This window comes from Lissotriton helveticus, chromosome 3_2, assembly GCF_964261635.1.
Source record: "Lissotriton helveticus chromosome 3_2, aLisHel1.1, whole genome shotgun sequence".
NCBI lineage: Eukaryota > Metazoa > Chordata > Amphibia > Caudata > Salamandridae > Lissotriton > Lissotriton helveticus.
This window is the reverse complement of record NC_136062.1, coordinates 364,639,963-364,784,141: the sequence shown is the minus strand read 5'-3', so window position 1 is coordinate 364,784,141 and position 144,179 is coordinate 364,639,963.

Genomic DNA, 144,179 nt, shown 5'->3' with positions numbered 1-144,179 from the left:
CTTGTTGTCCGATCTGATGTGTTCTGCTCCGTTGGAATAAAACTTGTTTCCTGTCTTCCTGTCTCCAGCGCCTGCCTCTTTATTTGATAAACTTCGTATGGTATTAGAGGCGTTTAACGCCGGGCAAAATTACTTAAGAAACATCGACTAAATCGCCTGACCATTTTTCTGACTTTCCTCAATTGGCGTCCCAAGCGTGGGGCCCATCAGCGACACGTGGATCCAGTGGGAGAGGTCCCGACGACAGAGTGAACGACTGCAACGATCGGGAGAGCTCCTGTCCGATAGACCCTCGTCTGACAGCCGATCATCCGAACTACACTGGTTCCAAGCAGACCTCTCCCGAGTGATCTACGGTCCTGACTGGGAACCATCAGGAGTGCCGCGGTAGCAACAGAGAGTAGAGGACGATCGGGCGCTGGAAGCGGAAGACGAGAAACTGTCCATGCGGTCCGGGTAAGGTCGTGACACACGACGAATTGCGAATTGATTGATTGTTTGATTGATTGAAATACTAGTATTTGCTTTGTCGCTCTTTGAGATATTCGCTGCCTGCAAACGGGGAGGAATAGGAATATTCTATCTCCCTTTGCGGATAGTGAAGGGTAGGTAACGCGGACTTTTGTCCCCCATTGTAATCTGCCGTACCTATTTTTCTCCCCACTGATTGATTGTCCGAACATAGATTGTTTGGAGTATAGTTCTTTTGAGGTTCTCTGCTTGCAAATAACGTAGAATAGCAATATTCTGTCTAGTCTTTGCAAATAGTGAAAGATAGGTAGTGCGGACCTTTGTCCCCCGTTGTAATCTGTCATGCCTGTCTTCTCCCCACTGATTGGTAGTTGGTACAACCCGGACCGCTTATTAGAGATGAACCATCCAGCTCCATTGGAAGGCACCCCTAATAAGGACATGTTCTCTAAACAAGGACTAGTCGCTATAGCTTATAGTAAGTTATGGCATAAATATACAAAAAAGGACCCCGAAAGTCAGTGGCCACTGATAGGTTCCTTTGATGATCATAAAATAAAAACGTTAGAAGCAGCTGTTAGAACAAATAAGGCAACGCCCACCATGCTCGATAGTATCGGCATGTGGCGCAAAGAGGCAGAGCAACGAAGGAAAAGAGAAGAAGCAAAAATAGGGAAAGAGTTACGAAAGGCAGCCCACCTGGCCGCTAAGGAACTAGATGAAGAAATAAGAAGGAGAGAGGAAGTTAGACAAACACAAGAATCAGGGTCGGCAGGCCAATGCCCTGTTAGGGCCCCCTCTACGCTCTACCCGGAGATGCCCTCCAAACAACGGGCAAACGACGAGTTACTGCTAGGTCCTCCGATTATCTACATGCCCCCTCCTTATGCCCCCTGCCAGCCTCTGTCACAGCACCTACCAGTTCTGAGTGCGGGCGAGGGTGACCCTAGCGCTAGTGCCCCGGCTCTTACGGCCTTCGCACCGGCCACATTGGTAACAACATCAGATGAACTCGAGACTTACAAGCAGTCAACAGCCAGACCAAATAGGTTGAGCAAAGACGAGCGGGATGGGATTGACAAGATAGCAAAGACACTGGTAGAACGGAAAGAGAGCGAAGAATATACGATGGATATGCACAATTCACATGCCGGTAGCCACAGACGGCATTTCATTTTACGGTTCAGCTACCACACCCTGAACGCATATGAGGATAGATATCAAACTAAGGGTCCTGCTAAGCTGACGGCTCTATATAGAAAGGTCGATGTTGGAGATGGGACTGAGCGCGATGTGACGGACCTCTTCATGCAAACGCTTGAAGTCTTCCGCCACCTCACGGAACAGAAACCAGAGGTCAAGATCACAGTCCCTGAAACGGCTGAGTCCCCATTAGAAGTAGCCAACACTATGATGCCTATCAGAGAAGCCGCCCCCTACTGGGTTCCCCCAAGAGGTCAGGGAACAAACGACGATATCAACCACGCAGATGCAAAAGGGAGGGTTGTGTACAATTGGGTTTACCAACCATGGGATCGACAAGATATTTTAACCTTTAGGCAAACACTGCCTGATTTAAGGAAGAACCCAACAGCATTTTACACCGAATTAGGCACAGCCTTGGGCTCAACGATAATGACTCTAGCAGACATTGATTTGTTTTTCGGGTTATGTCTGCCGGCTGACGCGTGGAAGCAAATCCGGAAAGCCGAACACACAGATCTGTTCGGACATACCTGGAATCAACTCAGTGAGCTAGATAGACGACGAGAGCCCGGAAGGAAACCGATAAAAGACATACTGGAACTTCCGGACAAAATAGTTCAGAAGTAAAAAACCTTGATCCCAGAGAAAAAGGTAGATTGGTCAATAGTCACGGCTTGCCGTCAGAAACCCCAGGAAGACGTATCAGAATACTTCTCCCGATTTGAAACGGTGTTCTCCGACTACAGTGGCCAAGACATGACCACCGCAACCGGACAACACCTATTTGTGCAAAACTACGTAAAGGGTCTGTCACGAGAGGTTTCCCAAAAGTTACAAACGAGCGAGAGTAGTTGGGGGGCCTCCAAACCCGCCGTTATTCTCCAAATGGCTCAGTACTACGAACACCAAAAGGATGAGAATGATAGGGCAATCGAGAGAAAGAAGAAAGATTTGAAAGAAAGGGTGATGATAGCCCAGATACAAGGGGTGGCAGTCGGGAAAGAACTACACAGGGGGAGCTACCAATCAATCGCCCCTAGAAATCCACCCCCAGAGGACCGCACACCCACTCCCTACTCTGGACGTAGGGATATAGAAGATAATCAGTGTGCATTTTGCAGAGGATTCGGGCATTGGAAGTCTCAATGTCCGGTTCTTCTGGAACTAAGTAAAAATAAAGAAACGAGAGACATGACGAATGGCCCCAGGACTAGAGGGCAGGGGCGGGGGTACGCAAACGACACCAACAGCGACAGACGAAGGAAGATCGAACACATTTGACCGTCCCCGACAGAACCAGTACCAACTATCTGACAGTGAGAACACTCCCGACTTCGCATAGGACTGCCAGGGGCAAGGGAGGGATCCAGTCGAGCTCTGTGTTGACCAGCAAGGTCCTTATGTCACCGCTAAGGTCCTGGGTACAAAGTCTCCATTCTTGGTAGACACTGGAGCGACACGTAGTGTATTATCAAAGCGACTGATTCCAAGGGCACCCTTGTTTGGCTCACACATTACATCGATAGGTTTCGATGGAACGCCCTCCACTAATCCCCTGTCTGTACCTATCTCCTTTGACCTAGGAAACAACCCCACTGACACAACATTTCTGCTCTCCTCCAACTCCCCTGACGCCATTATAGGTATTGATTTACTAAAACATTTCCGAGCTACTATTAGGTGTTCCCCAGATGGAGTCCGAGTCATCCTGTACGACAACCCGAGCATGTCCAGATCCCGCCCCGCACGACATATGTACTCTATAACTGATGCTGACCTATCCTTGCTCGACACCCTACCCCCGTACCTATGGGCCAGAAACGACTCGGATGTAGGAGGAATGATGATCAACCCTGTGCACATAACTGTTCGACCAGACGCAATACTCCCGAAACTCCCACAGTACCGGATATCGCCCGAAGGCGAGAAGGCATTGGTAGCGATTATTCAGTCCCTGGTAGATGCAGGAGTGGTAGAGGAAGTGGTTAGTAATGTCTGCAACAGCCCTATCCTACCCATTGTTAAGAAGCAAGGTGAGGGAGATGAGAAAGCGTACCGCTTCATCATCGACCTGCGAGAAGTCAACAAAGTGGTGGTGCCACAGTACCCCGTAGTCTCAGACATCACCACCATTCTGACCCTCATCCCGTCCACTGCCACCACCTTCACCGTTATTGATCTCAAGAATGCATTTTTCTCTATCCCCATCCATCCAGACAGCCGTTATCTCTTCGGCTTCACCTTAAAAAACCGTTCGTACCGATTTTGTAGAGCTCCCCAGGGCTACACTGAAAGTCCCAGCATTTACAGCCAGGCCCTCAAAAGACAGCTGGACGCCGTCCGGCTACCAGATGGAGTGGTGTTGATCCAATATGTCGATGATATCCTTTTGGCGGCCGACACCACTCCACTTGCAATCACGGCCACTATCCAACTCTTGCACTTTCTTGCGGAGAATGGCCACAAAGTCTCCAAAAAGAAACTGCAGTTCTGCCAGCCTCAAGTGACATACCAAGGCCATCTCCTGTCCAAAGAAGGGAGGAAACTTACGCCCGACCGAATCCAAACCATCCTAGACACCCCCATCCCAAAAACACAGAAGCAAGTCCGTTCATTGGTGGGCCTTACCTCTTTTTGCCGACAATGGTTACCAAATTTCAGTCTCATTATAAAGCCCCTACTTTCCCTGTTGGCCAAAGATGTTCCCTGCCCACTCCCTTGGACCCCCGAATGCCAAGCGTACTTTAAGGAGTTGCGGGATGCCCTTTGCTCGGCACCCGTCCTAGGAACACCAGATTACTCCAAGCCCTTCTCCCTCTTCACTCACGAAAGGGAGGGATGCGCATTATCTGTTCTAACTCAGCCCATCGGCTACAAACAACGCCCTTGTGCCTACTTCTCTGCCACTCTTGACCCAGTCGCCAGAGCTTTACCTGTCTGCCTTCGAGCAGTAGCCGCCGCTGCTGTCTCTATCCATCAGAGTGAGGGTATTGTACTTTCGAACTCTCTCACGGTGTTAGTACCCCACGCAGTTGACACCCTTTTGAACCAGACCAAGACCCAACACCTGACTAGTGCACGACTGACGGGGTACGAATTGACCCTACTTGCACCCCACATCACTCTGAAGAGATGCACAACTTTGAATCCTGCTACACTGTTGCCCTTGCCTGAAAATGACCCCGATGTGCCCCCTATACACGACTGTGTGATCCTCACGGACGAACAGACCAAGAGTAGAATTGACCACCGAGACATTGCTTTTACAGACCCTGATGGAGAACTATGGGTAGACGGCTCTTGTATCAAACTCCCAGACGGCACCACTTCAGCTGTCTATGCGGTGACGACAGCCCGAACAGTAGTTGAAACAGCCCGCATCACGCAACGATCCGCACAGGCGGCAGAGCTAATTGCCCTCACACGAGCATGTATCATAGCAGCAGGAACCACGGCAAACATTTACACGGACAGCCAGTACGCCTTCGGAGTGGTTCACCATTTTGGGCTCTTGTGGAGGGAAAGGGGATTCCTGACGTCCCACGGCACGCCCATCCTTCATGGAGATCTAGTCTCCGCCCTGATTGAAGCAGTTCTCCTCCCCAAACGATTAGCAGTGATCAAATGCCAGGCACACAAGAAGGTGACGGACTTAGTTGGACAGGGAAACGCACTGGCCGACATCACTGCCCGAACCACAGCTGAGAATAGGACGACGACACACATATATGTGACCAGGTCACAAGCAGAAAAATGGACTGACGCTAGGGAAACGATTAGGGACATCCAGTCGGCCAGCACACCTCACGAACTGACTGAGTGGGCACGGGTGGGTCTAAAGGACGATGAAGGCTGCTGGCGGACAAAAGACACAAACAAATGGTTGCTGCCTGACTCATACTTGATTCCCATACTGACTATGGCGCACTCCCCTGCACACATAGGTTCTGCCCCCATGATTGAACTCATTTCCAAAGTCTGGCACAACAACAAAATCCCCGACTCAGCCAAACGCCTGGTCCAGCAGTGCCTTATCTGCCTACAACACAACCCCGGGAAAGGAACTGTGGTACCCCGGGGAGGGTTTGGGATCCCCGACCACCCCTTTGAGGTCCTCCAGATGGATTACATCCAGCTGGAGAGATGCCAAGGCTTGAAGTACGTATTAGTCATTGTATGCGCCTTCAGCAAATGGGTGGAAGCCTATCCAACCCGTGATAACACTGCCATGACTACTGCCAAAGTACTACTGAAAGAGTTTTTCCCTTGCTACGGCCTTTGTCGAATTTTATGGAGCGACAATGGCCCCCACTTCATTGCTGAAGTTATCCAACTAATCTTGAAGGGGCTGGGGGTAAAGCAAAGGTTCCATGCGGTCTTCCACCCCCAATCCGCTGGCCTAGTTGAGCGACACAATGCTACACTAAAACTGAAACTGTCAAAAATAGTGGCCACCACAGGACTTAAGTGGCCAGATGCCCTCCCACTGGCATTGCTATCGATGCGCTCCACTCCCACTAAGCACCACTTGACCCCCTACGAGGTTGTGTTTGGGCGACCAATGAACCTCTGGACTGCCCCCAAACCGACCTCCATTCACGACGTCCCCGACGTCCTGCTGTCAGATTATTTGTGCAAATTAACTAAAACGTTGTCTGTCATTCATCAACAGGTGCAGCAGGCCATCCCCGATGCTTCCAGGGGTCCCGGTCACGATATCCAACCTGGAGATTATGTTTTAGTCCGGAATTTTCAACGGGCAAAGAGTCTGGAACCCCGGTGGACGGGCCCCTGGCAAGTACTGATCACCACTCGGACGGCTCTTCGAGTAGAGGGAAAAAGGCACTGGCTGCACGCACACCACTGCAAGAAGGTCTCCTCGACCCTGGCCACTACAGAAAACATCGACACCCAAGAAGAGCTCCTGAACAAAGACCGGCCATCACTGAACTGCTATCCTGATACCGAGGCCCTTGAACTTGCAAAATTCTCTGATCCCACTGTGCCATCCCGGGAAGGGTATTTCCTGCGTCGAAAGGAGGGAGCTTCGGCTAAGTAGACCACGGACTAAGTTGAATCTCAGAACGGTAGCCTAAAACAACCAAGGGTTACCCGGAGAGAAGCTAAACAAAGTCTGTGGTTCTGCCCACTACCGAGCACCTTGAAGATGATGGAAGCGCCAGATAAGAAGATGATGGAAGCGCCAGACAAGAAGATGATGGACGCAACCAGAAATGCCCACTACAGGAACCCAAAGACTGACAATTTGCACAAATCAAAGACAATCGCCTTCTTCATTCTCTTCCTCCTTTGCCTCCTCCTCATGACTTCCTTCTGGATCTTGGAGGAAAGCACACCCGCTCATCAGATATTGCTGACCACTGCACAGCCAACCACCATGAAAGAGCATCACCTGATCTCCCTTTCGCCTCAGCTCCGAGAAAGGCGTAAGGAGTTCTGGAACAATTCCTTCGTGCAACTATTGCACCAGCACAACCTTGCTGCAAATGCCACGAACTGCTGGGTCTGCGGGTTGCTCCCGCATGCCACTGGACACTCCATCCCCTTCATCCCTTCTCCTTTCTCAGTTCACGGCTCCTGCCTCGCCTGGTTGATCCTCTTGCAGGAAAGCCACAAGGACAACGCCGCTTCTGGTCAAACAGTGTCACACTTCTACTATGGGTTCTGGCTGAACAAAACAGGAAAGACGTCTGCCCCCTTTTGTCCTGTGACCTCAGGTTCCGCCTTCCATATGAACATCCCTGCCAAAGAACGAGTTGAAATGCAAGTGCTCCACAATCCAGCTAGACCCACCTTCTCCTACCTGCGGAAGCAAACGGCTGCCACTCTGACTGTGGCCCTGTCTGTCATCAATGTCACAGGTCACGTGTGCCTCAAAGGCCAGGGAACACAGCTGGTGGGTCACAGTTCCTGCCACATCACCAGAACATTGGTCTCAGTTGATCCCCCCTCCTTTGTTGCTTCTCCGAATATGTACTTTGTTTGTGGCATCAAAGCTTACACTTGGCTCCCGAAAGGTTGGAGGGGTACGTGCTACATCGCCTTCATTCTCCCCCCCACGTATGTGGCCCCAGCCAACCATCACCGGCAAAAGCGCGCCGGAGACATTGGACAAGCCGACTCCACCGGAGCACAGTTCCTGGATGCGGTGAAGGGACTTGTTCCTCTGTGGGGCCCAATGGCAAATAGCCGCGCCATCCGACACCTGACTCAGGCAGTAGAAACAACCATCAACATCACGGCTGGCATCCTCGCTAACAACACGGCTGAGCTTCAGGCAGTCCGCCTGGTGGCTCTTCAAAACCGCCTTGTTCTAGATGTGGTTCTGGCCGACCGTGGAGGAGCATGCCGCATCATCGGCTCCAGCTGTTGCACCTACGTGCCGGATAACTCGCCTTCAGTCTACAAAGCAATCGAACACCTCCACAGACTATCCTCAGAGGTTCACCAGGAGCAAGAAGGATGGTCTCTTGGAAGCTGGTTTTGGGACACTTTGAAGGACTGGGGATGGAGGTTGTTTACATTTATACTGATACCAGTCGTGGTACTGTGTGGGTGTTGCTTAGGTATTCAATGTTTGCCACCTTTGTGTTCACTCATTTCTAACTGTATGTGCCCTAAGACTTTGGACTTTAGAACTGAGCACATGAGTCCCCTCTATGAGGTAGAAATACGTGGTCTTATGGGGATAGATCCGAATTGACAAGCTGGCGAGACATGTTAAAAGGGAGGACTGTGGAATTTTAGTTTGTGAGCTGAACATCATCTGCGCCATCTTGCCCATTCCTCAGACTCACGTATGAACATACACGACAGCCATTTTAGGTACCATGGTCTCCCTGTTCACGATCGATCATCACCGCACTTCCCTGACCCTGCAAGCATCCCCCATGCACCCTGGCTGCCCCCGCTCTCACATGCACAAGTCATGAACCCTCCCCTTCCGCATGACTCTGTCTCTGGGTATCACACCCCGCGCCTGACCAACACCTCCTTTCCTTCCATGAATACCCCTCTTTTGATAAACCCTTCCTCTACGCTCGATTGTCCACACCGATCCTTCCTTTCATGAATATCTCTCCTTTGATGACCCCTTCCTCTGAGCCCGATTGTCTGCACGGACCGCTGGTCATCCCTTAGCCTGAGGATACAGTTTATTGCCCACTACTGTATGCACTCGCCCCTCTTCAAAGGAGCTACTATTGATCATGACCTCCCCACCCCCTGAGATTCGATCAGGCGCACACATTCCAAAGGAATCGGCGGAACACTCAGCTGCGTGATAGCCCCCTCCTATTGTATGGGGGGTGAGGACCTCTACTGTAGCCACGTGTTGGAATGAGCCGGAACTGGGGGGGTACCGGGGATGTCGTTTTTCATTACTTCACAATGTCTTTATTGTAATAAAGAGCGGTCACATGTCGTAAACCAGTGTATAAAAGGCCAGGCCTCAGAGAGGCTAGAGAGAGCACCTCGAGACGATACCTTGTTGTCCGATCTGATGTGTTCTGCTCCGTTGGAATAAAACTTGTTTCCTGTCTTCCTGTCTCCAGCGCCTGCCTCTTTATTTGATAAACTTCGTATGGTATTAAAGGCGTTTAACGCCGGGCAAAATTACTTAAGAAACATCGACTAAATCGCCTGACCATTTTTCTGACTTTCCTCAATGTGTGGAACACTAATATGATAAATTAATTTGATAAAATATGTCTTTTTTGCAGGGGGAGTTAGAATGATGCTGGAGGATGATATATGTGTTGAATCCTAAATTTATAAAGTTTGATCATGTATTTTGTGACAGTCTTTTTTTGTATAGGTTTTTTTAAGAACTATATATGTATACATGTACACTTTTATGATTCTTATCAATCGAATAAAGTTATTTTGACTGACTGACTGATTAGTCTTGATTTGGCTACAGGTAAATGAAGGGATGAAATGTAGGCAACCTCTACTTTCACTAATATACAGCTAGACAGTGGTAAATATGTAAGCATAGCCAGATTTTACAAAGTTAATTTGATACAACATACATATGGGCAAAGTGTTTTCTGTTTTTTCATTTTTGTAGAAATCTATTTATTGAGAAGAGTGGCACACATCCTAGGATCATGTACCCATTAATCCACAGTTATAGATGCTCTTGTAGGATTAGGGTAAAAGGAGATTAGACAGTATTATTGATTTATTTTGATGTTGCCATGCTAGTCATTGTGTTGCTGCTCAATTTCATAATCAGGTTTTAGAAAGGTGGTAGTTTTTCTTATGACTTAATAAAATCACATCTTTTCGTGTCTGTTACTCTTTAACATCATGATTTTCCTAAGTTTGATGACTCAGGTCATGTTTCTGCCATTAGTGAAAGATATTGTTTGTTAATTAGCATAGCGAGGAGTATACATAGTATGTTTTAAAACCCATGTCAACATGGATAAAGGTTAATGCCATGGCTGACCCTCTGACTCCATAAAGGACACTAAATAAAAATAGAAATTAGCACATTAATCATTGATCAGACACATTGTTTGGACAACACTGTGAAACTAGTGGAGGCAGTCAATTTTGTGGATTGTGGAAGCTTATCTGAAGTCAATCCACCATTTTGGGCTTCAGGATCAACAGGAAAATGGGGGCTAAGGGGCTAATAGCAAGCAGAGTATGGAAGCAGGACATAGACTAATTCAAGATGTGTGGTAGCCTGCATTCCCATAAAACCAGCTGCTTTTTAGGTCTTGCCTAAGATTACACATGCTGTCGCTTGCAAAATATTTTGTTGACTTAAAGCTTGCTATTGCTAACCATTGGTTGGCTTCATCTTCACTCTCCTTTTATTTCCTTGCTTCTCTTTAGTCAGCAAGTGCCAGCTTTACTTCCTCTTCATGTGTTTGTTTGTCCCTCTCTCGGGCATGGTCCAAGTACTACTTCCTTGTTTGAATGTGTGTCCAGTGAACAAGAAGGCGATGAGAAGATGCCAACCGATGTCGGGTGATTTCAGGTGAAGAAGGTGTAGCTTGACTATTTAGCCACGAGGACCAGGAGGCGCCGAGGACGACCAGGAGCTGGATTCGTGCAGTCCCACGAAGGATGCTGAGTGCTGCGGTGTCGGATTCTGGATGGGACCCAACAAGCCTTGGCAACCCGTGCAGAAAGCAAAGAATGGCTTTGGTGCAGAGCAGCAAGGTCTGAGGGACCCACCCTTTGGAGGGGAGTCAGGGAATCTGGAGCAACCAGGAAAGCCCAAGGAACAGAAGAGTAACCTTCGTGGGGACCCACCAGTCGACGGACCAGGGATTGCGAAGGAACCACGAGCGGAAATACTAGTGGAGTGTAGGCTCACAATCTTCGGTGCAAATGGTGCTCAGGGCTTGGGCTACAAGTAGCCAAATGCACAATTTCGGGAAAGCTCAGGTAGTCGATGCACTTTCAAATGTGCACGGTGTCCAGTAGTTCCGGTCCCACGTCACTTGTGAGGGCAGCTGTTCTCAGCTTTGCTGGGATCTCGTGTCAGTCTCTGAGAAGTCTGGAAGTCCAGTTACTGAGATGCAAATCTGTCGGGATCCGGCGGAAGCCTTGGAAATGCAGAACCGCAAGATGCTTCTTTGGTGCCTATTTGAACAGCGGAGTCACTCCTTGACCCCAAGGGAGAATCTTCCATCTACTAGTCTAAATACTCTGGGGACCCACCTATGGGAGGATCAAGGGAGAGGATGGCTACATCCCTTTCCCTTTGTCCAGTTTCGCACCAGAGCAGGGTCTGAGTGCCCCTGCAACTGGTTTGACTGGGATATGCACAGGGACACCAAGTGTGCCCCCAGCACTGTCTGAAAAGCATTCTCTGAATGCGCCCACCCAGCCCACTAAAGCCTCTATGGGAGGTGTTGACACCTCCCTGTGACAGGAAACCTATGTATTCCGACTTATATAGCGCACGTATCACCCGAAGGCATCAAGGCGCTTGCTTAGGGAACCCGTCCTGGTATTCCCCTGTGAGATACCCCGGCAGGGTATCCACAAGGTGAAAGCCAGGCATCCCGCCACGAGGGGCCGTAGTGGAGATTAAGCAAGCTATTGCCCAGAGTTGCAGAGTGTGACCCCGTGAGTCGAGTAGGCACCGGAGCGAGAATTGTCGAGTCTGTGGAATTTTTGAGACCGAGACCCACCGAGGTGGGGAATCGAACCCTGGTCCATGGCCGATCTCAGCTTCCAGGTCTGCCGCCTCTAACCACTGAGCCACGCTTCTCCAACCTAGGGGCATATTACCAAGTCGCTATTGCAATTATCGCTATTGCTTGGTTAGAGAGAAAATTTTACCGCTAAGCTGCGGCGATTTTTACCGCAGATAAACCTTGGTATTACCAAGGTTTATCGCAAATGCGATAAAAAACGGCCGCAATGCATGAATATCGCTGAAAAGTCAGCGATATTCATGCATTACCGAGCTAATGCTCTTAGCCATGTTATCCACCTCCCATTGGATAACATGGCTAAGAACTGCTCAGGGGCAGGTGTTAGCTTTTGGAGATATTCGCGCTTAGCGCGAATATCTCCAAAAGTTGGTAATAGGAGATAGCGATGTTAGCGACTGTTTCCAGTCGCTAACATCTTGGCACGCCCACTTTGCATATCATTAGTGATAAATATCACTGACATGCAAAGTGGGGCCCAAGATGATCGCTATCTCCTACTAGCTGTCGCCAACTGGTGTTAGCGACAGCTAGGTAATAGGGAGATCATTTTATCTCTGCTTTCTTGGCTTTTAAAGCCAAAAAAGCGTAGATAAACCCCCTTGATAATATGCCCCCTATTGTCCATGCCTCCCCTGCCAGAGTTTCGTCTAGCAGCAGGAGGTCAGACTCGTATCTGTGGCTGCTGCTTCCTTTTTGTGATGCTGCGGCCCTTTTAAACTATTACCGGTTAGGTAAGTGTGTACATGTCTTCTCCCTCTAGCAGGGTGGAATTCTACCCCCACTACCCCCACCACCAGGACTGGCGGGGGGGGGGGAGTGTAGGATTCCAAAGTGCTTGACACCAAACACGACATGTTTCCATGTAGCTATTCCACAGTTAGCATTTACCACGAGGTTATTATAATGCACTTAAGAGTATATGGTCTGGCTGCATCACAGAACAGCTACAGAGAGTAGATTCCGAAAGCTGCAGAGGGGTCCTGCTCATGCATGGGCACCCTCTCACACAAAACCACACAAAACCACACACTCTGCCTTCAGGATTGATAGGGCCTGCCATAGGAGTGACTTATAGGTCTATATGTGTCAGTGATTAAGGTAGATATAGGTAACCTATATCTTAGTAAAGGGGTGCATGCACCACCTTACCCAGTCTGCAGTAGCAGACCTGTGGTGCCATTTTGGAAGGCTTCCCAGGGGTAGCATAGTACATGCTTCAGCCCCTGGTAGGCCTCTGGGGTACATATGCCCTTAGCACCTAAGGTACCATATACTAGGGACTCACAAGGGTAACCCAGTAACCAATCTGGAGTGTACCTAATGTACATGCAATCAATTTAGAGAGGAAGCAGCTAGGCTGTGGTCCTGGTTAGCAGGGCCCCAGTCAGACTATAGTCGATAAACAGTGAAACACCAGCAAAAAGTGGGGGTAACCATAGTAAGCAGTTCCTACTCTCCTACAAGCATGTTCCTCACAGGTTCCTTCTCTTCCCCTTAAAGGGGCAGGATACTGCTGCTTGGAGGTGGGGGCTACAATACAGTGCCAGAATGCCCTGTGGATGATTATCAAAGGAATCTTCAGTACCTTATGCACTACAGGCTTGTTTAAGTTGTATGTTATGCTTGCATCCTCTCACCATGCACCCCTTCTCAGTGAATACATTAGGAAACGTTATTTACCAATCAGATACCTGCAGTGCCCAAATATTAATACATTCCTTTAACAAAACTTGTTCAGCATTATTAGTATCCAGAATTATCTCCAAATTCATTTGCTCCAACCAACCTAATAATGAAATCCTATACTTGGCTACATATACAGTAGCAGAAGACATGTTTCCTTTAAAAGATAACATGGTGTCAAACTCACCAATTACCGCTATAGTTTTTCAAACATATGCTACTGTTTTTAATCTGGATTTCTTCAAGAGAACAGTTTTTATGCCAAAACTTGACCAATCATTCACACTAAGCATAGTGAATGGCGCGCCGGAACCCGCCATCATATTCACCATCACAATGTCAATGGAAAGAAACAATCATAAACTATTGACATGCACGTCGAGACATTGGGGCTTCTGTGTTACCCCTACAGTAATTAACACACAACTCTCATCACTTGATTCTGATGATTTGTAATTGTCATCATTTTTATTAACCACACCAACAGTCTTCATATTACCTTTTTCTTTTGACCTGCATAGCTTGGCAAAAAGCCCCTTCTTTTTACAGTAGGCACAAATTATAGGGAAAAAAGTGAGTTGCCTATATGAGAAAATGTGCCACACATGAAACATGTTAATGGCACTATTGTTTTCTAATATTTTCAGATTGTTGTTATCTTTTTTTCCCCCTTACTAGATACTTTCGATACGACTACCATTCTATCATAGGAGATTGACACGTGTGCCATATATGATGCCGTATATTCTATACTCAAAGTTACATTTGGTGTAATAAGTGAAACTTCCTGTACGTTTCTATTATTAGTGTGTTCAATCACCTGATCACAAATCCGTTCACTCTCAAGCTCCTTATATTCACATGCAGCAGCCAGTGTTCTTAATGCCCCCACGTAACTTTCCACAGGTTCTCCTAGTAACTGATGCCTTCTTTAGAATTTGTACTTTTCTAAAATAACATTTTAATGGGGTTTGAATCTAGCATCCAGCAACTTAATCGCAGAGGCAAATTTATCTTCTACATCACCTACGCCCAACACTACTTGTCTAGGTAAATGTTTTACAAATGTCCCCCCTTCTGTACCTAAACAGTGTCTTAACAATGCATACTTTTTCTTGAGTGTAAAATCATCGCCATCTATAGCTTTCATATAAGCATCAGAGCTCCCAATCAGTAGCAGCATGTTCAGGACTGGGAACAAATGCAAGTGTCGATACAATACTTTGCTGCATAATGATACACCTGTGTAAACCTGTGTAATGTGTAAATGTGTAATTATGCTCTACATGTACTATAGTATACATGCTGACTGAACCAAATACCTTAACAGAAGACCCATTGTGCCGTGTCACAATGCCTTGTTATGAGGCTGCAATGTGTACGCTGTGACCAGCCTGAGAAGCGGAAACAGCTGATAGCACTTCCGCTGCAAGGTTACCTAGCAATGTTCGGAAGCTGAGGCCTACGCGTGTGAGGAAGGCGTCAGGCATATTGCTGACGTAGGCAACATATTGTAGTAACATTGTCTGCCACGTCCCTTGAAGAGAGTCAGGCAACAGTGTCATCAATGATGCCCCTGAGTTTAGGAAGACGGCACCACACCTTGCAATCATCACAGAACTGTAGCTAAATTCGCCACATAAGAGTGCCAATCAAAGTGCACGGTGATGCTCTTCATCACGACTGCCTTAGTGGTAGGAGCGAGCTGAATGAGTCCAATTAATGCATTCCTAAAATCCTCCCAATAAAGAAGCACCAATCTGCATAGTGGAACCTTGCCAGTCCGCTCATCACCAATAAAAAGATACACATCCGGGGTAGCTCCCAAAAGTATTTAATCTTAAGTACCTTCATACATAGACTGGCTAGGACACAAGTTCACAGGAAGCTGTCTTGTCCTGTTCAAAGTATAAATTCAAAACCAAGATATCACTATCCCCCTAGTCCATCCTACTTCAAATGCCCACTGTTCTAACAAGATCCCAATAACCTTGAATTACAGTCAACAGGATCTCTCTGAGTTCAGTCTCGCGAGCCAGGCTAGCAATCTAGTAGCCTTGTTCCCTTACCATGCATCTTGGTCACATATTTCGTGTAATCTAAGCAGTGCAGCTGCTCCATCAGTTGGGTCAGTGCATCACTCTGGAAAGTAAGACTCTCTTTGAATTATGGAGCATGAATTTGTAGAGCAGAAAATGTAGCTCCGGTTTCTGTACATCTCCCTCAAGGGATAACCGCTCACCGTATTGCATAGAATACAGTGTACGCGTCTCATGATCATAATGTCCCATTCCTCCAGGCTGTGTTCTCAGTTTCCCTAAATAAGTGATCAATTTCGTCTCCAATAGCTTGCTTGAATGGAGGTTATTCCATCAATGCAGGCCGGAGTTTCTAGGAAGTGATCGCTTTGCTTCACCTACCCCATTGTAAAGAGATCACTAGTTGACTGTGATCTAACAAGGTCCTGCATGAATATTCAGCATGGATTATGAAAGTTTACAGATCTTTGTACTAATAGACACTGTTGAGCCTGATATGTAAGTCATGAACGTGACAAAAAATGGTTAGTCCCGAACTCCAGAGTTAAGGTCTTGCCATGTCTCTGCTAGTGTTTAATTTATTTGGAATTTCATGATCGTCTTTGCTACTAATATCGTGGTCGATGAGGGCAGTGGGGAGTGGAACAGATCCCAATCAATATTCCCTGTTCAAGATTCTTCCAAGTATCAATCGTAAGTGGACATCCTCTGCTGGGTTGTCTAACACTGAGTTGAGAAAGCTGGCTTGATCCGCATCTGGTGCATAAATACGTGAAACATCCATTAGAACGCAGTCATTACAATTAAAGTGATATTCTTTTGGCTAGTATTTATGGAATATATGACGTTACAACACAAACAATGACAACGCATACCTTTACAACGCATTCATTACAACGCAACTGCCTGTACATCGCATGCCACTGCAACGCTTGCCATTACAACGCATGTCACTACAACACAAGCTATTACAATGCATTCCATTACAACGCATCCCATTACAATGCATTGTAAGGTAAGTAATGAAAATGTTTTGGTTTTAGGGTGGGTATGGGTTTTGGGGTACATGGGAATAGTATTTTTACCCCTATATTATCCAACACTTTCCCTACTGTTGCTCACTGGAGTGCGAATAGTAATTTTTACCCCTACACTATCCAACACTAACCCTACTGTTGCCCTAAAAGTATTACACGTTGTAATGATATGCATTGTAATGGTATGTGTTGTAATGGTAGTTTTTAAAAAGGCATTGTAATGGCATGCATTGTAAATTATGCAATTTAATGGTAGTTGCTATGTAAAAACTGCATTGTAAAAGCATGCGTTGTAATTGTTTGCGTTGTAACGTCATATATTCCATAAATACTAGCCAAAAGAATATCACTTCCATCCAACCGTCCTTATAAAAAGACATATCTTTCTTCCTTCTCGGTCCGTCTATACTTTTCATAGGATGAAGGGCCCTGCAGCTTTCACCTAAAATAGGGCTCCCTCGCTAAGAAGGATACTTTTGCAGAATACCTATCCTCTCTAGCTTTTTTCAGTCAAGCACCCCCTTCCCCATGTCAGGTGTGTTTCTTGTTGTAGGGCTGTTTGTACTCTCTTTCACTGAAATAGTTAAGGATTTTATGTCGCTGGTTCAGATTATGCAAACCGACAGTGTTCAATGTCAGGGCCATATATCTATCTATTAGCATCTTATACACTACTTGGACAGATGAATATACCAACCTCTCTCCTTTCTTCCATACATTTGCCATCTAACAACCAAAACAAGGCATCAATTGCAGCTAGAGTCTCCCCGCAGAATAGAAAAATTAACTTTCCCCTATTCAACACAAAAGTGCATCTCCTGTCTTAATCATCAACAACTAGGAGAGGGTAACAATATCCAACGGGAGTACCCGCTTGTCTTTCACTTCAGTTGCTTGAGTGCAGGTATTTATAATGACAGTTACATCAGCATTACATTCTGTCGAGTTCCGCGCCCTGGCAGAGTAACTGCACCCACTGCATATATACCATATATAAGACGCCCTGACCTTACCTGGGCCTATCCATGGTGGCCACAAGTGTCTCCTAGCTGCTTCCTCATCCTGGCTCCTGCTCTCACACTCCGCTGATAGAAGAATGCCGCAGAACAACTGACTGAGGACTGTGTTGTGTGTTAGCAGTCTAGTAGCTGGGTGGGAGGAGCTAGGTGGTCAGGGACAGGAAGAGGCGGGGTAGGGACAGGATGAGGGCAGTTAGAGTAGGGACAGGGAAGACACTGGATATAGATAATAAAGCTCCAGTTGAAATACAACAAGTGTCTGTATTTACTTGTAGCAAGATGCTACAGACTGGACCCACGCTGCTCCGCATTCGTAATGCGGGAGACTCAGCCACATTAGTGCAGCAGTTAACCCTAGATTCAGAAAGAACTGCAGTGTGCATTTCGTACGACATGCGCACTGCAGTTCAAGTCCAAGGCTCGCTGAACAGCCAACACAAGTCTCCACTATCTAATGTGCTGATCAGCACCTGACTGCAATTACACCCCAGTTCACACCTCAGTGTGAGCATCCCCACTCCTCAACCCTCAGTCCAGGCCAGGCGGCATATTTACAATGCCCCTGCGGCACTTTTATGCTGCTGGTGCGTTACTTTTGTGACGATCCAGAGGAGCAGTTTGGCAGCTCATATTTTAAAAGGCCACGCAAACCCACACTGTATGAGTTTTCAAGGCCTCTTAAATATGTAGTAAGAATATGCCTTACTATGCTTGGAAGGGCGTTTCATGGGTGTTGCTGTGGGTGTTCCCCTACTTTCAGTGGCGACCGGAAAACATTCAGTAAACCATTGACACCGGACCCATGTTTTATTGGGGCTCTTGCAGAACTGAGAATCCCTCATTGTTCCCCGATGATTTTAAAGGCATGCGCAAACGCAAACGCATACTTTGAATCAGTAAAAAGGGTTGCAGTTTTGTGGTTAGCTAATATACAAGCACTCAGTGCGAGTATAAGGTTAATCATTTCTGCTACTTGGAAATACAGGGGCATATTAGCAAGGGCACTATCGCCGCTTTAGCGAGACTTTTTCCTGCTAAAGCGGCGATAATTTTATCGCCCTATTAGCAAGCTGTCGCTAACAGCAGTTAGCGACAGCTTTTAGGCGATAGCTACAGATTTGGGGCCTGCTTTGCATGTCAGCGATATTTATCGCTAATGACATGCAAAGTGGGCGTATCCAAACTATTAGCAACTGAAAATAGTCGCTAACACAGCTATTGGCTATTAGCAAGGCAGGCGAAGCAATAAAAAAAATCGCGCTAAGTGCGATTATCGCTAGTATCTAATGCCTGCTAAAATGTTGACTTACCTGTATAGTCAATGGGGGGTGGATTATCAGATTAAGCCCCCATTGGCGGTAATGCGAGAATATTGCTGGATTTACAGCGATATTCTCACATTGAGCCGCTATCGCCGGATATTTTCTCACATTGGAGATAAACGTTGCTAATACATGTTTTCTCTGCGATAATATCCGGCGATAGGCAGCGATAAAAAAAAATGCGCTATGCGCATTTTGCGATAACTATTGCTATTTGTTGCTAATATGCCCCACAGAGACTCTTTGAGTGGACCGACTAGCACCAGCATCGATAAGGCATGGAGTGGGATATCTGTTTCTGACACTGTGCTCATACTATCCTTCCTGGTGTGTTCAGATCAGTTGGCTCCCTTTGGGCTGTCCTAGAGTGGTGGGTGCTTCTACAGAGGGAGAGGAGGGAAATCAGATAGTTTGGGCTGAATTTGAGTTCTCTAGGGTAAATTTGTGGAATCATAAATGAACAACATTGAAACAGGAGAAATTACAGAGCGGAGCAAAATGTCCTTTTTCCCACCCTTGTCCCCTCCCTAGTCTTCCAACTCGATGGCCACCTTGCCCACCCCATTCATCCTCCCTCCCCAATCCTCCCAGAGCCCTCTCTAACCGTCTCCTGGAGAACCCGCATTTGCTATAACATTCATTTGAATTCAGTGGAATTCTTCTTAATTTCTTGAACAGCTACACAATGCTTTGCTACAGAAAATTATTGAGACAGATTTTTGTTTTCTATCCAATACATAGAGTTCTCAATTTCTCTTCTACCTTTCGTAGTAGCACATGTACAAAAGCAGCTCTCGCCGCTTCTTGAGCTGTTTTGGCAGCGTGCAACACCAGAGTGACAATCACATAACTTCAAACGATGAAGGAAATGAGCAAGGACTTCACCTTTGTTTTGATAGTAGATTAAACATCCGTAATGTTATTCAACACAGCACCTCTGGAGGCACTCAGTAATTCATTTACATCCACATAAGTAGGATTATAGCATTCAAGGGTAGTTTCCAATTCTCCCTGAATTTTGGGGGATTCCGTCACATTTTTGGCGAATTGACCGGAAACAGTCAACAGATCAGAAGGCGGCCATGGGACGTGCTTCTCTTTAGTGAGGTCAGGCTGTTGTCATAAAGGATGAAAGACTTCAAACTGAACATGCGGAAGGTCACTGGAGACACTACTGTCCTCATCACTAAGAGAAGGTCCGGGTACTTGTTCTGAAACTTCTTTTAGCTGTCGGATCTTAGTCTATTCCGGGTGATAAGCAAACTGCATGCTCGATCGCTCCGTATGTGTATCTGTGATCAGTGGGGCAACAATCGAGACTACACTACTGGTGGCAAATCCAGACATGTGTCAGAATCTTGTCTTGCTCTTGTGTTTATCACAATGTAGTCATTCAAGCGAGAGCCTGTTGCGCTCGCTTGCGCAGATCCTGCCGATGTCGTCTCAGGCAGCCCCGTGGCTCTCGCTGCATCGTTTCTGGATGCCACCTGTGGTGAACCCCCCTGCAACACCTGCCAAATTGGAAAACTAAAGACATCAAATATGGCATCCTCCCTCTCCTTGTTTCTGGAGAAATAGAATTAGTCATTTGGAGAAAAAGTATGAAGGAGGCAGTGCTTGCACCTTATCCCTCAAAATGATAATTTTGTGTTTTTAGGACCTTGCATGTGTCAGTCTGTTGGTTTTTCATGGAATCCACATACCAATTTAGTAAAAGAAAACCATCTCTCTGGAGTTGGTTTGTTCTTAGGCTATTTTAACCTTTTCTTAAGGTTATTCAAATTTCAATATTGAAGACAGTTACTTCCAGACAGTTCTTGCCCATGTCACCATTAGGCACGGCATCAAATTTCAATTCTCTCTATTTGCGTACTTTAAAAAAAATGTACTTATTAACAGCTTATGTATTGTAATACAACAGTCATTCATGAGACTCCCACCACATTCTTATAATGATACAATATAATGGCATGGTCATCATATCAGCATGTCCTGCGTCGGTTACAACTTTGCATAGGAGCAGTAGAACATGAGGGTAAAAAGTAAGAAATTTAAATAAAGTAACAATTCGAGATCTCTTAGGTTCCTGAAAGGTGGTCCGTGGTGTTAGGAAACCCTTCCTGTTCCCTTGTTATGCGGGGTGGGCCTCTATTGCTGAAAAAACAAGTGTGAGCAGGAAAGCATGGTGACAGATGATATGGGAGACCAGTCCACATCCTGAATGCCACAAGTCATAATAAGGAAAATTTACACATTTTGGGAGAACAGGTAGGGTGTCTGGTCGTGGGGGAGGTGTGGAGATGACCCATTTGGCTGTCTATCAGAAGCGATGTATGGGTGTATTACATGTGAGGGACGCGATGTGCGATTAGAAGCGTTGGTGTGGCGGCTGTGTTGTCATGTGGTGAGGCAGTGCAGATACATGTGGGTGGCATACTATTAGTTCATGGAGGACATTGGCTTCCACTGTGAGTAGGAAAGTTTCCCAACATTCACGCCCCCCCTCGCCCTGGAGCCACCCTTAATGCAAAGCAGCCTGGGGGTGTATGCTTCAGCCCTTCTCCACGTCAGCAAGACACAGGGCCATCGTCGTAGGTATGGGAGAGTTCAAGATTTCCATACCATGGCGATACTCCATTTAAAAAGGACAAAGGACAAATCGATGAAACAATGTAGATGTATATAGTCTGCCACCGTACAATCCAGCTCATTCTCGTAGAAGAGATGGGAAAGGAACATCTCTGTTTACATCCCGTGGAGGCTTGCAGAAGGTCTGAGTAGCTAAACCAGGGCACTTTTGTGCAATGGGGTGGGAGGTGGGGAGTTGGGGGGGTAGGTGAGGGTGTTGTATATTTTTTTTCTTTCAGGTTTAATTCAACTGCAATGCCCTTTAATTTCTCCTGTGCATATGAGAAAACTGTGAAAGTCACAATGATGTATATTGATGCTACGGATGTCTCTAGGTCACAGAGCTCCCCCCTTTACGTGTTTTTTGACAAATGAAATGTTTTTTTTTTAACTGTGCACTTTTTCCAAAGCATTCATCCAACCGCACTAGGACCTAAATAACCATTTCTGTCCCTCCTGATATTTCTGCTCAGGTTTTCTGTATATCAGTTATACTACCTCCTACTTACCAGGCACTCCTCTCCTTCTCCTACCCCACTGGTCCATCCCATTGCCCCCTGCTAAGACATACCTAATAAGTAATCAATAATTGGGAGAGGAGTTGCCCTAACGGCTAGGGCGCTTGACCTCAGACCTGGGGATCTTGGTTCGAGTCTAGGTAATGACGCCAAAAAACCTCCTGTGATTCTGGGCAAATCACTTAAATCTCCCGTGCCTAAAATTAATGTGTGTCCTCATGTAACGTAACTGGTAATATGTAAAGCGCTCTGATACCTGATTCGGTTCGGGTCTAGTTCGCGCTATATAAAACTCCGAAAAATTATATAAAAAAAATAATCACAAATAGACTTGCATCTTTAGTATATGACCCAATGAGCGAGCTGAACTACGGGCCAACCTTCACCCATGCTTCTCATGGAGAAAAATCCTTTTTAACTTTGATGACTGAGATTATCGAGTAGAGCCCAATTCAACTCTGATGTGTGCAGCTGGCCACGTCTTGATTCAACGAATTCTGGAAAAGGAAGTTTCAATTCTTGTTGGGTTTACTCTAAAAGCAGTTAATAACAAAAAAAAAGTCATAATCTGTGAATCACGTATTAACAGAGCATGGGCTCCCCAGGAAATGAACAGTGTAGTCATGCTGGTCGAGTACAAGCAAGACTCAAATTTGTACTGCATTAGAGAGGGATTCTGATATCACCTTACAGAATTGTCACTAGTAATACATGCAGGCGCCAGTTGGGCGTATGAGAACTGGGGAAATGTCTGTCAATAGTTCCAAAAATGTAAACAGGTTTTACCTGAGCAAGCTTTACTTTAATTAATAAATTAAAGAAAATTGTCAATATGCAGATCCATCAACATCAGAGAACGTCTGACCTCTTGTGGGAAAGGGTAGCATGAGCAAGAACACATGGCTGGAGGAGGTTATAGCTACATTAAGGCAGGCAAAAGAATTTTGGGGCATATCAGCAAGACAATTATCGCTGCTTTAGCGACCGTTTTCGGCCGTAAAGCTGCGATAATTGTATCGCCCTATGAGCAAGGTCACGCTATCGCGTGAATCCTTGCCTCAGCGCCCTTTCCATTAACACCCAGCTTTGCATCTCTAATGAGATGCAAAGTGGGTGTTCCACCCCAGAATAACGGGACAAATGTCGCTAAGCGACATTTCTCCTATTATCATGCCTCACACTAACCTACAGAGCGATAAGAAAAGTAGCGCTAACCTCAGTTATCGCTACTTTCCTTATGCCTGCTTTCATCTGACTTAGCCATGATATCCAACGGAAGGTGGATATCATGGCTAAGTATGCCCTGTCCTATCACCAATGTAGTGCCAAACGTTGTGCAATTATCGCTAAAATCCCAGTGATAATTCACATTTGGCAGCCAACTCGGTTGTTATTATTGCTCTGTAGATAAGCGATAAAAACAAGTGATAGCCGGCGATAATTCACATAGCACTAAGTGCGCTTAGCGATAATTATCGCCGGTAGTTGGTGATATACCCCTTATTGTTTTCAGCAGTGTCATGGGTAACACGTACTGATCTGCCCATTGGCCACTCACCCATTGTGTGGACGATGTCTCCGGTTGAAACTATGAGGGAAAATAAGGAATTACCAGAATAATGGGTGTGTAGTATGAGGTGCCCAATAATTACTCATTGCTGACGGTAGCTTCAGAGGACGCCTGGTATTTCTCCGCATGGTTAGGAATCCGCTGTTTGGAAAATCATGGCACTTATAAAGAGGTCCTCCATGAAAGAGGCTCTCAAACAGAAGAAAAATACTTTCAACGTGTGTGTATGCTGTAAACATCTATCTGTTTACAAACATTTGTCAACTCTCTCCCAGTGCAAGTTTAATCCATACGAGAAGTAGAATTCCTCGGGGGCACATGGGAGTTGTAGTTTTCTTTACATTGGTTGGTCCTGGCTCCTGCTCTAGGAAGACAAAGTACAATTACAGCTGTTTTCCTAGAAGGTCGATTTTCCGTCCATTAAACAATCCTGCAGCCAACTTCAGTTATGACGTATTCCTTTTCTCTCCAGTTGGCCAAAACCTATCCATTTCCCATGGGCTGTGAGGGGGGTCAAGACAAACATCTTAGCAAACTTCCTCCGCGAGAGGGATTGTTGGCAAAGCGGACTGCATTTCTTCAGCAACACGGGTTTAAAGAAAAGCAAAAATACAGATTATGAAATCCAGTGTTTGCCAGCTCTGCAGACGAGCTCGTGTTGGCTTTCCAGGTCTGTGCCTTGGCTTTCCAAAGCCGGGGAACGGTGGGTGTTCACAAGGCAAGCAGTTATCCAGGGACATCAGTCACCATGCACTCTTTCACCCCAGTGACATCAGAGGATTCATCCTTCCTCCCAACAGCATTTTATCTGTTGCAGAGGGGAAGGACAAGGAAAAGAGATGGAATCCACGGATAATATTGTTTTACTGATCTTTGCAGACAGGAGTACCACAAGCTGTCCTATGGGTACCAAAGTACAATCTAGGGGTAATATACTCCCTCTGGCTGCCTGTAATTAATGTCTGTGCATGCATTAGGCTATTACACTCACATTAATGCTTTGTGGAGCCGGAAGAGAAATAAGCAACACCCGTTCTAGACTGCATTGTAGTTTACTGGCATTAACGGAAGAGCGGAATCATTTGTAGCCACGCATGCACACTGAAAGGGTCATGTGACATGTTTGCATTTACACGTATGATAAACTGGATTGATGAGGTCAGGTTTATTTTATTTTTATTTAAAGAGTTTTATATAGCGCTGGCTAGACCCGTAGGTATCAGAGCGCTTTACATGAGAATCAACAATGTAACAGAAAAAGTTCAACAATTATACAATAAATCCAAAAAAATAGGCAATACACTTCGGAGAGGAGAGAAAGGAGCGAGAAAAGTAGTGGAGGGGGCAGGGGAGGTGAGAAAGGGAGGATAAGGGAAGAGGTATAGTACGGAGAGATGAAGAGAAGTCTGTCTAAAGACCGACTGGGTAGGTGAAGACCAAGGAGGGAATCCACGGCCAATCTCACCTATAACTAAACCAGGTAGCTCCATCGGGTATTAGACAGAAAAGTTCAGTCTCAATACATTGAGAGAGGAGAGAAGGAGAGACGTAAATAGAGGGAGGATGCGGGAGGAGACGACAGGAGGGACGAAAGGAAGTGCAACAATGTGGTTTAACAGTATACCAGAAAAAGATCAACAATTACTCGTTATATCAAACAATCAGCAATACATTAGGAGAGGAGAGAAACGGAGAGAGAAAAGAAGTGGGGGGTAGGTAAGGTGAGAACGTGAGGATAAGGGAAGAGACAACCGTAGAGACGAGAGGAAGTCTGTCTAAAGTGGAAGGCTTTTGGATCAGGATGTGCTTCAGGGCAAGTGGTGGGCATGAGGCGTTACTGTATAAAATGACTGTCCCACTTTCAACCCAGGTTCTGTGGTTTCCCAGAAACGTAAGCCAGCAGGTCAAATGGATTGGCCTGGCTAACCAGGGTCATCGGTTTGCACCCAGCTAATTGCTTAGTTAAGCAGACCTAGCACAGCCACTTATTAAATACTTGTCAACATCCTGGGTAAGAAAGAGGTAGGTTACTTCATATTATAAACCCAATAACTCCCAAAAAGATGCTGTTGCTGGAAAAGGCACCCTGTGACATGTGGCCTGATGATGATGTCACAGCAGACCAAATTACACGGTACAAGTTCCGGGGTAATAGCGACAGTGATATCCTTCGAAATATTTCCCAACATAAGTGTAGACGCGTTGAGCACTATTGCCGTCTTTAACTTCAATAGTACATCTCTCCCTCATCGGGTATGAACTGCAGCAGCAACTGAGTGGCACGTATGTCACACTGGGCATGGCATGGCTCTCTTAACGGATACAATCCATAGCTAGCTTCACCAGATGCATTGGATAACTCAGAGAGAGCTGGACTGGGAGTCCATAGTAGCCCTGGCAAATTTGTCAGACCAGCCCCCGTACATTGAAGAGCAAGCGAGCCTGACCACTACAACAAGGTGGGAGGAAGGGGTTTGCCACCCCAAGTAAACTTGGCCAAAAATTCACATTCGACAACATCTTTTTTTTCATTATATTTTTAGTTGTATTCGCTTTCTAAGCATAGTAAATGATGACCTTAAAGTGCACCAAGGTACAGCAGTCTTGAATGGGTCTTTTCACGGATTCCTCACTCTCCAACAGCCCCTCATCTCTCCATGGCCCTTCTCATATGTATTTCATTTGTTTTATAGTGCCTCTCATACCAGTGTAGCGTGTTGGAGCGCTTTACATCACACACACACACAGACAATGAATCATACGTGTGTAAATCTGTGTATAGAAGATTTTACATAATACAAGGTGTGCTACTATCTATCCTAGCCTATAGGTCTATACTAGTAGGCATTCTAAAGTTCAGGGGAAGCATAACCCTAGGATTCAGAACGTAACAGAGAGGATAGGGACAAATTTAATAAGAAGAATTTATGTCTACCCAAACAAACCCTTTTTTAGCAACATTAGGATAACGATAGACTCGGAAAAATATATAACTTTCTAATCTGTACATGTAGTTTGCATGTAGCTCATTAATGACACTGCATAGCACACTGTGCTAGATTATGATTCTAATTTATGAACTGCATAGTAACAAAAGAGTCTCTGTGACAAAAGCAGTGACCCACTAAGCTATGCACATAAAATATAGTTTTGTGAACTGTATGGTACACGTCCTTCGCAGCAGGCACATTAACCCTCTGCTCTACCTTAGATGAGTCAAAACTAGCACTAGACTAAACTTCCATTTCTCTCCAGCAGGTACATTAATCACCAGATTTATCTAGACACTTTTATTATTGCTTCAAAACTACTGGATATGTAAGGAGCTCTGCAGTGGGTGCTCTAAAACCTGCTGCACTGCTACAAAACCACCCCCCACCTTGTAGCCTCCGGAGAAAACCACCATGCCCAGTAGGGCCAGTCCGGCTATGAACTCAGGTGAATCCATACTGCAGGTTCAGAGCTGCCTCAAAAGAAGCAGCCTACCTTCCAAATGAGCAGGACATTTGAATTTGTTTTTTGTGTAGGCATCTTTCTATTAATCAACCTCATAGATTCATCAAGCATCCATTTTGCAATTCCTTATTTGCGAAAAAAAAGGATTCGCTAATAAGGAATAGCAAAAGGCTATACATGAAGAACTCGCTTAAAAAATAGCGATTTCTTAAAATTCCTTAATTACGACTCGAAAATTGCGAGTCGCAATTAAGGAATACCTCCCCATTCATCCCTATGGGCCTAGATGCCTATAGGAATGAATGGGAAGACAATCTCAATTTGCGATTCTCAATTAGAGATTCGCAAATTGAGATTGCAATGTCAAGGGTGCCAGGGTGTCAGAAGGACACCCTGTTGCACCCCTGAAATCTGCATATGGGTATATCTTGCACACACACATACCCTAAGAGCATGTTTGTGTATAAAATGGAACTCTGAAAAATGCACTTCAGTGCATTTTTCAAAGTTTTTGCAAATTACCATGAAGTTAAACTTAATGGTAATTTGCTCCCCTCATCTCTCCATGGCCCCTCTCATATGTATTTAATTTGTTTTATAGTGCCTCTCATACCAGTGTAGCGTGTCGGAGCGCTTTACAACACACACACAGACAATGAATCATACATCTGTAAATCTGTGTATAGAAGATTTTACATAATACAAAGTGTGCTACTATCTATCCTAGCCTATAGGTCTATACTAGTAGGCATTCTAAAGAGCGCTTGTTCAGGGGAAATCGCTAATTTTTTAACTTTAATGCATCTTTAATGCAATGCATTTAAGGAATCTCAATTTGAGATTCCTTAAATGCAATAGCCATTTAAGTAATCACAATTTTGCGATTTCTAAAATTGCGATTTTTGCATTTGGGATGATGCCGGTCGCAAAGGGGCAGATTCTGAGAATCTGCCCCTTTGCGAGCGGTGTTTAGCTTGATGCATCTATGCCCAAGTCCCTTCCCCACTAACTCACTCACCTGTGTTGAGTTATCAATTTTAGTAGGAATTAACGGGCCATCAATGGAAATTGCATTCGCAAATGGTGCGTATCGCAAAATTCGGCCATTTGCGAATGCAATTCCAAATTTTGGGATGCATTAACATTTTTGTAATTTTCGCAATTTAAGAAATCGCAAAATTGCGATTTCTTAAATTGTGATTGCATTTAAGGAATCCCAAATTGAGATTCCTTAAATGCAATGCATCAAACTGTAAAAATGTGTAAATTCGCAAATAAGGGGAGCGAATTACCATGAAGTTGACCTTCATGGTAATTTGCGAAAACTTTGAAAAATGCACTAAAGTGCATTTTTCAAAGTTCCATTTTACACACACACATGCCCTTGGGGCATGTGTGTGTGCAAAATGTACTTATAGGCAGATTTCAGGGGTGCAACAGGGTGTCCTTTGGACACCACTGCACACTTGAAATTGCATTCTCAATTTGCGAATTTCTAATGGTGAATTGCAAATTAAGAATGTCTTTCCATTCATTCCTATGGGCCTCTAGGCCCATAGGAATGGATGGGGAGGTATTCCTTAATTGCGATTCTCAATTAGAGAATCGCAATTAAGGAATTTTAAGAAATCGCTATTTTTTTAGCGATTTCTTGATGCATTGCAGTTTGCAATTCCTTAATTGCGATTCCTTATTTTTCGCAATTAAGGAATCGCAAAATGCAATATTGATGCATTTGACCCAACATCACTGGGATAGACCCAAAATAATGAGTTTCTCCTTTAAGTGATAGCGCTTATGTGGGGACCTGAGTACCTTTATAGCTCCCACACAATCCACTGTTTATGTTTATTTCTAAAACCTTACAGATCGTAAAGATTTGAACATAGACTAGTCTTAATTCCAAATTATAACACTGCAGAAGAAATTATAATAGATATGCATTGTGGAATAACTAAATTATAATGACTCTTGGGCGTGACCTCCAACACTTGGGGTCGCCCTGTAGCTCCCCTACGAATGGGCTGGGGTGTCGGCACCTAAACCTATGTTTGTGAACGACTCCCGGACGCTCTGCTGCTCGGGTTTCTGAAGCATTTCCAAAGCGAGATAAAAAGTACTTTAAAATAGCCCTGGCGGCCTTGTAAGATGTAAGTGGGCCCTTGAAAGCTGGTGCATATCTCCCTTCCCACGGACCTCGGCGGCTAAGGTTTGCAGCCTCAGAAGAATGACAGGAGCTGAAACCTCGCCTTTACTGCGCTAGGCACCTTCACACTTCCGCGTCTGATCTCAAAATCAGGACGAAGCTGACGGACGTGAGGTCATGGCCACGCCCGGGGCCGTCCACAATGCCCCCTCTCTCCGTGACACGCAGACGGTGCATTCCCTGCGCATTCCTGCGGCCCACACCACGCTGCGGAACAATGGAGGGCCTTTTTCAATGCCCCTGCCTAGTTTCTGTGAACAGAACTCTGTTGACAACCGAGCCTCTTCTCACTGCCCAGGAATTCCAAAAATGGCGCCTTCTGAGGACAAGGCTGTGGCTTTTGGTGGACTTTTTAAAGGCACTTGTTTTTAGAACTGTGGTTAGATGCTTTTATTTGTTGCAAGGGAAAGGGTGAACACGAATGCGGACCACAGACCGTTTTATATCCGCGTTGTGCGATGCTAAAGCGCACATCAGTAGTGAAGGGTGCAGGCCAGCCTGTAAGTACCTTCTTAACTATGGTGACCAGATGGCTCCAAGTCACCAGGATTGAAGCGCTCCAGGCCTGGATTTTCATTTAACAAAGCGGAGCATGTTGGGCGCTGTAGTCTTGTATCCTTTCTGTTGATGCTAACCTGAAAACCATTTGAACAAGCATTCGCTAAGGTACCACCTTATTGACTGTTCACTTTGCCAATGATTTTTGCCGGTGTGGTGCAGCACCTGCCAAAACTAAAAAAGAAGATATGATTACACAACAAATGCATGAGTGCTACTCATCATGATGCTCCTGGCACGTCATTCCGTAGAAGCACGCATACATGCTGACGCATGAACCCCCCTATTGAAATACTTGGGCGCCACTGTATTCTTGTATTTTGTTTTATTTACCAATCCAAAAACAGCTGATTCCACCCAGAACAGTAAACAAACAACTTAGTAATACTATTTTAGTTTTGTGGACCATATAAAGCTAGCAACGGAGGAGGGCGTGTGGCCGAAATAAATAACTTAAAAAAAAATGTGGCATGTGGAGGAAGCAGCAAAGAGTGCGTGGGTTGGGGCTGACTTTTAAAGGTATAACCATTATATGATGGGGTGAGTAAGTGGGGAGGAGAACGCGACACGGAGCATGAATGGGAGAGTGACTATGTGGTAGAATTATTATTATTTTTTTTTTAAGAGTTTTATATAGCGCTGGCTACTGGCTAGACCCGGAGGTATCAGAGCGCTTTACATAAGGAGTGGTAACAAAATAATATTGTTACATTATTTCCTAGAATAAAAACATAGCATAGAGAAAGACATTATTACAAAAATACATTTGTTACTAGCACATACGAATAAAATAGAAACAGGTCCAAGGAGCAAGGATGGTAGAGGGGTAAAAGTAAAGGGTTACGAGTACATAGCAGGTCAGGATGACCGGCAATGGAGAAGAGAACTTCCGTGGATACCAAAAGTCAGAAGACCAGTTGAACAAAACTGGAGAGGGTATAGGGATCCAGAAACAAACCGGTGATGGACTTCATTACTGGGTGGGGCAGAGGGGTGGAAGTAGACGGGGTGTCCCACTAAGCCGAAACACGAAAAGCGTGGTGAAGCCGAGTAAGAGGGGCAAAGACCAAACCAGAGACAGGGAGCTGGATAGTGGCAAGGAGCTGTCCAGGGCCCACCAAAACAGCAAGATGGAGTCACCAAGAACTCGGACCCCAAGTGTTACAAAGACAAGATGGCGGGGCTGCGTGAATTAAAAAAAAACGCCCCAAAAAACCAACAAAAAAAAACAGAGTTCAAAACCACCCCTAAAGCAGAGCAGAATGGGGAAGGCAGCAGCTTGGAACTGGAGAAAGGCAAGGTCGAAAATCGCTGCTCTCTCCCGGGTAAACCACTGCAGGAGAAGAGAGTGGAGAGGAAGAAAGGAAAGGGGGTGCCGATGGGCCCTCACGCACACATGGCTGGGCCCGGCCCCCCCCTCCACCAGTCCTGGTTGGTCCGCGGGTCCCGCCAGTTAACCCGGAAGCAGTTTTGCGCTTCCGGGTCGAGGGGGGCGGATCGCGGCTTAGGGGGAGTTTAAGAGCCTGGGGAGCACGGTAAGCGGCCTCTTTGTGCCCACGCTTCCCAGGCTCGCTCCTCGCCCCGCTGTGGGGCCTTTAATTTTCTCTTTTATTTCTTCTAAGTTTTGGCGAGTCGGAGCGGCGGTCGGCGTCTCACCGAAACGAAGGAGCAGCCTTGCCGAACAGCAGTGGGAAACGGACGGCATCTGGAGGTTCGAGTCCGGCGGTGCGGCTTTTCTGTGGACGGGCGCAAGGTAGTGGCAGGCACAAGGAGCGAGGGTGTTTTATAATCAGTGTTATATAGAAGAATGTGAGATGTACAAATCACAAAGGACGCGTTCATTTCACATGAAACCAACAGTTTTCTTCACTCGTTTACATTTCACTTTTTCGACTTCTTTCAATGAAGTCAATCAGAGAAATCTTGAGATTATCTTATATTTTTATTGTAGTTCATTTTCAAATATTTTCATTATCCCATGTGTTATGAGAAATCCAATAACAAATATAATCGTTTTAAAGCATTACTTCATGCCCATGGCATTTCGGATTCAGGGGTAACCCTTCGTCAGGGGCCTGTAACAAGGGAAACATACAGGACCTTAGCAATCAGCAAAAACGTACCGTGAGCAGATTGTACACATTGACATATTTTAAACAAATGCTATAATGCTTAAGAATCCAAATATGTTCAAAAGTAAGGTTGGTAGATGGCACTAATAGCAATACACATTAGTGCTATATGCGGGAAAACATAATCAGACTGTGGAATGAATAGTATAAACCACGAGGTAAGTGGCGTATCAGCGGTAGAAATAGTGCAGCGTAAATACGCGAATAGACGATCTGTTATGATCAAGAAAGGAACCCAATCTCCTAGTGAAGGTCGAAGTTAAAGAAATACATGCTCGACTTACTTATAAAGTAACGCGTAAGGCTCGCTGCATGGAAAACGCTGAGCGGGTCTGAGTTTGGGTGGACCTATCACCGGGGATGTTATAGCTTAGTATGGCGATCACGTGGTTACTGTGTTTATAAGAAATATAAGCGTTCGAAAACATATCGGAAACATGATGTGATTTAAGGTGTGCACACCCTTACATATGTAGTTATATGAGGATTAATTTGATGACCTTTTGTGGGATGCATGAATTTGTTCCCAATGATTACATTATTACAATGTATATAGTTCAAACATTTCGACATACCTTTGTGTTGAGTTTTTTCAACTTTTTTGGTGGGTAATACTTCCTTCAGATTCCTTGACCTTTTAAAAGCGAAAGTCAGTTGTTCACTATATAAATTGTGCAAATCTGGTTCATTTTTTATGAGCATCCAATGTTGGTTGATTATTTTCTTGATTTTGTTAGCCGCTGTCGAATACTTTAATACACATACTGTTTTTTGTTGATCTTTAGTTTGTACTGATGGTGTTAGTAAACTCTCTCTAGAATATTTGTCGACTTTTTTCAATGATTTGTCTAAGATCTCCCTTGGGTATCCACGAGCTAGATATTGGTCTTCTTGCTCTTTCCAGGTTTTTTCCAGTAGATGCGCATCAGAAGTTATTTGTTTCAATCGGATGAATTGAGATGTTGGCAGATGTTTTTTTAAAGTTTCGGGATGAAAGCTTTGGAACAATAAGCATGAATTACAGTCTGTGGTTTTCTTATAGACCTGCGTTTGTAATTGTTGATTACAGATAGTGATTTGGACGCCAAGAAATTAAATTGTCTCTTCATTAATGGTGTGAGTGAACTTGATTCTTGGGTTCAATTGATTGAGTGCCATGATGTTGGTCAATAACAGTTCTTTGTCTCCTCTCCAAATGAGAAATAGATCGTCAATGTATCTTTTTAAGATCACTAAGTTATCTGTCCAATTGGTATTTTCAAGGATGTTGTCATATTCAAATTTCGACATAAACAAATTAGCGTATGAGGGGGCCACCCCAAAACCCATTGAGGTTCCATTGCATTGGTTATAGTATTTGTTGTCCCATTCGAAATAACTATGATATAGTGCAAAGTGCATCAATTCAATCAAGAAAACTTTATTGGCCTCACATTCTTCATCACGAAGTAGGTTCCATTCAAATGCCTCTAGGCCCTCATTGTGTGGAATTGATGTGTATAGTGACACAACGTCAATGGTGCATAGCCAATATTTTTTATTTGCATGTAGTTGTATCGTTCTGAGCATGTTGAGGAAGGCTGTTGTGTCCTTTATGTACGTTTGGCTTTTTGGTACGATTGGCTGTAAGAAGCAATCTATGTATTTCCCAATACTGTCAGATATAGATCCACAGGCTGATACAATGGGTCTGAATGGTGGTTTCTCAATACTCTTATGAATTTTTGGTAACATATAGAGTCTGGTTCTGCATGGATATTTAGTTTCCAAAAATTTAAATGTTTTTTCGTCAATCCATTTAATTTCCATCGCGGGTTCCAGAATTTGTGTAAATGTTTTTTGATACTCTTCCGTTGGATCCTTGTCCAAAGGGATATATGTGTTAACATCATTCACGTGTTGATTAACACTATTCTGGTAAAAGGTAGTATCCATGATTATCAGAGCTCCTCCTTTATCAGCTCTTTGAAAAGTGAGGTCTGCGTCTTTGGATAAAATGGATATCGTGCTTAGTTCTGCCTTAGACAAATTGCTTCTGATGTTCTTGTTGAAGTTTATTTTTTTTTTGTATATCAGAGACTACTGATCTCTCAAAAATTTCGATAGTCTTGTGTGTGTATGGTGTACAAAAAGTGCTCTTAGGTTTGAACGTTTTAGTGCTTGATGTCGAAAGCACTGTTGAATCCTTGAAAAAATACTTCAGTTTTAAATTTCTGAAAAATGTGAATAGAGTTATTTTGGTTTCAGCTAGGTTAGTTTTGTAAGTTGGAACAAAGGATGTCCCTTTATTTAATACAGCCAGTTGACCTGGAGTGATGTGTTTTGATGAGATGTTGATCACTAGGTCGTTTTTTATATTTTCTGACTCCTTGTCCTTTTTGCTATTTCTTCTGGAGATTCTTCTCCCTCTCCTATTGTGACGGTAGGGTGGACCTATCACCGGGGATGTTATAGCTTAGTATGGCGATCACGTGGTTACTGTGTTTATAAGAAATATAAGCGTTCGAAAACATATCGGAAACATGATGTGATTTAAGGTGTGCACACCCTTACATATGTAGTTATATGAGGATTAATTTGATGACCTTTTGTGGGATGCATGAATTTGTTCCCAATGATGCACACCCTTACATATGTAGTTATATGAGGGTTGACCATGTATATGTTAAAAAATTAAAAAATTAATGTTACAAAATGATTTTGAAATATCGGGAAGAACTGGCGAATAGACGCGTGGAGGGGAACGGTTACGAACCTGAGGATTCAGATGGCGCGTCGTCATTGGTCAACGTTTACAACTACATGGAGTGGGCCAAAATGAGTAAACCTCGTGGTTTATACTATTCATTCCACAGTCTGATTATGTTTTCCCGCGTACAGCACTAATGTGTATTGCTATCAGTGCCATCTAGCAACCTTACTTTTGAACACATTGGGACTCTTAAGCATTTTAGCATTTGTTTAAAATATGTCAATGTGTACAATCTGCTCACGGTTCATTTTTGCTGATTGCTAAGGTCCTGTATGTTTCCCTTGTTACAGGCCCCTGACGAAGGGTTACCCCTGAACCCGAAATGCATTGGGCATGAAGTAATGCTTTAAAACGATTATATTTGTTATTGGATTTCTCATAACACATGGGATAATGAAAATATTTGAAAATGAACTACAATAAAAATATAAGATAATCTCAAGATTTCTCTGATTGACTTCATTGAAAGAAGACGAAAAAGTGAAATGTAAACGAGTGAAGAAACCTGTTGGTTTCATGTGAAATGAACGCGTCCTTTGTGATTTGTACATCACACATTCTTCTATATTGCACAAGGCACTGCTAGGCACAGTGTAACAAGGATTGCGCCGCCCTTAAACCTACAAACACATTCTTTGAATTGAGCGAGTGCACAGAGATACAACTCATTGTATCAATTATAATCAGTGTTACCCAGTGTTATCAAGCGCAAGGTACATGGCGGGCTCTGCGGTACGGCCGCTCGAGGATCGGCCCATCGGAGCGAGGGACATTATGAACATAAGGTGAACGTTTTTCACGGGCGAAGCAGGGTCTGCCGGTAGTGTCTCGGTGGGAACTTTGCAAGATTAAACGGATCACTGTGTATTTAGGGGGGGGCAGACTTGGCAATTTGTGTGCAAGCTTAAAACGTTTTATTAGGACTCAGGGCATTGCTGGTTAAAGTGGGATCCTGGGATAATCACTTAATCTCACAGTGCCTATCATTTGAAGGTGTCCTCACGCGACGCATCGGTGCTAAATAAAACACGTGTATAGCTGAGTAGGGCAAACTTGCACTATATATAATTTCCTTGAACAGCTCCTTCCTTTGCAGCAGCATACTGTTTGATTTGGTTTAAACTTTGCACGATAGAGATTGGTTTTGAACTCCAGTTCTTTTGCATTAGCTTACTGTTTTCTGAAAACCCGGTGGTAGCCTTTTGATACAGTAACCAGTGGGGAGTTGATTGTGTGTTTAATTTAACAAGTGAAGGAAGCATTTACACAATTTTGGGACGTAAATTGCTCATTTTGTATACCCCGGATCCGGTTTAATTATTCTCTCTTTTAGAGTCAAAGACAAGGGGTGCTGCGGACCGGGTAGCTGAGGAGCTCACGGTGGACGGCAGACTCTGAGGACACGGGCAGGCCTGCATTTCACTGCTTCTGGCGGGCCGCTGGGCTAGAGTACGCTCGCCCAAACACTCCAGGCTAGCTGGGGTGTGCGGTCACAGTTGCGTGATGCCTACGGCCAGCTCGTGAGCCTCCAACTTGGACAGGTACAGGGCACGGTGTGCCTATAAATAACCCATTGTGCAGTGTAGGATAAGAGCAGCATGTCTGCCAGACGGGGTGCAGGGAGTTCGAATGTGGAATTAATGTTTCAAACAAAGATGCGCAGGATGTCAGCAATGGACAAACGATTGGGGAAGGTGGACAAGTTGGGTAAAACTGTGGCTGAGAGGGGGCGTGTCAAAGATGGCGACGAGTAGGACGTGCTTTCTGTCCCTCTGCCGCCGTGATCTGCTTAGCTTTGCCCAGCGCCTTCCCTGGACCCTGCCGACGGCTCTGGCCCTAGCGCGACGCTCCCGGAATCCCTGGGGAGATTTAAGCACTGTCCGCGGCTCCGAGAATTGCAGATTGGCCCTGCATCGGCACCGGGGCCTGTGGCATGGTGGAGCAGTGGGAGCCGGGGACTTGCGTGCGGCGCTGCCGAGGAGGGGCCACCCGGCCGCACAGCTGCGGTGCCGTTCACCGGGGAAGGAGCCGGCTGCACCCTCGGCGTTCGGAGGCCCAGTCACGCGAGGGGTGAGTGGCCTGCAAACCTGGAGAGGATTCGGGCCGAGGGCAGGCTGTGCCGAGTGGCAGGATGGGTCTCCCGGTTCACGCGAGCCCGGGGATCTGCGGCAAAGCGCCGGGCCGCGATTTGAGCGGGCCGGCCACCTGGGGTGCGGCCGATCGAGGCCGGAGAAGCAACGAGAGCGGCGCCCGCCCCTGTCCTGCACCCAGGAGTGAGGAACTTTGTTGGAGGCTCCCGGTGCCTAGAACCGCCGGCGGCCCCTATCTGTGACGACCCCCGGTGGCGGCCTACTTTCGGTGGGCCTCTGGCTACCTGACTGCAGCCACGCACACACGTGGGCCGGGGAATTTGAGTGAGGCCCGAGGAAGTAGAGACACTCTCCTGGAAGAGGAGGCACAAGACACGCGGATCCCCGCGTGGTGTGACCTGGGGTGACCGGGGTCTGAGCCCGGGAGCTGGCTTTGAGGGCTGTATCAGCGACTAGAGCGGAGCAGGGTGACCTGTTGGAGTGGCCTGGCCCTGGTAACGACAAGGAGAGGTGCAACGTGGGCCCGCTGGGGGGCAATTGAGATCTGCACCGGGGCCTCGAACTTGCGGCGGAGCCTCTGGCGCGACTGGAGTGGGATCGCCATGGTTGGAGAGGGCGCACCGGAGGGCACCAGCTCCTGGACGGATCGAGATGACTCAAAGGAACCGCAAGGACAAACCGGGCAAAGAGGGGCCTCTGAAGGGGTCACAGACGACGACGTCCCCAAGCACTAGCTCTAGCTCGTCTCCCGGATGCGAGATGATGAGGCTCCGGCCACCAAAGCCTTCATGCTAGAACTTTTTTCAGCCATCAAGGAGGACATCTCGGAGCTTCGTGCTCAGCTCGCCTCAGACCTCAGGGAGGTGAGAAGGGATGTCGATGGCATCGGCGAGAGGGTCGCGACGCTGGAAGAACACGATTTGGGCCTGGCAGAGGATGTACTTCTGCTCCAACAAGATGTGATCAGGCTGACGGAGCAAAACCTGGATCTCCAGGCACACGCAGAAGATTTAGAGAACCGTTCTCGCCGAAATTACATCCGCATTCCCGCGGTGCCCTGGGGAGGAGAGGCGGGGGATTTGCGTGGATATGTGGAGGCACTCTTTTTGCAGATCCTGGATGAAGAAGACCTGCACGAGGTTAAAATGGACAGAGTACATAGAGTTGGGCTACCGAGAGGCACGGGGGCCCCACCCCCGGACATTTTGGTCGGCATTCATGATTTTCTGCTTAAGGAACGCATCCTTCGGAAGGCGAGAGGGATCGCTGACTTGCAGTTTAGAGAGCATCGCCCCCAACTCTTCCAAGATTTGGCAGCAGTGACGCTACAAAAGAGGCGCACCTTTAAGCCAGTAACGACTTATCTGAAGGAACAGGGTGTGGCATACTCCTGGGGTCATCCCTTTCACCTCATCTTCCGCTGGCAGAACCGACTGGTCCAGGTTCGTTCGCTGCAGGCGGCCAGGGAGATGCTGGGCTTGGACGACACTGCCCCCTCCCCAGGGGCTGGACGATCACCATCGCGGCGGCGGCGGCACTCTCCTTCCTGGCAGAGAGTGGGGCGCCCTGTGACACTCAGCAGGCCGGATCCCTCGGCGAGCCAGCAAGAGAGAGTCGGAGCAGTGGCCTCGGTGGCGAGTGCAACGGAGTCGCAGTCGCTGGGCAGCTCAGGAGCTGCATGATCCTACGGGGAAGACTGATAGGCGTCGGAGGGACCACCCCCCTCCGCTCAGGTACCCTGGGTAAACATGTACTTTTGGAGAAGATACCCCGGTCCCGGACCGGAATGGGACATTGACTGGTGTCTCACCCGCGGCCTTCCGTGGGCTGCTGAAGCCGGCCTTATGGTGACTTTTTGCTTCTTGTTTTTTTCTCCCCTTTACGTTGCCCCCTCGGGGCTTTTGCAGTTACCGGCAGGGGAGGCACTCCTGTTGAGGCTCTCCGGGCCTGAAGGGGGGGAGGGGGGGAGGCGTTTGGAGGGGGGGGAGGGAGGTGGTGGTGGTAGTGTGAATGTGTGTCGAGGTTTGTTCCTGTTCTTGCAGTCCGTACTGGGAGTGATAGCTGTGGCTCGAAGGAAGCTGGCTTGCTGGGCCGGGGCCTGGGTGGAGGGTTGGAGCCGAGGGGCTGGGCGGGTGTTGGCGCACTGAGGACAGCCGGCGAGGGTCCCAAAGTATGCGGGATCTGGAGGGGGGTCTGGGGGGGGGACTGGGTCTGTTGGGGTGCCAGGGGTGCTGGATGCTGTGGTGTGTGACAGGCATGGGCAGGTGGGAAGCTGAGCTGAGTGAGAGTCCTTATCTGTGATGCCGGTCACTGTTGGTACATGGAATGTGAAGGGGCTGAATTCCCCTCAAAAGAGGCAAAAGGTGTGGAAATACATTCTTGATCATGATTTGGATGTGGTGGGCCTCCAGGAAACGCATTTGGCGAGGAAAGACGAGACCCGCCTCAAGCATAGACAATATCCGCTGATATATCGATCCTCCGCCCATACTAAGCACAGAGGGGTGGCTCTTATGTTCCGTAAAGCAGTGCGATTTCAGCCGTTGGGGGTTAGGAACGATAAAGAGGGTAGATGGATCTTAGTCAAGGGGGTGCTCCGTGGCAAGTTGTGCACCTTTCTAGTCCTATACGCTCCCAATGCAGGACAAAATAGGTTCCTTCAAGATTTACTGACTACAGTGGAGGACTTTGTTGAGGGGGCACTTTTTGTACTGGGGGATTTTAACCTGGTGTGGGACCGTGAGCTGGACTGCTCTCGCCCCCAGAGGGCTGACGCAGGGGTCTGTTCGGCTGAGACACATAGGCGGGTTACGGATCAGGGGCTGATCGACGGGTGGCGGGCCCTTTATCCCCTTGCCAGAGACTACACCTACTACTCGCATGTCCACCAGTCTTATTCCCGCCTGGACTATGGGTTTCTGAGCCAGTCCCTTCGGGGAGCCCTGAGCGATGCTAAGATCTTCCCCCTTTCGGTCTCCGATCATAGTCTACTGGCCCTCTGTTTTCACTGGGCTCCGGATGGTGCAGGAACACGCAAGTGGTATTTCCCGGCCTCCTTGTTCACCAAAGACTCCTTCTGTAGGGCCCTGCGGACACGGATCCGCGACTTTTTTTACCTTAACCCTGTCCAGGACACCTCGATTTTTGTCACTTGGGATGCCTTTAAGGCGTCGGTCAGGGGTAGATGCTTAGCCCTCAACGCGGCTATTAATAGGCAGTGACCTGAGGAAAGGGAAGGGTTGGAGGAGGAGTTGGCCAAGTTGGAATTGACCCACAAACAGAATCCCACCAGACAGACGCTCCGCTCGCTGACAGCGGTCCGAGGTAAACTTAGGTCTCATTATAATAATCGAGCGGAGTTCACTCTCTTGAAACTGCGCCGCCTCTCTTATTCGCAGGGTAACAAGATTGGAAAGCACCTAGCGCGCCAGCTGAGGGACAAACGGGAGAGAGAGTATGTCAGCAGTATTCAGGATCCCAGGGGGGACATGCGCCATCACGATGAGGACAAGGCGGAACTCTTTGGAGAGTTCTATGCTGCGCTATACTCGGGAGACTCATTAGACCCTGCGGCCCAGAATGACTATCTTACTGCACTTCCACTCCCTCGTGTCTCTCCCGAGTGGAACGAGTTGCTTGAGGCCCCCTTCACTAGGGAGGAGGTGCTGGCGGCGATTAAAGCCCTGAAACCCAACAAGGCACCCGGGGCGGACGGCTACACGGCACTCTTTTATCGGACCTTCGCGACGGAGGTGTGCGACTATCTGGTGCTCCTCTTTAACGCCATGGCGGAGTCTGGCATGACCACGGGCTCCATGGCAGAGGCCGTTATATCGGTTATCCCCAAGCCAGGGAAGGACCCTACTAAGTGTGCCTCCTATAGGCCTATAGCCCTGCTGAATATAGACGCCAGTTTATACTCGTCCATATTGGCAACTAGATTACAGGACCTCATGCCCGCTCTCATCCACCCCGACCAATCGGGATTCATTAAGGGACGCCAGACCCACGATAACACCCGGCGTGTGGTCCACCTTATTGAAAAAGCTAATCGCTTCCGTATCCCGGCAGTATTAGTGGGGTTGGATGCGGAAAAAGCCTTTGATCGGGTGGACTGGGGATTCCTGTTCCAGACCCTAATGGCTTTTGGCTTTTCGGCCAAGTTTCTGTCCATGGTGAGAGCGAATTATAGCTGCCCTCGCTCCAGAGTCTCGGTCAACGGTCACATGTCGGCCTTCTTCCCCCACTCCCGTGGCACGAGGCAGGGGTGCCCACTTTCGCCCCTGCTCTTTGCCCTCAGTATAGAGCCACTGGCGTTAGCGGTGCGGGAACACCCAGACATCCGGGGACTGCCTTTCACGGGCGAACAACATAAAATCTCTTTATTTGCAGATGACGTCCTGCTGTCCCTATCGGACCCTGCACGCTCCCTCCCCCAGGTTCAGACTGAACTGGCCCGCTTCGAGGCGGTGACGGGCTTTAAAGTCAACTACGCCAAGTCCTTTATTTTAAAACTTACGCTCTCCCTGGCGGAGGTGGACCGCCTACGCCCGCTGTCTCCCCTGCCGTGGACCTTTTCTTCCCTTCTGTACCTGGGGGTCCACCTTACCCCCACTCTGGGGAAATTGTATGCCGCCAACTAACCCCCCCTGATGGCACGTGTCCGCTCCGATATGTGGCGCTGGCTACCACTGTACATCTCGTGGCTGGGACGGATACACGCGATTAAAAAGACACTTCTCCCCAAGCTGCTGTATTTATTCCAGGCGCTCCCCATCGTAGTAGATACCGACTTCTTTCGCAGTGTTAAGACCCTCATGCTCCGCTTTATTTGGCGTGGAGGTCGGGCTCGCTTTTCCTTTGCCGCACTTAGGCGCCTGCGGGGGGAGGGGGGAGGTCGGCCTTCCGGATATGCTTCTCTACTACAAAGCGGCGCAGCTTCGAGTACTGGTAGAGTGGTCTCAACCGATGTCAGAGAAACACTGGCTACATATGGACAGGAGTGTGGCGGGACGGTCGATATGGGATCTGGCGTGGAAACCCAAAAGAGACAGGCCTAAGAATGCGTATATCAGCACTCCCACGGGTACCACCTTGAAGGTGTGGGACTCGCTCGCCGGGGACGAGAGGTGGACGACGTTCCCCTCCCCATTTACGCCCATCCATTTCAATCCTGCCTTCCCGCCTGCCCTATTTGAGGGGCCCTTTGATGTCTGGAGGAAGGGGGGCTGTTTTGCCCTCACCCACCTGTTTCATGGAGTTGCCCCGCTGACATTTGAAAATTGCAGACGGCACTATGAGGTCCTACTAGCGGAACGATACCATCATGCCCAGCTTCTCCATTAGGCACTTTCCCCTGCTATTCGCGACGCCGCTACTAGAGCTCTTACCCCCTTTGAGGCCTTTATTGCCCGGGCCTCTGGCATGCAGGGAGTTATCTCCTTTCTTTACCGTCACCTCTTGTCCACGGCGATTTCCCCCAGGCCGAGATACATGGGTTTGTGGGAAGAATTGTTGGACCGCGATATTTCTGATGTAGAGTGGTCGCAATTATGGAGAGACTTGGCGAAACACAATCACTCCCTTGAACTCCGTGAGGCCCATTTAAAAACGATGATGGACTGGTACCTCACCCCAGCCAAATTACACCGCATATATCCTGGCGCTTCCGACAGATGTTGGCGGGGCTGTGGCCTGTTAGGTGACTTTCGCCACATGTGGTGGGACTGCCCCGCTATCCGCCCCTATTGGGAGGAAATCCTTTCACATATTAAAGAGATCCTGGGATACCCCGTGGCAGACTCAATGGCACACGTGCTACTGGGCCTCCGAGATCCACTGCTGGAACATCAGACCCGGGCGGATAAGAAGATCTTATGGTTGTGCATTGGGGCGGCCAAGACTACCCTAGCAGCGGCCTGGAAGAAGAGGGAGGCCCCAGCGATCTCCTTATGGTATGCTAGACTGTGGAGATTGTTAAGCATGGAGCGCATGGCTGAGGTCTTCCTGGGAGATTTAAAAAACTTTACTTTCCGCTGGGGTCCACTGGTTCGCTACCTCTCTAAGGGGCTTACATCTGCGGTCTACCCACCCACATTGCGGAGCCTACATCTCTTCCAGGTATGAATGCTAGATGTACGATTGAGTATGAACGAGGGATGCTACCACCACCGGGAGGGGGCGTGGGGGTTGGGAGGGTATTTTCTAGGGTTCCGTTGTTGTTTTATCTGGGACGCTGTTCCTCGATTGTGGGGGGAGGCGTACAGCGATGCTCTGAAGGGGCTTCTACCGGTTGCAGTCATCCATGATTGAAGAGAGCTAACGGGTCAGTGTCGTTGACGCCTGGGGGCACACTTGACCTGGAGTGCACTTACTGTGACTGTTTATCTTCCGAGCCCCGGTCATTTGGACGAGTGTCTTCGCCCTTAATCTTAAGACCCTCCCGCCTGCCATGATTACCCCCTGCGTGGGAAGTTGTGCGAGATTGTCGCAAAATTTTTCTTTAAAAAAAATACACCTTTGACAAAAAAAAAGAAACTGTGGCTGAATTGGGGGCGAGGATGGATGCCCAGGCAGGCCCGTCGGGAAGGCCTAGGCAGACCATAGTGCCCCCCAAACCAAGGGGGGAGTTTGAAACACCACCCAAACGTGCCAGAACTAAGAAAGTGGGTAGTCGCCCCCCCAGGTCCGGTGAGGGTGGGGGGTCCCCGAGTCCAACACCGAATGTACCGCCTGTTGCACCTAGCTCACCAACTCCTACCCCTCAGCCCCCTGCGAGTGTTCCGGCCCCGCCCCGCAACCTCCAGTAAGTGTGCCAGTAGCGCAAGTCATGCCACCCATTGACCCGGTCCCCGTTGGTATCCCGCCGCCAGTCGCGCCAGCGACTGGCCCTGTCCTGGCCATTGTCCCGCCGGTCATTCCAGCTCCGGGACCAGATAGCGGCAGTGCTTCCTTGGTTGGGGATTGGGGGAGTGTTACCTTCCGCAGCAGACCCCTCGGCAGAGGCCCAAAAAATGGTTGCTCAAATATTGTTGGCTAGGGGCGGGGGTAGCACACCGGGTGCACCAGTTTCTCCCCAAACAGGTCCAGCAAGCAATGGGGGCGCAGTCAAGACCGTGGACGCAACACAACACCCCGAAAGTGGTAAGGAGGTTGCCCTGCCGGTACTGGGCGAGGGCGCGATTCCCTCCAGGGGGGAGAGTTTAGCGCAGCATGTATCTCAGAGTGTGAAGGAGTTAATTTGGGCAGACAAATATATTAATATTTTTTCGTTGCTGATTGACAACAGGGAGTGGGAAAATGCGAAATCACAGAAGGATATGATGTTGCCTAGTGAATGGCGATCGCAATTGTACAAGTTTAGGGTGGAGGAGACGCTCATCAATTGGATCAGGGCTTTTTCTGTGTATAGTGCAGTGATTGGAGAGCGCTTCCCTAGTATGCAAGCTGTGATGGCCTGCTATCAGAGCAGGATTACAATGTATAATAAGAATCATGGGGGGGACGCATGGAAGGAATACGACATAGCTTTCAGGAAATCGAGGGAGTTTAACAGGTCATTAGCCTGGGACAAGGTTGATTCTATTTCCTGGCATTCCCAGTTTGAGAAGGGGCAGGCTGCAAGTACTAGCGCTACCTGAAACAAAGGTTATTACCCCTACTCCCAGCAGCCCTTTCAGCAGCCCTTTCGACCAGCGCAAGGCGGGGAAATGGCTAATAAGACCAGAGGTAGTACAGGTGGGAAAGGAGTATGCTAGGATTTCAATAGGCGAACTTGCAACAGGGCACCGGGCACTTGCAAATTCAGGCACGCGTGTAACTTATGCGGCCACCCTTCCCACCCGGAGGCGACATGCCGGTCAAAGGGCAATGGGTCTGGTAACAGAGGGAGGAGGAAACCAGAATAGCAGAGTACACCCCCTTATGGCGCGTTCACCTATTTTGTTGGCAGCTATGATCCCTTGGCTCAATAGATACCCTAACCACACTTCCGCAAGGATGCTTCAAGAGGGTTTCACACATGGTTTCCGGATTCCAGCTAGGGATTATACTGGAACACCGCAGTGTAGGAACCAGTTGTCAGTTCAGAACAATCCCAGGGTAGTGGCGAACAAAATAAAGAAAGAGCTGCGCCTAGGTAGGGTAGCGGGACCTTTTCCTGACATCCCGGTACAGAATGTTGTCTGCTCGCCTTTAGGAGTGGTCCCAAAGAAGGAAAAGGGCGAGTATAGGCTCATACACAATTTGTCGGCACCGAAGGGCTTATCTTTGAATGATGCAATTGATGAGTCTATTTGTAGTGTGAAATATGCGTCTTTTGACCAGGCTGTCGATATGTTGAGAGTTTTGGGTCCTGGGGCACTGATGGCCAAATCAGATATTGAGTCAGCTTTTAGACTACTCCCAGTGCATCCGGCGGATCAACACTTGTTGGGTTTTTCCTTCGAAGGCAAATACTACATGGATATGTGCATGCCCATGAGTTGCTCTATTTCATGTGCCTACTTTGAAACATTCAGCTCTTTCCTTGAGTGGGCCCTGAGACGATCTACGGGCCACCAGTATGTCATGCATTACCTAGACGATTTTCTTTTCCTGGGTCCGACGGGCTCACAGGCGTGCGCGTGGGCATTGCAGGAGCTTTGCGTGCTCATGCGTACTTTTGGGGTCCCGCTTGCGCAGGGAAAAACGGTTGAGCCATTGACGTGTCTAGAATTCTTGGGAATTGAATTGGATTCCGTGGAAGGCTGTTTCAGGTTACCCTCAGACAAAATCGAAAAATTCAAGTTAACTCTTGAACTATGCTTGCGGACAAAGAAAGTCACTTTACAGCTGTTGCAGCAGACAGTTGGTCAGCTAAACTTTGCCTTGAGAGTTATTCCCATGGCTCGCCCATTTTCCCGCTCACTTGCGCAAGCCATGAAGGGTTTGCGGGAAAAGCATCATCGCACACGGCTGTCAGTCGAGGTTCGCCAGGACATGCGGATATGGATTGCATTTCTGGAGGATTTCAATGGCAGAGTGCTGTGGGGTGCCCCCACGCTGTCCTCAGCAGAGTTAGGCTTATGGACTGACGCTGCAGGCAGTGTGGGGTTTGGTGCCATTCTTGGCAAGTAGGTGGTGCAAAAATGGCCCGGCTGGTGGGAAGAGAGTGGGCTGACTGCAAACATTGGTTTCCTAGAGCTCTTCTTCATCTGGGTGGCGTTGAAGGTCTGGCCCGAGCAATTGTCCAATCGCTCAGTGATTTTCTGGTCTGATAACATGACCGTGGTGGAATGCATCAATCAGCAGGCAGCGAGGTGTCAGTTCATACTGCGCCTGTTGAAGGAGATTGTGCTAAGTTGCATGAGATTGAATATACATTTCAGGGCCAAGCATGTCCCAGGGGTCCTGAATAACGCAGCTGATGCCCTTTCTCGCTTTAAGATGCAGGTATTCAGGGAACACCTACCGGCTGCAGAGGCATCCCCAGCTCACTTCCCATCGACTCTCTGGCAGATTGGTGCCCCCAACTACACGACCTCGTGGCAGCCAGCCTAGCTCCAAGGACAAGGACAGCTTACGAAGGGGCGTTCAGGTCTTACTGTAACTTTCTGGGACATGATTGGGAGAGCAAGTGGGATCAGGAGGCTAGTTTTAATGGGTACATGAGCACATTACACAAGGAAGGGCGCACGGCGGCGACAGCTAGCAGACACAAGACAGCTGTTTCCTTTTTCGCACGCGCTAAGGGAGCCGGGGATCCGACAAACAGTTTCTTAGTACAAAAAGCGTTGAAAGGATGGCGGCGCTTACAGGCACCCACCGCCGATGGCAGGAATCCGATAGGTTTAGAACGTTTGGCAGCAGTGCTCCTCGCCCTGCCAGACACATGCAGTTCTACGGCTGAAGTGGGATTTTTCAATGCTGCTTTTGCCCTGGCATTCTACGGGGCTTTCCGGGTAGGCGAACTGGTGGCAGTCAACAAACTAGATAGGGAAGGTGGCCTTCAGCTGCGTGATGTCAGTATACGGGACGACACGATGCGGGTTACCTTTCGGAAATCCAAGACTGATCAGAGGCTAAGGGTCAATGTTTAGTGCTACACCGGGCACCGAATAACCCGTGCTGCCCGGTGTCACATGTGGAAGCATTAATTAAGCAACGCACAGGTGAGCCAAGTGGAGCATTGCTAATGCATAATGATGGTACCCCTTTGACCAGGTTTCAGTTCCAGAGAGTCTTAGCCATGAGTATTGCCAAAGCAGGTTTAAACCCAACAAGAATTTGGGACACATTCTTTCCGGATAGGGGCAGCCACTGAGGCCACTGCAAGGGGGTTGAATGCCAATAGTGTGAAGAGGATTGGGAGGTGGTCTTCCAATGCCTATAAGCGGTATGTGCGGTTGCACATGTTGTAAGGGTCAGTCGCCGCCTTTCTGACGCCAACTGTTTTGTATTGTTTTATTTCTAGTTTCTCGGGCCTGTGACGCAGGACGGAAACTACTTGAGGACCATCACAGCCATCCATCAACATCACGGCAACGGCAGGAAGTCACAAGGAAGACGTTTGTAGTATGGGTAGTCGGCCATTCTTATGTGAAACGTGCTAAACCAATTTTCCTTGCAGGTGCGGGTAGACGGAGGGCGGAGGGCGGGGGTTTCAATGTCTCCTTCCATGGCAGAGGGGGGCTTCGCCTCAGTCAGCTTAGGGGTTACATGTCAGATCTACGCGAGAGACATACCTCACCACCCTCAGCGGTCATCTTGCATCTGGGGGGGGATGATTTAGTAGACTTGGGCAGAAGGGTCTTGTTGGAAGAAATCATATCAGCGGCAGGGTGGCTGGCGAAACTGTTACCGGATTGCACTATTGTATGGTCACAGTTGATACCAAGGTTGCAGTGGAGGGGGGGTGAATCAGTCAGGGCGTTGAATCACTCGGTAAAGAGGGTCAACAATAAACTGGACAAGCTGTTTCGAACTCCTTATCTACAGAGCACACCTCATGGTTGCATCTGGGGGGAACAGTTTTATGTGCGGGATGGGGTCCATTTGACAGAGTCAGGGAATGCCCTATTCATAAGGAACATCTTAGCATGGGTAGAAGGTTTTGCGAGGAAGGTATGACCTTTCAGTGTAGGTTTTGGGGGGGGTCAGATAGTCGGTCAACTATGCTGGCCTGTGGCGGTAAGGTCATAATCGGTGAGCAGCAATTTAAGGTCCTTAGGGGGGGGGGCGGTCCCATTCACGAAAGGGGCCGCCCAGGGGGAGGGGCCACTGGTCTCTCCCAGAACTTCAGGGGCAGGATATCTGTCGCTTGGAAGGGTGAGGGGGAGGGAGTCACGCTTTCCTCAGGCTGGTAGCCACCCCTCACATACACTATGACGTCATCAAGGGGCGCGAGTGTAAGGGCCCTCCTGTTATGGTTAAATGGAGTTCACGGAGCGCACAAGGGTAAACGGGCCCTTGTTGCGCATGCGCATCTCGGACGTGAGAGCGTAGCTGGGTAAAAGGATCTGACACCGGTTAGCGACCTTGCCGTAGGACCAGAATTTATTAGAATGCAAAATTGATATCAGGATGTTAGATTCGGTTAGGAACCACGCTGTATTAGACATTTGTTAAGGTTAGCCCACCATACCTCTCTAAACTGGATGTAAATATAATGTCTGAATTTTGCATTTAATAATTATGTAAATAATGTTATTTTATTAAAATTTTAATTTTGTTTCATATTTTAATAAATACGGCCGGGGGGTCTCGAGCTCGAGACCCCCTGCCTTCCAAAGAATTCTGTTGTTGGTCTGATAAATGTGTAACTGTAGTATGCATGATAAGGGGGGGTGGCCGGCAGTCACAGACCATGAGGAAAGGGGGGGCCGATAGGCCCCCATGCTCACATGGCTGGGCCCGGCCCCCCCCCTCCACCAGTCCTGGTTGGTCCGCGGGTCCCGCCAGTTGACCCGGAAGCAGTTTTGCGCTTCCGGGTCGAGGGGCCGGGATCGCGGCCTAGGGGGAGTTTAAGAGCCTGGGGAGCGCGGGAAGCGGCCTCTTTGTGCCCGCGCTTCCCAGGCTCGCTCCTCGCCCCGCTGTGGGCCTTTAATTTTCCCCACCCTCCATCCCCTTGTAGCAGAATTCTGGTGAGGACACTGGTAGGTATACGGTTTAACGCTATGCAATGTCGTAAGAATAAATGTTTTCTTCCTTAGGCCTTTTTCCCCGTTTACAGGCAATGTTAATATGTATATGTTTTCTGGGTGTGTTTTGCTGTTGCATTAACTCTTTTTCCTTAGGCCTTTTTTCCCTCTTAGATTAGTAATGTCGTATTTATTATGGGGGTCTGACGGTAAGGTCATAATCGGTGAGCAGCAATTTAAGGTCCTTAGGGGGGGGCGGTCCCATTCACGAAAGGGGCCGCCCAGGGGGAGGGGCCACTGGTCTCTCCCAGAACTTCAGGGGCAGGATATCCGTCGCTTGGAAGGGTGCGGGGGAGGGAGTCACGCTTTCCTCAGGCTGGTAGCCACCCCTCACATACACTATGACGTCATCAAGGGGCGCAAGTGTAAGGGCCCTCCTGTTATGGTGAAATGGAGTTCACGGAGCGCACGAGGGTAAACGGGCCCTTGTTTTGCGCATGCGCATCTCGGACGTGAGAGCGTAGCTGGGTAAAAGGATCTGACACCAGTTAGCGACCTTGCCGTAGGACCAGAATTTATTAGATTGCAAAATTGATATCAGGATGTTAGATTCGGTTAGGAACCACGCTGTATTAGACATTTGTTAAGGTTAGCCCACCATACCTGTCTAAACTGGATGTAAATCTAATGTCTGAATTTTGTATTTAATAATTATGTAAATAATGTTATTTTATTAAAATTTTAATTTTGTTTCATATTTTAATAAATACGGCCGGGGGGTCTCGAGCTAGAGAACCCCTGCCTTCCAAAAATTCTGTTGTTGGTCTGATAAATGCGTAACTGTAGTATGCATGATAAGGGGGGGGGGTGGCCGGCAGTCACAGACCATGAGGAAGCAAGCTCTGTGGTGCAGGGCATCAGTGCTTTGTGGCTTTCACCTCTGCACACGTGTTGGTTCTTGTTCCCGCGCAGCAGGATGACCGGCAACCTCGTCTTCGATCTGGAAAGGCAGGTGATGGCTAGAGGAGAGCGACCCCGCCAATTTTCCAACAGCCACCACGGAAGAAAGAAACCCCTCATCAGGGCATCATCAGGGAAAGAGCAATAAACCCATGCACTCTCATTGAGTGCTGAAAGAAAAAATAGTTTCCTAAATATATGAGCACTGAAAGGATACAAGTCGTCCATTCAATAAATGGTAAAGAGAAGGAGGGTACGCACAGGAAGAGGAACGAAAGCCACTGAATAAGAGCAAGTAAAGGAGAGTGACAAAGAAAGCCAACCAATAGTAGGCAGTGGGATGGCTCTAAGCCTTTAGTGGCGGCTCCTTTGCTGAGGTGGAGGAGCATCACCTCACTACTTTTAGCAGTTGAAATGAGGGAAAAATAAAATGATAACTGGACGTTATCATTTTATTTGTTCCTGTCTCTGCATGTTAGGGCTGCTCTGCTCTCAGAGCAGGGGAAGGAGTGTTGGCACTTGGGAAAGTGTGCATGACCGTCATGCACACTTTGCATGTTATCCATGCAGACTGCACTACAGCCTGCATGTAGATCATGCCCAGGCCTTTATTCCCTACCTGAGCGCCGAACCTCAGCGCTCAAAACCATCACAACGCTGCATTACAGCGTTGTGATTGGTCAGGGGAGCCTGGCTATTTTCTCTTTCAGCTGGAGCGGAGGAGCGACGATAAGGGATGATACGAAGAGACGCGAGGAAGTAAGTTTTCTTTTTTTATCTCTCCTCACTCCCCACACATGCCGCTATCCCTAAACCGCACATGCCGCCATCCCTAATCCGTGCCAGCGGCTACTGTAAGCCGTGTGAAGTTTTGGTTATGATTCACAAGAGTAGCTAAGTGGTGCCTGTAAGAGAGACCTTAAAATACTTCCGGGGCTTGGCAGTAGTGTCAAATCATCAATCAATCAGGGGAATTGTAGGCGCTCTAATCACCCATGAAGGTCTCAAGGCGCTGAGGGCGTTGGGGCGCCAGTCTGTTTAGTTGAAGAGCCAGGTCTTGAGAGTCTTCCTGTAGATGTTCAGGAAGGGTGCGCGTCTGATGTCTGAGGGTAGCTTGTTCCAGGTCTTGACTGCAATGTTAGAGTAGGGTCTACCGCCTGCTGTGGATGCGCAGGGTTTCTGCGAGTGCGAGGTTGGAAGATCGGTGGTTTCTTTTGGGTACGTGGAAGTTGATTCTGTCATTGAGGTATTTGGGTCTGTTGTTGTGTAGGCATTTGTAGGCGTGGGTGAGGTTTTTGAAGGTGACTCTTTTCTCCACTGGGAGCCAGTGGGTTTGGCTGATGTGTTCTTGCCGGGGGATGCTAAGGATGAGTCTGGCTGCCATGTTCGGTATGGTCTGGAGTTTACGGAGTAGGGACTTGTTGATGCCGGCATAGAGTGCGTTTCCATAGTCCAGTCTGCTGGTGATTAGTGCATGGGTGACTGTCTTCCTTGACTCAGGGGGGATCCATTTGAATGTCTTGCGGAGTATGTGCAGGATGTTGAAGCAGCTGGATGTGACGGCGTTGACCTGACAGTTCATGGTGAGTGAGGAGTCGAGTACGATGCCCAGGTTCTTGTTGTGGTCTGAGGGTGTAGGTGGGCTCCCGAGGACAGTCGGCCACCAGGTGTTGTCACATGCTGAAGGTGTGGTTCCAAGGACCAGGACTTCTGTCTTTTCAGCATTGAGTTTCAGACAGCTGTTGGTCTTCCAGTCTGCGACGTCTTGCATTCCTTCCTGGAAGTTGAATTTGATGGTGGTGGAGTCTCGGGTGAGGGAGAGGATGAGCTGGGTGTTGTCGGCGTAGGATATGATGTTGAGGCCGTTTGTCGGACGATGGCTGCGAGGGGGCCATGTAGTTGTTGAAGAGGGTCGGGCTCATTGATGACCCCTTGTGGGAATCCGCAGGTGATTTTCATAGGATCGTAGAGGAAGGGTAGTAGTCTGATTCTCTGTCTAATTCCAGTGAGAAACAATCGGATCCAGTCCAGGTCTGTTCCTTGTATGCCGTAGTAGTGCAGTGTGGCGACTAGTGTGTAGTGAGAGAGAGGTGTTGAAGGCTGCTGATAGGTCGCGTAGGATGAGGGCTGCGAAGTGGCCTTGGTCCAGGAGGGTGCGGATGTGGTCTGTGGCGGCAAGTAAGGTGGTCTCAGTACTGTGGTTGCTACGGAATCCGGATTGGACGGGTTGAGGATGGAGTACTCTTTGATGAAACGTGTCAGTTTCCTGTTGACCACTTTCTCTGTAACTCTGGCTGAGAAGGGGAGGAGCGAGATGGGTCGGTAGTTCCTGAGGTCGGTGGGGTCCCCTCTGTGATTCTTGAGCAGGAGCCTGACTTCTGCGCACTTTTAGTCGTATGAGTAGGTGCCTGATTTGAAGGTGGTGTTGATGGTGCGTTGGAGTTCGGGTGTGATGGCGGCCGCGGCTCTGTGGTAGATGTGAGGAGGGAAGGGGTCGTGGGGGCCCCTGAGTGGATGCCATTCATGGTTAATGTGGTGTCTTCGGTCGTGATGAAGGTCCAGTTGGAGATGGTGGGTTGGCTGGTGTCCTTGGCGGGCAGCTGTGGTGTCTGGAGGATGGTCGATGAAGTAGTCGTAGAGGGTATTGATCTTGATGTGGAAGTAAGTTCCTAGCTTGTCACAGAGGTCTTGGGACAGGGTGATGTCCATGGCTTCGCTGCATGGGTTGGTGTATTCCTGAATTACGCTGAAGAGTTCTGTGGAGTTGGCGAGGATTTTGTTGTGCCTGAAGTTTCTATTGGCGTTTCTGATTTGGTTGTGGTAGTCTGTCATGGCGTCCTTGTAGGCAGAATAGTTTCTGGTGGTCTTGGTGTTTCTCCAGTACTTCTTCAGGCGTTTGCAGGTGCGCCTGGCTTCTTGGAGGGCGGTGGTGAACCAGATAGCTTTCCTGGGGCGCCGTTTGTCAAGGTTGCGTAGCGGGGTGAGCTCGTCTGCGCAGTGTGATACCTGCTGTGCAGCTAACAACCATTTGATGAGTACAATGCTTGTTTGTAGATATTCTGCTAAACTTATGGCTTTTAATTTTGTTTATTTGAGTCACTTGTAATATTATGTTCAGAGCGACTACATATACTATGCCCACTCCAGTCTGTGCAATAGTAGGGAAAGTATTACACTACAACCCCATTACATGTTTGAATAACCCCGATTAAGTTTGAAGATTCTTGAATCTTCTATGACCCTATGAATTTTGAAAGAACATAAAACTCTTCATGTGAACATTTATAATTAACCCCCCGAAATTATATATATATATATATATATATATATATATATATATATATATATATATATATATATATATATATATATATATATATATATATATATAGATATAGGTATAGATATATATATATATATATATATATATATATATATATATATATATAATAAAAATCAATTAAACAATTTGAATAATTCCTAAACAATTTAATAATTAATTATCTATTAAAAGCAAGTTGTTATTTAATAATTACTTAATTAACTTCTCAAACTATACCCCCACAAACCTAGCAGACCTTATTAAAAATATAACTTTAAGCAAGATAGTGGTTAAATTCAAATCTGGCTCTCCCAAAGATCCTGCACCACCTAAAGTATTGAGAGGTAGTGTTGAGATCTTAAAGCCATATATTAGACACCTGTTAGAACTATCTTTCAGCTCAGGAAAGTTACCGAAAACATGGAATGAGGCAGTGGTGCTCCCTTTGAAAAAAAAGCTGAATGTCAGCATGGAGCAACTAGACAACTTTCGCCCCATTTCGCTCCTACCTTACTTCACTAAGATTGCGGAGAAGGTTATTAACAATCAACTGCCAGCCATATTGGTACCCACAAGTTGCTCCATCCTACTCCAACTGGCTTCCGCGCGTCCCATTCGACTGGATCAGCTTTGCTCTTGACCACTGAGACCTTACGGAGATATGTGGATGAGGGTCAGACGGCCGCACTAATTCTATTGGATTTTAGTGCCGCATTTGACACTGTAGCGCATCACACACTGCTACAGTGTCTAAAAAGGGGAGGAGTGGCCGGCAAGGCATGTGAATGGCTGGAGTATTTTCTGCAAGACCGCAGTTTTCAGGTGGCACAGGAACCTTATCGGTCAAAAGACATCAGCCTGAAACAGGGGGTGCGACAAGGGTCCAGTCTCAGCCCGACTCTTTTTAATCTTTATGTAGCGCCAGTAGCGGAGATTACGGAAACATGTGTGGTGGAAGTTATGTCCTATGCAGACAACACTCAACTGGTTGTGGCCTTGACACAACCAGATGAGAAGGCAGCCAGTAATTTCACCTCCTGTCTGCAAGAACTGGCAGTCTGGATGGCCAATAATTGCCTCAAATTAAACAGAAATAAAACCGATGTGTTGATTGTCAGGAAGGCGCTGTCGTTGTGGACATCGGCTTGGTGGCCTCAGACGTTGGGCCCTCTACCCTCACCTAGTAAACAAGTGACGAACTTGGGGGTATAGCATGACTCTAAGATCTTGTTTGAGTACCACACAAGATGAGTTGCAGGCACATGCTTTGGCATCATGCGGGGCCTCAGGAAGACCCTGGACCTACTACCAACCACAGCCAGGAAAACCATGGTCCATGCCTTAGTAACATTGAGGCTGGACTATGGTAATGCCCTCTATCTGGGAGCGAATGCTAGGTGAATCCAGAGGCTACAGTGCATACAGAATGCCCGGTGTACGCGAAGGAGCAGAGAACACGGGGGTGAGTCCCGCTTTTGCAGCGAGGAAATCATAAACTGTGGCAGTCAGGCAGAGCGAAGATAATCAAAGGGGAATCAAGGCCCGACAGTGCAGCGTCCCAATAGGCGGCCATTTTGAGGTCAGGCGCTGGTCATAGGATAACTCACTACCCAAGCACGGCGGCCATCTTGAAGTCAGGCGCCATTCAGTTCAGCTCACAAGCCATAACATTAAAAGAGCGGGAAACTCCCAACTGCCAGATCCCAAGTCACAAGAGCTCGTGAAGGGCGTGCACAAGCCACAATATCTAACCCCGGCCCTACCAGCATTTCTGGAGGAACAGCGGCCCCAACTGCTACACCAGGCCCTGCAGCCCAAGTCAACCCAGCCATGGTGCCTCACATGCATATGGGGGTACCCTACCTACGGCCCCCAGAACCTCTAATGCTGACACCGGGCAACAGCATGGGGCCCTCATGGAAAAGCTGGACTGGTCTCTAGTACAAGACCCCAAGCAAAAACTCATAGCCTTAAGAAACCTGATAGGCAAAGAAGTAGCACAGATCATCAAAGAACTGCCGAATGCAGCTACTGCCCAATACGATGAAGTAAAGGAAGCCCTCAACAGACGGTTTCTCCACAAGCGCAACGTGGACTACGAACGCTACACGTTCAATCTAGCTGCCCAAGAAAAAGAAGAGTGTATGAGTGATTTTATTGTGCGCATCAAAAGATTAGCACGTCACTGCGAATTTGACAACTTCAACACCGAGGATGCACTGCGACTCCGCATCATTGATGGCTGCCAATCCGAGTCTCTACGCCCGCGACTCCTAAAGAAACAATATACCCTTGAAGAGATCGAGGAACTAACGAGAATCAACGACCAGGCAGAAGACCACGCAAAACGGATGGAGACTCATAAGTCTGACAGGAAAGAACAAGCCCTCCGGATGCAAGCGCATAAGGTTACCAGACACACGCCAAACTCTCACAGGTCACACAAGCCATCTCACTCCATGACTTCCCGGAGAACATCATCCAGACAGGAATCGCGACATAACAGATCCAGTAAGTCAGCGCCCGTGGACAGGATTACCCTCATTCAGGACAATGCCCTGCGATTGGCCAGCAATGCCACAGCTGTGGGAGAGACAATCACTTCGAGATAGTGTGTCAGGCCCAACAGTCAAAACACAGACCCACAAACCCTCGGCACGTCACACGACACCATGCTCGTGCAATAAAAGGGAGGGAAGGACGCTCTTCCAGCTCGTCGAGATCCAGTGCTCAATCAACAAGCCCATACCAATCACGAGGCCGATCAGTAAGCTCTCACCGCTCTCGAGGTCGACCGACAAACTCATATCGGTCACAGAGACCAGCATCCAGCGACTCATCATCATCACACACGCCCGTGTCACAAGACAGTGATGAGTACATCTGCATGGTGGCAGACCCTGACCGCCTGAAGCGATACCCAAAACTGGACATCAAGATTGGAGACCACCCGGCAAAATTCGTTCTTGACTCAGGAGCGTCATTTAAACTACATCTGCGCACTGGAATATCAAAACATGAAACCACGGCCCAAACTAGAGCCGGCAGCTGTCCGTATATTCACGTGGATGTCAAGAAAGCCACTGCCATGCCTGGGTCGCTTCCACACAATGCTATCATTTAAAGACCGAAAGATCCCTGCCTACATCCATGTGGTAGAAGGACCGGATCTGGCTGACTGCTTGCTCAGCCTGCCGACAGCTGAAAGACTAAAATTAGTGGAACTCCTCTACATGACCGAAGACGCCCCTGACATCGTGGCAAAATTCCCAAATCTATTCAAAGGTTTGGGGAAACTCAACCACTTTAAGGTGAAATTGCACATTGACGAACGCGTGACACCGATCGCTCAGCATCACAGAAAGGTACCCTTCCACCTACAGCAAGCTGTAGACGATGAACTCCAAGACCTTTTACAAACGGATATCATTGAGCGCACGTCAGGGCCCACCCCATGGGTGTCACCAGTCGTGGTGGTCCCCAAGAAAGGACAAGATAACAAAGTACGGTTATTCGTGGATATGCGTGCGCCCAACACTGCTATTGAGCGAGAACGCCATCCGGGCCCACACATAAGTGACATGATCACGCGCCTCAATGGAGCTACAGTGTTCTCCAAGCTTGCCCTTAACAAAGATTATCACCAGCTAGAACTTCATGACAAATCGAGGTATATCACGACGTTCACCACGCACCAAGATCTTTTTCGCTACAAGCGATTGAATTTCGGCATTTCGTCAGCTGCCGAAATTTTCCAAGAGGCTATCCGGCGAGTTATACAAGGAATTCCCAACGCTTTCAATTACAGTGACGATCTATTAGTCTTTGGAAAAGATCAGACCGAACATGACACAGCTTTGGACAGAGTATGCCATGCTTTACTGAATGCCAACCTGACACTCAACGCCAGCAAATGCGAATTCCACAAGGACACTCTGAAATTCTATGGTCACATCTTCTCCAGGGAAGGAATGAAGCCTGACCCGGAGAAGGTATCAGCGCTTGCCGACACCCCGACTCCCCAGGATGTGAGTGACCTCCGTTCCTTCCTAGGAATGGCGAGCTACTGCGCGCGCTACATCCGCGACTACGCCACCATCAGTTACCCCCTACGAGAACTCACACGTCAGGGTGAACCCTTCGAATGGTCCAATGCATGTGAATGGGCATTCGTCGAGATCAAACGTGCTATGAGCTCAGCCATTAACCTTGCCTACTTCGACACAAAAAGGAGAACGGAAATCACGGTTGACGCCAGCCCGGTAGGTCTTGGCGCCATCCTGGCCCAATACCGCGAAGACTCTGACCAGCGCCACATCATTGCGTATGCCAGCCGCAGCCTCACAGACACTGAAAAAGCTTACTCCCAACCAGAGAAGGAAAGCCTGGCTGTGGTGTGGGCATGCGAGCATTTCCACCTGTTCGTCTATGGTAAGCATTTTACAATCGTTACAAACCACCAAGCACTCGTCACCATCTTCGGCAATCCCAACGCCAAGATGCCTCCACGTATTGAACGTTGGGGACTACGTCTCCAGGATTACATCTATACCATCGTCCACAAGCCAGGGAAGGCCAAAAATCCAGCCGACTATATGTCCCGACACCCTCAACCCATCACTGGTGTCACTCACTCCCTGGCTGAAGATTACATCCATTTTGTCATTGACGCCGCCTGCCCGCCTACCGTCCCGCTAGAAGCCATCCGGGATGCGTCGGCGCAAGATCCACTCGTACAAAATGTCATGGCCCGCATCCGCAACAACTCCTGGAGTCATGTGAAGGACGCATCTCAAGAATCCAGCCAAACCCTCCGTGAACTTATAGCTTTCAGACATGTACAAGACGAACTGTCCATCAGTGACAATGGACTACTCCTGAGAGGGGGGAGGATTGTAATTCCACACAAGCTACGCCAAGGGGTGATCAATCTTGCCTACGAAAGCCACAGAGGCACAAGCGCTACAAAAAAGACATTGAGGGAACGCGTCTGGTTTCCCACGCTAGACCAGATGGTAGAATCAACCCTCAAAGACTGCATGACATGCCAGTTGGTAAGTCGTGAGGAACCACCTGCTCTGCTCCAAATGTCAGAACTGCCAGACGGAGTATGGCAGCAGGTCGCCGTTGACTTCTTTGGACCGCTGAGATCAGGACAATACATCATCGTCGTCATGGACGAATACTCTCGATTTCCATTTGCACACATAGTGTCATCCACTAGAGCAACGGCAGTGATTCCAGTACTGGACGAAATCTTTGCGGCATGGGGCATCCCGCTGTGAGTCAAGTACGACAACGGGCCCCCATTCAACGGCCATGAGTTTACAGAATTCGCAGAACACCTTAATTTCAAGCACCAGAAAATCACACCACTATGGCCTCAGGCCAACGGCATGGTGGAACGCTTTATGGGAACATTAAAAAAGGCAATTGAGCAAGCAGAATTAACACACCGAGACATTCAGCAAACCCTAAATGAAGTACTGCGGGCATACCGTACCACACCGCACAGCACCACCAATCAGTGCCCAGCTACTGTGATGCTAGGTAGAGCCCCCCGCACTCGACTGCCCATGATAAGTAACACGCCTCAACCACGGATTGTAAATATCGATCATGACACCCTAGCTGAGATCGACCATGAAAAGAAGCTCAAGATGAAAACATACGCTGATCATCGTAGGCGAGCCAGAGACACCGACATTCAGGAAGGAGACTGGGTGATAGTCCGGAGTGACCGGCGAACAAAGGCAGACAGTCGATACCTCGATCACCCTCTCCGAGTAAGCAGACGAAAGGGAACCATGATTACGGCAAAGGCTGACCACAAGCAAATCACCAGAAACATATCACACTTCAAGAAATGTAACCCCAACAATCACCGTGTGGCCCAATCAAGTCGCACCTCCACTGACTCAATGGGCCATAGTGACAACAGTGACCAAGATCATCGAAGCCCCCTGAGACCCAATAATAATATGGGCCATCACGTCAGGACACCAGAACAAGTGAGCCGCCCAAAACGTCAAGTAAGAAGGCCAACACGGCTCATTGAAGGAATATGAGGAACAATAAGACTTTGTACAAAAGGGGGAGATGTCATATCGTTATGCCTGACCTCTGTCCAGGGACAGGGCAGGCGAGTAGGAAGGGGAGGGACAGGAAACGGGGAACCGGAACAAGGGGAACAAGTTTTCAGTTACATGCTGGTAGCCGATGAATAAAGAGGTGTACCTTCAACGCTCCGGCTCCCGAGTCTGATTTGCATAGGGGCAGGCGACACGCGGCATGCTTGGCGCTGATGCTGCCTAAGAGAGCCCCTTCTAAGAAGGCTCTGGAAACATTACATTGGCTGTTGATTAGGAACGGGTGTTGTTCAAAGTCCTATGTGTTAGTTATCGGATTACACAGGGGAAAGGGCCCAGCTATCTTCAAAACCTTCTAACCTTATACAACCCGACCCTGCAACTGAGATCTAGCGTGGCGTGGCAGATTAAGGTCCCTAAGATCAGAAGAGCGAGGATGGGAGGGCGCTCCTTCCGCTTTTTGGCAGCACAACAATGGAATAGACTCCCTTTGAGGCTACGGCTGGAGACTTCAGAGTTGGCGTTCCGCAAAGAGCTGAAAACGTATCTGTTTCCCAGAGGGTAGACCTGGGCAGGGAAGCTGGAAGGGGGTGAAATGTTGGCATTGGGGGTTTTGATAGGCCTGTACCGTAGCGCAGGGACACACTAGCCTAGTGTAATCAGGCGCTTTATAAACTCAGTTTATTATTATATTATTATAACTAAAATAAATAAAATCAATACAATTATCATAACATATTCACAACATAATTGGTCATTTGTTAAATAATTATTACTTAATTAACGTCCCACTCTATACCCCTACATAACTAGCAACCCACAACTAAAATTTGACTAAAATAATTCAATACTAAATAGTGTACATAATTATTTATCAATTAAATAATTAATAATAAATAAATAATTGATAATTTATTTTACACTTAATTAACTTCCCACCCTATATCCCTAGAAACACAACAGCCCACACCTAAGATGTAACTATTATATAAACCTAATAAACAATGTAGATAGTTAATAATCAATGGAATAATAAATAACACAATAATTGATTGTTAATTAATTTTTATCTAATTGACTTCCCACCCTATACTCTAATAAACCCAGCAGCCTGTACCTATATTATAATTAATAAATAAAGTTAGTACTCAATTTGCATAAAAAATAATCAATTAAATACTACATTAATAATTAATTGTTAATTAATTATTACCTCATTAACTGCCCACCCTATACTCCTACAAACCCGAGCAACCTGCTCCAACACTATAATTTACTTGTAGCAATTACAATAAAGATAAAAAAATCACAAAAAATACAACCTATATTTAAACAGTTATATAAACAATAATGATACATAAAATTAGTATATGAACTAAAAGACATTAAGATAATTAAAAAACAATATTTTAACAACTATATGATTAAAAACTTTATTAACAACAACAGTGTTCTTAACAACGATATTACTTACCTGAAAATACATTGATATTCTTTAACACAATATTTCTGTATCACAATATTTATGTCTCACAAAATGGTTTTCCCAACATTTCTGGATCCTGATATTTACAACTTGATATTTTGTCCACATACCCTTCTACTGAGAGCACCTCAGCTCAGTTCAATGGTGAGAGGTACTCCGTGCATGTATCATGTTACTTGCCTCGGTTAACTGAGACATCTAGCCAGCAACGCTGGCCCTCAGTATCTCATTTCAACTATACCGTATCCCTCCACAGGCATTTATTTTTTGCGGGCTCAGCGCTGTTATGTGGGGTGCACCTCACTGCTCTCAGGGCATCCCTAGGGTGTAGGACCCAGTTATCTTGGGTATCGAGTCCTCTACAGCGCTCCGTCTTCTGGTGCTTGGTGGAAGACTCTTCCTCTCAGAGCTGCTCTTTTGTCCCAGAGCACTCTGCCTGCATCAGTCCTGGGGCTCTCAGTGGCCTTATTCCCATCTGCGCTACCCCAGGTCCCCAATGAATGTTTAGCTGGATGTTCTCCATCCCCATGGCGGGCCCATGGGCTGTCCGCCTACATCTAAATCAGGCCCTTACTTCGAATTTGAATTTTCGAACTTTGCAAAAGACTCTAAAAATATAACCTATATATAACCTATTGAAACTCCACCTGAAGATCGTACAGTAATGTTCTCCTGTCATTCTTGTAATGTTATTGCTAGTTCATTGTGTTCTTTTGCAACATGTGAAGTGTCCCTTTGCTTACTTGGCTAGGTCAGTGCTATATGAGTATTGTAAATAGAGAGAGGAATTTTGGAGAGACTGTTAAATAAGGATGCAAATGTTTAATGCAAGGGAGTATATGCACATAACAATGACACTTAGTGGGCTATGTGTCTTAAAATGTTTTTTGTCGCTGTAAAAAGTCTTGCATGTATTGTGCGAACTCTTATACACCGAACTTCATAACTACAGTTACTAAAGTTTGCTAAGTCCTTGCACCAAGAAAGTGTACTATTGTTGAGTCTGGCTGATTGTGACAAAGTGAAGGTGTGCACAGCCGGGTGTAGAAGTGGAGCTGTCGGGAACCATCAAGCCTAACTATCCAATTTCTCAGGGACCTTCCACAGAGGTTTGATTCTGTCCATCATGCATTGCCAGCTACCAAGGCCAGAAGCAGTTGCAATGCAAGATTAACCCTCTGCCAAATGGCACATTTGAATATATGATATTGTGACCTGTGTCGATATACAGCGATAGCTTAATGCTGAGCACTGAGCTCATTTTGGGTGCAAGCTTGGAAATGTATATAGCCAGCAGCCATAGCTTCCCACTGCAGCCTCTGTGATCCCTGTGGAACCTGTGACCACAACAACAAATCATCACTGCCCAGGGTCCGCCATCTTTGAGGGTCATATTTGTGTGTATGGAATGTGATTGCTATAGGTGAGGTGTTAGAGTTCACCACCTGCTTTTAAGACCCTATTCTGGTCACATTATTTGAGGAGAGTGCCAGGTAAAGGAGAAGAGAGGAGAGTGTGGATACAGGAGTGAGCCAGTACCCAGGGATTTGTTGATAAGGCTGGGAGGATGAAGAACGTAGAAAGAACCGATGACGATACAGTCTATCTAGAGAACCAATCCTCTGTAACCCAGCAACACATTTTCCAGGTGGTTGTTGTGTCCCTGGTTTCTGCCGGTACATACAAAATCATAGGCTGATAACGCATTGGGAGCTTCAGTTGATAACACATTGGAAGCTAGCAAGCACCTAAAGTACTTCTGAGGCTGAAAAGATGGCACAGTGTTGTTGCCTGTACCTAGAGTAGAAAAACTATTGACCTATATGATGCCTCAGTTCAGTTCTAACTGGTGACAGTCAGAATTTGGATACAGATGGGAGAGAACAAGAACCAGAGGATTTTGTTTCCATATTGGAAATGTCTACTTCCAAAAAGATTTCAGTATCCTGGCAATAACTTTGGAGGACACCCATGAAGCAGGGCCTTCAATTTTCCAAGTTGTCAGTCTTTTGAGTCACATACTCCAGCTTATGCCTCATTTTGTGAGGGTTCAAGAGTCAACTCGTAGCAGCGGCATCACTTGGGCATTCAGTTGTACTGATCTACCTGCTAGCATCACATGGGCAAATGTATTAACCTCTCCTCCTGACTGCAACCCAACGAACACCCGAGCGCTCAAAGGGTTTCTTTAATTATAGGGTCTCTGTATGTCAATCACAATCTATTGGGTGTACATATATCATTGCTTGTTTTTTGGCACATGACTGATGTTTTCTTGAAGCCTAATAGAGTGCCTATTGTTGCCAATTTGAGATTTTTGGCAAGGAAATAAACAGCTTGTTGGAAATGGTTGCTTTTTTAATATCACATCAGTTGGGGTCTGAACTGTTTCTGGCCTCAGAATGACACATTGCAGAGTAATTTCATAGCATTTTTGTTCTTAACTGATACATTTTGTGTGCCCAATTAGAAGCATTTTATTTCCATCAATTATCTTATAGGACTCATGTGGTGCACTCGACAGTGTAGTCCATATCAATTTAGTAGGGAATAGGTGTTGGGAAAGAGGGAGGACTAGTAGAAATTGGCGATCATGAATATAAGAGTTAGTTAGTGGAGAAGCGTGGCTCAGTGGTTAGAGGTGGCAGACCCGGAAGCTGAGATCGGCCGTGGACCAGGGTTCGATTCCCCGCCTCGGCGGGTCTCGGGCTCAAAAATTCCACGGACTCGACAATTCTCGCTCCGGTGCCTACTCGACTCACGGGGTCACACTCTGCGACTCTGGGCAATAGCTTGCTTAATCTCCACTACGGCCCCTCGCGGCGGGATGCCTGGCTTTCACCTTGTGGATACCCTGCAGGGGTATCTCACAGGGGAATACCAGGACGGGTTCCCTAAGCAAGCGCCTTGATGCCTTCGGGTGATACGTGCGCTATATAAGTCGCAATACATTTACATTTACATTTACATATGAGTGTCCAAATGTAAACATCTGTTGCTAAATGTTTAGTGTTTGTGAAAATTCACCTGTAGAAAAGTTTTGGGATACCTGCCTATGAATAGCCTGAGGCCAGAGGCACAGAATTTCATGAGTGATTTGCATTGGTGTGGGATCATACAATAGACAACAGGAGTAGGCCCTGGTTTTAGTTTGTAATCAGATAACTCCACCACGCTATGCAGAGTTCCGCAGTGGCAAAGTGTGTGTAACGTTGCGCCGTTCACGCTGCTCAGCAAAGACAGCACTACATGCAGCACAAGAGGGCGCAGCCGCTTTCTTCCACTTGACCTGAAGAAAAAACAAGCATTTGCAATGCAATAGGTCTCACAATTGCAAGATTTTGAGCTATTGGCATTGTAAATGGCAATGCTTTTTATATTAGTAAAAGACATTGTCATTTACAATACCAATAAGTCAGACTTTTGCAAAAGCATGACCTATTGTATCGCAGAGCAAGTTGTCAATGTAGCAAAGCCGCACTTACAATTAAAGTTTAAAAAAAAATGAAACAGAGCACGGTGTACCTGAAACACGGATTGTGCTCGACATTATGGTTTAAAAAAAAAAAATGGAACTGTGCGGATGTCCTTATAGCGGGTGCCTCGCTCAGCTCTGAAGCATGAGTGTAAAAAACTAGAGCGCACTTGGCGCCTTAGTGAGGACTGTTCGCTGACCAAGCAAAAGCTTAGGCTCAAGCAAAAAATCTACTGTGCTACGATAGGACAGGCAAAGAAAACATATAACTCAGCCCGCATTGAGCAGCCTCTAAATAATTCTAAGGACATTTTTGCCATAGTGCAGAATTTTACATCTCCCACCGCTCAGGCAAGTTCACTCCCTGTCACAGATACCTGGTGCAACACTCTCTCCAACTTCTTCACTGACAAAATCCGGGCTATACAGGCGAACTTCGCCCCCTGTCCTGAGGCTGCATTTGTCTCGTTGTCCTGCGCTCCTATGCCTGCTAAGCCTAAGTACTCCCTTCAGGCTTTTGTCCCAGTGGATCTGCTCAGCACTTGCAAAATTTTGAAAGGGCCTGATAGCAGGTTCCCCTGCTGATACATATGCAGCTAGACTGCTAGCATCAGTCACTGACCTTATTAATCCGTAAGTGTACCACATTATCAACTCTTCCCTTCTTGAGGCTCGTGGGCCAGAGGGTTGGAAGCAGGCCAAAATGTTACCACTCTTAAAAAAAACCTCTCTTGATCCCATGTGCCCAGGAGATTATCGCCCTATTTCACTTATTCCTTGCTTAGCCAAGGTGTGCGAGAAGGTGGTAACCAGACAGCTCACTAAGTTCACCGAAGCATCTGACCTCCTGCACCCAGCTCAGTCGGGGTTTAGGTTTTCCCATAGCACGGAGTCTGCCTTGGTTGAGATCGCAGAGGCCATCCGTGTCTGGATGCCGGCAGAAGAGCTACTTTAGTCCTACTCAACCTGTCGACGGCATTTGATACAGTGCCACACTCTCTGTTGCTCTCCTGGCTCGCTGAGATTGGGGTCTCAGGCCGTGCATGGGGCTGGCTAAGGTCCTTCTTGAAATGACGTGTGCAGAAAATCTGGCTGCCGCTGGCCACATCTGCCCCTCAGCCAGTTACCACTGGGATTCCACATGGATCTTCCCTTAGCCCCCTTCTTTTTTACATCTATGTCACTCCTTTTGGCCTAGGAGCCGGGGGCTAAGGTGACGCTTATGCAGATGACACCAAGCTTCTTTTTACTTGGGGAAAGGATAAGCTATCAGTCGCTTCGGCCCTTCACTGCCTGTCCTCGGTTTTCAAGTGGCTGGCTGCAGTGCAGCTGAAGCGTAATGAGGGAAAGTCAGAGATCATCCTCTACGGTAAATTCCCCTCCAACTTCAAAGATATGCTCTGGTCGCCTGGGTTCCCGCTACCCGCATTTTCTGGGAACCCTGCAAAGAACTTGGGAGTGTGGTATGAGGATAAACTCTCCTTCCCCACCCAGAATAAGAGGCTGGTGGGACGCTGTTTCAACCTCTTAATCTTCCTGCTTAAAACTCTGCGGAAATTCCTTCTTCCTTTTCCCAGACCCGCTAAGGAAACAGTTGTCGGTGTGCGAATTTTGTCACGCTTGGATTATGTTAATGCTCTCTTTCTGTGAATCCCTGGATACCATAGATACCTGTTGAACAGGTTGCAGGTTGTCCAGAATGCTGCAGCTAGACTGGTCTTTAAAACTCCCATCTGGTTGAGTGTGCGCCATCATCTACGCACTCTACATTGGCTACCAGTGGTGGAGCGGGTCAAGTTTAAATCTTTGGTGATTGCTCACCATGCCCTGTATGATCAGGGCCCCTTGTATCTGAGGAAGCGGTTCTTTTTTACGTCCTGCTGAGACAGTTACGCTCATCAGGACTGCTTTTTACACAAGTTCCTCGCTTCTTTTGCCATAGGTTGGGTGGGAGCTTTCTCTCCGTTAAAGTGGCTCAATCTTGGAATGCCCTTCCCTTTGAGCTTCGGAGTACCAAGGATCCCGTGGTCTTTCAGAAAAAACTGAAGACCTATCTGTTTGTATAGTGCTCTCCTGCTGACTCCTATCGGACCGCACCGGGACACTCCTAGGAGTAGCTGTGTGCGCTATAAAATCAAATAACATTACATAGCATGCATATTATGAATAAATAAAAGCTGAGAGTAAGTATGGTGTTCTTGTAGCGGACGCCGCGTTCATCTCAAATGTAATAAAATACAACTAAAAACTTCGCCATTGTGTAACTTTTCAAGTGAGAGCGGCATAGCGCTCGATGTGAAAAGCGGCCTCCATTGTCCTGAGTGGGCACTTTGCAAATGCAGAAAGCTGTCGCAAATGCCCAAATTAGTTTGTTAATAAACAAAATAGTGATCACCGACTTAAAACGGAGACTGTAAAACAAGTCAAGTGAAAAGGCCAGTCGCCATGGGAGGGTAGAAATGAAGACAAGGCGGTACTAAGGGTGGACTAACAAGCCTATTTACGAATCAGAAGCTAGCATTTATGAATTTCAATGAAAAATATGGACGGAGCTTCCAGTGCATACTCCATAACAGGGTGGCTTGCAGAGCAAGCAGTGCATGTGCACTGCCGCTAGGCTCGACCTAAAAATGAAGATAATATACTTCATTCCTACTAAGGAATAATCTAAGCATACTTTAAACCTACTTAACTTAGAAAGGCACCTTGCCAACTGACAATGCAAACATACGTCAAAATAAACCTAACTGAAAAAAGGCATCTGACCAGCCAATTCAATAACAGGGTTTGTTCAGAAGAAGATTCCTGTCAGCAGCGCTCACAAGCCGCTTTCCTTTTAGCGGACGGAGAGGAAAGATGGAGTGAGGCTTCGAATTAGTGGTCTTATAACCACGTACCTTTTCTCCACCCCCCACTGGTTTCATCTGAACAGCTAACCTGATTTCCTTCCTCTAGCAACCCAATGCTCCATGAAATTGGTCCAGCACAGGCTATTGTATTGTTCTAGTGTTTCAAGGGATAACGTCAGCACCTTTAGGTCAGGCACGAGCTTCTGTGTCAATAAAGGTATGAGCCCTCGTTCGGGGGAGGGTCCATACTATATAACCTGTGTGAGGTGTGTTTGCATTGCCCAGTGCCCAGACAGGCGCAAACTAACAGTACCTCTATTAGAACACTGGCGATGAGAAGCGGCCTTTGACATGCTCGAGCCCACCTAGTCCATCACCACTGAATCCATGGAGGCCCTGCCTACCCAGTTTACGACTCCTTGGTTTCGATGTGGCAGCTTTCTCAAGCTGCCGTACCTACTACAGCTCTTCCCCACCTACTGTGGTAGTCTTCTTTTGGCTTGAAAGTGGAGGTGCTACACAGCCTTAGTCACTGCCGAAACGGTGGCCTGTCCCTTGGCTACAGCAAGCCTGCCTATCCATCAGCTACTGGGCCCAAGGGGCATACTAAGGTGGCACTATTGCGTCACCGTAGACAACCTGTCAACCTGCTTTCAGACTTTGGCGCCCAGGGTAGCTGACCGGAAAGCATAGAGGCCTGTGTCATCACTCGGGCTGCGCCAAGCCCTGACTCCTCAGCGTTTGGACTCTCGGCACGTGGGTGAGGACTGACCAGCAGCAGCATATTCCTGTAGCATGACCTCATTATGAAGACGTGACATTCATCATTCCCAGTGAGCCACTCCACTCTGATCGCTTTGCCACCTGCACCTAACAGGCACACTTACCGGCCATGCCACAAGACCAGCCCAAGTTATATCTAACCAGTGTGGCTCCGGGCAATGGGGGAAGCCCTCTTGCACCTGTCTAATGCACGAGTGGCCAACCTGCGAATCAAGCGAACATTGGGGCATATTATTTAAGGAACGGAGTTAAAATTATTGCCGCTTTAGCAGCAGGAAACTGCTGCTAAAACGGCAATATGGGCGTGATAATATGCCGTGGAGAATTCCAATAGAAGCCCATGTTAACACCAGAACATGGGCTTCTATTGGAATTATCTACAGCATATTATCAAGCCCATTTTCACCGTTTTAGCGGCAGTTTTCTGCCGCTAAACCGGCGAAAATTTTAACGTCGTTCCTTGATAATATGCCCCATTGTTCTTCCCCCATTCAATGCGTTAGCAGACCCAATGATGGTCTCCACAAGATGCAAAACCATCCTAAAAAGACTCACATATCACTTCTGTGCTACCCGCTATGCTGTTCTAGAGTAAGGCGCTCCCTTTTGCTGCACTATGCGGCAAAGATGTTTTCAAACTCTTTAAGAACCTGCCCAACACAGGTGAGGAGGACAGCTACGATGCAGCCACGGCGGTGCTCAATGCACTTTGACGCTCATATCAACTTGGATTTTGAACAGTTCAAATTATGCTAGGCATGCCAGAGGGACGATGAATGCTTTGATGGTTTTACACATGTTTATGCAAAATGGCTAGCACATGCACGGATGAGGATCCCCATAAAGAGGTCATTGCCCAAATCATCCAGGGGTGCACATCGAGTGTTCTCTGGCAGCTCATCCTGAGAGAACCCGGAATGAAGTAAGAGAAGACAAGTTGGCCCTCGGTCGCGTTCACAAACTATCGCATAGCAGAGCGAATGAAAGAGGCCTTAGCGAAAACCAGTATGTCCTCCCCTACCTCGTCAGAGATGAAAATTAAAATTAAGATGGTAGATCTCGTGAGCAAATTATGTACCAGCAGACACCCCACAAAAGTGGCCTCCAGCGCATGTCTGCGACTAATGTGGTCACGAGTCGCATCCCCCCGGGCAGTGTCCTGCGCAAGAAAAGGTATGCAGCAAGTATGGAACGCATGACCATTTTGCGCGGATCTCCCGCATCAGTACTAAAGGATAGTAGGGAACACGGATATGCCAACCCAAGCCCCTATCCGAGGAGTCCGTGCAAGCACTACTGATATGCCTAGAAACATCTCAATCTTCAATGCCTCCTATGAACTAATTAATAGCAGCAAGCATGTTTTTATCCTCTCATACACGAGTCACGTAACATGAGTGTAATACTCAGCACTACCCGCAGTGCAACCTGCTCGTCAATGGACAAGTCATCACAGCCCTCATCTAAAAGTGGATGCGCTTGTCCACAGAGAGCCAATGCAGCTACTTGAGGAACCTGGAAGTGGAGAAGGATTTTGGGACGGAAAACAGCAGTCTGGCTGCAGTGTTGTAGGCTATCTGCAGTCTTTTTTGACAGCTTTGTTTGCTCCTAAATACAAGGCATTACAATAATCGAGACGGGACAAAATCAAAACTTGCACATGCCAGGTCTTAGGATCAAAAAAGCCATAGAAAGGTGTGAGGGTTCCTAGAAGACCAAAGGAGGTGCCCGTCACATATTTATCTTGGGCTTCAAAGGTGAGAGCATCATCCATCCAGAATCCTAGGTATGGATGGCCAATCTAGGCTTGGGAAATGGGCCAAAGAAAGTAGGCCAACAGTGGTCACCCCAAGAGTGGGAGTGTTTGCCTAGAAGATGTATTTGTCTCGTTGGTATTTAATCTCAGCCAATTGATGTTCATCCACGTGGCAACTGCAAGCATTCCTTTTTTAAAGTTGACCATGTCTTGCGTGCATTCTCAGAAAGTGAAAGAATGAGATGGGTATCATATGAGTATTTCACCAGCGCTAGTCTGAATGATTTAACAACCTGTGAGTGTGGATGCATGTACATATTGTGGAGGGACAACTCACAGGGCGCACACAACTTGGAGTGATTGAAAAGGTGACTGGCCCTCCCCCATGGTTTTTCCCGATGGTAATTGCCCCTCAACCAAAGCAGCCAGGAGCATTGAGAGGCCACGTAGATATGAGACTCCCCAACCAGGCAACCAGACGGAAACGCCACATCATACCTACCGTGAATAATATCGTAGTCGACATCACAGGAGTAAAATGGTTTCCAAAAATCGACCTCAACTCAGGTTACCATTAACAGACCCTCGGCACCCAGAGTAGGTATATCACAACTTTCTCTAAACACATGGGCATGCATTGCTACATTAGGCTAAATTTCGGCATATCTTCTGCCGGTGTAGTAGTCCAAAACACAATATGAGGGACTCTGTCTGGCCTACAGGAGTGATTAACATCAGTGATCATATCCTCATCTACTTCTAGTACAAAGATGAGCACTACGCACACATCCGAGCAGCTTTACAGAGAATAGCCGTGAGTGGCCTGAGTGGCCTGAGCAAAACGTTCAATTCTTTGGCCATGTATTCTCGTTAGTCGGAATCAGTGTTGCCCAGAAAAAGTCTGACAAACTCAAGAACGCCCATACTCTGACATCAGTCTCCAAAGTTCAGAGCTTTCTAGGCATGGCAAATTATGGTGTGAGGTTTAGCCCCAATCTTGCCACTCTCACAGAACCATTAATAGTGCTCACAAAACCCACACGAAGTGGGATTGGGGAACAGTTCAGCAACAAGCATTCCAGAAAATCAAGAACTTGCTACTGTATGACGTAACCATGATGTATTTCAACCGGCCTTCGAACTTATTGTCGATGCCAGCCCGGTTGGGTTGTGGATCGTTCTGATACAGCGGCAACAGGTTGGGGGTCATTTTAGTACAGCGACAATGGTCAGAACAATGAGAGCCCATTGCTGTTTCAAGCCAAGCTCTTTTCGAATTCGAGACCCGCTATGCCCAAATCGAGCAAAAGGCTCTCACCATCAAGTGGAGCTGCACTTATTTCCACTACTACCTCATGAGCCGCCACTTTTGAGTTTTCACAGACCCCAAGCCACTGTTCAGCATATTTCAAGGCACCTCAAGCCATCTGCCACCTTGATGGAGAAGCGGGCTGTCCAGCTCCAACAAAATCAATTTGGTATCCAGTACAGGCTTGGCACAGACAATGTCGAAGTGGACTACAGGCAAATACCAACAGACTAAAGATTACATAAGTACTCTATCTAAGGTAGCATGTCCCAGTGCCCTCTTACTAGATGAGCTCACCCGTGTCTCACCGCAACCCCCCTGCCTAGACTTCACCAGAGAAGTAATCAAAACTGAACAGTCGGTGACTTTCCTTGGTTTGGACCATACTTTGAGTAGCACACTGGAATAACTCTGGAATGATTGAACCTAACTCAGTCCAGTAAGTGAGGTACTAGTTCTGAGAGGACACAGGATTGTAGTTCCCAGCACGCTGCAAGACATAGTCATAATGTTAGCCCACCACGGACATCAAGGAGTCGCGAAAACAAAAGTGTGCATTTGAAAAAATATGTGGTACCCTGGGATTGATGTCTTAGTACAGGAGCACGTATGCTACTGTGTGCCATGCCAAATAAACAGGGAGCCTTACAAATCCACTCCAGTGATCACGAAGATCCCAGCTTGTCTCGTTCGAATGCACATGATAATGGACATCGGGAGCTTGCATGGGGACAATTGGCCCTAGTCCTTGGCGACTCCTACTCCAAATTCCCAGTAGAGTAACTTGTCCAAAGCACAGCATTCGAACATGTGAAACCAAAACTGGAATAAATATTTGCAATTTTTGGTTTGCCATAGACAGTCACGACTGACAGTGGGTCACCTAGCAAAGGTGGAAGGCACCAGGTCCGGACGGCGTCCCGACTGATTTATTTTACGGATGTAATGGATTTATTGGCTCCGATTCTCACAAGGATTTTTAATACTGCAGCCCTGGGGAATTTTACAACATCACTATCCCAATCATTAATTGTTCCATTACATAAAAAGGGTTCGCGTTCTGAAGCATGCAATTATCACCCAATAACGCTGCTGGACTCATCTATAAAGGTGATGAGCAGGGTGCTTTTAAAAAGATTGGAAACATGGGCCACAGACCTTAATGTACTAACCCCAGTCCAATACGGATTTAAGAAGGGCCTAGGGACCATTGAACAATGTGTAAATTTGGACCTACTCATTAATAAATATACTGTAGTGAAAGACAGAAATTTGTTTTTATGCTTCACCGCTTTGAGCAGTACGTTTGATTTAGTGGACCACTCCCTTCTTTGGACAGTACTGCTCGAATCTGGGGCCCCAAAAGAGATTGTGTTCTTTTTAGCAAGGGTATACGAGAAACTATCCTGTAGTGTACGATATGTGGCAACTGGCGAGTGAACCCTGTTTTTTGCTGTGCGAAGAGGCATTAGGCAAGGGTGCGTATTGGCCCCTCTTTTATTCTCCCTTTTTATCAATCAAATAGCTACGGTATTAAATAATATACCTGCTAGAGGTAGTTGTTCCTGAGGCGGAAGCCGGGAACTAGAGGGTTGTAATTGACGGTTGGGTGTGATTTTACCGTTGTTTTAAAATAATTTGGAGATACGCTTGTTCTAGCGCAGAATTCGCCTTTTATGCTTCTTGTGCAATTTTTTATCTGAATCATCTGCCCCAGCCCTACTTACCCCACTTGCTCTCCCTGTGGGTCAAGTACTCCCAGGCAGCCGATTTTGGGCTTACCTGGACGCGTGATCCCTCTCTTGGGCGCTCTTACACGGTCGCCGTCTTGGGTGAGTGTGGTCGGCGGGCTAGCGTTGTGCCTGACGATTGCCTCACCCTACAAATGAACCACGCCACACATACGCGCAGCAGACGAGCGTAGCGGGCGCGCCCGAGGCAAGCCCGTCTGCGCCCGTCCGCCCCAGACCGGGCCCTGGGCCCTGCATTATCTCCACTAACACTCTTCAAACTCCATTCTAATCCAGGGATTTTCTTATGGATCTCAGGCGGTACTCTCATTTGATTTGCACTCACACTATTAGTATGACGGACCCCCTTACTCGTTGTCCTAGCTACCCCTTCCAATTTGGGGACATGATCCCTGTCCCCCTCCAGTAGTCCCACTTAATATGGCTTTGCTTAATTGCCGCTCCCTGCCCAAACATGCACCTGAAATTTATATGCTTCTTCAAGATGGTCACCTGGAGGTCCTGTTCCTCACAGAAACATGGCTCTCACCGGATTCTAACTATGACATTGGGGGAGCTTTGCCTCCTGGCTTCCTGATTCAACGATTAGACAGACCCTCAGGGAAGGGAGGAGGAATTGCAATAATATACAAAGACCATCTGTCCTGTCGATTTATCGACAGTACGATCTCAGACTGCGAAAACAACCTGTTCCTCATTCAAATCTCCCCCCTGAAATCTTTATCATGGCTTCTTGTCTATCGTCCTCTGGGCCCCTTAGGGCAATTCTGCAGCTCCCTTTTAGAAGCCTCATTCGCCCTGGCTAGTAGTTCCCCTAATTTTACCATCTTAGGTGACCTAAACCTTCATTTTGACAACACAGGCGTTAAAGGGGCATCTGAGTTGCAACTTGACCTTGCAGCATTTCAACTTCATCTGCTTATCGACCAACCTACCCATTCTAAGGGCCATCTCCTTGACACCCTCTTTTCTAACATCCCGGACCTGAAGGTGCAAAACCCTGTCCCCCTTCCTTGGACAGATCATGCTCTAATTGCTTTCCGCTGGTATATTCTGGTGTCCTACCGGGTAAAACCGTCCCCCAAGACTCTAGAACGCCGTTGGTCGAAATTGGCCACAGAAAACTGGAGGCAAATTTTGGAATGTTCCCTTCCACCCTTGTCCATACAGCGGACATTACGTTTTCTGCTTGGATTGAGGATTCTCTTGATATAATCCACCCTAAAACACCGGTCCATACCTCTGGTGAGAAACCCAAGTCACCTTGGTTCAATAATGACCTCCGCATGCTCAAAAAAGTCTGTTAAAAAAACGAAAGAGCCTTTAGGAAAGAATTTGCCCCCTAAAAAAAGAAAGAATATAGTCAATCTATTTCAACCTATAAAAAGGCCCTTAAAACAACTCAAGCTGCCTTTTTGAGGAAAAAATTAGAACCTCCTCCTGTGCCCCAAAGGAAATTTTTCGTATAGTAAATAAGCTTCTAAAAATCCTAGAGCCTTCCCCTCCTGTAGACCCCACCAGCGACCGTTGCAATGAGTTCCCACAGAAGAAATCCCTCTAGAACCTCTCCTCAGCACACAGCAACAACATAGTCCCTGCCTAAATTCCTTTTCCCCGATCACAGAGGAGATTCTTCTCCCCATCTTTCTTTCGATGAAAAGTGGTTCTCCACTTGACCCAGCACCACCCAAAATTTTGAAATTAGTTGCCCCCACCATCTTTCCCCCGCTGGTTAAACTAATTAACACCTCTCTATTACAAGGTATCGTGCCTCATGGCTGGAAAAGGGCCATAGTAAAGCCCCTTTTAAAAAAAAACAACCTCGACCCGGCTAAACTGGGTAATTATAGACCCATCTATTCATTTAGCTACCCCCCCCTGACTATCTCTTCATGGGTATCAACCGAGAAGGAAAAACGGGTGGTGACCTTGCTATTATCTTGAAATCCCATTTGCGTCTGACTATAAAAAAACTTTCGAATATCAGGCTGATTGAAGCCATGTATTTTACCATTTCGGACTCAGCTGCTGTTTTTTTGACTGGTATACTAGTGTATAATCCCCCTAGGGCCTCAGCCCCTTCATTAATGCAGCTGGTACATCTTATGGCGGATCTGTCCCTTAAGCATCCACACTTTATAGTCTTAGGTGATTTCAACCTACATGCTGAAGATCCCTCTACCCCCAGGCTATGCAACTATTAGATACCATGCAAAGCTTGGGTCTGCCTCAATTGTCCCATGGCCCGACGCATATCGCGGGTCACACCTTAGATCTAATTTTCTCAAACCTCCCTGGTACCATAGTCCATACTTTCCTTCCCCTCACTTGGTTCGACCATTATCTTCTCCCGTTTGATCTCATGTTCCCGGCGGCATCGAATCCAGTGGAACCTGGTAGGGATTATAGGAGAAAATGGTATCGAGTTAATTGTACAGCTTTAAAGCCCGCTTTCTCGTGTCCCCTGGAACCACTTACCGATGACATCGATGCAAGTGTTACTCAGTTTAACTCAGCCCTATTATCGGCCATTGAGGTCACTGCCCCTCTGCAGCCAATCTCCTCTGTTAGATCCCGCCCTTCTGCCCCATGGTTTTCTCCAGCTTTGCGAGAGGAAAAAAGCTGCTGTAAAAAATTAGAGCGCAGCTGGCGACTCTGCTATAATCCCGAAGCAAAAAGCACTTATAAAGCTGCTTTAAAGAATTTCATTAAACTAAAAAAGTCTACAATGAGAGAATTTTTTGCCTTACAAATCAAAAATGCAGAAAACTCTGCTAAAACTCTTTTTAACTTTGTAAAAGACTTTGTCAAACCTCCTGCTATGACTCCTCAGAACCTTTCTAATCAGACTTTATGTAACAGCCTGTCTGACTACTTTCAAGATAAAATTGAGAAAATTACGTCCTCCTTCCCACCTGCTCTCCCATTTGAATCATCCCCTTTCAGTGTTGAGAACAAGGACTCTATCGCACCATCACTGGTGGCTTTTAGAGATCTCACCACTGAGACGGCACTTAAACTACTTATTCAGTGCAAATCTGGTTCTCCTCTGGATACAGTCCCGCCCAAAGTGATGAGTAGCTTAGCCCCCCTTTTGATCAAGCCCCTCATTTCTATCTGGAATTCCTCATTACATCTGGGCCAATTCCCTACGGCCTGGAAGGAGGCCATGCTGGTCCCCATCCTGAAGAAGGCGGATGCGGACCCAGCACAATTTTGTAATTACCGCCCTATTTCCCTCCTTCCTAAACCAGCGAAGGTTTTGGAAAAGGCAGTTCAATTGCAACTTGCAGACTACTTGGAGACTAATTCTTTATTACACGATTCCCAGTCGGGTTTCAGAACTGGTTTCAGCACTGAGACAGCGCTTCTGGAGGTCTCTGAGACCATTCGAGAGTGTGTGGACGGGGGCGAGGAGGCCATGTTGGTCCTCCTCGACCTATCCGCCGCATTCGATACGGTGTCCCATAAAATACTACTGGATCGCCTGCAGCAGATTGGATTGGGGGGTCCCGCTCTGTCATGGATCAGCTCCTTTCTTAAAGGAAGAATGCAGAGGGTACTTCTTAGACCATTCCAATCCTAGAGTAAGCCCCTTGTTTGTGGAGTCCCGCAGGGCTCTGCATTGAGTCCACTGTTTTTAAATGTCTATCTGGCCCCATTGGCTAAGGTGGTTGAGTCGTGGGGGGTCAGAGTGATCTCGTATGCTGACGATACACAGCTAATGTTTTCTTTCAGAGATCACTCTGACTCCAGTTTCGTCAATTTTCGACACTGTCTTGACGAAATCTGCTCTTGGATGACTGCTAACCATTTGAGACTCAATACCGATAAGACGGAGGTCTTGTTTTTTAATCAGAAAATCCCAATACCTCCTAAACTATGGTGTCGTACGGTGCTCAATCCCCTCCTATTCCTGTTCACACTGTTCGCAATTTGGGCTTTCAGTTTGACGATGCCCTCTCGTGTAAAACCCAAATAAACAAGGTCACTGCAGCCTGTTTTTGGAAATTACGTATGATGAAAAAGATCTTTCCATTCCTGCCTATGGATGCCCGCAGAACAGTCACTCATGCCTTAGTAACATCCCATCTGGATTATGGCAACAGTCTTTACGCTGGGGCTCCCCAGTATCAAATTGAGCGACTTCAGATCGTCCAGAATGTGGCAGCAAGGCTGATTGGCAATATCCCTCACCGTCAGTCGGTTGCATCCTACCGCAAAGATCTACATTGGCTCCCCATCTCCAGTCGCATCCAGTTCAAGATGCTGACTTTACCCTTTCGGGCTCTTAGCGGGTCAGGACCGAGCTACTTACGAAAGAGACTTATGCTCTCCCAATCTGTTAGATCTCTACGGTCTAACAACCTACGTCGTCTCATAGTGCCTCGGTTCCGTCGCTCCAGAATGGGAGGAAGAGGTTTCACAGTTATGATGGCTAAACTTTGGAACAATATACAACAATTGTACAAAGTTCCACAGGGGAGAAAAGCAGCCACTCTCAAGAGTGTATAACAGGGAATCAAGTAAACCCTTTACGGAATAAGGATGCCTCACACAATTAGAAGGTTGGACAACAATAGCCGTCCGTCCAAGTAACCGTATCGTGTCATCATTGGCCTCCTGCTCCAACGACATGCTGGCGGTGCAATGCCTGCCGGGTAACACGTAGTGTTACTCTTTTGGTGGAGATCTTTTATTCCTGGCCAATGGGTGCATGCGTGTGAGGGACCTAGAAAGTGCAATTGTGAGCATGAGTGAAAGTTAAAAGTAAGTCAGTAGAGTCCATTTGAACATTTTTAATAGGATGGCTCACTGCTTAATTAAAATTGGTAAAGGGAGGGGTAGCGAAGCACAACAATAAGGGTGATGCGGCTTCGTTCAACCCTCGCCTATGATGTGGTCGACATGTTTCACGCCAGTTATGGCGATTCTTCAGGACCTAGGGTTGCTCATCAATTAGTGTGAAGTATCCCCCAAATTGAAGAAACTTCAGTATACAACCTGTGTTACAAGGCAGCAAGTGCTACTGCGTTGGTTCTTGCCCTAGAAGTTGGGAAGAAATAGACATAGACAAATTCAGACCCGAAATGTATTCACTCAGGTTCTTACATGCAGCAGCAAAATCCCAACATTCTACTGTGGTTAAACAATAATGTGTCCAAACCCGGTAAGGTGAAGGGAAAGAGAGGGCTGTGTGCGAAGGGGGAAGAAACTGGGGGATCAATGTATCACGTAAGGAAGTTACTACGGATACCATGGTTAAGTATATACCATTAATTATACTCCGGGCTGTGACACCCATTCGTGCTAGTACAGCTTAGTGGTAGTATAAGGATATCAATTAAAAAGAAATTCTGTGAGTACAAACGGAAACCGAGCCCCACGTGTGTTCATTAAAGCTTATTTGAATTGTAGCTTTTTTAACTTCTTTAACTTCTTTAACTTTTTTATTGTTGGCGCGGTCGCTGATTGGTAAAGGGCGGCGCAGTCTTACCTAAACCCTTTGATGGTCGGGCCCCACCGACTGTCCCTGGGAAGCCTGAGCGGCGGGGAGTCCCCTGTGTTTTGAGGGTAGAATGCAGATAATTTCTGTCATAATGATAATGTGTGTGATTGCCAGCGTGGATCACACAGTTTTACCAAGGCATTAGACACTATTGTGTTTTTACTGCTAATGGCGGTCATGGGTGATCAATAGCGTGAAACATGCAATGTTTGCCAGGCATCTACATTTATTCTCAGTTTTGGTTGACAGCGGTCATAAGCGCGGGACACGCAGTATTGTAGAAAGTCTAAACACCCCTTAATGTTGTTATATTGATCACTATTATTCGTGGTGACTTAACCTGATCAGAGAGTGATAATGATAATGCCAGCAGCTACAACAACAATTGCTCTTATCGCTGGTTACAGGCTATACTGAAAACGGGTCGTGCAGTCTTGCAAGTCAATCCGGTACCGCGTCCTGATCGTTTGGACGTCCATTGTACCCGGATCCCTGTGCCTTACCTGGATAGCTCTAGGCTGAGGCGGGTCAGAACCTACCCATCCCACGGCGGCGGTAAAGCAGAACAGCCGGTAGGACGCTGTACTTGCCGCGCTGTATTAAAGCCGGAGACCGCGAGCTCCGTGAGTGGGCGTGTCCCCGCGGTTGCTAGGAGACGCTCAGGAGCGTCGTGTGGGCAGAAAGAAAGGACTAGCTGGCAATGACTGTACCAGGCTTGCTGAGGTTGCGCGCCATCTTGTAGTATTTGAGAAAATCAATGTGCACAGATTAACTCGCTGTTAGTACTGGGGGATGGTAACCAATATATGTATATACAAGTCATCATGTAATATTTGAGGAAACCAATGCGCACAGATTGAATGGCTATTGGTATTGGGGGGTGGCAACCAATATTACAGACATATACACATACACACACGAGCCACAGAGGATGAACAAGTCTGGATGGGTGGATGACCAGACAAGTAGGGGGAACGCAATATTATGCGTGTGCAGCTCAATGGTTGGATTAAATTGATATTTAGATTGGGGTTTATCTGGCCAGCACATTCCACGGGACAGAATCATTAAGCCCCTGTGCATCAGTCTGAAGGCGGTGCACCCAACGCTGCTCCACCTTAAAAAGTCCCTGCTGATTGATTGAGGGGTGGCATTCCAGAACAGTCCATTTTACATCAGTGGGCAAATGGTTTGATTGTTGACAATGTTCGTATAACTTAGTATGTGTCTTTTTACAACGAATGTTGCTGTAGTGCTCCATAATGCGCAATTTGACAGTGCGCATCGTCATTCCGATGTAAATTAGGTTGCATGGGCATATAAGCATATAGATGCATTTAGCACTATTACAGTTCGTATGCTTATTAAAATGCCAGGTGAAATCATTGGGTAGTTGCAGGGATTTGCCCTGGATCGTCTGAGGGCAGATCACGCAAGAGCCACATCGATGATGACCCACGACAGGTGGCAAGTCCCATAAAGTATTCAGGGGGCGTATGCTGGACTTCTTCGGACGCGTGTGGATAAGAGTGTCCTTTAGGTTGGCCGTCCTCTTGAAAGCAAACCGGGGCCGCGGTAAATCAAGGCCTGCTGTATTTAAGATGCCCCAATGCGAGATCACAGCTTTCTTTATGAAGGAGGAGTTTCTGGTATAGGATGTCACGCATGTGATCGCGTCGTCCTTCTCCTTGGTATGGGTTTCCAAAAGTGAGTCTCTGTTATTGTTCAGGGCTCTTTTCATTGAATTCTTTAGGAGTTGTGTGGGGTAGCCTCTGTCCAAGAGCTTGTGTTGTAGATTACTGGCTTCCTGTTTGTAGTCTGATAGTGAGGTACAGTTCCTGCGGAGACGTAAGAACTGCCCAAAAGGCAAATTGTCTCTCAGGGATCTGGTGTGATGACTCTTATACAGAAGGAGGCTGTTGCGATCAGTCTCCTTTTTGAAAAGGGTAGTGGTAATTTCTGTGGGGTCCAGCCTGATTGTAAGGTCCAAAAAGGGGACTGATTGTTCAGAGATTGTGCCTGTGAACTTCAGAAAGGGGTCCTGTAGGTTGATCCATGCACAAAAGGCCTCACAGGTCGCTCGGTCTCCTTTCCAAAATATTAGAATGTCGTCAATGTAGCGACGCCACAGGGTTAGATGTGTCCGGAATGGGTTCTGTTCAGGTGGGTAAATGTGATTTTTCTCAAATGATGCCATATAAATACAGGCCAGGCTGGGAGCAAAGGTAGAACCCATCGATGTCCCGCTCACTTGATGGTAGAGCTGTGACTCATACCTGAAAAAATTCTCTGTGAGAGCTATGTGTGCTAGCTCCATTATGAAGGTGATTGGGGTGGGGGAAGACCATTCCTCCAACCGTAAGGTGGTCTCCACCGCTGCCAAAGTGGCCTGTTGGGGGATGTTGGTGAATAGTGCCTCCACATCCAGAGTTAGGAGAAGGTCCACATCCTCCCTTCCATCCACTTCCTCAATGAGGCGTAAGACATCCCTGGTGTCCTGTAGATAAGAAGGGATTTGCTTTACCACGGGCTGTAGAAAGGCATCACAAAATTGGGATAGTGGCTCTAGGAGTGACCCTATCCCAGACACAATAGGTCTCCCTGGAACCGGAGTGATTCCCTTATGAATTTTAGGGAGGGTGTAGAAATATGGCGTGATCGGTTCCGTGGTGGTAAGGAAATCCGCCTCTTTCTTGGAAATCCATTCGTTGGTTTCTCCCTCAATTATTAGGCTCATGATAGTCGTTGTTAATCGTTTTGTAGGGTCCTCCATGAGTGGTCGGTAGTGATTAGTGTTAGACAGTTGTCGTCTGCATTCACGGTCATAATCCTGATAATCTTGGAGGACCGTAGCTCCCCCCTACGTCTCCGCAGGAACTGTACCTCACTATCAGACTACAAACAGGAAGCCAGTAATCTACAACACAAGCTCTTGGACAGAGGCTACCCCACACAACTCCTAAAGAATTCAATGAAAAGAGCCCTGAACAATAACAGAGACTCACTTTTGGAAACCCATACCAAGGAGAAGGACGACGCGATCACATGCGTGACATCCTATACCAGAAACTCCTCCTTCATAAAGAAAGCTGTGATCTCGCATTGGGGCATCTTAAATACAGCAGGCCTTGATTTACCGCGGCCCCGATTTGCTTTCAAGAGGACGGCCAACCTAAAGGACACTCTTATCCACACGCGTCCGAAGAAGTCCAGCATACGCCCCCTGAATACTTTATGGGACTTGCCACCTGTCGTGGGTCATCATCGATGTGGCTCTTGCGTGATCTGCCCTCAGACGATCCAGGGCAAATCCCTGCAACTACCCAATGATTTCACCTGGCATTTTAATAAGCATACGAACTGTAATAGTGCTAAATGCATCTATATGCTTATATGCCCATGCAACCTAATTTACATCGGAATGACGATGCGCACTGTCAAATTGCGCATTATGGAGCACTACAGCAACATTCGTTGTAAAAAGACACATACTAAGTTATACGAACATTGTCAACAATCAAACCATTTGCCCACTGATGTAAAATGGACTGTTCTGGAATGCCACCCCTCAATCAATCAGCAGGGACTTTTTAAGGTGGAGCAGCGTTGGGTGCACCGCCTTCAGACTGATGCACAGGGGCTTAATGATTCTGTCCCGTGGAATGCGCTGGCCAGATAAACCCCAATCTAAATATCAATTTAATCCAACCATTGAGCTGCACACGCATAATATTGCGTTCCCCCTACTTGTCTGGTCATCCACCCATCCAGACTTGTTCATCCTCTGTGGCTCGTGTGTGTATGTGTATATGTCTGTAATATTGGTTGCCACCCCCCAATACCAATAGCCATTCAATCTGTGCGCATTGGTTTCCTCAAATATTACATGATGACTTGTATATACATATATTGGTTACCATCCCCCAGTACTAACAGCGAGTTAATCTGTGCACATTGATTTTCTCAAATACTACAAGATGGCGCGCAACCTCAGCAAGCCTGGTACAGTCATTGCCAGCTAGTCCTTTCTTTCTGCCCACACGACGCTCCTGAGCGTCTCCTAGCAACCGCGGGGACACGCCCACTCACGGAGCTCGCGGTCTCCGGCTTTAATACAGCGCGGCAAGTACAGCGTCCTACCGGCTGTTCTGCTTTACCGCCGCCGTGGGATGGGTAGGTTCTGACCCGCCTCAGCCTAGAGCTATCCAGGTAAGGCACAGGGATCCGGGTACAATGGACGTCCAAACGATCAGGACGCGGTACCGGATTGACTTGCAAGACTGCACGACCCGTTTTCAGTATAGCCTGTAACCAGCGATAAGAGCAATTGTTGTTGTAGCTGCTGGCATTATCATTATCACTCTCTGATCAGGTTAAGTCACCACGAATAATAGTGATCAATATAACAACATTAAGGGGTGTTTAGACTTTCTACAATACTGCGTGTCCCGCGCTTATGACCGCTGTCAACCAAAACTGAGAATAAATGTAGATGCCTGGCAAACATTGCATGTTTCACGCTATTGATCACCCATGACCGCCATTAGCAGTAAAAACACAATAATGTCTAATGCCTTGGTAAAACTGTGTGATCCACGCTGGCAATCACACACATTATCATTATGACAGAAATTATCTGCATTCTACCCTCAAAACACAGGGGACTCCCCGCCGCTCAGGCTTCCCAGGGACAGTCGGTGGGGCCCGACCATCAAAGGGTTTAGGTAAGACTGCGCCGCCCTTTACCAATCAGCGACCGCGCCAACAATAAAAAAGTTAAAGAAGTTAAAGAAGTTAAAAAAGCTACAATTCAAATAAGCTTTAATGAACACACGTGGGGCTCGGTTTCAGTTTGTACTCACAGAATTTCTTTTTAATTGATATCCTTATACTACCACTAAGCTGTACTAGCACGAATGGGTGTCACAGCCCGGAGTATAATTAATGGTATATACTTAACCATGGTATCCGTAGTAACTTCCTTACGTGATACATTGATCCCCCAGTTTCTTCCCCCTTCGCACACAGCCCTCTCTTTCCCTTCACCTTACCGGGTTTGGACACATTATTGTTTAACCACAGTAGAATGTTGGGATTTTGCTGCTGCATGTAAGAACCTGAGTGAATACATTTCGGGTCTGAATTTGTCTATGTCTATTTCTTCCCAACTTCTAGGGCAAGAACCAACGCAGTAGCACTTGCTGCCTTGTAACACAGGTTGTATACTGAAGTTTCTTCAATTTGGGGGATACTTCACACTAATTGATGAGCAACCCTAGGTCCTGAAGAATCGCCATAACTGGCGTGAAACATGTCGACCACATCATAGGCGAGGGTTGAACGAAGCCGCATCACCCTTATTGTTGTGCTTCGCTACCCCTCCCTTTACCAATTTTAATTAAGCAGTGAGCCATCCTATTAAAAATGTTCAAATGGACTCTACTGACTTACTTTTAACTTTCACTCATGCTCACAATTGCACTTTCTAGGTCCCTCACACGCATGCACCCATTGGCCAGGAATAAAAGATCTCCACCAAAAGAGTAACACTACGTGTTACCCGGCAGGCATTGCACCGCCAGCTTGTCGTTGGAGCAGGAGGCCAATGATGACACGATACGGTTACTTGGACGGACGGCTATTGTTGTCCAACCTTCTAATTGTGTGAGGCATCCTTATTCCGTAAAGGGTTTACTTGATTCCCTGTTATACACTCTTGAGAGTGGCTGCTTTTCTCCCCTGGGGAACTTTGTACAATTGTTGTATATTGCTCACTGGACATGTACATTGGACCCCGATAAATATTGTCCACATTGTCCCCCCCTTTGTATACTAAACTTTGGAACAGTCTTCCCCTTGATCTGAGGTACACTCCGTCTGAATCACTCTTTCGCAGCCGAATGAAGACCTGGCTATTCTCCTCTGCATAGGTGTCTCCTTCCTTTTCAGCATGTAGTCTACAGCGCCGGGACACCCCTCTGGGGGTAGCCGTGCGCTTTATAAGATTCAGAATAAATAAATATAAATAAATGTCTTTACTGCTCATAGTCAGCAAAATTGCTGAGTAATTTGTCAACCAGCAGCTCTCAGCCTATTTGGAAACGAATGGACTCTGTATCCGTCCCAGATGGGTTTTCGCCCGGGTCAGGGCACTGAAATGGCTATGATTGCGGTCGTGGAGGAGGCCAGAAATATCCTTGACTCAGGAGGATCAGTGGCAGTTATCCTCCTGGATCTGAGCGCAGCTTTCGACACAGTGAACTATATCACTCTACCCATCGGCTCTGGGAACTGGGAATCTCGGGGTCCGCACTGACTATTTGAAATCTTTCCTCCATAACCGCTCCTTCCAAATTTTGGAGGGAACCTCTAAATCCTGTGCCACCCCTATACACTGTAGGGTGTCTCAGGGCTCGTCCCTGAGCCCCACCCTTTTCAATGTCTATATGTACCCCCTGGAGAAAATAGTCACCCCCACAGTGTTAAACTTGTGACGTACGCCGACGATACTCAGCTTGTGGTCTCTCTCAGCCAGCTTAATCATCCCCCGGATAATCTTTACGCCTGCCTCCAAGACATTCCACACTGGATGGATAGTTCCCACCTTAAACTTAACAATGATAAAACTGAGGTTCTGGTTCCAAAACAATCCATTAAGAGCCTGGGCATGTGGCTCGACCAGGACCTCACGTTTACCACCCAAGCCAGGAAGTCAGCAGGGGTTTGTTACGGCATCCTTAGGCGCGGAACTCACTCCTCCTTTACGAGAGTTACCACCCGAAGTCCCTGCGCCAGAATCTACCATATGGCCAGTTCCTACGGGTTCGCAGGAACTGCTCCAATAGAGAGGACTTTGAGGTGCATGCTAGGAATCTCTGTGGACAATTACGGGACAGACTCTATCCAAATTCACTCATAAAAAGATCAAAAAAGAGAGCGGTTAACAACAATAGGGAGGCCCTCCTGGAAGCTCCAATCCCTAAACCACCTCTGACTAGACTCACTTTCGTGAGCACCTTCAATACTAGAAGCAATGCCATCCAGAAGATTGTCAAAAGACACTGGCGCCTTCTGAACCATGGGAGAGAGAAAATCGCGCAACCTTTGTTTGCGTTCAAAAGGGCAAGCAGCATTCGGGATTGATTTGTTCACACACGCCCAAAAGAGCTCCCTAGGAAACTTGGTGAAACACTGTGGAACCTCCCACCAGCTGTCGGGCATCACCCTTGCGGCACTTGCTCAGTCTGCCCTCAGACCAAACACACGAAGAAGATAGATATAGGCACCACGAGACCTTGGTTGCAGAGTAACTATAGTAATTGCAATAGTACAAATCTGATTTATATGCTGACATGTCCTTGCTCCACACGATATGTGGGTATGACGACCCGCAAAGTCCGCACCAGGATGTTGGAACACAAGAGTTCTTTTCGTTGTAAGAAAAACAACATTAAACTTACGAGACATTTCCTGGAGCGTGCACATCTAGAAACGGACTTCCAATGGACTGTCCTGGAGAAGCCATATATACCCAGTCACATAAGTGATGTGTCGGGTTACCTTTTTAGAAAAGAGCAAAAATGGATTTATAAACTTCGGACTGATACAGGAGGATTAAATGATGTTATTCCTTGGACCTCCCTGTACCCTTGGCACTAGTGAGCAATAACTGGGATATACTGACTGTAATAGGGTGTGTCTATATAAACATGTTGTACATATTGATTCATGCCTGAATTACTTTGCTCACACTCTTCTCATAATATCACAAATAGGTTTGATTATGGGAGTTTTCTGACATACACTGGAGGGTGACATATAGCTATGCACAATCATTAGGATGGTTCCCACATTGTAAGATTTTGGAGCATCTGCATAGTTATGCCCATTGAATATACTCTGAGGCCACTCATGGCATACTGCTTAGAGCACTTGCGTTCCCAAAAACAACATTGGAATATCACGGACCAATAGGTTGCAGTCAACGCACTACAAAGATGTCCGAAATGACATCATTGGGCAGCTGTGTTTGCCCAATGACTGGTACTTTTTTCAAAAACAACATATGGTCAATCGTGATTCTATGATATACAGGTTGGAGCCTTCAGAACTACAAAGATGGCCGATATGATGTCATCGGGTAGTTCTGAGCGCATTTTCCCGCGCGATTTCGAGCGCTAAGTAGTGCGCTCTTGTTCCTAAGAAAACAAGCTCAACTAGGCTTACTTTGTAGATAAATAGGCAGTGACTCACAACACTGGGGGCATTCTAACATCATATGAACGTGAGGAATAATCGTGGTCTAATGATTACCAGATTATAGTGTTAGGAACTACAAAGATGGCCGATATGACATCATATGGTAGTTCTGAGCCCGTCCTCTCGCGAGATCTCGCGAGATTTCGAGCGCAAAGTAGTGCGCTAAGTTTTCTTATGAAAATAAAGACCAATAAGGCTTACTTCACAATAAATGTCTGATAATAGTGTCCTTGCCACTAATATATACCAATTGAAGGGACACATGATAAGATTGCCACTATCTAGTATACATCTTAAAGGTGGAGGGATACTTCACTGACAAACCCTCACTAGACTACTTATACTAGCATCTCCTACAGATCGGTGCCTCCCCCAAGTCTCAGATGGGAGCTTGAGGTACCGACGGAAAGGTGAGAAGCTACCACAGAATACTTTTAGCTATACTATGTTGTAAACTTTAGCAAATCACAGGTTTTGAAGATCAGAATGTTGTAAAATTCCTGAATAAGCATACAAAGGAGTTTTAATCTTCCTAAAAGTTTGGTGTCTTAGTCGAGTTTCTGGGTCATTTTGAGGCTTAGTACACTGAGTTTGGGGTGTTTACCTACCTCATATGTTTTGCCTCTAGATATAGGGCATTTGGTTATAGGAATGATTATAGGCAGGGTGTAAAGCGAAAAATTTTCTTTACAGTACTTTGCCACATTCTTTTGTTTTCCCTATATCTTTGTAGTGCGGGGCCTCTTAGTACCTGAGCAGTGTCCAGGTGAGGTGAGGTCTATTGCCCTACCACAAAGGGTAAGCATAAAAATAAATTTTCTGACACACATTATTGGTTGGCTTGGTGACACACTATGCACATGAGACTGATGCATCGAATACAGTACTAATGATATAACGTTTTCCTTCACAGAATTCACAGTAACCATTGTGAATCGGAGGGTTAATGTCCATGGTTGTTACAGGTTTGTACCGTTTCTAACCAGTTTTACTACAATTTGTTTTGGTGATGGTGGTGAATTCTATATTTCACTATTAGGAGTGGAACTATTATACGAGCAGAGGCCCTGACGAATGCCAAGGGATTAAATACCCGTTAGGCAGAAACATGTTGGCCCTTATGTAGACAGATAATTGTCACTGTCTTCTCTTGCACTGTTCTATTTTTTAATTAGGAGGCGTGTCCAGTCCGCAGAATAAAGTATTTAGAAGGAGGACATTCCATCCTATTTTAAATCACTTTCTTGTTCGTTGCACTATTTCTTCTTACTTTACCATGAAAAGATCAGTCATCATTGACGGTTTGTGTATTTGATGAACCAAATCCTGATACAACAATAAGGTGCGGAGCTGAGTGTCCCACTGATCAGGGGACCAGCCTCATTTGCACATGGGTTTGGCCAAATGATAGGACTGATCATTGAGTCTAATTTGATGGAAACCCTTTACAATCTGTTGTGGATTAATCAGCCATTTTACGAATAATCGATGATGTACCGGTCTCCTCTATGCATGTAGTGTTAGCCTTTTTCTTTCCTTATCCTTATTAATACGTTATGCGTGTGCGATAAAGATATTTTGAGATCTTGTTGACTCAGTATCGACAGTGTAGCCTCTCAATTTGGCTGTTCGACCCCCTGTGTTTTGTGTGTTATACATATCGAGCAACCACCCAATTGAGTGACACAATATCCCCCAGCATCACGGATGTTCTAGACTCTAGAGACTAATTAGAGATGTTATCCACAGCTTCCAAATGGAAGCTGCTCACAGTTCCAGGCTAAAGACAGTCTACAAAGGAGAAGGAACAATGACAACAACAGTGAACATAGCAGAGGCGATCATGCATTCCACAGAGACATAAACCTGGGGTGGAAATACCAGACTCCCTATGAGCGAGGGATGTAGATTGGGGCCAACCAAAGAGACACCATGATCACCACCACTAGAGGAACAGAGACATTCATAAGCAACATCTCATGGTTTGAAAAGGCCCCATGCCCAGTAGGTAGCCGCCCTAGAAATAACCACCAGTGTCAGTCACAATACCACCTGGGAAGCCGCTGAGCTAACTAGTCCTTACTTTTTCTGAAGGAATCTCTGAGTATATTCCCCATCCTAAAGCAAGACCATCCCCATTCCAGCGATCTTCCTCCTCTCACCACAGAAGGCCAGGGCAGCGTCACCAAAGACATCATCTAAGGCTTGACCCAGAGCCATCCATCCATCTCAAAGACTTTTTAAGAGAGGATCCATCTATCATGGAACACCGCATACCTGATGAGTACTTAGTTAGTCACAACAGCTAAGGTTGGAAGGGATGTACTGAACTAGTGTTTCAAGGAACACATGAGCTGCGCCTGCTGTTGCACACGTCAGCACTCCAGTAAAATAAAGGGACGTACCATTGCTCGGGGCGGGGTCCACACTATGTAACCATGTGTGGTGTATTTGCATTGCCCAGCACCAGCATAGGCGGAAACTCACAGGGCCTTTACTAGCTGACACCAGCAGTGGTACAGCTACTTCTCTAATTGTGAACCACTGTGTTTGCACCCCAATTAACTAATAGTGTGGTGAGTATCAATAAAACTTTCTGAATTCTGGTAAAATATATGATTTGCAGAACTGTTTCGACTACTTGTCAATCAGGATTCCCCGAGGCGACTTGCTCCCCTCACTGCATTGTGCTCCCTTTGAACTGCCATTTACAAATCATTCGTATTTGCAAAATAATCTGCAAAAATGCTATAGCTGAAATATATTCTTTCTGTGTCATAAACCTCATTCAAGAGAGGGTCCTGAAGTTAGTTTGGGTGCCCATCACATACTTCTGTAGCCGCGGCAGCAGCTGCCACCCGGCAAATCATCATTGCTCCGCAAATCCATTTTCCAGCCTGCAGATAGTTTGACCATAAAGTCATTCACTCAGGCTGCATAATATGTCAACTTTTACATTGTGGCTGCTTTCTTCTGGAGCTCATATAAGAATGGTGGCCAATAGTACTACGAGCTGAAATGTGGAATAGCCGCCACTCGCTTCCCACTGAGCAGTTCACTAATCTTTTATAGCCACACAGTACAGACAGCCATTTCCCCCTCCACCCACGACATCTACTGCTTCAGAGCTACCGCTTTCACTCCATTCGCATCATTTACGCCATCAAACCTACCACTTTCTGCAGTGCCTCTAACACTCCTGCTATGGGTTACATTTGCTTGACTTTCTTCATTTGCAGTGGGTATGGCCATACTTTTGTGCCAGGCTTTAGACATTCCAAAGACTTTTTTGTCCACTGGCATTAAAACATGGAGCTTTGGACATTCAGAAACGTTAATACTTATCTGTTGTAACATTTGAAATACATTTTGAGGTATATTTAATAAAACGTACGCGTATATAAACCGATGACTATTGCCAAAATAGTCTGCAACATATCCTTTTGCATCAAGGCCTTTTTCACCTATTTTTGTTGGTCTATATTATTGAAAATATGTAAATATTATTTATTGATTTAGTGCAGCGGCTCTTAAACTGGGGTCAACAATACCTACTCAGGAGGTGCGTGACTGTTTAGAAATCAAAATATTATTAGCAGATTAATAAAATGTATATCCATGAAAGAGCAAAACTGAAAATAGAACAATTGTAAACGTTCTGTTAATGTGAAGAAATCCGAGGCTACAAATTAAGTTGATATACTAATCTTTATTTGTGTGACAAGCACTATTATATCAAATTTTATCTATTATGAACAATTCATGATCGCAATACAAACTCCAGTATGCACCCACAAAAAGAGAGCATGCATTAGGAGGAAACCAATAGAGTGAAAGGCTACCGTCCAGCAGGTTGATTCCTCTTTTAGAAATAAACAAAAGATTTGGAAAAACTCCAAACTTCCCAATAAGATGATCATTTTGACCTTTAAATAGTTTATGTATGTAAATTTAATGAAATATTTCATATTTGTATATTTTTTAGTTGCATACTTTGTTCTGCCTTTTTGTTTTAGGTTTTAATTGTAGTACTTGCTTAGTAGGGGTTCTCTGCTTCCACTAGTTATTTTCTTGCGACCACACAAGTCAAAATATTAAGAACCGCTGTTTTAGATGTTTGGCATGTTGCCAGCATACCCCTAGTTCCGCTGTTCCTGACTATGATACAATATAGGTGAACAGAAAATATAGACAGTTGCGGCAAACAAAGCATGCGCTAGGCCTCAGTGGGAAACAGGTAGAGTGGTAAGAGCAGGCACCAGGAAACATAAACACAAAGTTGCCGATTATGAGTTGGGCGGATTAGTGTGATACCATCCCGCTCCATTCTGAGACGACCCTGTGCGTTTTACCACCACTTCTGTTTCCACCTAGACATTGGGGTTTCTCCTTCTGTACCGTGCCAAAGTGAGGCCTTTACCTAGTATTGAAGAGCTGGTGACACAAGGGAGGCACTCTTTTGTGTCAATAGAAGCATGCAGCCTGAGATCATTAATTGCACCAGTTTAGTCAAAAGAACCAGTATTACCCATGGAATTCCATCAGAAAAAAAGAAATGCTTGCTCACACATACGCACTAAGAAGGTGACTGTCACATTCTTGTTGTTGTGGCATTGCTGTTTTTTGAGATATCAGATTTCTTACTTCTCCTATATTCACTAGGCCAACAACGTGTGCATTTTTACTACCCCTTGTCCAAGAACAACACATTTTATAACACATGAGTCCTTTTTTTGGTCGTAGCCTACCATACAGCACAGCTGTCTTGTTTGCTACGGACATCTTGGGAACATTCAGAAAGATTACCTGGAAAGGCATTTTGCCCAATCCTTTCCATTTGCTTTGTGGTTTGTAAATCACATTTTCTGGCTTTCTATTTTCTGGCTTTACTTGTTTTAGCTGTCCAGCTTGAGTTTGTCATTACTCAGGAGGAAAGCCTTCTCACACTACCTCTCCTTATATGCTTCCACGGTTGCTCCTTTCTTTAAACAGTCCTGTAAATATTGTTCTTATCTTGTCTAATTTTCTGTGCATTCAAAGACAGTGGGGAAATGTCAGTTTCTGTCTTGGAAGAAGCTTGGTGGTTACTTTTTTTCTCTGACTTCAAAGTGAGGGGATTTATGTGACAATCTTGCTGGATACTAGGGGTAGAAAGGTTTTTTTTCTAGCACACACCAATATTTATACAAACTGTGCAAGTATTTCTGAATGTATTAGAATTTGGAATGCACAAATGAAGCACATTTTATATAAATTTGAGGTGTGTTGAAAAAAAATACTTTAAGATGATCAAATCAAATCAATACACTGGGTTTGTGCGCTGTATAGTTTTCTTAGTAAAACTGTATGGGCCAGATTCACAAAAGTAAACTGAAACGACTTACGATATTCACAAAGGCCATTTACGAGTCTAACTTTACTTCTCGTGAATGCCCTTTATGAATACCGAAAGTCGTAAAGTTAAACTATTGTCTCAATTTACCTTTGTGAATCGTGCCCTATGTCTGTGCAAATGTAATGGTACATGGCACTCAACTGAGACACGCTGGAAACGCTATCCTTTCTGAGATATACTGAAGCAATGATGACGCACACGATGTCTTTGTATATATCTCTTAGTACACAAGATTTGTGATTTTATTGTCTGGATACCATGCTAGGCACTTTCTTTGATGTAATGTTTGAGACTACTTATATACCCTGATGAAGTCGGTTGTTAAAATTTAAAGTAACAGACGAAACACTTTTTGGCAAGGAATTTAAAAGACAATGTTAATGACTGTTTAGATGCTCAAATAAAGGACAGTTTATACCGCGACCAGTACGTCATCAGTGATTCATTGAGTGATCGAAATTTCCTACCAATGCATTCTATGCTGCTGCACCTCATGACTCTACGCCACTACTCTCTAGGCCACTCTACGCCACTACACTCTCTGGCACTCTACTCTGCAACACTGCACTCTCTGCCACTGAACTCTATGACACTCTACTATGCACTACTGTACTCTATACTAATGCACTCCACTCCACTCTACTCTACATGACTGCACTCTTCAACACTCTACGCCACTGCACTCTGCCACTCTACTCTACTGTGCATCGCAGTGCTCAATGCCACTGCACTCTATTTCACTCTACTCTGCACCACTTCACTCAGCACCACTGCACTCTATGCGGCACCACTCTAGTCTACAGTACTGCATTCTTTGAAGCTCTAATGTTTGCTACAAAACTCTACTCGACTGCACTTTATGTCACTATGCTTTGCAATGCTCTATGCCGCTATACTCTAAAAAGCTCTATGCCAATCCACTCTATGCCACTGCACTTTACTGCATTCTTCACCACTGCATTCTGTGCCACTGCACTCTATGCCTCTACACCACTAACCTCAACAGCACTGCACTCTATGCCACTCTACATCACTCTACTCTGCACTGCTGTATGCCAAGCCAATGCACTCTATGCCTCTGCACTCTACGCACTCAATGGTACAACACGCCACTCTACACCACTGCGTTATATGCCACTGCACTCCACGACACTATACTCTACTCTGCACCACTCTACTCTGCACTACTCTTTGCCACTCTACTGTATGCCACTGCACTTTACGCCACTATACTCTGTCACTCTACTCTGCACTCTATGTCACTGTCCTCTACTATGCAACACTCAAATCTGCACCGCAGCATTCTACGACACTGCATTGTATGCCTCTAAATTCTATGCTGCTGTACTTTATGCCACTGCCCTCTGCGCCATTATACTCTACAATACTCCACACCAATGCACTCTACTCCAGTTCACTCTACTCTACACCACTCCACTATTTGCCACGCCACTCCACTCCACTTCACAGCACTCCACTTTATGCCATTCCAATATACGACACTCTATGCCACTCCCTTCTATGTCACTCTACTCCACTCTTCACCATTCTACTCTACTCCACTAACATGTAGTCATGCTGAACAGCAGCCACGCTGGTGTACAGTGTGCCTAAAACACATTGGCAAAGCCAATCGCTCTTGCGTAAGTGAGACTGATTGGCTTTGCCAATGCCTTTCAGAGTTTGGCAGATGCCGGATTTTGTATCGACAGAAGTCTGTTTACCATATTTAGAGTGTACAGAGGGACAATGCATTCTAAATTGGGTTGATGTACCATACAGAGGTGGGCCAGCCACTCAAAGCTCAAGCCAGGCTCCAGCCAAATTCATGACTCTGGCTCAGCTCGGGGTCCTCTACAAACCACGAGTCGAAAACGAGTGTAGCTTTTATGGGAGACGATGTGGCTTGGCTGCTACAACTACTGACTATGTATCATGGGGAACCAGGGTCGAATACTTGACTTCACTCAGCATCCTGTTAATCTCAGCAAACCTACCTCAGCTGAAATAAAAATTGTAATGTGGTCTGCGTCGGTTATGAAGCACTCGTATGTCCTTGGGCAATCTTCACGCTGTATAAAACTGCCCAAAATAAAATGTTGATTCCGCCTCTTACTCACGCACATTCCCAACCACTAAGAATAAAAGACAAATCTGAAACTGTTGAACACAGAAAAAGATACCCATTTTGTGGTTGAATTGAGCAGCGTGGAGCTGCAAAATATGGGCTCAATCCCAGCTACATTTACTGACCAAATTGTGTGATTAGAGGCAAATAGTTTATATCACTGTGCCTCCTTTTTGTTCTTCATTCAAATGAGAGAACCTTTAAATATGTGCGTTCGGGATGTGCACTGTACAAAAACCTGTTGGGCCTCATTTTGGAAAAGTGACGCATCGCTGCGAGAAAACAGCGATCCATCACTTTTCATTGCGCCCTCCTTGCGACCTCAATGATGCGTCATAATTACAATATGACGCATCATTGCGCAACGTCTTACAGATACGTCAGTATTTCTGACGTATCTGCAAGCGCAAAAGTGACGCATTGCTGGAGTGTGTCACAAAAGTGACGCAACTCCAGCACTGCGTCCTTTCACATGGGGAAAGCCCCATGTGAAAGGGCTTGCGTCAGTCTTACGCCTGCTGTGAGGCAGGCGCAAGATTTTGACGCAACAGCGTCCTAAAAGTGATGCAGTGAAATCTCATAGATTTCACTGCGTCACTATTACGAGGCTTTTTGCAGGGGGACTCTCCCTCTGCATACATTATACCTGGCGCAGGTATAATGTAGCGCAGGGGTTTACAAAGTGACGCATCTGCTTAGATGCGTCACTTTGTAAATAGTGCGCAACAGGAGGCATGTTTTACGCTTCCGATGCGTCACAAAAAGTGACACACCGGCGGCGTAAAAGTGCCGCACGGCCTCATAAATGAGGCCCGTTATGTTTCATTTAACATCTCATTATTTTGCTGTATCTATTAAGGATCTAAGCCATATATAGGATGTACAGGACCTCTGATTTGCCTCTTACTTCAGTAATAGTGTTGTCAACAAGTTGAGTGCAAGATTGTTTATTATTTTATGTTTAAAAACTCTCACTTTTAATAAATACCTCGCAAACAATCTGATGTACTAAGGTAAAACACTTGCACATGTTAAAGAAATACACTTTCTTGAATTTTGAAGACACCACTTATCATACGTGAGTGTAATATTTGTTGTATAATTTACACACCAACTATTTTTAGAGCTCGGTTCATGCATGGGCTCTTAGTGCCAGACTATCCATAGCCCTGGCCTGGCTTGGCTCTCCCTGGTAATTTATTGGCTCATCCACCTCTAGGGACATACACTGCTTTTTGGGAGATGTCCTGCGTCAGCCTAACTCTAAATTAGGCCCTTTGTAATGACACAGGTGAGCTTCACTAAGCATCTCGGTGCATCCTTTTTAGAAGAAGTAGCACTGTGACCAGAGGCAGGCTGTCTCGCTACCCCTTCCTCCTGTGCTTGGTAAGAAAAATACTTCCACAGCCCACTCCCAGTTCTCACAGGAGTAACTCTGTTTCTGAGCAGACATCTTAATTGCACTGAGCACCTGGGTTGTTTTCAAGTGTTGGCAAGAGAGACCGATGCGTACTGTAGTTGCCTATGGGGAGTACGACGTCTTCAGTGAAGGATGGCAGGCTATAGCTGTTTGCCTGCTTGATCATCTGACATCATCATCCTTCAGGTGTGCCCCCCTTATTAATCAGACCGTAGTTGTCATTCCTAGGGCTGGGCGTAGTACGCAAAGTAGCGCTACGCGTAGCTACGTGAAGTGCACTCTGCACTACGCGAGCTACGCACAGCACTACGCGAACCGCGTAGTACCCTGTTTGCACCATGCAAGATGCCGTTTTCAATGATTGCACAGTGCGGACAAGCATCCGGCACTGTGCAATCATTGAAAACGGCATCTTGCACATTGCGAGCTGTATTTTTCTGCCGCTTTTTGCTAGAGCAGCAGCTTTCTCAACGGGGACTGGTAGTTTCTCATCGCAAACGGTCGCGAGCATACGCGATCACTTGCAATGAGAAATCTGTTCACCCCGCGTTGAGAATCTCGCCGGGAGGTTTATTTTCCACGCTCGCGATCGGCAACTTGATGTTGCTGATCGCGTACGAGGAAAAAGTCTCGCCGGAATGTCATTTTGCTTGCTCGCGGTCGTCAACTGGACGTTGACCACGATCCAGCAAAAAATGACCGCTACGCGTGTTTGCACTGTGCTACGTGCAGTTTGGGTAGTGCGTAGTAGCAAAAACTTAGTAAACTACGCGAGCGTAGCGTAGTGCTTTGGCCAGGGTTAGTTCTTATACAGCAAAATGGAAGGCGCTTCCTAGATATAACCAAGGCCACTGGGATTATGTGATTGTGCGGTGATTTTTGCATAGTTATAGATTTGCCGCATTTGATACATAACTATCTGCCGCATAATCTGAAGATTTTAACAAACAAAAAAGTGTTTCTAGCTTAGACAGTTTAAAAGTTACTGAAAATGCTATGAAACGAGTTGCCGCGCAGTGGACGGCTCTTTGCAAATCTGGACTGCACATCTTTCTGTTGCTTATTACTGTATTTGGATGTTAGACTGGTACTCAGGCGCGCAACACCCATTGGGCTCACCGGGCTTCAGCCCCCCCCGTCGCCTCCTCTGCCCGGGCTAAAATGACACGCACTGAAATCATTAACTAACGCTGCGCATCGGAGCCGAGAATGTGATTTTTATTATGCATTCTGAGAGGCCCAGCAGCCCGAGCAGACAGCCAGCCTCTGAACAGTTTCCTCGAGTGAACACCCCTGCCCTGACCTCTTGTTTTCCTTTAGAGTGGCGCAGAGGTGAAATCCTTGCCTGAAGGCAGGGATTCACCTAAGCACTTGATGGGTTATAAGCATGGGGTGTGAAGTGCACAGCAGGGAGGAAGGCATGGCCAGTGCAGGTGACGCTTTTCTTTTGTATGGGAATTTCTGCTGGCGTCATAGCCCAGGGTGTGCTGTCTGTGCACTTGTAATGATGTGTATTCCATACAAGTGCACAGACAGCAAACCCTGGGCTAAGACACCAGCAGAAATAAATTTTCAAAGGAAAAGCATCACCTGCACTGCCATCCCTTTCACCCTGCTGTCTGTGCACTTGGATGGAATTCACATCCACCGCACTGCTCACCAGATAAATGGTGAACAGGGCCATGGATCTTTCTATTTTCGCATCCAAGGGCAGCAGCGAAGAAGCAGAGGGGACCCAGGCAAGGAGAATCCAGGAGACCTATCTACTCTGAGGCCTTCGAGGGGCTGGATGCCAGGACGCAGTGCTGCTGATCAGCCCGACTCCACAGTATAGTATCAGAGGAGCAGTGAGAAGTTTTTTATGTAAGTTCCAGTAACTTTAATGCATTTTTCAGCACATCATTACCTTTTGGGGGTGCTAGTGGGTAACTTTAGAGTTCAGAGTGGGTGTGGGTTTTAGGGAGCCAGTGAGTAATTTTATGGTTCATGGTGGGTTACAAATTGGGGTGCCAGGGGTCATTTTAGGGTTCAGCGTGGGTATGTGTTTTGGTGTGCCAGGGGTAATTTTAGGGTTCAGGGAAGGTGTGGGTTTTGGGGTGTCAGCGGGCAATTTTAGGGTTCAGGGTGGGTATGGGTTATGGGGTGCCGGGGGAATTTATGGTTCAGCATGGGTATGGGTTTTTGGGTGCCAGAGGGTAATTTTAGGGTGTGGGGTGGGTATGGGTTTTGGGGTGCCAGGGGTGGGGGGGATACTTTTAGGGTTCAGGGTGGGTGTGGGTTTTGGGGTGCCATGGGATTAATTTTAGGGTTCAGCGTGGGTATGTGTTTTATAGTGCCAGGGGTAATTTTAGGGTTTAGGGCAGGTGTGGGTTTTGGGATGTTAGGGGGCTATTTTAGGGTTCAGGGTGGTTATGGGGTGCCAGAGGGGAATTCATGGTTCTGCATGGGTATGAGTTTTGGGGTGCCTGGGGTAATTTTAAGGTTCAGGGTGGGTATGGGTTTTGGAGGACAATGAGGGAATTTATGGTTCAGCATGGGTATGGTTTCTGGGGTGCCTGGGGTAATTTAAGGTTCAGGGTGGTAATGGGTTTTGGGGTGCCAGGGGGTAATTTTAGGGTGTAGGGTGGGTATGGGTTTTGGGGTGCCGGGGGGGGGATAATTTTAGGGATCAGGATGGGTATGGGTTTTGGGGTGGCAGGGGGGCGGATACTTTTAGGGTTCAGGGTGGGTGTGGGTTTTATAGTGCCAAGGGTAATTTTAGGGTTTAGGGCAGGTGTGGGTTTTGGGATGTCAGGGGGCTATTTTAGGGTTCAGGGTGGGTATAGGTTATGGGGTGCCAGGGGGGGATACTTTTAGGGTTTAGGGTGGGTGTGGGTTTTGGGGTGCCATGGGATTAATTTTAGGGTTCAGCATGGGTATGGGTTTTGGGGCTCCAGGGGGGCGATTTTAGGGTTCAGGGTGGTAATGGGTTTTGGAGTGTCAGGGGGCAATTTTAGGGTTCAGGTTGGGTATGGGTTATGGGGTGCCGGGGGGAATTTATGGTTCAGCATGGGAATGGGTTTTGGGGTGCCAGGGGTAAATTTAGGGTTCAGGGCGGGTATGGGTTTTGGGGCTTCAGGGGGGTGATTTTAGGATTCAGGGTGGTAATGGGTTTTGGGGTGCCAGGGGGTAATTTTAGGGTGTGGGGTGGGTATGGGTCTTGGGGTGCCGGGGGGGATAATTTTAGGGATCGGTATGGGTTTTGGGGTGCCAGGGGTAATTTTAGGGTTCCGGGCGGGTATGGGTTTTAGGGTGTGAGGGGGTTAATGTTAGGGTTCAGCGTGGGTATGTGTTTTGGTGTGTCAGGGGTAATTTTAAGATTCAGGGTGAGTATGGGTTTTGGGGGGCAAGGGTGTAATTTTAGGGATCACTGCGGGTATGGGTTTTGGGGTGCCAGGGGGGTGATTTTAGGGTTCAGGATGGTAATGGGTTTTGGGGTGCCAGGGGGTAATTTTAGGGTGTGGGGTGGGTATGGGTCTTGGGGTGCCGGGTGGATAATTTTAGGGATCGGTATGGGTTTTGGGGTGCCAGGGGTAATTTTAGGGTTCAGGGCGGGTATGGGTTTTAGGGTGTGAGGGGGTTAATGTTAGGGTTCAGCGTGGGTATGTGTTTTGGTGTGTCAAGGGTAATTGTAAGATTCAGGGTGAGTATGGGTTTTGGGGGGCAAGGGTGTAATTTTAGGGATCACTGCGGGTATGGGTTTTGGGGTGCCAGGGGTCATTTTAGGGTTCAGGGTGGGTATGGGTTTTGGGGTGCCAGGGGTAATTTAAGGGTTCAGGGCGGGTATGGGTTTTAGGGTGTGAGGGGGTTAATGTTAGGGTTCAGCGTGGGTATGTGTTTTGGTGTGTCAGGGGTAATTTTAAGATTCAGGGTGAGTATGGGTTTTGGGGGGCAAGGGTGTAATTTTAGGGATCACTGCGGGTATGGGTTTTGGGGTGCCAGGGGGGTGATTTTAGGGTTCAGGATGGTAATGGGTTTTGGGGTGCCAGGGGGTAATTTTAGAGTGTGGGGTGGGTATGGGTCTTGGGGTGCCGGGTGGATAATTTTAGGGATCGGTATGGGTTTTGGGGTGCCAGGGGTAATTTTAGGGTTCAGGGCGGGTATGGGTTTTAGGGTGTGAGGGGGTTAATGTTAGGGTTCAGCGTGGGTATGTGTTTTGGTGTGTCAAGGGTAATTGTAAGATTCAGGGTGAGTATGGGTTTTGGGGGGCAAGGGTGTAATTTTAGGGATCACTGCGGGTATGGGTTTTGGGGTGCCAGGGGTCATTTTAGGGTTCAGGGTGGGTATGGGTTTTGGGGTGCCAGGGGTAATTTAAGGGTTCAGGGCGGGTATGGGCTTTGGGGCTCCAGGGGGGTGATTTTAGGGTTCAGGGTGGTAATGGGTTTTGGGGTGCCAGGGGGTAATTTTAGGGTGTGGGGTGAGTATGGGTTTTGGGGTGCCAGGGGGGGGGATAATTTTAGGGATCAGGATGGGTATGGGTTTTGGGGTGCCGGGGGTAATTTTAGAGTTCAGGGCGGGTATGGGTTTTAAGGTGTGAGGGGGCATTAACCGATCCTGATTATCTGCCATTTTAGCTCCGCCCCATTGATTAACATTAGCCACGCCCCTTCTTTTGCCATATTAGCCCCCCCCGAAATGAAGACCTAGTTGCGCCCCTGCTGGTACTAATGGGGTCCAACCAATGCCCAGAGAGTGTTACCATGCTATTACAAAATGAACAGCTCTATTCCGCATAATTTGCCTTCTCTTGCCACATAATTTACTCAACCCTGCCACATAATTTGGCCCTCTCCTGCCGCATAATTACAGTGCCCCTACCTGTAATCTCTGCAGAACAGGCGAAAGGCAGATGGCAGCCTGCTCGTTTCACTCGCGCTCTAAGTCAAAGCTAAGCGTTTACTTTGAAGTCACATGTAGAATGAAATTTAAAGTTTAGAAACTTTTCTTTTGTGCCTTAAGAAATCTAACTGTGACAGCTTCCGATACCTTCGTGCTGCAGATCTTCAAATAAAGATGTAACTAGACCTTTGTAAAATGCCACTCAACTTGTAAACTTTTCAGACAAACATGAGGCTTTAAAAAAAAGGGCAGATATTAATTTTCCAGAAATTTATGACCAGATGTCAGCGTTAGTGAATAAACTTGATAAGAAATCAAGGACTCAATTTTAAGGACTGGAAGGAAGGAAGAAAGAATTGACAGTCTGAACCTAGAGCCGAGGTCGAGTTTCTTGAAATAGAGTTGGCCCGGACCTCAGTCGTTTGTCCCAGGATTTCCGAGACACCAACTTTCTGCCGTGGATTGACAGGCCTGGCAGGCACGTAGATGAAATGCGATTTCACGCCAAGAAATAACATCGAGTTAGGAGTCTGAGCTGGGCGAGCACCTTTGTGTTTGCAGCGGGACACGGCCCGCCGCTGCTCCGCATTCTCAGGCTCGGCTGCGTGCTGACACTACATAGATGGATGGCGGCCAGAGGTGGCGTGCACGGGCACTATTGTGCTATTTGTTTTTGGCAGAGTTTTATGTTGAATGCAAATGCAACTGTTTTATTGACTTACATTCCACGCTTGCAAGCACATTTTTAATTGAAATAATGAAATAATGCATCCTATATCCGTTTAGGCTTCCAGCCCGCCCACCCACATGCAGCTATAATGAGATTTGGGGCATTTCACATTAAGCATGAGTTTCTGGCAGACAGACAGAGGACTCTTGGCGGTCCTGATGCGGAGCCCTCCAGTCAATTTCCACTTTATTTTTGGTATAGTCCGCAAGAGGTGACAGCCCCTGCCTGTTGCTCCCTTTCACATGCCTTCAACCTTTTGTAAGCCTCCATTGCTTGGTGTATATAACTGTGCAAACTACTTGAACTGCCTAAAGAAGCAGAATTCTCTTGCTAATCACCCAGACAGTTTTACTCATCACACACTGGGGCATATTATCAAGGGGGTTTATCTCCGCTTTTTTGGCTTTAAAAGCCAAGAAAGCGGAGATAAAATGATCTCCCTATTACCTAGCTGTGGCTAACACCAGTTAGCGACAGCTAGTAAGAGATAGCGACCATCTTGGGCCCCGCTTTGCATGTCAGAGAAATGTATCACTAATGATGGTAATCCAATGGTAGGTGGATAACATGGCTAAGAGCATTAGCTCGGTAATGCATGAATATCGCTGACTTTTAAGCGATATTCATGCATTTCGGCCAATTTTTATCGCTTAGGAGATAAAAACCTTTATAATAGAAAGGTTCCTAAGCGATAAAAATCGCCGCAGCACGGCGATAAAAATATTGCCGCTAAGCCAACATAGCGATAATTATCGCTAGTTGTCGGTAATATGCCCCACTATTTTTAATGTCTTGGTTTGGCGATAATTGGGTTCCAAACTAAGGGTATCATTATGATGCTGGTGGGTCAGAACGCTGACCTTTATTGCGGCGGTCAGGAGACCACTGACAAGCATGCTAGCGGTGCGACTGACGTATTGCGTTGGGACTGCTGGATTGGTGGTTGGAACGTCGGCAGTACGACGGCATGGGCATGGTGCCACCATGGAAAAGGGCCGCAGCACATGCCTGTGCTGTGCAGTAACACCTGCAACATCATGTATCGTTTGTCATGCACCATGTCGTGCAAGGCACGCGGTGCACATAGGTCAATTGGGGGGACTACATGTGTCCCCAGGGACACCTTCCCTAGGCCTATGATGGCCGGGGCCCCTGTTTGGGGCCTCCCGATCTTTTCATAGTGGTGTGTCCCTGCCATGAAAAGGCTGTCAAAAAGGGATATTGTAATCCTGATGGCTGTGCCTGACTCCGCACCGCCACCATTCTAGGACGCTGCTCTGACCGCCGACCCGACTGGATCTCTGATCCAAATAGAGGCGGCGCTCTCACGTCTGACAGCTGTGGGTCCAACCGCCAGCATCGTGATGCCGCGGTTGGATCGAAAGGCTGTCAATGGGTGGACCTTACAGGTACGTTAAATAAGTCAACTGGGACAACCTATTTTCACAGTACCATTTTAGAAGCACAGCACACACACTGTTATGCAAAATAGCAATGTACAGTGCACAGAGTCCCAACATCAGCTTAAAATAGGCTCCAGAAATAATTGAAAAAATGGGGAACCTTGCAGAATTGATATATTATCCACAATTGTTATATTTGTGTTGATCCAGCAGGTTACTAGCAACAGGTACTCAAATACCAAATACTCACCTGGGCCCATAAACACACATTCATACTACCTAGTAATAAACCGCTGGCGTCAATTGTTTGTACTTTTTATCATTCTAGATTAGTCTCGCCTTATTCTCAACTAATGTTTCACTGATCAAAAAGTTATTTCCTCTGGTCAATGGACCAAATTAGTTGAACTATCTGATGGTGAAATGACATTAATAAAATCTACTTACATTTGATTAAAAACCACAGACTTGGGAAATATTTTGAATCTTTATCTAAATTAATTTCATGTGAACCACTAACAAAGTATAGTACAGCCACCGTTGCTTATAGGAAGTAAGATTCAGTTAATCAATCAGGCAAACAATTTATTTTCTCTACAATGACGTTGCTCAGCAAGGTGGGGATGGAAACAAAAGCACATCTGCATCAATATGGAAAATATATTTACCAAGAATGGTGTGAAACCCAGCCCCCTGGCCAAGGAGCTGGGAAGGGTCCCCTGTGAAAGATCAGGCGACAAAGGCTTCAGGACAGGTATCATGACAGGATAGATGACCTCTCTACCACTGACGCTCGTGTAGCACCCCTCTCTGACACTATCTTCCTCCTTGAGATTTCTACCACGATCTTCTTCTAAGTAAATTAATTTAAAATAAAGTGGTTCTGCATTGGATTCTTCTTCAGCTTCTTTTGTCACTCTGACAGCATCCCAAGCTCTGCAGCATTCAGCAACGATGTCTGCTCTAACTAACTAAGAACTACCTCAATTATACCCTACAATATTCATGTACCTGCCAAAAATGTTTCAATATCTTGAAACTCCTAACTCTGTTTGGACCAGCAAGAGGATAATCATCACACCATGCTTAATTTCAATCCATTGTTAAACATCCTACCCCTTAATTTCTTATTCTTTATTTCTCACCCGTATTCACATCATATCAGAAATAACAGTATAACGTTTTTCCGTTCCCATGCGTCTTGGAAGTACTTAAGCTTGTTCCCAATGTTTGTATCCTTTTCGACCTTTAACTGCATTCCAAAGTCACCTCACTTCTTTCAGCTCGTTCCTATCATGCATGCGTAGTAATCTGGTGGCAAACAGACCGTAGACACATCTGGAGGGCCCACGATACGCACTAATAAAAAAGTCAAAAGACATATGTCGATTTCATACATAAATGGTTTCACTGTATACCACATATCTCTACTCTAATCCCATTCATTTTTTTAAGCTCTCCCCGCATTAGCGTTAGTAAACTAGCAAGTTTTAGTTTCAACAAAGCAGTTGCTGAGCATGTGAGCTTTCAAGCGGCTATGATAATCACCTTTGCGCAAGCGCAAGAAATTCCCTCTTAGCGACAGCTCGTCAGACTGCGTAGATGCAGCTGATGCATGTGCAGTACAGTTTTACCCCTTAGCGGCCATTTTAGAATTTCACTCGAGTTACTTATTAGTAATACACATAGGCAAGCTTTTCTTTCTTGTATATATAATGTTGTGCGTATTCATTTACACAATATGCGGTTAACACAATATTAGAAGTTAAACAAGAGGATTATGTCCAAGCAAGTCTCTTTTCTACGAGTCCTTGCTCCATCAGTGTCATGTTAAACAATGCTGCAAACTTCATAACTAAGCTACTACATTCACTACTACTGTGGCAGAACTTGAAACTCTGTTGCCTTTTGAGTTCTCTATGTTCTTTCAGGTGCTCAATAGTTCTATGATATACATTTACCTGGTGTTCTGAGACAATTCTCCTTGCTCCATCCAGCCTGGGTGTACAATCTATGTCGTGTGCACACCTGGTGTACAATGTATGTACCCGTGCTACCTTTTCCTAGGAAGTTGTGTCCAAAATGCAGTGATTAGTAAACTGGTTCACCCTGACTCTCTAAGCATGGTTGTGTCCTTGAATGAAATTGCATTAAGAGTGGCATCTGTGTTTTTGGACTTCCTGGTTCAGTTATGAACTAATGGTGCGAAACTTGGTAGATAATGCCAAAGACCCAAATGTGGTTATTTTTAGAATGACTGGAAGTAGTCTAGCAGTATTTAAGAGAGAACAAGGAATAACTAGTACGAATGAGAGAAAGGTGTGCACCTATATACCAGTTACCTAACTAACATTAACAAAGCTATACTCATACTAATGGTATGTATAAGATGCTTTAGAAATCTCTAGCTAGCTTTTCTAGGTCCCACCTGGCAGACAGCCCATCTTCACCCACAAGCTTTAGGAAGTATGGGGGCTGGCACTGTTGGATGCATCATGCAATTTCTGATACAAAATCCATACACGTTATTATTACAAAATGTTTGCAAGGGTAGAAAGGAGATGTTACCTGAGCAAATTAAGCTGGAACAATGAGAAAATACTTGTTTTGATGTGAAATTTACCTGTCCTTTTTCTTGATACAGTAATTTAGGATTACATGATGCATTTGTAAACCCCTCAGGCCTAGTTAATTGGTCATCATTTGGGGTAGATTACAATCTACATTAGCAGGTGGAATGTGAGTTCTATCTACAATTATTTTTTAGAATTTGTATCATAAATAATGCTCTACTATGTACTTCAAACCAATAAAATTCGGTATACTTAAATTTTTACTTAGAATTTTGTCTGTGGCTTCTACATTATGGATTTTAGCTGAACTTCTATGGCAAACATTAAATATAACAACAGGGTCCTAACTACGAGTGGCTTGTTAAATTCCATACTGAGTGTAAGCCCCTGTTAACACACAGGACAGAAGTACGAATTTTATGTTGTTTGCTATCGGGCTTCGCCTTTCTTACTAGGAATTTTCAGCAATACTTTATTTGTGGTTGCAAGATCAACGTTTGCTATCTTGTAATAGTAAATAAAAACACAAAATGGTAGGCGCATCATTCCTTATGCGCAAACATTCATGGTGGCCGGTGCGCACAATATAAGTCATGTCATCATGGTGAGCCAATGTAGTGTCATGACCCATGTACCATGCATGATTGAGGATATGCTTGATGAATCATTATGTTTATACTTATGCATAGGCGACTGAGCAAAATCCAGAACTTGCAGCCTTTCAGAAGTTGGATGAAAATCCCTAATTTCAACAGAGTAAACAAGGCATTGTAAAAAAACTACAGTCCTGCCATCCTAGAGCTGTTTCCACTTCTTAGAAGCCCCATGGGTGGGATGTCCTTGAGAAGGAAGTTGTGTGATGGAAGTTGCACCTTCCAGCAATAACCGATGATGTTGAGGGTGGCAGCAGGTGGGCTGGGAACGAGTTTGAGGGTGGTGAGGGTGCGATGTAGGAAAGCCAGGCTGGCCTAGAGCTTTGTACACTGGTTTGGGGGACTCAGAGGACCAGCAGGTGGACAACTGCTGTGCCAGTGTTAGTCTCCCCACTGCTCTGAGTTACCCCTCGAGGCAGCAGTGCCAATTTCTCGCTACCACAAGTTTTACATTTTGAGTTAATACTCTGCGAAGCCCTCAAATCCTAAAAACCAGAGTTTGTATACAGTTCTTAATTTGAGCCTGTAGTTTCGGTGCTCGGCACTTAATTGTCAACACTGGCACTTATTATAGTCTGCTGCATGGTGGTGCTTTTCAACTAATTCAGCGATGAGCTTAACAAAAGTTGTTTATTAACGGAATAAACATTAAAAATGACAGATGCCGCCCAAGCCATTCTTATAGCTTTGGTGGCCTGGGATAATCTGAACTATCACACTTGTGAACCCAGGGCGAGAAAAGGTACCCTACTGCTGGAATCTGCCAACACAAAGGCTGGAGGCTGTGCAGAAGTATAAGTACTTGGGAGTCATTATTGACAGCAAAGGCAATTTCGCCGCCCATAGAGAGGCCATAAGAAGGAAGGGGACAGCGTCTAAGACTTCTATAACACATGATGTCCATCACAAGCTTTTCTCCTCTGATTCAGGTTATTCAGGCAAAACTTATACTGCCTATCACCTATGGAAGCGAGGCTATGAGAGGGAGATACGCAGAATCCCTGGACGTCACTGTATCAAGAGCATTACAAATGATCTTTGGCCTACCGAGATATACATCTCCAGCACAACTGAGACTTGAATATGGGATTCAAAGGCAAGAGCTGGCCCGTAAAGGAGCACATATCAAAAGCTGGCGCAAGATTAAAAAGAGGGATCCAGGGACCCTAAATGCCCAGCTATGGAAAGAACTGCAAGCCAAGAAGACTTGTCTGGCCAGACGCTACCCGGAAGATTCATTAGAGCAACTAGGTCTTCTAGGTCTCTGAAATACATCTGGGACAAGTGAGAGCTTTAAAAAGCTAGTCAATACTACAATTAAAAGAGTCTCCCTAATGGAGGACAAAGCCACCCTTTCAGGGAGAGCATACGGCTGGGTCATTAAGGCAATGCCTCAAACGCACCTTGGCATCAGCTTTTCCAAAGCCGCCAAAGGGAAGCCGCTGAAGTTCTTCCTAGGTATACCGCCATCTGCACTCCATCTACCGCCGGGGCTACGCCCCCTGACGCCAACAGTTAGTTGACTTTGTGGGGAAGGAAACGAAGACTTCCCGCACCTGCTATGTATACGCAGCGAGCTACTAAGGGAACAGCGAGATTATTCAGACCATGACATATGATAATATAGTGGACGGACTAAGCAACCTCAAGGAAGATTATACGTGGTGGGTGGTCTAAACAAAAGAGTGGAAAACTAGCCCATCCACCAACAATCTGGATTAATACGCGGTTAACTCCTAGACTGCCTTCCAATCACACAGGCTGGACCCTTAAGCCCAACTACTGCTATTTTTGCACATATAATATACCATCTGTTGACTGGGATTTTGGGCCACAACATCTTAGAGACTCAACATTTCTTGATGTTGTACAATTTATTTTAACACTTTTTTAAATGTGAACTATTGCTATTATAACCTCGCAGAAACCTGCTCAATATTAATTAAAAAATAAAAATAAAACTCGTATTAGAAATTGCAAGCATTTTATCTTCCTGTATTTTTATGTAAATTATTACATCGGTTTTTACTAATCACGCAAATAAACAATTACTTACTTACACTTGTAGGAGGAGTGTGATGGATGCATTTGCCTCCTGACGAGGGCCCTGGCACTTATTTTTTTAGAAATGAAGTGCTGGGCACCCCCAAGGTTCTGATGACGGCAGTATGGCTCGTCTTACCATTGTCTATAAACCAGTAGCGGTCGGCAGTAGGAGTTACTGCAGGGCGGTGACGTGGGCAGGGGGAGGGCAGGGTGGGAGGTAATAATGTATGGATTACGGAGTTTAACAGGTAAGTAAACATTTCAATAAATAAAACAAATTTTGTTGTGCGCACTGCATCACCAAATGTGATGCAGTGCGCGCAACGAAATTCGTTTTATTTATTTAAATGTTTATGTAGAATTGAAGATAAACACTTCAATGTAGGTTGAAATAAGTTTATTCCATAAGCGAGCAGGTACACAACCTGACATGTAGTCAGTCAGCGTCAACTGAATCAAAGCAGCACAAAAAATGTCATAAATGGACATATTTCATTCAGCACATATATGTCATAAATGGAACACAGTACACAAAGTTCCATAGAATGTGGAATGTGCAAAGTTAAAGGTGTATTACATATTCACAACATAACAGTTTACTTACCTGTAAAACTCCGTAATCCATACATTACTACCCCCCACCCTGCTCCTCCCCACGTCACCGCCCTGCAGTAACTCCTACTGCCGACCGCTACTGCTATAAACATTGTTTTTTGCTGATACAAATCACCAGTTATAGCTACAAAAACAAAAATGCACACCCTTACAATGACTAAAGTGGGGGCAAATAGTGCCCTAGATGAAACGAGCAGTAGTACCCCAGGCAGGTTTTATTACCTGGTCGGTCGGTCCCGTCCAATGAACCCTCAATGAAGTTGTAATTTTAATTACTAATGATATATGAGTTTGTGAACACCAAAGTCATCAAATGGCTCTTTGTTGCATTGAATCTTTCAGAGCCTTCATTACAAACCACTTTGCATTGTAATTAATGCTTCCAGGACCCAGTAAAATAATGATAAAGCCGCCACTCTTCAAACCAGTGGGCGCGTCGTCGAGTTAGACCTCGCAAGCCCGGTCCGTCACATAAACAGCACACTCCTTATAAAATAAGGTAATGACGACGCCACGTCTCGATAATTCTTTACTGAATTTCAATCGGCAATATCGTGTTTTTTTCGATAATTCTTTACAGATTTTTAATCGGCAATGTCGGACGCGTTTTGCCTGAACCTGCAGGCTTGTTCACCAACAACGTTTTGCCAGAAATCCACCATTTTAAACTGTGCCGATTAAAATCTGTAAAGAATTATCGAGATGTGGCGTCGTCATTACCTTATTTTGGTGAACAACCTTTACAACGCAACTTTTACCACGCAGTGCCTTTACGATGCAACTTTTACAACGCAAACCATTACAACGCATTGCGCTGGGGGGCGCTCTAGGATAGGGAATAGGTTTAATGTACTATCCAACACCTACCCTACTATCCACGAGGACTGGAGTTGGAATAGTAAATTAAACTATTCACTATCCAGCGCCCAAAAGCATTATGCGTTGTAAAGGTATTCGTTGTAAATACCGCGTTGTAAAGGCATGCGATGTAAAAGCATGCGTTGTAATGTCACACATCCCCTTATTTTATCAGGAGTGTGCTGTATATATATATATGTGTGCTGTGTCACTAGAGTGACGATTGAGAACTGCGCAGCTGGCGGTGGATGAGAGAAGGGGTAAAGAACATTTTTAATGTTAATTTCGTTCCTGAACTGCACTGCACCAAAGCAGCATCTTGGGGCATCATGGGACTGGTAGTCCCTTTCTATTCCTAAGTGCCGGCACGAGGTGTAGGGGAGCCAACCACCACTGGGCAAGGAGGAGCCAATCAGAATACAAGTGAAGGAAACGAAATGCTGGGACCACGAGCATATGAAAAAGGCAGCAACGCCGAAACCGGTCTGCAGAGTTGGTCTGAATAAAAGAAACCGCAAAAGAAAGCCCCGCTGTGTCCTGTCATCTCTTCAGAGCGGAGACGTATTTTGACAGAATATATATATATATATATATATATATATATATATATATATATATATATATATATTACCTACTGGCGGTCGCCAGTAGGTATATATAGTTAGGATTTTTTCTCTATGGGTTTTTTGAAAATTCTATGTCTAATAACTTTGGCGTTTGTGGACGGAATTGGCTGAAATTTTCAGGAAAATGGCACATTTTGTTTCTGAGCAGCCCTTGAAAATTTGGGGGGGGTTCGTCAAGGGGGGGCCGAGAAAAAAGGGGGGTCCCAAAACGTGTTTTTAACATTGAGTTTTCCATAGGGCGGTTGGCCTCACTTTTAGCCCGAACGGCTGAATGGATTTGCACGAAACTTGGCAAAATTGTAGGGACTGGTAGCCCGATGTGCCTTTTGTAGGTCTCAATATATGTGCTCCAGTGGATTTTGAGAAATTAACGTTTAAAAAAAGATATATATCTGTAACAGCGGACCGGGCAGCGTCCTAGGACGCGTACTTTTCGCGCAACGGAGCTTTGTGAAGCGAAGCTGATTGGTTCTCCGGCGTCTGTCAACATTCCAAACAGTCCGTAGCGGCCGCCATCTTGTCTCTCGGTAGGATCGAGAGACAAGAGGAGGCCAAAGCGAAGGGGCAAATGACCATAAGGGGGAATAGTAGATCCTCGCTGACCCCCTAGGTTTGATGTGGAGGTTTTAAAAGGGCCCCGCGGGGCAAAAAAAAATAATAATAATAATAATCGAACACCTGAATGGATTTGCACGAAACTTGGCAAAATATTAGGGACTGGTAGCCCGATGTGCCTTTGCTAGGTCTCAATATATGTGCTCCAGTGGATTTTGAGAAATTAACGTTCAAAAAAAGATATATATCTGTAACAGCGCTCCGCTTCGCGTACTTTTCGCGTTACGGAGCTTTGCGAAGCTGATTGGTTCTCCGGCGTCTGTCAACATTCCAAACAGTCCGTAGCGGCCGCCATCTTGTCTCTCGGTAGGATTGAGAGACAAGAGGAGGCCAAAGCGAAGGGGGAAATGACCATAAGGGGGCATAGTAGATCCTTCCTGACCTCTTAGGTTTGATGTACCATTTTGCCAAGTTTGGTGTAATTCCGTTCAGCCATTCAGGCTGTAGACGTATGTAAATGTCCTATGGAAAATTGCATGGGGAAAACACATTTGAAAGTGTTGAAATTTAGAACCAATTAAAATGTTACTTTGGTTTTGTATTTGTGTGTGATGAAAGTTAATTGGTTATGTATATATGTCAAATGAGAGGAAACCACAGCCATTTTGTGATACTACTGTCTGAGGTACATTTGTGAGGAATTTTTGGTGGTGAATTTCTGGTGTTTGATTTACACAGTACTAACACTTCTGCTACTTTTAAAAAGGTGAGTTGTTAATTTGTAAGGGGAACTATGTTGTACACTTGAAGATAATTTGAAAAATGTTTTCTGTTATTTATTTGCAGTCCTTCTGTTATACTAAATACTTGATGAAGTTAGTTTTATATTATGTATTACTAAAAACGATAAATGAAAGTGATTATTTTTTTCTGCAATTTACAGCAAGCAATTTCAAAATAAAATGGCTCACAATGAAGAGACCGTGGCAATTTCTTTTGAATTGTCCACTACATTGATTGAAATTGAGAGCACCAATAATGAAATATTGTCACAAGGAGGACATGACTTGTATGATTCCATTAGATTGATTGAAATGGACAGCACCAAGAATGAAATATTGTCACAAGGAGATGACTTGAATGATTCCACTACATTGATTGAAATTGAGAGCACCAATAATGAAATATTGTCACAAGGAGGAGATGGCTTGTATGATTCCATTAGATTGATTGAAATGGACAGGACCAATAATGAAATATTGTCACAAGGAGGAGATGACTTGAATGATTCCACTACATTGATTGAAATTGAGAGCACCAATAATGAAATATTGTCACGAGGAGATGACTTGAATGATTCCACTACATTGATTGAAATGGACAGCACCAATAATGAAATATTGTCAGAAGGAGGAGATGACTTGAATGATTTTTTTGATCAATCTCTTGATGGCGAATTTATCGAGTGTTTGGAGACCATAGAGTTACAAGAATCATCATTGCAGACTTTTAATGAGGAGATTCCAGATGAGATGATTGAAGAGGAAATTACTGATGAGGACATGTTACTAGTTGTTTCAAATTTAGAAAATTTTGAAGAATAAATTTATATTTAGAAATCAAAAATTGTTTGAGACATTATTTATTTTTATTTTTAATTTATGAGGTTGTAGCGAAGTGATTGTAGTATAAAATGAGACTTATAGTATAGAGTGCAACATTTTTATGTTACATGGTAAGTTTACTCATATTTACTTCCCTTCTGCCACTATGTTATCTCCAATGTGTATTTGACATGTCTTCTTCATCTCCGGCCTCCTTTCTCTCACTGTGTGTCTCCGATGCATCTTATCGCTGGTATTTTGTGTAATTACAGAAGAGAGTAAAATAAAATAGTTCGGAACGTGAAAAGGGGGCAAAGTAGAGTACTCCTCACCCCCTAGGCCTTTTTAGGCGGTCCCAAAAGGATCAGTTTCTGCTTTCCTGAGAGATTATGGTATGAGTTCCATATACCACAATAACTTGCATTACAACATGCAAGATATCTATCTCCTATTACCAACTTTTGGAGATATTCGCGCTAAGCGCGAATATCTCCAAAAAGTAACACCTGCCCTGAGCAGTTCTTAGCCATGTTATCCAATGGGAGGTGGATAACATGGCTAAGAGTATTAGCTCGGTAATGCATGAATATCGCTGAGTTTTTAGCGATATTCATGCATTGCGGCCGTTTATTATCGCATTTGCGATAAACCTTGATAATAGTAAGGTTTATCTTCGATAATTTCTGACGATGCTTAGTGGTAAAAAATTGGTTGGTAAGCATCGTTAGCGATAAATATCGCTTAACTTTGGTAATATGCCCCAACGTCTGTTAACGTTCGATTCGAAGGAAATGAGGAAGTGTTGAAAAACATTGTCTGCGCCATCTTGCCTTTTTTGAAATGCCACACTTTTGTCGTGCACGGCAGCCATTTTAGATGTCTTGACCAGACCCACTCTCTGCACGCTGTCGATTCGTAGCATGGCTCCTCACCCTCGCAAGCATCTTCCCCAGGCACTGGTCACCCCCGCTCTCTGTCTTATGCATGGGCAATAAACCTCCCCCCATCTGCGCTGCTCTTCCCTGAGAATCACACTGTGCCCGCCCGACACCTCCCTTTCGCCCTATTCACTACCGCACCCTGTGACACTCCTCTTCCTCTGTGTCCGATTGTCCAGGCTATCAGCTAGCCCTGCAGATGTAGTTTATGGCCCCAGCTGTAAAGAATCACCCCTCTTCAAAGGAGTTATAGTAGATCAAGGCCCACACCCGATGAGATCCGTCACACCACACGTGTTCCTACTATCTGAAAACTATCCTGTATTGTGATTGGGGAGGGGACCGAGCCTGAAGCGGAAGATTCCAGGAATGACTCTTTGTACATCAAAGTTTTTACAATTATGTGTCACATAAAAAATATATAGCACTCCAACAAAGTAGTAGGAATATAAAACTTTAATAACATATAAATATATACAACAAAACAAAAACAGTAAAAACATTTAAACAACGAAGAGACCGTGGCAATTTATTTTGAATTATCCAATAGATTTATTGAAATTGACAGCACCAATAATGAAATATTCTTGTCAGTAGCGGTCTGTTGTGCGAATAGTTCCAAGGCAGCAGAACGCGCTGAAATCTGGATGTCACGAAGGTGATGTCTAGCAAGTTGCCGCCCAGCAAATAACGGCGTGGGGCGCCGCGGGGGTGAGTGAGTCCAGTAGGCACCACAGCTATTCTTACCGGCATTGCAGAATTACTGCTGGGGACAATGCCTGTGCTGGAGCAGGGTCACAGCAGAAACAAAAAGGATTCTGTTGAAGATGTTGTTGGTTTTCAATTTGAAAACAGTTCTGGTGTCAACTGCTATGCTAATGTAGTGGTTAATGTTTTGTTTTCTCTAGAAAATGTAAAAGAGGGGGAGGCAGTCCAAAGTTCCGTTAAAAGGGCAAAGGAAAGGATCGGTGGTTTGAACTATCAGTCAAAAAGGGGAGGGGGTGCAACAATTTTTCCTACCGGGTCACACTGTGCTTTCACCGGAAGTGAGGTCTGCAGGATTCTAGTAATTCAAAGTGAGGCTGGCGCCGACGTCCCGCGGATACAGTTTCGTCACTCCACGGGTGATCATGGCAGTCATTCCCCATCGGGGGTGGGAGACTCCCGCGGCTCCTCTAGAATCTTCAAGGTCGTGGAGGACTACGGTGGTGGAGTCAACCAGTGACCGGGCCATTTCTTTATGCTGGGCCCGCTCTTGCCAGGTCGACCGCCATTTTGAGAGTTCGGTAGCTACTGGCGATCGCGGGGTCAAATGAACGGACGGGCTCCACCCTGCCGGGCGAGACGTTGCAGCATGGCCACAGTGGAAGAACTCTTTTCCGGGCGCCTGGACCGCTGAGGGTGCAGCTGGGAAGCCTACACTGGGGAGGCGGGAGAGGCCTGTTCGCACCGTCTCTCCCTCCCAGTGCACCCCACGGCGTCTCGCTTGAGATTTGTTATGGCCGGACCAGGCGATGAGGACGAGGGGGGGGTCGGAGGCATGTGCAAGACATCCCCCCCCAGTGTTGTCGCAGCCATTATAAAAGAAAGAAGTGTCCCGTCCGTCTTCGGGCCGGGCTTCCGGTGGATGTCGGCCGGACGCCCCTGGCTCTGGCCCCATGAACGGGTTTCTTGGTTTATCGGCTGCAGCCGGATTCCGTCGGCCTCGGCCCCCCGACCGTTGGTGGCCGGACCGGAAGAGCATGTGGCGGGACTACCTGCAACTCTCAAGGGCCACCGCGGCCGGACTGGGAGAGAGAGGGGAGGGTCGAGGAGACATTCCCCCCCCCCTGCAACTGTTCAGCGTTGTAAAGGCAATCCCCTGGCCGGGTCCCGTTGGTCTCGGCCTCTCCTCCGGCTACACCCTACGTTAGGATCTCCTGGCCGAGGCGTGGCAGCAGGACCTGCCTTATATGGGCTGCTCCCGGCTGGGCGTAGCCGGAACCCTGCCCCACCTTGGAAGTTTCCAGAGTGGGGGCGGATGTTCTACTGACTTGCATTTTCCCTAGTCTATCGATTTTTTTGGCGTGGCAGGCGGTGGGACAGCGAGGGGTGATTTGGTTTCTCTTACTGTTTTTCTGGTCTCTCACCACTGGCATATTTTAACGTTTTCTTGTTTCTAGGACATTAATAGGTTTTATCATTACGTTATGTTATCGTTTCTTTGTTCGTTGTTTAATAAAAGTTCATGTTCATCAGTGGCCTACTGATTTTCGTTTTCCTATTCTTTTCTTTCCAGGTTGTTTCATGCTAAAGTTTCTGTTAACAGGATACAGTGATCACTTCGTTATTATTGCATATGTCCTTTTCACTAGGGGTGCTCTCTGGTCGGGCCAGATGACGTATGTCTAGTAAATGGTCCGGGTGAAACAGGTGCATCAATCAGTGGGGATAGGCATGATAGATTACAACGGGGGAGAAAGGTCCGCATTACGTACCCTTTCACTACTTGCAAAGATTTTCCTACGTTTATTTGCAAACAGGGAATACCTCCAAAAAGAACTAATTCCCAAACAGTCAATGTTCGGACAATCAATCAATCAATGAGGAATGAAATAGGTACGACGTGTTAAAGGCTTGCGTTACCTACCCTTCACTATCTGCAAAGGGAGAGAGAATATTCCTATTCTTCCTCGTTTGCAGGTAGAGAAGATCCTTAAGAGAATTAACATCGAACAATTCAATGCTCGATTGAAACAATCAACAAGGGGTACTGTGAACACAAATGAACGCCGCTTATGTACATACGCATTGCTATTTTCAACAGGTTGTTCCTAATGTTTCTATTTTAGCGAGGTCAAAAAGAGATCCCATTAGTGGCCTACTGATTTTGCTCGATTCCTTTTGTTTTTTTACACGATTTTTCGCTATCTGCAAAGACTAAACAGAGTATTGCGACTCTGTGCTTGTTTGTAAATAGAGAATGAACCAAAGAGAACAATCAATCAAATGGAGAGAGAAGCAGGCACGACGGATTACAAAGGGGGAAAGGGCTGCGTTAACTACCCTTCACTATCTGCAAAGAGAGAGTACTCCTAATAGAAATGAGGGGTGGGGGGCAGCAATCAAAGCAGATCAGTGTGCATAAACACGAAAAAAAAAATTCTTACCACGTACTTGACATTCGACAGCTTATGATATTTGCTATTAAAAAACCATTGAAATTCACTGAAAAAACCATAGGTTATAGACCATATATAGTTAGGAATTAGCATTTACAAAACCTTGAAAATTCACTGAAAAAACCATAGGTTATAGACCATATATAGTTAGGAATTAGCATTTAAAAAACCTTATTTTACTCACACAAAACCATTGAAATTCCATATATAGTTAGTTGCACTAACTATATATTGCGCACCCGCAATCCACTGCTGATGATGTCACATATTACATCATTCATGACATGGTCAGTGACATCACTGATGACATCACTGATGACATCTCAAATGACATCACTGATGACATCTCATTTGACATCAATGACCACATCACTGATGATATCATTCATGTGACAATACAATGCATCTCCTCACATTTTAATATAACCTCTGTTTCACCCAGTGTTAAAAACAGAGTATAATTTTTGAAACCATTGACACACCAATACTAGTTACTACATACGTACTCACTGATTCCTACGTCTACACACACATTCACTCATTCACCCATACAATCATTCATACATACAATCACTCATGTTTACAACACAATCATATGCACTCATACACCTATACAGACACTCACACTCTGCCACTCATCCATGGAGTTACTCACACACCTAGTCAGTCCTGTAAAGAATCAATCACACTTCCATTTTCTACTCTATACAGTTAAACATAGAGCACCTTACGTTTTCAACCATATACTAACACATACTTACTCTCTTATACAATCATTGATACAAGTACACATTGATCTGTACAGAGTCACACACCTCCCATCCAGCCACACACACACTCAGTCTCCCATGCAAATACTTGGGCAATCAATCAATAACCCATATAGTTACTCATATAGCTACTGATCAACACATGCAGCAGTTTACAGAACAACAGACATAATGATGCACAAATTAAGACAGTTTAGTCACTAACCCATGCACTCAGTGAGACACATTTAATCACTCACTCATACATTCAGTCATGCACCTACTAAATCCTTCGTCCAGACACTTATACATCCACTCATTCTTCAATATGTAAGACATATTTTAACTTTACAGAAACATAGTCACTGGATGTTGTCATCAGTGATGTCACTGACCATGTCATGAATGATGTAATATGTGACATCATCAGCAGTGGATTGCGGGTGCGCAATATATAGTTAGTGCAACTAACTATATATGGAATTTCAATGGTTTTGTGTGAGTAAAATAAGGTTTTTTAAATGCTAATTCCTAACTATATATGGTCTATAACCTATGGTTTTTTCAGTGAATTTTCAAGGTTTTGTAAATGCTAATTCCTAACTATATATGGTCTATAACCTATGGTTTTTTCAGTGAATATATATATATATATATATATATATATATATATATATATATATGTATGTCTATATATATATATAGATAGATAGATGCTCTCTCTTTCTCTCTCTCATTCACTCACTCACTCACTCTCTCTCTTTCTCTCACTCACTCTCTCTCTCACTCTCTCTCTCACTCACACTCTCTCTCTCTCTCTCTCTCACTCCCTCTCTTTCTCTCTCTCTCTCTCTCACACACTCTCTCTCTCTCTTTAGCAGGCCTTGGTGGCTATTCTCTCCCCCGTCTGGTCATCTCAGGGAGGGGTTGACCTGAGCAAGGTCAGAACCACACATCAATGTACCAGCTCGCTGATGCTACCCAGAAGAAAATTAAAAAAACAATTGGAAGCTGACAATCAAAGGAAGGTGAAAGATCTTGTCCCAGAGCTTCCTGTCCCAGCTGATAGTTTATTCAGATGGTCGCCTGATCTTGTAGGCGGCGAGATAACACATGGTCTTATCATTAACCCTCTCCGCTGCCTTTCTTGTGTCTGACAACTTTATTTACACAATTGCAGTTCCGTTGCTGAACGTTTCAGCTGACCTCAAGGCTCAGTTTGTTGTTAAGCCATGGTGTAAAAGAGGCTGATTATAGTTTAGATAAACTGTCCATTGTTAAGTAAAGATTGTCAATTTTCAGTAGATCAACATCAGGTCGCCCCGTTGGTAGATTTTCTGTTTTTTTGTTGGAGTAATCCCTTCTAACAGCGCCCGCAATATGATGGAATGGAAATTGAAAATGTTTCAAACATGAACTTTTCGTGCTCATGCAAGTATGGAGTCCCACTACACCATACTCCTAGTTAATTTGAAGTTTAGCTTCATTTCAGGATGCGTTTTTGCACTCTGTTAATGGCAACAGCAGTTGCCAATACCCTCAGATAAGGGTGCAACAGCTAGTAACTTCACACCCCATAATAATGTATGATAGACAAAGAATATCAGGTACATGCATCAACCACTTTTGCGAGCGGAAACGGTGCGATTTGCAAAAATCGTCTGTTTGCGCCCACAAATAGGGCATTTGCGATGCATGAAGGGTTAAGGCCGTGCAATTTGAGAATTCACAATTAATTGCGAGTTCTCAAATTGCGATTGCATTTAAGGAATCGCATTTTGCCATTCTTCAAATGCAATGCAAGAACCACTGTGAAGTAGAGATTTCGCTGCTAGGGGGCGCAAATTACCATGCGCCCCCTAGTGGTAATTTGCAAAAACTTTGAGAAATGCACTAAAGTGCATTTTTCAAAGTCATAGGTTACACACACACATATGTCCATTGGACATGTGTGTGCGCAACATTTGTGCACGGATCAATTTCAGGGGTGAAATGTGGCTCAGGAGTTAGAGGCAGCAGACCCGGAAACTGAGATCGGTCCTGGACCAGGGTTCAATTCCCCGCCTCGGCGGGTCTTGGGCTAAAAATTCCACGGACTCGATAATTCTCGCCCCGGTGACTCCTCAACTCACGGGTTCACACTCTGCGACTCTGGGCAATAGCTTGCTTAATCTCCACAACGGCCCCTCGCGGCGGGATGCCTGACTTTCACCTTGTGGATACCCTGCTATCTCACAAGGGAATACCAGGAAGGGTTCCCTAAGCAAGCGCCGGGAAACCCACTGCGGGTAGCTGTGCGCTATATAAGCTCAACTACAACCGGGTGTTCATCTGACACCGTTGCGCCCTTGAAATTGCATGAGCAATTTGCGAGTACCTACTGGTACTCGTAAATTGCATATGCAATCTCACATTCATTCCTATGGGCCTTCAGGCCCATAGGAATAGTCATTCCTTAATTGCGACTCGCAATTTGCGAGTCCCAGTTAAGGAATGTTTAGGAATCGCTATTTGTATAGCAATTCCTACATGCATAGGCTTCTGCGATTCCTTAATTGCGATTCCTTAATAATCGCAATTAAGGAAACTCAAAATCCTACCTTGATGCATGTGCCAGTTAGTTGCTTAATAAAGGGAAAGGGAAATTAACTTATGTTAATGCCTAGCCACATGTAGGAAACAAACAGAACCACTGGTATTATGCAGCCGTGGCGGATTAAATTATGTGGCATGGTAGACACAATAATGTGGCAAGGAAAGATAGATTTGTTGACATTATCTAACACAATCCATGACAAAGTAATTTTGTTATTTCATCGCCTTGTTAATCATGGCTTGGGCAAAGTTGCACTCTGTTAGTACCTGTTTGTTACCTAAATTCTACAATCACCCACTGAAAGGGTAAGAGTATCTTTACTGAGTACTTCAATTGGTGTGGCAGGTATCAATGGGGATAAAGTATGTATGTATGTATGTATATGGTATTTCTATAGTGAAACCTAGCCAAAAGGCAGCGGAGCGTTGTAGATAGTCAAAGACAAACATGAAATCATTGTGTAATAGGAGGGGACGCTAGTTTGTGGAGGATTACTGCATTGTGACATGGTGTTCTTTAAAGAGGAGAGTCGTCAGCTCAGAATTGAGCAGCGTTGGGTAGTTCTGATGGATATATGGATGTAGGTTCATATTGTGGGTGCACATACGAAAAAGGCCTGCTTACTCTTCTCAGTATGCACTGCAGTCCGATAGTGTATTGGCTGTGGGTGTGCAGAGATGGTGTGCCTATCTGCAGGATAAGCAAGGGTGCTGGCCATGAGGAAATACTACTCCCTGTGCTCAGTAACAGCTGGAAATGACCACTGGCCTTGCCCAGAAGGAACCAAGGGTATTTTATCGGACCTAGGGCATGGGCAAACACCACAACCTGTGCAAAGTATTTGTCCAGTAGATATTAAAGTCAGGGATACAGAGTGTAAAGGATCTGGATTGGAGGGGGGTGACAGATCCTTGGAGCAAAGCTGAAGGCCAGTTATCTTGTCTGCTCCTTCCAGGACATTTAAAATCTCTTGCCAGAATGCCGTGCTATTGTGGGTGCAGCAATACCTCTATGAACCTGTATCTTTATGTCTTTCTAGGTATGAAGGGGGTTTGAGTAGATGCAGCAGAGTGAGAACATGGGGGCATATTATCAAGGGGGTCTATCTCCGCATTTTTGGCTTTAAAAGCCAAGAAAGCGGAGATAAAATTATCTCCCTATTACCTAGCTGTCGCTAACACCAGTTAGCGACAGCTAGTAGGAGATAGCGACCATCTAGGGCCCCGCTTTGCATGTCAGTGAAATGTATCACTGATGACATGCAAAGTGGGCGTGCCAAGATGTTAGCGACTGCAAACAGTCGCTAACATCGCTATCTCCTATTACCAACTTTTGGAGATATTCGCGCTAAGCGCAAATATCTCCAAAAGCTAACACCTGCCCTGAGCAGTTCTTAGCCATGTTATCCAATGGGAGGTGGATAACATGGCTAAGAGCATTCGCTCGGTAATGCATGAATATCGCTCACTTTTTAGCGATATTCATGCATTTCGGCTTGATAATAGCAAGGTTCCTATGCGATAAAAATCGTCGCAGCTTGGCGATAATAATATTGCCGCTAAGCCAACATAGCGATAATTATCGCTAGTTGTTGGTAATATGCCCCTGGATGTTTTGAGATCTGATTTTAGACCTTGGATTTGCTACCTTTGCCATCTTCCTTTGGTAGTGTAATATTATGCACCTTTTATCATATTTGTTTATGTTATGATAGCATTCAGCTTTGTAATTTTTTTATTATGCTTGGATATTTTTAAATATCGCTACATATGCTTTTGTTTAGTAACAATTATGTATGGGCCATTTGGAAAATGAATTGTAATTGTATTATCAATTTGCATTTTTAGGTCTCGCCTGGTGAAAGCAGTGCATGCGCTGCTCTCGCAGGGCGAGGACCTTTTGTAATTGTTTCAGCCAAAGATGAATGCACGCGCATCCAGATGGACAGAGATGGCTGCTCTCACCATTCGCAAAGCTAAACATGCACACGTAGGGACAAAAAAATGCACGCGCATGGGGAAAGCCCGACGCCATCTTTGTTTAGCGTAGGGATGTACACACGCGTGCGCATTTTTGAGTCCCTACGCGTGCATGACAGCGTACTTTCGCTTTCCCTCCCTTCGGCTTGCTTTCGCTTTCACTCCCTCGTCCGAGGCCCGCCCGCCTGTCCAGCCAGAGCTCTGCAGGCATATGGTGTGAAACCGAGAGGCCTGCGTTCATCACGAGCCTTACCTTTACCACGACGTCATTCGCTTAGTGTCCCTTTCTCCGTTCACCCACGACAGTGACATCAGACGGTCAGACGTTGCACACGTGTTGTTAGCGGATATATAGAATGGGCGTGTTGCAGATATGGTATGGGCACATTCTACGCTTCTTTAGGCACTCTGAGCCACAAAGTGCACGAAAGAAAGAGCACGTGACATACTCAGAGAAAATATCACACTCACCTGTGCAGATATACCTAGGCACACAAAGTGTCTGCGCCGCACTTTTATGTATGTGCCGCTGCCAGAAGATGGTGCCAGCATCCGTCAGCATCCGTCGTTGCACAGTGCGCACTCCTCAACCTCACAACTACACTGGGGATGGGGGTAGGGTGGTTGAGTGCTTACTCAAGGATTCTACACTGCCGTTTGCATGACTCGTGCCACGTACACTGGCAACACATCTACGAGGATGGGGGGTAGGGTGGTTGAGTACTTACTCAAGGATTCTACACTGCTGTGTGCATGACTTGTGCCAGGTTCACTGGCATCATATCTACGAGGGCCCAAGGCCCCCTTTCGTTACCTTCCCCCGGAAGCGGAGGGGGAGGTGGTCACGGACACCAGACCTGCTGCCATTTATCCCACCAAATCCTGGGCAGCAAGGGTGAAGCCGCAGGTGAGAGGGTGTACCATCAGGTTTCTGGTGCAAACGTGCGTTTGAAAATGTTAATTGTGTGTTCTTGTAAATTGTACAACCTTTGTGCACGCTTAACAAAGTGGGCGACAAAGCGCGTGTCCGTAGTGTCTGTCGCTGCAGAGACGTGGGTGTGTCTGTTGTGTCTGCCATTATGGCTTGTGCCCCACCAGGGTTTACAACTCGGCCGGGTTCTTGCACTGAGGCCAGCCCTGACACTCGTAAAGATTGTGTCATGTAAATATGATATTCTGATGAAGGTTAATGTGAGCTGGTAAAATAACTCCACCTGTCGGGTGCTTCAGGTCAAACCTTAGAGCGGCTGTTTGTAACGCTCCACACGCGTGTGCTAGTATACGAAAGAAATGTACCACACAACTCTGCCCCCCACAAGAAGTTGTTTTTACCATTCCTTGTTTTGATGTCTGTGGCTGCAATAGAGTGTCATGGTTCAAATCTCACACTTCCACCCAACTCATGGCGTGGAGGGTGCCACTACTCAAGGGTCACCTGTGTGTGCAAAATTCTATGTAGTGCTGCAACTGCCCGCCATCACAGCGCTTCCTTCCGTCACCCACCATCTTGTATGTCACTTCTCTGCACAGAGAGGTTCACTGAGAGTGGAAGGTCAGTGCTCACTTATATAACAAGCATTGAAAATGCAATAGGTCTCGCCTTTGATTAAGTTACAGCCCTTTGCTTTGCTACTTGTATTGCATAGCAAAGCAATGGCTTTAACTTAATAAAAGGCGAGACCTATTGCATTTTTAATGCTTGTTTTGCCTGTATTGGCTGTTCACATGCTTAGTATTCAATGTAACACAGTATTAAAAGGGCATACTCAAGGCATGATTCATCAGCCTAATGACTTGGAAGAAAGAAAGGTGGGTGCTGCGTTCACAGATGGCAGTGGAGCAAAAAGGCTATAAGACTAGATACATTTTTACACAATGGAAGAAAATAAGACATGACCCTGTTACACTGAGTTTAAGATGTTAGCCATTATCATTACATTCTTATGTTTAGGTGTCGCCTAAGACAGCGCATGTGCTGTTTGTTGTGTGATATATTGTTATCTTACAGTGGGCTAAGAGCCCGCCCTTTGCCTACCATTGGTTTTCTTCATTGTCACTCTCATTTGCTTACTTCATATTCATTAGTTCTGTGGGCTTTCCTTCCCCTTCTTGTGTTTGTCCAGCGCCTGTAGCATGGACACATTACTCTGTCCTATTGCTGGCTTTCTCAAGCACTGCTTTTTACTTTTCCCTTAAGTGTTCTACAACAGTGCACATGTTTTCCAATTGTCCAGACACACTCTGTGTTCCTCTCTCTCACTCGTTTGCACCTCCACACTCTCCTGTGCTGTGTTTTCACTTTTGTGCTTTCTCTCTACCAGCTGCACGTGGCTGTCTTTCGCCTGTGTCTTCTCCACCATACCCCCACCTACGCTCCCAGGTTAATTCTCCCAACCTACTTTAAAAAACAAAAAGTGGCACATCAAAATCTTTTTTTAATTTATTCTTTAGCAATGTAGTACAGCATTGGGCAGGCCTATTGGCTTTGTCTATGCTTATTATCATTTTCATGCAATAAGGCTTTAATTGTCATTGAAATGATTGCTTGATATTTTTTACTAATAATAAAGATTTGTAGATACCATACGGTAGTGTTCATTGCCTTCTGAGAACCTAGTGGGGACCTTCTTAATAGAACCCTTATTCGTTTCTGCCAAGTCTGTACAGTTTTCAGGCCTACCTGTCATGCGCAGTCGCTCACAGGTGGGTCAATAAACCCCCTGTCTGGTCTGCAGGTTAACCCATTATCTACAAGAGTCTGCTGGCCAACAGAAATCTACTAGGAGAGCCACATCCTCGTTTCTAATTAAGGAAACGAGAAGTACCTGCATCCAATGAACTACACTTTGGTTTGGCTTTTATCAGGTGAAAGTTCTCTGGTCCTTGAGTCATGAAGAATGCTTTTAAAAGGACTCAGGTGGGACTCTAGAAAGACTGCTAGAAGTCAGTGCCCACATTATGATCCAATAGGATCAATGCTTAGATGAGTGTTCTCATGTACGATTATGCGAGGAAAGCCTTCAATTATTTGCAGGGAGAGTGTCACTGTGAGCCAGGCGATTTTTGCCTTCTTCTCAATATGGATTCTGAGGTTGACTGGCGTCAATGTAGAATGCAAAAAAGTTGGTCTTGTTGACTAGTTGTGATGAAGCAATTGTGGTTTATCTCTGTGAGCAATTCTTGCAAATTTTCTTACGTATTGTCAATAGCAAAGTGTCAGAACTCTAACAAAGTGAGCTTAAAGTAGGCCTTCTAGATCCAGGTATGGATTGTGCAGAGGCAATTGTTCAGACAGGTGATGTTAGTTCTTTATGAGATCTTCAAGTAGATCTGTGTATCATCTGCACATCAATTGGGTTTGAGGCTCATGTTATTCAGCTCTCTGCTGATATGTTCCAGGTAGAGACTGAAGACATCTAGCAATAGTGTTATATTGTGTGTTTCTCCCGAGCTTGTGGATGGAACTGTGGGTGGGTTCCACGACTCGCGGGCTGAGGAGTTCGGTAGAGTAGGCGTCCCGGTGCAAAAACACATGAGAAAACCTCATCACCACTTTCACAACGAACTGCCTGATCCGCGATGCGAGTCAAAACCACGTATTTAACACCTGCCCCCTGCAGGTGTATAGCCGGACTACTACCTGTAGTAGGCAACAGAGCCCCACACACAGCCACACCCGAAAAACATACAACGCCATGGAGCTACTCATCTTGCAGCTAGGAGCCCCAGCAGGGCCACAACATCCACCGCCACCGCCCCTAGGACCCGCCCCCGCCCCCCCCTGGACCACCACAGAGGCAGCATAGAGTAAGACAGCGGTTCTAACGAAAACACACCAGTCTCAAAGACCTAACGCCAGAGGAAGTCATTGCTCACTATAGGCTCTAAAGGACAACTATCATCCACCCACAGGTTGCCGGTCCCAACACAGCGGAGAACCAACATCCCTACACGGACAAAGCTGCTGGCTGTGCTGCGCCTGTTGGCCTCTGGTACCTACCAACAACTGCCAGAGTCGGAGGGGTCTCACAGCCAGCCCTATCACAGTTCCTCACACCTGTCCTGGATGCCATCCTCTGGCACACTGCGCAGGTACAGCAGGAGACCAAGCAAGGCTTCTACGCCATAGCTGGATTTCCGGCTGTGTTGGGGGCAATAGACTGCACATATGTCCCACTTCTGCTCCCTGCGGATACTGCACACCACTACCGCAACAGAAAGCACACGCATTCCATCAATGTGCAGGCAATAGTGTACCACTGGGCACTCTTCACCAGTGTCGTCACAAACTACCCAGGCAGTGTGCACGATACCTACATCTTCCGACAGTCCATCATCAACCAGTGCTTCCAGGATGGTACATATGGAACTGGACTGCTTGTCGGTAAGTGCCAAATCAACACACCACACACCTCAAAGCCACCATCACACATCGCCAACTGTGTGAATGCACATGTGACAAAACCACATACAACATGTCAATCAACATGCCCACCTACCAGACACGACAACACTACTCCATGATGATTCTGGGCTACCCCTGCACACAATACAGCTATATCATGGCACTACAGACACACAACAGCTGAACGTGTGTAGATGTGGAATGCTGCCATGTGCGTAGGATGCAAGTGACCCGTGAATGGGAATGTACACAACGACAAGTGAGGCGTGGATGTGCTGGACAGACATGGGTATGCAAGCCACACATATGTCCATGCAGACCACAACTGCTGGTAACTGGAGAGTAGTGAACAGTGGACGCAACTATTCCACCTCTTGCCGTGGCTCAGATAGCGGAAATGTTGCTCGCTGCGTCCCCCCTTGTGTGCGTGAGCATATTGGGTTGGCCCTGAGTGCACCAGGGCTGCACAGGGGTGTGGACAAAAACCCTGTGGCGCAGAGCGTTGTTCTCTTCCGGAAAGGCCAACATCACTGATAGGGTAGCACCTCGCAGTGTGCCACGAGGCCGACGCCGTGAGGAGCGGGGTCTGCGACCCTGTGCGCCTGCTGTTCCCCAGGACGCTGATACCCAGACTAGGTCTGCCCGCCCCAGCGCTCCGAGGCTGCACTGCTCACCTGCAGACACCGTTATGTGTTAAAGAAGGCCCACCACGTGCCGGTGCAAGGTCCAAGCCTCAGTCCCGCGACCTCTGCAGCCTATGCTGGCCCCCACAACGCTGGCCAACATAACTCCTTTCTTATTGACATACTCCACCGGTGTCCACTTCGTCCCAGTTAGATCCACATGTGGAACTGTGTCTTGAGTCCTGAATGGCAGTGACCTCAAGTCCATGGCAGCAGCTACAGCAACAGACTCCCTTCGATCAGCGAGGCATACTTCCATGTCGCAGGCCTGCGACACGTGGTGCCACTAACCCTGTTCAACGCACTGTCACAGGTGATCACGGATATGCACTCTGACCCTGAGGTAGTACGATGCGGCCCAGGGATGCACCAGGGGCATAGTTGAACGCACATTTGGCGTATTGTAGTCACGTTTCAGGTGCCTGGACGGCACAGATGGAACACTCCTGTACAGCCCAGACATCGTGTGCAAGATGTTCGTTGCATGCTGTGTGTTGCACAAAAACTGTGTACGCACTAATGTCCCATGGATCCCAGTTCCAGAAGTACCAAATGATGATGGGGACGATGGGGAAGATCGCCCACATCCCACTACAGCTGCGGCAGGAATGGCCGTAAGAACACCATCATTGACAATTACTTCTCATGAGCACGTGACATTGTGGCTGTCCCTGGCAATCATAGGACAGTACAAAATGTCCAAAAGCACAGCATGTGTGAATAAAACATATTTGCAGGTTACAGGTTGTACTTGTACATTGTCATGTCACAGTTTCCTGTTGTGCCAGATGTGAATTGCCATGTTGTGCACATTTGCGGCACCAGTTGTGTCATGTGTTCTGTTGTGGAGGTGTTGCTGTTTGTACCGGGATGTTGTCAATGTCGAGGTGCACTTATACTTATGTTCGTATTCTGCACAGTGGGTGATATACGCTCTTGAGGCTCTGATTTGTCTGCCACTGGTCCCTTTCATGCGGTGTGCCTGTCAGTTCTGTGCTTCCACGGTGCTGAGTTGTTGCAGACTTGGGTTACTTGTGCTCTTTGTCGAGTTGTGACTCTTGTGCATGGTTTGTCCACAGATGTGTCGTTGACGTCAGGGATTGTTTGTGCAGGTGGTTGTGTCCGAGTGTGACCTGCTCCTTTCCGGTTGTGGTCCACACTCAGCCACCTCAGTGTCGTGCAGTGTACATTGTCATGGTGATTGGACTGCAGCCATGCTACTCGTCATGTGGTGTCTCTTGCATTGTCAGTGTGGCTGACGTATATGCATGTTTGCTGTGTTTCGCACGTGCATCTGTTGGTTGTGTGCTTGTTGATGTGTTGTATGGGTGAGCCTTTGGGAACATGGTGTACGTGGGACTATTTGGTGTTTGTGTGTGTGCTGAAGTGTTCTCGTGGGATCAGGTACGTGATCCTGAGTCAGTGTGGGTATAAAGTGTGCTCTGCTTAATTGTGCATGTGTGACATTGTGCCCACCGTCCACCCACTCCCTGGTCGGTGCGCACCCTGTTGATGGGGTGTCGGATCGTGTTGGACGGTGTCCGAAACCCCGACTCCTGTCACAGTCTCCTGACTGGAGACTGTGGACACCAACTTCTCCATGGCTTTCAGTTCCTGGTGTTCTGCTGGCCCCCTCCTCCGGGGTGCGTTGCTGCTTTCGTGTTGGCAGTGAGTTTCTGCTTGGTTTTGCCATTCACATCAGTCCAGGGACTCTTGTGCTCTTCCATTGCCCTCCTTTGCCATGCAACTTCATTCACATGGTCCGAGGTGGTGTGCCTTCTTTGCCTCTTTGTTGCCAATGTGTGTTGGAGGTGACGTACAGTTGATGGTGGTGTTCTGGCTCATCCGTGGCGATAATCGGGGTTTCCTGGCGACTGTATCCTGTCTTCCTCTTCTCATTGGCCTTCTTTGGGCCCTGTATTCCCAGGTGTTCCTACGTGAGGATTGTAGGGTTCATGTTGTCCTCTGCAGTCGGTCAGGGTGCATCCGTGGTACTCCGCAGATGTCGTGTTTTAAGTGGCTCTTTCGTATGCTGGTCTAGAGTGTTTTCCCGCATTACGCGTGGGTATAGCTCGCCTCTCGCTGGTTGTCACTGTTTTCTTATCGCGTTTGGGCACATCGCGTCTTTTTACGCGTTTGTGTTTTTATCTCCGTTGCCGTGGTTGTATTGCAGACATTGGCCCCGTTTTCGGCGGGCTATCGCATGGTACCGCTGTGTAATGAATTCCACGTAGACAGGGGGTTATTTTCCCGCGATACGCTGCGATGTGTAAAGTTGCGTTAGCATTTTTTGGTGATGTTTAGTACAGGTTCTTGTGAATATACCCCATAGAGAGTGTGCAGAGTCGCAGTACAGTAGAACATGCTTGGCCACATTGATGTAACCCTCACCTATGCCTAAAGCATTGTATGCAGTCCACAGAGAAGGTCTGTCTTTTAAATTACATTAACAAATCCTGCTAAAAGAAAGGGTAAGAAAGACCAGCCCTATTAATGCTGCATAACAGGTTTTGCTATGAGCTGTTGAGAACCAGCCCTCTCGTTAATTGTAGCCTGATTAGGTGTCAGAAGGCCATTCACACCGGCCAGCATACTAAGCATTCAATCAGGAAAAACACAGCCACACCTTGGCCAAGAGATGACCCCCGCCTCCCACACATACTTTTCTCTCCAGTCTGTATGTTTCTCTTTTTAGTCTTCATTGCCTTAGTAAAATGTCAAGATAGGCTAATATGTGATTAGGACAGGCCTGGCAGCTGTCTTTAGAAGACAGTGAGAGAGGAGATATGTTGCATCATGTCTCCATTCACTCAATAACATGTTTTGTTTCATGCATATATATATAATGTAATAATGACCTTTCATTTATCCCACAATACAAACCGTTTTTTGCCACTTGATAATCTTACTGTCCAACTCGATAGCATTTATTTTATCCCAAATTGAAGAACAGAGCTGTGCAAGGAGTTATACTGATGCCACACATGTGCTTTGTAGTTGTTCGCATATTGTAGCGTCCTCAAATTCAAAATAGTTTTTGAGTGCTAAGCTAGCCTGTGTCATTATAAAGTCAATAGGAGCTATACAGTTCCATGCTCTCTGACATAGTAGTTACTCTATGACATTCAAGCTTTTCTGCTGTGGTAAGCTTGTATATAGGGCTTCAATATCTAAGCCAATAATAACTACACTGTTGGGGTCAAATTGTATCCCATACAGGGTGTTTGGTATCCTAAAGTTACAAGGGCATCTTGATAACTAGAGTTCTAAGAAAGACTGAGACTGTTAAGGACACCAGAACTGAACCTATCCCTGACACTATAGTACGCTCCCCTGGGTGTTGGCATGGGGCTCTTAGTTTGTAGATCTTTGGCAATGTGTAAAAGCATGGAGTTTGTGGTGTCTCACCTAACCCCTTCACTGCTTGCGTCGGCCAAAGGCCGTCGTGCACACTACCTCTCTAGTGCTGCGCACGCCCGTTGGCCGACGTGGCCCCGCCCACTGCCCTATACCGCCGCACCGTGGCGGAATTGCAGCCGCGGTTAAACAGTTTATAGGAATTCCACTTGTCCCCTCCCCAAAGTATAGTGCACTGAGCTAACTGTAACTTGCATCCTCGCTATGCACTGCTTATGACCTCACATATCACATCACTCATGACATATTAATTGACATCATTGTTGACATCACTGCTGATATATCAAATTATGTAATTGTTGGCATCACTGAAGTCATCAACCAGTCATTGTGGCAGGGTCCTATAGGGTTTGTGGACTTAAGGTAATTCAACAAGCTACATTATTGGCAAATGTTCCATCACTGATCATATGATAAATAATATAACTCTCATCTCCCTTGGTGGGAGATGAGAGTTCCCACCAAGCAAAAGCAAATATAACTCCACGTTCTGCAAGCGGAAGATGTCAAACAATTCCTGCTTGCAGAAAGCTGTTTCCATCTGTTTCCCTGCACGCAAATATGTGCAAAAGGAAACAGATAAAAACACTGCTCCCGCACGCAGGGAGCTGCATTTCTAGCACCTCTCTATGTCCAAGAGCAATCCTAATCCCACAGGAGATAGGTAGCCGGCTGGGCCCTTGCGGGCCTTGCGACGGTCCGGGGGGAAAAGAAGAGAAAGAGGCAAAATAAAAGTTTAATGAGTAGAATAACGGTCAGAAATGAGCAGAAAGAAGCAAGAAAAATGATAAGACACGAGTAGAAAGAGGCAGAATATAGGTGAGAAACGACCAGAAAGAGGCAAGCTAAAGGTGAGAAACGAGCAGAAAGAGGCAGACTAAAGTTCAGGAACGAGCAGCAAGAGGCAGAATAAAGGTCAGCAACGAGCAAAAAGAGGAAATATACCCAATAAACAGTAAAGCAATATCCCTAACCTATCGAAAACTGATCAATAATAAACCGGATCCATTAAAACGCCTCAGGCACCAATGGGAGGCAGACTTAGGGAGCTTAGAAGACGTTGAATGGCGAGAAGCCTCTCATCCCAGCAGGAGGTATGAGAATGTGGCTTGTTCAACTTAAAATTCTGCATTAGTCATATTACTCGGGGATGGATCCTGTTCAGGATTGGGAAAAGGTCAGACACTGAGTGTCTAAGACTTTGTGCCCAGGAGGGAACATTCTTTCACACACCATGGGAGTGCCCCGCAATCCAGCCTTACTAGGAGGGAATTATAGCTAAGCTCGGGGAGACTAGTGGCAAAGACATTCCCAGCTCTGCAAAACTTTGCCTGCTTAACACATTGGCGGCCAAAGACGTTACACAAACTGAGCAATCCTGGGTCTCCTTGGGGCTGGCCCAGGCCAAAAGAAACATTTCCCAAAAATGGGGCGTGGCGGAAGTTCCATCACTGATGGGTTGGGAAAGAGGCGGTCAGATACATGATTACAGAGAAACAGATGTTCAAGAATAGACGCTGCTGGAAGAAATTGAAACTAAAATGGGAAAAGTGGAATGTTGCCTGGGGTGATCTTTGTATATCTGCCACTGAGGAACTGTGAGGAGGGAGTATGGATATTGACCTAATGCAACTGTGATGCGTGATAAAGATAAACTGTGCAAGACTGGCCAGAACTCTATACATCTCTGATTACAATGCAAGCTGCTTATATACTTGAAACCTATTGTTCAACCTACTATATGACTGATGTTTAAAAAATCAAGAGGAAATATAACGGTGAGAAACTAGCAGAAATAGGCATAATAGAGGTCAGAAACAAGTAGAAATAGGCAGAATAGCGGTCAGAAACAAGCATAAGGTGCTATTGGTTTTAGATGTTGCTTTTTTACTCGGTTCTTCGCTTAGTTTTAGCCTGGTTTTATTTGTTTTTACTAGGTTTTACCTGGTTTTTCTGAGTTTTACTTGGTTTTAACTGGTATTAGACTGGGTATTTTTATTGTATCTTACACCTTTACATATCCACGTACTGTAAGCACTCTTCACTTTTCATATTGAGCCAGTCTTGCGACAGGTCTTTTTCAAGACATCTAAATCATGCACTTTAATATAGCACCAGCTATGTAATTTTGCACTTCAGGTACTGTACGTAGACTAAGAAAATAGGAACATCGATTCCATGTTTTTGTACTTTGCCAATCTATGACATATGTTTATAGTGCAATAGCACTTTATGATAAACAGGTATTTAGGCAGGCCACAAGCGCCTATTTTTTCTTTTATGCCAACTATGTTGGTTAATAGTTGAGAATATTGATGATTTTTTTTTTCATCTTGCACTTGCAAAAAAATCATCAATATTCTCAACTATTAACCAACATAGTTGGCATAAAAGAAAAAATAGGCGCTTGTGGCCTGCCTAAATACCTGTTTATCATAAAGTGCTATTGCACTATAAACATATGTCATAGATTGGCAAAGTACAAAAACATGGAATCGATGTTCCTATTTTCTTAGTCTACGTACAGTACCTGAAGTGCAAAATGACATAGCTGGTGCTATATTAAAGTGCATGATTTAGATGTCTTGAAAAAGACCGCAAGACTGGCTCAATATGAAAAGTGAAGAGTGCTTACAGTACGTGGATATGCAAAGGTGTAAGATACAATCAAAAAACCCAGTCTAAAACCAGTTAAAACCAAGTAAAACTCAGAAAAACCAGGTAAAACCTAGTAAAAACAAATAAAACCAGGCTAAAACTAAGCGAAGAACCGAGTAAAAAAGTAACATCTAAAACCAATAGCACCTATTTATGCTTGTTTCTGACCGCTATTCTGCCTATTTCTACTTGTTTCTGACCTCTATTATGCCTATTTCTGCTAGTTTCTCACCGTTATATTTCCTCTTGATTTTTTAAACATCAGTCATTTGCACTTTTTTTCTCTCACTTTATGAGCTTGGGATAAGGAATAATAGACATTTTGGATATTTACCTGACAGTTATAACATGAGAATCGAATTATACAACAGCCAATATTTACCACTCACTTTTTATATGTTATCATGCTTATTTATATGTTGATACATTAATTGACATTGTTTACAACATATATTTATTCTCTTTGTTTTTAATCCTGTCAACTTAATACTATGGGCTTCTGACGGTTAGTCTGTTTTCTTACATTCCACCCCATCTATCCGGTATGTCTTTCAGTTCTATTATGTGAGGGAGTGTCTCAATCAATTTCACCTGGGCAGTATAAAAGTGGTCATGAAGATCTAGCTCATTATGTGATCAAGACTGTGGTGTCACAGTCAAAACGAGTAATGCTGGGCACTTGCTTTTGTATTTGGAATTCATGCACTTTCATTCACAACGCACGCTATGGTCCTTACCTGATTTTCACCAGATTGTCGGTGATACAGGAGTGTGCTTTATATATATATATATATATATATATATATATATATATATATATATATATATATATATATATCCGCAGAATGTTTAATGTTAATTTCTTTTAGTAACTATTCACATGTCAACAGAGATAATAGCACTTCCTGTACCAATTTTGGTGAAGAACTACAGCAACTTTGAAAGTAAGCATACTGCATTTACCAGGATGCAATGGGAACAACTTTGCTGGGATGAAAAGCAGTGTGCTCCCTCCCCTACCCCCTCCGATTTTGTTTGAAAGGCTCCCTTGGGCCAATGAGCTGACAATCTCTCCTGGGTTGCACTGTGGAGTGGTACTCTGGCCTGTGAAGTCTTGGACACCATTTCAGCAACCCCTGATGACTTTTCTCTGTTCTACATTACTATTGCTCTCTACTGATGAAGGGATGAACCCAGAAACATGTGTCTACAGATAATAGGACTACCTGTACCAACTTTGGTGAAGAACTACAGCAACTTTGAAAGTAAGCATACACCATTTACCAGGATGCAATGGGGAGAAATGTGCTGGGATGAGAAGCAGTGTGCTCCCTTCCCCCTTGCGTTTGAAAGGCTCCCTTGAGCCAATGAGCTGATGAGCTCGCCTATTAAATATTAATATTAAAATATTTTAATGTGTAATAAAAATGTAACTTATTTATGTACTTGAGATAGTGTTAGAAAGTTAAAAATAATTATTTTATCTGTTTAATTAATAATGAACGTATTTTTATAAATAAAAAAATAAACTTTTAATAAATAATTACATTTTAAAACATTTTAAATATTTAAATTACATAGAAAACCACAACTTTTAAATGCTATAGAGCATTTTTGTAAATGATTTAAAAGTATTTTTCTTTAATGAATATAATAATAATCTGATGAGTGATGTGCTATGACATTTTATTTTATTAGTACTAGGATAATAAAAATGACTTCAAATAAGTTACATTTTTATTACACATTAAAATATTTTAATATATACTTTTTAAAGATTGAATAAGCGTTATTATTTTAACCCATGCTTTCCCATAGGCAGTTCTCCACCCCAGTGCCAAAAATCTCCTTCTACATGTGAAAAGTTCCTAGTAGAAATGTACATTATAAATTCTTCCTTAGTTGTCCCCACCGCCCTCCAGTGGGTGGAGACATAAAAGTGTGCACCCAGTTGTAAATCTACGTTGAAAAAACCTAGGTGCAAGAGTAAATATACACAGGAGTATTTACACATGTAAGTTTGTGAATTTGACTCTACTTTCCAAGTATTTTTATATATTGTGTCATCAGCATTGCCTTGCTCCAACTATAGCATCCCCCACATCCTCAATTCACCCTTAAATATGTTTATTTGCCAGTGAACTCTATATACGAAATACGTGTGTATGAAACATACACTTATATTAGCTCATTTAATAAACGCAGTACTATGGGTAACATGCTCACATGCATTATTGCCCTACTATGCCATCTAGGGATTCTAGTGGCATTTCCGTGCCTCAGACGTTGACCTTGTGGTTTGTTACAGTGAATATATATAAACATTTCTATGCTGATGCATTCTTCATATTTATAATCAATTACAAAGTTCATCGACTAAGCAAAACAGATGAGAGACAGACGAAAGACTTCTCACATGTATTAGGTCATTGCATCTAAGGCCTAATGAATAACTCCAAATTACAGACCCAGGCATTGATTAACTGCATTCGGGGGCAAACCTAAGCCAGAGAATCCAATACTGGCCGGACCTTTATCTGCAATAATATTCCAATACTGGCAGCCATTAATCCGCATCTGAATAGAAATCAATTAATACAGATCTCACGAACAAAAGGCCGCCGCGTGGGAGGCGCATGCTAATCCGCGAAGATGAGGCCAATTTGTGTTCCTGATCAGGAGAGACAAAAAACTATTGATTTGGCCCCGTTTCTAGCGCGAGGGCTGAGCGGCGCAGACAGAGCGCATCAATTAAAGTCTATCTGGCAGGCTCCAGACAGAAACAGGGGTTTTGGGCCACTCCGGGGTTTATTCACATATGGCATTAATGGTTTTAGAAGCAAAGCCATCAATCCCACAGTGCATAAAACCGAGCGATTCAATTTCGGTTTAAGCTAATGGCGCAAAGTTGAAGCAATAAAAGGCTTTATTGCAGCGTGCCTTTGATTCATATATCAAAGCGCTTCGATTATAAAATGGAGGCCAGGGGCTTCCCCGTCTATGTGAACGTCCCCGCATCTATGTGCAAGCTGGGCCCATGAAGTCATGGCGGCCTGTGGGTTTGCACTTGCTAACAACAGAATTGTAATTGTAATTGGATTTGTATAGCGCGTACTACTTCTGACGAGGCGTCGAAGCACTTTCTGGCGAGTAGCGAACGTGACAGTGGCTGACAGTTCGGCATGTTTCAGCACTTTCCCCTGCCTCACAGGGCCCGCATGGTTTTCAAGCAAATTTCCAAGTTTCAAAGCGCTATTTTAGATGATGGTTGCCACGAATTCACAAGCAGGCCTTCCTTTCCCAAAGACCCACCCCACACACGTCGTCAATATCCATCGAGACAGTCGCATGGCTCTTTCAGTCTTTATTCCGTCTCAAACGACACGTGACTATTCTGACAACCCTAATGCTATACTGCTTTTATACTTTTTCCTCTGACTGTGGGTGACCCGTGCGAATCCCCACATGTACTTCTAGCAAATATATGCACAGAACATGTAAAGCGCGCTGATACCTTCGGGTCTAGCTAGCCTCTATACAACTCACAGATAGTCTACATTCTGTTTTCTGCAAATTAATCATTTGCACACATGCCTCATGTGCTACACACTACTTTTAAATACTAGGGGCCTCATTTATGAGGCCTGGCGTCACTTTTACGCCGCCGGTGCGTCATTTTTTGTGACGCACCAGTGGCGTAAAAAATGCACCTTGTCGGGCCATAATTACAAAGTGACGGATCTAGGTAGATGCGTCACTTTGTAAACCCCTGTGCCACATTATACCTGCGCCAGGTATAATGTATGCAAGGGGGGCATTTTGACGCAAGAAAGGGTCATGGAAGTGACGCAGTGAAATCTATAAGATTTCACTGCGCCACTTCTAGGGTACTAATGCGTCAATTTCTTACGCCTGCCTCACAGCAGGCGTAAGACTGACGCAGGCCCTTTCACATGGGGCTTTCCCCATGTGAAGGACACATTGCTGGAGTTGCGTCACTTTTGTGCCACACTCCAGCAATGAGTCACTTTTGTGCCATACAGATACGTCAGAAATACTGACGTATCTGTAACTCCATGCGTCATGATGCGTCATACTGTAAATATGATGCATCATTGGTGTCGCAAGGAGGGCGCAGTGAAAAGTGACGCATCGCTGTTTTCACGCAGCGATGCGTCACTTTTCATAAATGAGGCCCTATGTGAAGTAGTGGTGCACTGCAAGGCGCATTAATTCCAAGACTATTTATGCAATGGCATATAGCGCTGTTTTTCCATTTTAAATGCTAATGGAAACTAACAGGTGCTGCTACTGCCTGAATTAATGGTACTTAGTTGAACAACTTCAGTAGAATGAAGGGCTGAGTTGGTCCTGCTACATTCCAAATCTGTATGTCATGCCAGACAATAGCAAGTGCTTAACTCACTGAGCCACCTTCCAACTAAGGTCCTGATTACGAGGCTGAAATACTCTCCGATCACCGGCAGCTCGCACTGGGACCAAAGTGGTGACTAATATGGTAATTTCCACACCCTAGCAATGCAAAATTTCAGCAGGTCACAAATCTGCTAAAATGTACCGAGGACCAGTGAGTAATAAGTTCTACTACTCAGAGAATTTGTGGAAAACACCAATTAAACGTGTAGTTCTTCACCTACCTGAAACTTAACCTGTCCAAAGCAGAATTCCTGCTGTTTTCCAAGAATAACAATCAACAACGAGCCCAAACGAGGCTCAACAGCATGAACCTGTACAGATTCACGCCTCAACTTTCACCCAGTGCTGTGTCTCTCGCGTTCACCTTGGACACTAATCTCGCCCTCAAGCAAAACTTTGCCAAGAAAACTGAGACAGCCTGATACCAGCCAGCTCTCTCAACTAAAGAAAGAGAAATCGTTCCTCCCAGAAAGGGACTTCAGACCTGACAGTCAAGCCCTGGCATTGTTTGATCTGTATGGAGGCAAAGTCTTGCTCAGTGGAGTCCCAGACTCCATACTGGACCCTCTAAAGGGCATCCTCTTCCTCTCCCAGCCCCATACCTCATCAAGGGCCTGTAGAAATATGACCACATCACCCCTATGCTCATGGAACTCCACTGGCTGGCATTGCCAGCTCATACCATCTGAAAATAACACAGCAGGGTCAGTCTCAAAGCCACCGTGACCAGCAACCCCTCCGTAAAAAACGTACCACGCGGCAAAAAAACCTTCTTCTAGTATGCACCCTGGATCTCGAGCAACAAACCCACATACATCAGGACTGTCCCAGCCCTGCTCCAGTTATGAAAGGCCTGGAGACAAACTACTTAAAAAACACTACGTCATGATACAGTTTCGCTATTAGAAACCAGCTACCAATTACATGTTGACTACATCTTTTCCTAGGATCCTGTACAATATTATACTGGCTTTTGACTATGGCTACAATCAAAAATGTTTTTTACATGAAGACCATCAATACCGGAGTGAACAATAGCATTACTTGCTTATTGTACTACAAGAAAGCATTGACGTTTGACTATATCAACAATAAAGTCATATAATTTCAAAATACTCGTTCTTTTGGAGAGTTGAATTACTATATTTTATATTGATGAGGGCATTTGCAATCCAAGGGAGTTTATGCTAACTGATCCCCCATACTCATGCACCCCTTTTTCATGTGTATTTCTGCACTAATAAGTGATAGGTGCGGTATTAGCTTCCTCAGCCATACTTTTGTGAATCATTATATATATATATATAGCAGTCACAACTAGGTAGTTATAGATAGATCTACTTTTCCATAGAAAGAGCGCTTTTTGTTTTGCTAAGAACTCTGGCCCTGTTAGACAAATCTTTACGAAACATTTTTTTAAAAAGTTCATCCACCTCAGCTCCTTCCTGGAAAGTGTCAGGGTGATCAGACAAGCGGGGCCAAGAAAAAAGGGGGTTCCCAGAATCCCCGTGATTTTTTATAGACTACTGTAAGACGGGCTACAGCAAAAACTGCTATACGGAATTACACCAAATTTAATAGGAAGCTAGATCCTGGTCTGCAGATTGTGTTTTGTGATTTTTGTGGAAAAGCGTTCATTAGTTTCTGAGGAATTTAGGCTTATTTTTTTTCTATGTTTTGGCAGTTGGGTCCACAAGAGGCTGCATGGCCCACTCTTTGAGCCTGGAAAGGGAGCACACCCCTTGGACTGTTCAGATGCTACGTCCCAGGGAGTCCACCCTGTGGCATACCGTTATCCCTACCCACAGCAGTGCGGGCAGGGAAACCTGTGTTTGCTCTCGCTTAGTAGGAGCATTTCCAAAAACTCTAGCCAAGCTGTAGCAAACAACAAGTCCACTCACAGATAGCACGAGCTACAAAAATGCTCACACCTGCTGGTAGCAGACTTTTTATTTGTTTCCCTGACCGTACTTATGCGGGCAGGGAAACAGATAAAAATATTGCTTCTGCCTGCAGGGAGCAGCATTAGGAGCTGCTCCCTGAAGGCGGGAGCAATGCTGGCACCTACTGTATGCAAGGAGCTAGTCCGGCCGGGGGCCTTGGGTCCCGCCCTGGCTCTCAACGACAGTAAAGTAGGCACCCAAGGTGAGTCCCCACCTTTTATAGAGCCTGACTGCAGTGGATTGGTTCTCCGGGCCTAAGATCTCCCAGATAGGTCGGCTGCTTGCGCCCCGCCCCATAAAAATTACGCTGTGCCCTGGAAGATGCGGTCCCTGATGCTGAAATCGTCCGCTCGAGTAGTCCCTAATAAATGATGCCAGGCACCGAATGATAGGGTCCTCGGTTCCAAAATCAGCCCGTGGAGGCGGCCATGTGTGCGCCCCTCCCCTTAACAAAATATGTGGCCCTGGGGGATGGGATCCTCAGGGCCTAAAGAGGCTCGGGGAGGGGGGTCGCCCAAATACCCCCTCTCCTTTAATTAAAAACTAACTGCCCTGGGGGATGAGGCCCCCGGGCCAGGCCCTAAGACCAACCCCCTCTGAACACGGCCGAAGCCCATGATCAGCGTGGGGTTGGTTGTATGGAGGGGGTGTTGCCTGCAGGGCCTGGGGATGGGTTGCATTTATGTATGGTAATTGAGTATTACTTTATGTTTAAAGGAGCTAGAAATTCACTAAAAAACAAAGGTAAAAGTAACGTTAGAGTTAGGTGTGATCGAAAGATCTGTTTTTGTTTTAAAAAAACCTTAGTAATTCACAAAAAAAACCTGAGGTTAAAGTAACATTATAGTTATGTCAATTTGTCAATGTAAATATTAACTTTTTTGAACTAAAAAATCCCACAGTTACAGTTAAAGGAAGCAGCACTAACTATGACTTGTGCCCCTGCCATGCACTGCTTATAACCACACATATGATGTCACTCATGACATATTCTATGACATCATTTATGGCTATCTTTGGTTGATTACTAAAGTGAACCAGCTAACGGTAGAGTGTATGGTATAGGGTCAACAGTGCTTACTCTCTGGAGAGAGTTTATTCTATACCACTTCGTTTGCAAACAGTAAAATATTCATAAGAAACACACCAAAGAGTATTCAAAAATCACTACTAAGAACAGTGTACACTTGATGCAAACGTTGTAAAAAAATACACTATTCGCTAAAAATAACCAAGAATTGAAGGTGTTAAAAATCATAATAACTGCACCCTTCTTACTGTGTGAATATTTTATAGGTAGCCCATCCTCTGAAGCAAAGCAAGCTTGTGTAGAAATGTTAGTATCTGGTGCCCACAGTCTTCTTTGTTATGTAGAAATTGTCATGCTGACACAGTTCTATCTAATAACTCAAAGCTGCTTACAAAAGTTAGTATCTACTATGTGGAATACTACTCCTGTTGAAAACTTTTTCAGCAGAACCAAAAACATGTGTGAAACATAATGAACACAAGTCAGCTGTTACCTGCACACAGATTTATTATTGAATACAAAGATTTCTAATATGTTCATCATTACCTCTACACACCTATGGTGCATTAGAAGCAGATGTGTTCTGTAAACACTTACACCTATTAGCTCGACCCAGGCAGTACAAAATTAAGTAGACAAGTAATATGGTACTTACCTGCCACTATAAAACAGACTAGCACACTCATTGGATGATGTAATCAGTGATCTCAGTTGAAATGTCATGAGTGATGTCATAAATGATGTCATAGAAATTGTCATGAGTGATTTCATATGTGAAGCGAGTTTCATTAAGTGAACATGGAGGTAAAGAAATTGGGTTGTTTGGTGAAGGAGTGAGAGGAAAGAGTAAATGTGTTGAGGAACACTGTTTGTCAACCATAGGTTTGTTAATTGAATTTTATTGAAAATGTTCAGCTCTTGTAGCGTTCTGTGTCCTGAGGAGAATCCTCAAAGAAACGTGTGAGTGTACGAAAAGCGTCGACAGCTTCTCTGTGTTCAATATATGTGTTACCACTGTCGCTCACAATTAAGTAATTAAAAAAACTATTTTGTGTGTGAGCCCAGTAGGGTCACTATTTGGCGATTGCCCCTGCTAGTACTTGTGAATTTTCCCTAGTTAGGCAGTGGTCAGGGGTACCATGCTATTATTGCAGTCAGAACTGTGCAGAACCTAAGCCGAAAATTAATTTTAATACTGTTTTGCTTATGTGTTATACATGTATTATATATATATATATGTCATGTAATCTGTACATTTGTCCTATTTTTGTATTTTGGAAGTTTTGTGATTCCTGTGTATATCAAAAAATAAGGATATCCTAAAATGTATCAAGTTCTCAAGAAACGTTTAAAAAAGTGTTTTTCAAAGAATCAAACTTATTTAAAATAAAAATTGATTTTGTTGAATAAATTAATTTGATCTTAGTAATTGATTTGTGTGATCATGTTTTGAATGAGTGATTGAATGGTAATCAGTATTGGCATTTTTCTTGTTGTTCAATATTTATGGCCCAGCTTAACTGATTGTAGGCCAAACCCTTTCTTGTTATGAGATATGTGAGGTCATGAGCAGTGCATTGTAGGGGTGAATTTCTGTATTTTTTGTAGTTCATAACGTTAATGTTGTCATTGACAAATTGACCTAACTATAACATTACTTAACTGTTGTTTAAAAAAATAATATATATATATATATATATAGATAGATAGATAGATAGATAGATAGATGTATATTTGTATATATATATTACCTACTGGCGGTCGCCAGTAGGTATATATAGTTAGGATTTTTTCTCTATGGGTTTTTTGAAAATTCTATGTCTAATAACTTTGGCGTTTGTGGACGGAATTGGCTGAAATTTTCAGGAAAATGGCACATTTTGTTCCTGAGCAGCCCTTGAAAATTTGGGGGGGGTTCGTCCAGTGGGGGCCGAGAAAAAAGGGGGGTCCCAAAACGTGTTTTTAACATTGAGTTTTCCATAGGGCGGTTGGCCTCACTTTTAGCCCGAACGGCTGAATGGATTTGCACGAAACTTGGCAAAATTGTAGGGACTGGTAGCCCGATGCGCCTTTTGTAGGTCTCAATATATGTGCTCCAGTGGATTTTGAGAAATTAACGTTTAAAAAAAGATATATATCTGTAACAGCGGACCGGGCAGCGGCCCAGGACGCGTACTTTTCGCGCAACGGAGCTTTGTGAAGCGAAGCTGATTGGTTCTCTGGCATCTGTCAACATTCCAAACAGTCTGTAGCGGCCGCCATCTTGTCTCTCGGTAGGATCGAGAGACAAGAGGAGGCCAAAGCGAAGGGGCAAATGACCATAAGGGGGAATAGTAGATCCTCGCTGACCCCCTAGGTTTGATGTGGAGGTTTTAAAAGGGCCCCGCGGGGCAAAAAAAAAAAATAATAATAATAATCGAACGGCTGAATGGATTTGCACGAAACTTGGCAAAATTGTAGGGACTGGTAGCCCGATGTGCCTTTGCTAGGTCTCAATATATGTGCTCCAGTGGATTTTGAGAAATTAACGTTCAAAAAAAGATATATATCTGTAACAGCGCTCCGCCTCGGGTAACGGAGGTTTGCGAAGCGGATTGGTCATTCTGTCACTGGGCTATAGTTGGGCTACATCTGGCTGATATTTGGGCTACATTTGTTTTTTTGTGTGTCTGGCGGCCATCTTTGGGCTACATTGGGCTACATTGGGCTTCATTGAGCTACATTGGGCTACATTTGGGCTCCAACATATATATAGGCCAATGTAGCCCAATATATATTTTTCAAAGTTAATTTTCGTAAAAACCACTGGAGCATATATCTTGAGACATAGCAAAGGCACATCGGGCTACCAGTCCCTACAATTTTGCCAAGTTTCGTGCAAATCCATTCAGCCGTTCGAGCTAAAAGTGAGTCCAACCGCCCTATGGAAATGAAGGAAATGAATGGGTAATTTGTAATTAGCAAATAGCTAATCGCAAACTAGGAATGGTAAAGAATCGCTATTTATTCCTTAAAGTTCGCTATTTAGGAAATGCAAAAAACTTTGATGATACATATGGCGGTTCATCTCTAACAAGATAAGAAGCATAGGGATACATTTATGATGACTGGCGCATCACCAGGGATGTGTTAGTCATTCTGTGCCGCTGTTCCGTCACCTATGGTGTGCTGCATTTACAATGCGGCGCATCATGGGGCAAAAACAGCACAGATGCGTGATGTATCTGTGCCGTAAAGGTGGCGCATTGCTGGAGTTGTATCGCAAGTGTGATGAAGCTCCAGCAAGGGTCGGGGGTGCCCCTGTCGCAGGGTTTCTGTTCTCACACAGAACTGTGGACAGAGGATTGGAACCTCGGCGAATTAGGGTGTCCCAAAACTCACGTTAGTAATCAAAAACTCCTTAGCAAGCTAGGTACAGTGTCACATTGGATATAACAAACTCTCAATGTTTAGACAATCCAGAATATGAACTTATAGTACCTCAGGATACGTGGAACTCATGAACAGTCGGTCGTTATATATTTCTTAGAAACCAGAACATGGAGTTAAGAAGAACACATGTGGATTTGAAATGTTTATTTACTAATGCCGTCTTCTGAGGCGTAGTATCTTAGATTATACAAGTACACATATTATCAGTAGCAAAATTACCAGCATAGTCAGTAGTACATAAAAAGCGAATGGTGACAGTATGTTAACATGCTGTAAATGAATAAGAGTTAGCAACACTTATAAGCAGCCGCGGGCCGTGGAGGGAGTTACGGTGAGGCAGGGAGGCGGGGAGGGGGAGAAGCAGGGTGGAGAATACAAGTACACATATTATCAGTAGCAAAATTACCAGCATAGTTACTAGTACATAAAAAGCGAATGGTGACAGTATGTTAACATGCTGTAAATGAATAAGAGTTAGCAACACTTATAAGCAGCCGCGGGCCGTGGAGGGAGTTACGGTGGGGCAGGGAGGCGGGGAGGGGGAGGGGCAAGGTAGAGAGGGCTCCACCCTGCTTCTCCCCCTCCCCGCCTCCCTGCCTCACCGTAACTCCCTCCACGGCCCGCGGCTGCTTATATCTCACCCTCCCTAATACACATATTATATTATTTGCTAAGAAGGTCTCTTTGTGTTGGTTTAGGGCGTGC